The following is a 121896-nucleotide window of genomic DNA, read 5'->3' as shown; positions in this document are numbered from 1 at the left end:
TGGGCGCGTAAAGAAGAATTAAACTGGATAATCATCCCTGCTGCTTTTCAGTGGCTTAAGAGAAAGTTCATTTTAGTCTCCGTGCTTGGGGACAGCTGTGCCTAACGTGATAAAGATGAACAAACACAGCCTCTCCGCATTGCTGGCTTTTAGGAGAAAAAAAAAATAAGACTTTGAAAAATGAGCATCTTGCAGAGAAAGGCAAAGAACTATTTTAAGAAAAAAATAACAAGTCCATCATCACTTTCAGATTACCTTCTAGCACAGTGACATGTGAGATTGGTACGGCAGCACAGCAGAAGTTACACTTTGTCATCAGGGTACCGGTTCATTTTCTTTTGGATGCAAATAACATCTGTACAAGTACACAGTTACAGTTATTTTTAATAATTTTAGAAATTCACAGTTTTACAGAATAACAAAGGGTACTTGAAAGTCTTCAAAATATCAGCTTCATGCTGATTCAAAAAGGTACACATAACCAAAGTGCTATTCATGTGTTGGATAAAAATCTTCACCTGATTTTTGCAATTAGAAAAATTGCAAGGATTTTTTCCATAGGTTATTCAGGGATTTCTTTTCCTAAATCAAAATAAAGTGGGTGAGCAGGAGGTGCTGCTCCCTGAATTTCATTATTATTATAATGCATTAAATAGATATCTAAAAAAAGAAAAAAAAAAAAAAAAAAAAACAACAAACTTGTGGACATGGGGAAGGAATAACTTTAGTCTGTAGCTTAAATCACTCTAAAGTGATTCTTTGACACGTGCCTTTGCTTTGTCTAAACTTGGCTTTTCTTGACATGCAGGTTGAAATTTCACAAACCATTTCTTTATAAACACATATTTGGCCTCCCAAAAAGCAAAGATGGCTGACAGCTGTAGTGTTTCTTGTTTTTGTTTGCCTTTCTTCTGTGTTAAATTACTTCTTGAGATCTCCATGAAGATTTGTTTTATAAAAAAGTGCCAGGCCAGGAGGCAATCGTGAGAGTAATTTTTCCTTTTAGTTCTTTGAGCATCCTTGCCAAGCAGGCGTGCATCATTCCTGATATGTTTCTGCCATTGACAGCGAGGAGGATGTCTCCACATCTGAAAAAACAAAAGGCAAAATATGAGAATATTAAACAAGGGCACTTCTCCTTGGACAGTGCCAAAGTATGTCCATTCATTGGGTAGGAGAAGTGTCACCATTATTTTCAGGCTCACCGCTGTTCATGAATAAGGGAACAGAGCAGCACAGAGCAGTGTCCTGTCACTGTCTACCCAAGTAAAAAGTTGATTCCCCTCCTTTTTATAATCACCTTTTAAAGACTATGTAGTATTGTGGTTGGATGGTTTTGTTGTTCGGTTTGGCTTTTATCTGCGCTGGGGGTGTAGAACAGCTCCTCTGCTGGCATTCTTTTTATTGCCCTAGAAATCAAACTGATGCATCTTATACTAGAGATTGCTAAGAAAGCCATCCAGAAATACTCTACAATGAAAGTAAGTCTGTTTAAGTTCAGGACATGTGTCCTGTTTTCAGAGCTTAATTCTGTACTCCACTGAGCTCACTAGAAATTTTTAATTTGTTAATATGAAATATGCTTGTCTTCCTATCTTTTACTTCCCCATTTACAGCATTCAAGCAAACCTTGTTTAAAAAATCTGGATGAAAGACAACCTAGTGAGAAGTAGCATTTCCCATTACCTGATTCTTCCATCGTTGTATGCTGGTGTTCCCCCAACAATGGATTTGATAAAGAAAGGTTTGTTTCCACTGTGTTCTTCGTAGCCTCCCACAATGCTGAAGCCGAGGCTCCCGGATGTATTTCTTCGTAATACAATTTCTTTGCAGCTGTACAAATACCTGAAACAAAGCAGTCTGATTAAATGTCTTACAGCTAACTCTGGATTAATGAGGCATCTGCCTCTTCATATGCTCATACGGTGTTTTGAAGATGTGAATAACGTCGAAGTTCCCTTGCAGTAAACACTTGCCATTTCCTTCTTTACTTCAGTGCTGCTTTTCACTACCCGTTATGCTAGAAGTGAAAGAACTAGCTCATCTTGAATTTAAAATAATAAATCAGTTGGTTCACATGGTAAGATTTAATGGAAATGTTTTAGTTACGACTGAAAGTGATGAAAACACTCTCAGACTGGATTTAATATTTGTAAGCTGTAATTCTAGAAACTGTATTTCATTTGCCTCATACAATCCAGTGACTGCTTTTATCTTCTGTGTGTGATTAATTGTATCAAAAGTAGCCAGGGATTGAGAACTAAACAAAAATCCAAGGCCAATGCATTGTGCCAGAATTACAGCAGTGGCAGAGATCACACAAAGAACTACTCCAGGAAGAAGGAATCCTGAGCTTTTCTTGCCAAGCAACATGGTGAGTTGGAGCACGGAGGATGAGCAGATCCCATTCATTTCAGTCAGTCCACTGGAGTACTGAGTCTGCTGTTGGAAACAGACTGTAACAACTATCAGTATTTTTGCTAAGTGAGCTGCAGTCTGCCTCTAGTCCAACTCCCCTGCAATGAACAGGAACATCACAGCTAGTTCAGGTTGCCCAGGGCCTGATCCAGCCTTGAAAAGTCTCCAGGGATGGGGCATCAACCAGGTTATGCTTATTCAATGCTTAGCTGAAACAAAGAATAGGGGGAAGTAAGAGCAGTGTGGGGATTAGACTCTTAAATTTTGCATATGGCTCATGAGTACATTACTTAGAATGCCTCTTCATTTTAACCCATTAGAACAAAATAAATAAATTAGTTGCAGAACAACAGAGACTGTCCTTAATTCTTAATCCACTCATCGTTACCAGTTTGCCCAGGAATGACTGAAAAGCCTGAAAATCCTTTTGCTATTCCACATCCAAATGGACATGTTGGCCTACAGCAAAAACTGCAACAAGCTCTATTCAGAAACACTTCAGGTTTCTAAGAAACAGCTGACCTTTCTTCCATAGAAGGATTAATAACCTTATCTCAGAGACCACTACGTCTAGTGTTTTTAAATTTTGCCAAATAATGCTTTTGCTGTGTTCACAGCAGGATTTTATAGTAGTAATCAATTAATCCCCCAGGGCCTACAAATATTCACCTGCTGCCAGGATGGTAGGTATATAATGTTTGTGCAGGCATTCACTGGCTGCTAATGTAAGAAACAGGTGACTTCTTTTTTTTTCTTTCCTCAGCAGCCAGGCATTAGTACTTTACCATCTGTGCACTTAAATGTGCAGAATCACTCAGGACCTCTGTGTTTGATGGTACTTATCAAGGTCATGACCAAGCAGTGCCAGGGCCCAGCTGGTAGTGCTATTATGCCGTGTTGGTTTGAGGGACAGGGGCTCTGCTGCCCAGCATGATGGTCTTTACCTAAGGAAACTGGAAGGTTAAATCCGTATGCTATAGAAAAACTGTCAAGCAGGTGAAGACATGAGGAGAGGACACAGTGAAGACATGCATTGTGTACAACATTCTGTAAAAACAACAGCTACACAGTTTCCATCAGTCTGGAAGGCACAAACACATGCTATAAAGATCTATGCTAGATGTAAGTGAAATGGAGGATGCTTGCCAGCATTAGCATGTGCTGTACCTAATTACCAAGGCAAAAGGTATTTTACTTTAATGCAGTGGCTGAGTTTCAGTTGCCCATTGCCCTTGCACCATATCTTGAATCAGAATAAACCAATGTTCTGATGTTACAGAGCACCAAACTTTCATTTCCTTTAGGAAGAACGAGATGCATCTTGCTCCAGTATTTTTTGAATTAATTTCAGTGCAACAGTTTCTGATCATCTGGTGATGTTCCTACTATGCAGATTTGCAGGGACTTGCTGAAACCAGAGCAGAAAATCACTCCTACTTACCTGAAGTCAGTCCTGAAACCACCTGTCGTCAGCATGGCTGTTTTGTTCTGGAGATGGACCCCTATGTCCTGCCCCAAGGTCCCATTCCACCTATTGCCCCTTCAAAATGGAGTTTCACCTATAGGCTACAGGGCACAAACACGGCAATGTGCCACTCGTAAGCCATTCATCAATGCTGCTGGGGACATGAAAGTGATGCCAGGAGCCCAGCACATGGGATGCCAAGCTACATGCCAGGCTGTTCCTTCAGTGTCCTGAGCAAAGAGCAGCCTGAAGGGAGGTATTTCATTTGGCTCTCTCCAGCTGCATAGTAATCAAGGCAAGCAAGAAGTGCCGCAGAGAGAAAATGAGAAAGTATTTACGTCAGCTGAAGATGCTTAGTGTGCCTGAGTAGATTAGTTTTCTGTGGTGGTGACCCCCAGCCCAACTGATCTGACCCAGTTAAGCTACCATAACCCACTAAACTGCAAGTAGTCCAAAGTGAACTACCCTCTGTCTGGGAGTAAAGCTGTTTGCAGTCTTTTGCTGCTATCTGTAAGCATGCCAGTGGTCAAAAAGCTGAGGACAAGGAATAATTTACGTGTGAGCTGCCTCAGATTTGAGCCTTGAGGATAAGCAGCCTAGACACAGACCTATCATAAGAAATGTCACATCCAAGCATCAGTTACTGCTGCACAAGGAGTTTAAAATGGCCTGTTTTCAACAGCAATGTACAGTTCCCTCCTGTTACAAAGCGTAGGCAGCCCCATGATCTGGGAGTCAAAGCCAACCTGGCAGCAGAAGAACAGCAGCAATAAGGTTGGAAAAACAGGTCACTTCCTCCTGCCTGCAACAGGGGAGCATCTAGCACCTGAGTGGAGCGAAGTTTGAGAATTGCACCCGTCGGAGCCTGGAGGGAGTTAATTTGGAAGAACTTCCCTCCCAGCTCCATGTTTTAGGCCCAGTACTACCCCTGGTTTGCAGAATGACTTTGGCCAACTCCTGTCTTTCTCGTCTCACTTTGCAGATGAACAAAAGCACTCGTGTGAAGTACTAACGCTTGTAAATGTTATGACAGGATGATCTATAAAGTATTTTTAAGTGCTAGCTGGGGAAGGAAACGTAAGGAGAGAAAAGAAAGGAGCAGGAACACAAGCTGGAGCAGGAGAAATGTCACAGAGCTGGGGAAATGCTTTTCACCAGCTGCTGCACATTATTTACTCTGTGCATTCTTAACAACATTTCCCTCCAACAATAAACGTGACCTGTCTTACTCAACAACAAAAAATTAAATTAGCTATCCTGAAATAAGTCTCCAGGCTAGAGTGCTTACGTTTCTGCATCACTGTTTCCTACAGCCCGCAGCCCTTGCGCCCATGCAGTCCAAGTTTTGACAGATGTCAGATTCACATGTGTGTCTATTTTATAACCACCCTGTGCTGGACTGTGCTACAGAAAGAACAGAGAAGTTGTTTACGTACTACCAAATCACAGAGAAAAGCTATTGAGGCCAATATTAAGATTGCCAAAATTCAAGTGAGTTCCGCAAACGTTGAATTGTGCAGGACAGCTTTTCTAAGGCTGTGAGCTTCAGTGAGGACAGATAACCTGTCTGTCTGATTCTGCTGCTACTAACTGGATCCAGAAGTTTTTCTCACATAGGTATGTACTGTCCATCTTCCTGAGTACCTCACGTGATCTCATACAGAGATGATTTTGACATTGCTACCTTACCACCAGCTGTTTCAGTTGTACTTAGATGCAGGCACTTTGGAGCAGTCTCTCTGGTAAATGGTATGGTTTTACTTCATGCTCCTTGCTCCTTGATTGCACACCAGGCACCTTTACTCAGACAGGCCTGTTTGAAGTGTGTATGAATGGAGAATCATTTTCTGTACCAGCTTGGAAATCCATGGGACTTATGGAAATACCTCAAAATCAGTTGCGCTGTGATCCTTGCCAAAAGCACACTGAAGGGCAGACAGGGAAAGGCTGAATGCTCAGATTGGAGGAAAACGAGCTCATATGATACTTTCATATGAGCATGCACTGTGGGGGGGAAAGTGAAGACTCCAACTGTATGTAATGAACAAATCCAGATCTGATCCTCACGTGCACCAACCATCTCCTGCTGAGGATGAAGTACACCTTTGTTACCATCACTCCTGCCCAACTCTGGCCCCTATCTCAGCCTGGTGGTGGGACCGGCATGCTGGACCAGCATACTAATGCCCTGCCCCGGGTTGGCAAAGAAAGGCCACAGTGTGCTTTGCCATTGCAGCTGGGCTGAAAGCACAATGAGCTTCCTGTTTGCAAGCTTGCTGACACTGGGGCGGATTTTCCTTCAGACTAGACTGGTGGTAATGGCTTCACACATGCAGCCTTTGGAAGGGGGGATAGAGGGACCTCAGATACTGCTTTCAAATGAAGAAAAAGATACCTCCCTTTTCCTCACACACTTCAAAGCACTACTGATGGATGGGAATACCAGGTGCGAGTCTGCAGCACTGTGGAGCTCTGTCCTTCACCTCAGTCACCTCAATGAGGACGTGGGAACTTCGGGCAGCTGTGGGTAGGAGATGAAAAGCAGGCAGTTCAGGCTGTCTATGCAACAGAGCAAAGGTGCACTGACACCAGAAGCAGCAGGGTGCATCGCTTGTGCCCATTTAGCTATAGACTTGGAGGCAGGACTCAGCATCACAAAGCCTGCTCTGCTTGCCTCCTTCTCTACAGGGAACATTACTCATGCTCCAGTGCTGCATGTTATCACCTGTAAAAATGCAGTGGTCACACTCAGGAACGCAGAGGAAGCAAGCAGGAGAGATAACCTCACTATTTATGCCTGCCTGCAGAACGACTGGGAGAGAGGAGTTCACCATTCCTGGGGGAGCCAGTGATAGGCTATTGGTTTTCTGCTTTTCCTTGTTACTGCTTTTCCTTCACAGTAATAAGAGTTCAGTCCACTCCACTGCAGGAGGAACTTCTCCTCCATTGGTGACAGGCACACAACCAGCCTGCTCTAGACGAAGGTATTAGCTTTAGATGGGCTCACAGAGCACATCCATGCAAGGCACCACTTGGCCATCAAAGCAGAGCTTGCTGCAAGGTGAAGGAGCTCAACATTGCTCAAGGCAAGAGGAAGAAGAGCATCGAATCCCTGTGCAAGTGGGAAGGTGAGGTCATGTCCTGAATTTGAGCAAGGCCCAGCTGTGCTGCAGACTCTTTCTTCTCACAAGAGAAAGAGATTTTCTGAACCTCCACTGGCTTCAGGAATACGGGTGGAAATAGCTAGTAGTCTGAAATCTTCATTCTTTGAGGCTGGGGAAGGAGGGTTTTGCATTCGTAGACTCGCAGCACGTCCTCAGTTTGTACTTCACAAAATGTCTCTGAAGCTGCAGGTATACACTGTGTGCACCAACTGGGAGAGAACTTCACGGCATGCGACGTGGCTTTCATTATCCTTTCTGAAAGGACAACACAGCTGCTTCCTGCGTGTGACAAATGTGCTTCTTCCAGTCGGGGGTGGGGTGAAGAGAGGTGATTTGGAGATGCTGGCCAACTGTATGCACTGTGCAACATCTGGGCAAAGCCAAACAATCCAGCTGCCTTTGGCAAGGGAGAATGAAGGCTGTGCAGCTTGGGAGCAGCAGGAGGGGCAGCTCTGCCTTCTGCAGGGTGGTCGAGCCAAGGCCTCCATACAAGTTCTTCCTCTCACTCCCTAAGTGCCAGATACGTTTTCAGGACTGGAACAACTCAGAATACTTCCCTCCCTTGCGAGGGGATCTGCGTGTCTAATTTTCCATGTACACATACCCACTTACAAAGGGGAGGTATTTAGAGGAAAGTCTGTGACGGAGCCTGGATTTAATTAGCATGTCAGGGCAATGAATCAAGCCAAAAAAGAGAACTGCCAGAGAACACAAATCTTTCCTCCCACTCCCCTTCAGCGAGAGGCGGCCACAGCCGGACTCACCGGGGCAGCCCCAGCCACGTCACCCAGGATGGCGACCACTCGCTGTGCTCGGCAGCCTCGCTGCGCTCCCGGCCATCACATGTCCTCATCTCCAGGGCCTTGAGCACCACTGAAGAGCTGGTGTTTTTCAGCAGGGCCACAGCCTCGTTTCGGCTGACCCCTGTCAGGTCGATCCCGTTCACGTTCAAGAGTATGTCACCTGTGATAAAAAGAGATGGTTGAAAAGACCCTGCTGGTGTTGCTTAGACGTGTCCCCATTGACAACAAGCAAAATCCAGATCCAAGAGCTTGCTGTCCAATGAAGCTGTTGATGGCACCACCTGACCTACATCCCATAAGCGCTGTGGTTGTCCTTGCAGAGGAACACCCCTCTTCAAATCTGGGGTGCTCTCACAGCACCCATCTGCATCCCCCATGCTGGCAGTCCCAGCACTGCTGAGTGAACCTCTCCTGTGGTCTGCCCCGGGAGGCAAGCAAAACTCTTAAGGCTGCTCAAAACCTTGGAAGCCTATGGTACTGTTGTAACATCATGTATTCATTTGTTTTCAATTTTATCAAATTAACCAGGCTGAATTTTCCATGCTGGGTTGTCTGCCTCACAATGAATCTATTTTTTAAAATATTTTTTTTTATTTTTTGGAAAATGCATCCCACTGAGAGGCAGTTATTTCCCAGCAGGAGAAGAGGGGAAAAGCTGCCTGTTTGCTCCTGTTGTGTTGTCACACGCATGAGGAGAAGCTACAGTTCCTGCAAAACGAGATCCCTACATAGGCTGGGGTAGGCTGCAGGGCTCAAAAAGACCAATTCTCTCCTTGTTCTGACTGTCCTGGTGCTGTGAGGAGCAGAGTAATTCCTTCTGTGCAGTAAGAAATTCCCTGCAGCTTCGGGACAGTGTAACCAGATGAAGCTGAGAAGACATAGCACCCCCAGAACAGTGGCATCCGTCACCATTCCTTTGCCCTCTATCAGTTCCTGCAAAAAAAGACTGAAAAAATGTACCTCAACTTGCTCCGGATGGCTTGTGCTCATGGAGGGGGAGAATCCATGAATGCCTCTGATTGCATCAAAAGCCAAATGGAGGTACAAAGCCAAAGTTTTTAGGCAAGATGTTGAGCCACAAGACATTAGTATTACTTCATATATGATGGGAATTCTGCTCAGCTATCTCTCTTAGAGCTCATAAATTATATGACAACCAAGCTCAGAAATGTACATAAAAAAACACAGAACAATCACAAATGTTGCATAATGAAGATTTCAGCAGTTAGGAGATAGTGGTGCAGGCTTTTCCTACCACAATACGCCTACATTTCCCTTCTCAGAGGTGGTTGTTGCTGTGAATTATTACTTTTTTGGGGGCTGACTTGAGACCCTCTGGTCTGCCGCCTCCCAACAGAAGCCTCTGGGAAGCTGAAAGTGTCAGGGCATGATGATTCTGCGCTATCCCTGCTTTTTGAAGGAACCCTTTGAATTAAAGCAGGCTGCCAAGATCCCCATCTTTTTACCTGTTTTTATCCTGCTGTCTCTGCTGATAACTCCTCCTGGTTCAACGCTTATCACATAGATAGGCAAATCCCATTCTCGGTTTGTTGCTCCGCCTGCCACAGTCATTCCCAGTGATTCTGTGTGATCTTTCCTGACAGCCACCACCTTCTCATGACAGGTGACAGTGTGAAGAGTGCTCTGTGATGGCAAAAACAGCAACAACAAACACGGTGGGCAAGGAGACCCCCTGACAGCTTAAGCAATTTCTACTGAAGCAAGTATTCACCAGGAAATATTTAGGGAATACCAAAGCACTTGACAGCTGCTTGCCACTCCTGGGCTTAGGTTCTGCAGAGCCAGAGGTACAGCCAAAATAACCCACACCTTAAAGTCAGACAGCCCCCACCGAACTCGAAAGTGTCTTAGCCATGAAACTCTGAGGAGTAGATCTTTGAAATATAAATATGGAGAATGATTAAAAAGAAGAAAGAAAAGTTGTTGATGCTAAGACCAGCTAGGACCACCACTATTCCTTGCTTGTGTAATTATCAGGCTATGAAGAACCATACTCCTGTCGCAGAAGCCCTCTTGGAGCTAGAATAGCTGCTAAATGTATTTCACATGCAACCCCCGCCCCCTTCTCATTCACAAGCATGACCTCACACTCATGAGATGCAAAAATAATCTATAAATCTCATTTAAAGCCACATTAATCTCCTCCAATCAATTTCAGATCCCACAACGACATCCCACCTCGATTCCTGTTCCAGCAGAGCAGAAAGAGGAGCAGGCAGGCCTGTGCTGCTGCCACCACCAAGGTGGAGGAAGGGAAAGAGCAGCAAAAGAGTTATATGGGAATAGGGAGGAAAAAGGAACAGCCTGGGTGAGAATTCTGTGGTGCAGGGACAGCGATGTGGAGTGCTTGCTTATACATAGTGCTGGAATGGCTTCATCTTTGGGGAAGCCGCAGACCCTTGGGAACAAAAAGGCAAAGAAATTGGTGAAAAAGATCTCTTCATCACTGCAAACAACAGCAAGCTGAGGCAGCTGTTTGGACACACCAACCTCTGTGTGCAGCACATGGGCACTGTGTCAGAGTCATTGGGTCTACAGCTTCCAACTGAACCTAAACATTTCTGAGGCTTTATGACATTCTCCTTTATAGAACACGGATGTTCCAATACAGCACATTTCAATCATTCCAAAGACCACATTTGTCTTCAAGGTATAAATGTTTTAAACACAGTAGAGTTCTGTGTCTGTGCGAACTAAACTTAACATTTCATCCAAGTTTGCACAAAAAAAATGTTGCCCTTTCTCCTCCTTGAAAGGGAATGGCTTTTTGTCAGGAAATAGCCACTTCCTGAAGTGAATGGTGGAAGGGAACTACTAATTTTCACAACAACGCAGCTCGTAATTCTGTAACAAAATATGCAATTTTGATTTAGGTTGAACTCGAGCAATCCTGTTTCTCTTGCCATGTCCATCATGTCCCAGGCACCACAAATGCTGGCTGATAAGCCAGACAGGGCTCTAGTTTTGAGGAATCAGAGCTTTCTGAACAGTGCTGGCAAACAAATTGTCCTGTTACATTTCAGCAAAGAATCATAAAAGCAGTGGTAGTTGTATACTCAAGCACGTAGGATCAGTTTTCCTTTGAAGCTGCTCCATCCACATGTCCTTTTACATGGCTTCAGATAGAGAGGAATTAGGGTGGTTCAGTTGAGACAAAGGCAGTGATGAAAGTGAAGCAAAGCCTTTTTTAGTAAACACACGTAGAGCTTTCCTGGAAGGACCACTGATAATGAATAAACCAGTTGAAAGGCAGTGTTTATCAGTGACTGCATTTCGATGCATTCTCTTCCAAACAATTGTCCTCCTCTGTCATTTTGAAGTGACCTCAGAGGTCAGAAGAAAAATATAACAGTTCATTTTCTCCTTTTTAAAAAATATCAGGGGGTATATTTACTGTAAAATAAATATTTACAGCAGATTATCACAACATCAAAGCCATGATGCATGTCTTGAAGGCAAAGTACATAGCTGTTTCTAGAAGATGCATTTCACCTGAAGGCTAACCTGCTTGAAAGTCCACAGAACGTCTCCTGTTTAAGCAATGGGATAACTTAAGTATTACTGGGCATTTAGTGAGAGTGGAGCAAGAGATCAGTTCCAATTAAAAATAAGTGTTATTTAATTAATGGCAAAGTTCCCACTGACTTCAAAGAAATTAAATCTGGCCTATTTCTTCATTCCAGCCCTACTCAGCAGCCTCTGCTGCACAAGAGAATGATCCTGACATCTCTTTTCTGAATCCAGGCAGAAGCCATCCCCCCACCCTGCAGACCAGAATATGGTTTACAAGGCCCCAAGTCTCCCAGCACACCACACACAGCCCATCACTGCCACTGCAAAAGGAGGTGGCATTACATGCCCAATTACCATCCATACCAGCCTGAAAGAGCTGCCTTCTCACGCTTTCCAGACAGATGCAAGTTGATGGGAGGGCAACAGCTTGGCCCAAAGTGATGTCTCAGCCCCTGTATGAACAAGGTGGCTGCTGGAAGCTGAGTTCACTCTTGGCACCAAATGCAAGGCTTGCAAGACTTGTAGCCCATACTTATGTACATGAGAACTGCTTCCCTCAAAGAGAGTGTTCCTGACATGCTAACACCACACACTAAGGTGAGGCCAGGGAAAAAAATAAACACCTAAAATCCATAAAAATTCAGGTCAGTTAGCAATAATTCTATCCATCACACGTAATAAAGCAATGCCACCAATGGCAGCAGGTAGCAGATCCACCAAACCACACACACATAGCAAACTCCCTTGGCAGTAAACTGCAGACAATATGCATTGCGTTGCCTTGTGTGTGAGAAGGAGCACATGCTGCACTTGGACACTGTGCAGACCCTAGGCCTGCAAGCATTATGCCTGCACTAATGTCTGTTTTTAAAAAAAATAACATTTTAAGCCTGCCAAAGCTTAGAGTTTAAAGATCTTGAATTGCAAATGATGCTCAGTTGAACCTTCAGCAAAAAAGCAGGAGAAATTCAAACTGACATGCTTGTACTCTATAAAAGGGCAAATAACACTCCAGTAGTGATTGTATAATCCCAAAAGCCCTCAGTGTCTGAAGATAATTGCGTCCACTGGCTGTACTGATCTACAGATCTATTGCCAGAGCATCTTCTCTGAGATAGGCTCTCCACTGCCAGCACAGAGACAAAGGGAGGTGGTAGTAGCTCCAAGCTTTGTTTCCTGGCTCTGATCTTACCTGGACAGTGCCCCAGCAGTGGCACTGGGCAGAAGCCCACAGCATCCCACTCACGCTCTAGTGGGGCACACATCTCTTGAGGCAAACTGGAAATCCCCCCACAAGCTATGGTCTATTCAACAAAAGATGATTTTTTAGCCTTAGAGGGACAGTTGCAAGGTTAATGCTGACCTGCTAAGCTTATAGATCCCCCAGATAATGTTGAATTTACCAGACTTGTCCGATACCTCTTGATATAGGAAGAGAAAATGATCTCTGGGACCTGGGGCAGGGATCTGGGGCAGTGTATGAAAAACAAGCAGTGTAGTCCCACATGGTATCAATTAATCAGATCTCCATGGTAGAACTAGCAGGTGCTCCAAGCATCACTAGAAATCATATAGCAGCAACATGATATAATTGCTGTCCTACACATATCTCCCTAAGGAAAGCATTACTTCATTAGTAAGTAATGTTTTGCAGATGCATGATTAACTGGGCACTACTGCTACCGGCTAGTGGCTACCAGGCATTGACTGCTCCATGATTTAACTCCTGCTGATCCTTACCGAGAGCTGGGACTGAGACTTCACAGAAAATGATACTAACAGTAAAAATACACTGCTATATTTTTTACTCATTAAAAACACTGACTAAATGTTTTTTTGTTTATTTGTTTGTTTTTTTAAAGGAAGCCTGCAAAGATTGAGTATCATTATGCATCTGTAATGCAGAGCTGGGCTCGTCTTCTGGCTGATAGTTGTGTACCCAATCTGGCATCTGGTTCAGACAAAAGGTCTCTTAAGGTGCACTTCTGGCTGCCCATCAGGCAGGATGGATTTAAGCAGCCCTGCTGTTTACCTTCCTGACACCCCCCTGGTGCAGGGGGCCAAGGACTAGCTTGTGAGGCTTTGCGTAGGGGTGACACTCAGAGTAATTGACATAAATTAACCAGGAATGTAACTTAAATTTAGTGAAATAAAGAAATTAATTTCTGCAAGGATGTTCTTGCATACAGTAAAACTATGTTCAATCTACTGTAGTTAATACATAGTATTAAAGAAAAGCCACTGCCACTCACCAGGAGCACCTCCATACAGCACTTTAATTTGGTCTGAGTGGCATCACTCCTACTTACAATTATGACTTCAGATGGGTCAGAGTCACTTTTCTGAATGCAGGCAAGTCTTTAAAACACAGAAGAGAGCACCTAAGCCCCTCTGACACAGGCTGCCATTTTCTAGACCAACACCATACTCCTTTGTCCCTGTCCTTCTCAGCCCAAGGACAAGACCTGGATACTGAGATACTTGCAGGGGAGGGCACTCCCACTTGCAGGGGAGGGCACTCCCAGTGTTTCTGCTGTGAAGATGACATTCCCTAGGGTCATACAGTAGTGGTACAGTCAAGCACAAGCTTCCAAAACCAGCACATTTGGTGTCCAAATCCAGCAGAAAACTGGTACACTTGGCATGGCCAGTGGGGACCTTCCAGCTCTTGAGCTGGGTCAAAGCATTTGTAGGTTAAGAAACATTCAACAGATTAATAACTACTGTAACTTCCAAGAAGCCTATAGGAATCTCTTAGATCAACCTATGAAAGCTGTTTCCTGCACACATTTCTTCAGTTGGAGATATAACAATAAACCTCTTATAGTCATTGAAGCATGTTTCCCTGTGTGGCTCAGGTCTCTGCACAAGTCCAGCTCCACGCCCATCACACCACTGTCCCACCATCCCTCTTCACCTTCTCTTCCCCTTCTCACCTCAAAGTGAGTGAGGGAAGAAACATTTCCTGCAGCACAAATGATGAGGAGCACAGTTTTATATTTCATTTGCAGAATAAGACACAACACTACTGGTGACAGGATCCAGAAAGGCTACCCTGAGACCCACAGTCAGCCACACAAAGGTCCCCTCTCCCAAGGACAGCAGAGCAGATGTGTCCTCACCTTACTGGCACTGATCCTCTCAGCAGGACAGGGCTGGGGGCTGCTGCTGTAAATCCATCCCGTCTCCTGCAAGATGTCGGGGGGCTGCTCTCTGGTCTGCCGCGATATCACAAAGTGGACATGGCGCTCACTGGCCTACGGGAGGAAGCACAGGGTGAATTCCATCACTTTGCTGCAATGACCCAGAACAAGCTGAACAGGACTGCAAGTAGTGACCTGACCCATGATAATGCAATCACAGTTCATTCCTTGTGTCCTCCTGCACGCACTAGGGCAGACCAGCAATGTGCCTGCTGCAGGAGAGACCCCCGCAAAATTAGTGCTGTAACGAGGAGCATGATCCAGCCTAGGCTGGTGAGGGTGGAGAAGAACAGTGCCACAGAGTCCATGTGTATGTAACAGCACAGCAGATGTAAGGCAGCTTGAAGAAAGGGATGCGTCACCACTTGAAGAGGTAAAATCCTAGTGTGCCAGAACATAGAAAAAGAGAATGAGAAGGCACAAGCAAGTGCATAGAGTAACAGCATTTGGTCCCAGAGTGACTCCTGTCTGCTTGTGTGGGGGTCATTATCAAGGATCTAATTTGGAACCCCCACCAAGCATCTCTGTACAGCTTCTGGCATGTCACACTTCCAGTGCTTGCCACCCACCTCCTGCTCTTTGGGGAGGAGCTCCAAGGAAAGCTGCCATTGAATAAGCAGCTGGAAAACCACCCCAGATCCAGTTGCACTACTGAAATCAAAACTCTCATGGACAATCAAGAGATGCCAGGGGAGGCTCCTGGGATTTACATTTTTATAGTTCAGTTTGCTTTTCCTGTGGCTGGATTCAGTAGTACTGAGAATTAAAAATGCTTTTGAAAAGTATCACTAATGTTTAAAAAAACAACTTATCTCTACCAAACCTCCACATGCAAGTCTGAAATTTGCATGTCCAGCCATGCTATTTGAAGGTGCTACCTTGCTACCTCAGTAAAAGAATGCAAATTTCTTAGCTATCTTACCTGCACTTTGGGAGATGCTAGGTTTCAAACTAGCAAATAAAATCTCCACAGCTTCATAATATATCATTTGGTATACACCTATATATACGTCAAAAAAAAAAACTTTCTACATATTTTTACAAGGTTTATTGTTACCAAACATTTTTCCAGCATCCTTGGGTATTCATCTGGCACCCAGAAGTAGGCTTCTACCTCTTGGGAGAAAGGAAAGCACCCCAAGGTCTCCAGTTTGTAAAATACTCAAAATGTAGCTGAACAACACATTATCAAGTCTCCTAAGGGCATTTGACCCCATGAGAATACATTTTTCCTTAAAACAAACAACTTCAGTTTATGCAACTTCTGTTTAAAGCTCATCTGTTGCCACATGGTTGGTCTCAAAGTTGGCTATTTAGAGGAAGGTTGTAAACGTGACTAATTCTCTGAGGACCGACTAACAGAAGTTCAACAAGAGTATTGCAACACTGCATTTGTCTCCAGGTCAGTCGAGTTAAGTAATTTCTCAGAAGTTAAAGTGTTTTAAAGAGCTATCCAAACAAGACGACTAGCTTTTGTATTTACGTACTTCCATATACAAACCCACTACCGTTTCTACCGATCAGAACATTAATTACTACTTCATTCTGATCTCTCCCCCTGTCCTCCCCCTTTACTGCTTGTTTTTCTCAGTCCCTTCTCTGCTCTTCACACTAATGCAAGAATTAAAGAAATGAGGTTTGCTTTGAATACTTGTTTGAATACAAGTAAAAATGGAAACAATCTACTGGAATTAAAATCTGTGTTATGGCTAAAGCAAATCAAACATAGATTGGGGAATGCTCTGCAAAGCTTTGGCCTGAAAACTTCCTAAGGTCACTTCTGTGCCAGGCTGATGATTCTGCTGCTGCTTTTGGCAGATATTTCCCTGGGATAGGGAAAGCAGCCTGAAACACCTCCGGTTACCTGTGCTGCGACACCCAGTGCTGCTGGAGGTGCAGTGTTCAAACACAACAGCAGCCAAAAGGGCTGCCTGCACTGAGGGGCTGCAAAGAAAAACCTCTGCACAAAGCAGGTTGGGAGGCAGGGACATGGTGACAATTTCCAAGCAGTCACTTGGAAATGAGGCAGCTGTGCAGCTACCTGGGCCCAGCCAAGCAGATAGGGCTGATGTCCTCACACCAACTGCCTACTCTTCTAGAACCTTGATCATTTTCATGTCACACCCACGTGAAACAGATGTGGAACATTATTTAGATTAAAAAGTGCCACATCTGACACAAGATTGTGACTAAAGATGACATGGCAAATGGGAAGCAGTGAGCTCCTGAGTGATATGATGTGTGCACATTCTTAATTAGCAGGTACGTGTTTTCTTCATTTCAGTTCTTGTGATTGAGCTTCTAAACAGGCTGACACCTAATCTCCTGATTAACAACTGCTTTGCATATGCTGATGTATAATCATTACAGGACTGAAGAATCAGATTTTTCTCTATTATTCATTATTTAGCAGTCAAAACTAATCAGACTCCGCAGAAATGTGAAGTTCTCCCAGCTGTGATTAGCATAATAAACCACTACAACCTTTTATCATACCAGTGAACGTTCATTCTGATTTTAAAAGAGCCAATCATGTCTTAGAAGCATATAGCACTGTTAATTTGAAGACCTTAACGTGCAGTGACACACTGAGATCTCAACAAACAGGGTACTGTTGAGAAATGGGAGGATGAGGTGAAACATGCTATGTAAGAAGCAAATGTAAAACATTTGTGGCCTCAGTATAATGGTTTTTCTCTGGCATAGCATGGAAACAGGAAAGGCAAGTGATAATTGATGAAAAAACATGGCAAAAAAAGACAAAGGATCCAAGAATTTTGTATTAGAAAAATGTGATTCATAGAGCTCACATCAGCTCAATCCTGGATGTTTGGAAACCTGAGTCTCCCCTTTGATGGGCATGTTGTTTAAATTCCCAGAGACTGGTATGCATTTCAAGCATTATTATAAATAACATCCACTCTTTGGAACCCAATAAGAACTTTGGTAGTGTTTTCAAACACTTGTGTGTGAATGGTCTCATTAAGTCATTTTTTCCATTTCATCTCAAGTCTACATGTGTTTTTTGCTTATGAGGCACTGTTGCCTTGTTTTGTAGCCATGAAGAACTGTTCCAAGAATATCAATTTTTTAGAAAGGTTTTCATTCCCATCTCTGTTCCCTTTGGAGAATTTAACATCTCCCCAACTGCCGCCTTCTGCTCCCAGTTAGTGATCTACATAACGTAATCCAGAAAGATGCTGGACCAGAATTTCAACAACTGGCGTTATGCAAAAGGATGCGGTTTTGCTTCCCGGGCAGGACATGCCTGCTCAGACGAGTGGGAGGCCCTGCTCTCAGCACGAAGACAAGCTAATGGCTTTATCTTTACCTATGCCATAAACTTTTCAATGAATGTTGGCAAACAACCATCTGTGAACCTATGCTAGAGGGAGAACATTTGTCACAGAATGCATTGCATTTAAAGATTCTTTCAGCCAGACTCATGTTACCCTGATTATACCCCCTGAAATGCGGAGCATCCAGCCTGATTCAACATCTTCGTATTCAGGTATGTGAAATTCTTCAATATGAGAACATTGTGCATCCCTTTAAATGAAATGTAAAGTTGCACAAGTACAATGACTACTATAAATAAGAAAGAAAAGCAACAAAAGATCCTTGGCTTTGCTTTTTATGTTGAAGTTTTCTTAAAAGGTAGGCTGTAAAGAAATAAATTTAGTGAAAATGGTTCTGGAGGGGAAATTAGGCAGAAGTTCACTGATTCTGTAGCTGAGAAAGACAGTGACAGTTTTGTGGCAAAGCTGTTAAGTGCATCTGAAAGGCACCCCTTTAGTTCTCCATAAGGCTAAATTGAGATTTATAAAAACTACAGGACAAGATCCTTACTTTTCATCCCCAAAATATCTGAATTAACGCTGGATTTAGGTTAGAAATATCCACAAGGCATATGGAGTACCTTCAGTTGTAAGACATGCCTGCAGAAAGTCACTGATGCTGCAATGCTCATCCCAGAACACGTCAGTGGTTGCCTTAAACTTCTCTAGTTTGTTCCCTTCTCCCCTGGAGGGAGTCAGGACCCTGCTGGACTCTGTGACATTGGGGTACAGGTGGGTTTGCATTTTGGCAGATACAGAGTGTATATATATAGATTCATATAATCATAGAATGGTTTGAACTGGAAGGGACCTTAAAGCCCACCCAATTCCAAACACCAGCTCAGACTGCTCAGGGCCCCATCCAACCCAGCCTTGAACACCTCCAGAGATGGAGCATTTACAGTGTCTCCGGGCAGCCTGTCTACCTCGCCACCCTCTGAATAAAGGATACGGAGATTTACATTGACTTGTTTTTTGAAACAAAGCCATGAAGTGAGCTGATTGCAGGAGGCATCATGGGGAGGAAAATGCACATATTCACCCTCGTGCCCGCAGTGACACCAGGGAGATTTCAGAGGTGCCAGTTCCCACCCTTGATGGGAAACGAGACACAGCACACCTTCCCTCCCATTAATGCACACCTATTGATCTCATCCCCAGCACCATTACTACGGATGGTGAAAATGCATCTCTTGGCTTTTGCCAAGTCCAGAAACAGTGCCCAAAGCCATGGTGACAGACCTGGATCAGCTGGGCTGCACTCTCTGGGCTGCCGTACCGATGGTCATGCCCATTGATGGCCAGGACCCGGTCATTCTCCTGCAGCTGGCCATCACGGGCAGCCACTCCTCCGTCCAGCAGGTTGAAGATGAACACACCGGGTTCGTCGGCCCTGCGGACCAGCTTTATCCCTAGCTGCTCATCGGGGCTGCTTTTGTTCAAAATGACGTGGAAGCTGTCATCCCTGCTGCAGTGGGCATCGAGGCTGAGCCCGCTGCTTCGGCACCGGTACCGCTGCTCCCTCAGCACCGTGAGCCGCAGCACGTGGCAGGGTTGCTTCAGGATGGACAGGGCGTAGTGGTGAGGCACGTTTTTGATGTCCATGCCGTTCACCTGGAAGAGATAGCTGTAAATCAGTGGCAGAAAGGCAATTTAATCTGAATTGGCATGAAGACGGCTGCTCTATTTACACAGATGTCTTCATATGAGGTGGTGTGCTTTGCTCCCAACAGCGTGGTGCAGCACGCCAAGTGTGTGTGCAAAAGAGTCCTTCCTCCAAGGAAAGGACGCCCTGTACAGACACTTTCTGCTTTTCACCCCCCCCCTCCTTCTCTGAGCTCGGATAGTCTCCAGACATAACTGTTATTTCTCAACTTTATTATTGCTCTCCCCCAAGCTCCAATATCCTTTCATATATCTTGGTTTTATTTCACTAGCTTCTGATTTCAGATCACCTTGCCAGCCCTTCCTTCCACTCCCACTACTTTCCAGTTGTTTCTCTTCATTATCTCTCAGCTGTATTACTAAAAGCAGAAAAAAAAAAAGAAAAAAAAAAGTGCCCCACTAATGAACCTCTAATTAAAATGGAGAAAAGAGCCTCAAGCAGAAGGCCAAAAGCACTGGTTATTTAGCAGGGAGTCATGCTTACACACCACACTGGAGCGTTGGGCTTTTTATGTTTCTTTTTCCAGGTAGGATTTACCAGGTAGCCTTTCTTCTGAGTACTGAAACATTAAAGTAATGTAGCACCCTTTCAGAGCTCCAAGTCAAAGGGGCAGCTGGGAGTTCTTGTTCATTGCTGGAGCCACTGTTCACAAGATACATGATTTTTAACCACCTGGCCTAATTCTTGCTCATCTGTTACACATGTCTATAGATGCAAAAGTAGCAGCCAACGGCTAACACCTGAAGGCTGTTCATTTGTTCGTAGAGATTCCACCTGTGGTTGCTGATGGGGCAGCTCTCACAGATCAGAGCAAACAGTGCCTCACGTTGTATGGTGCTGATGCAGATAGGACATAAGTTGACCAGGCCTCTGTCATCTGTTGTAAGTGGGATTTGAAGCAATGGAAACTGCACTAAGTGAGATTCAAATCCACAGCTCAGTAGAAACAAACAAAAAAACAGGTCAAAAAAGCCTTGCTCCTGCTTTCAGAAGAAAATATTTATTCTGCTGGGTCAGACATGCCAACATCATGCTGCAATGCATTTTGGATCTGCCATGCTTGGCTAGGAAGTACAGAAGCCTGATAACTGAGTGGGAAATGCAAACAAATGTGAGTTACAAAAACAGCTGTGATGAATAAAATCATCACAGCATGCAGAGGAACCAGACTTCTTCTTGCATGTATTGTTCTATCTACACACGGCAGCACTGCAAACCTCATGATCAATTTATAGTTACTCTTGGTCAGGATACAATTTTTTTTTTTTATCTTGTACTCCCACTGTACTGTACCTTCAGTATCATGTCTCCAGGCAGCAATCTTCCATCTCTGGCAATTACTCCATCTCGATAAATATGCTGTATAATAATGTGAACCAAAGGAGTCTCGCTGCCTCCCACAATCCTAATGGCCAGGTTCTCATGGGGATCAGTCCGGTTGATCTTAATGCAGGTGATTTCACCATCTGGAATCAGGTGATACAATCTGGGAAAACCTGGAAATGTACATCGTAAGGTATTTATATGACATCTTGTCTTTGCTTCATTAAAGCATGCACCATATGACTTCAAGTACCTGTCAGTTACCCAAACTAGGTTTTATGCATTGATATGATATACACTACGTGTGCAGCAAAGGAAATGTATGTTTGCTTTAGTGAACTTGAAGGGATCATTTTTAATGAATATATTCAAGCTTCCCTTCTATTCTTTTCCCCCTCAAAGCACAGCCTCAAACACTTGATGCAATCCAGACAGATGAAATGAGCTTAAGAAAAAAAATATAGTTATGCGTGCTAAAATTTTAAGGGAACAAAATATGATTTTAGCCACCAGACACCCCTCTGAAACAGGTCACAGCTCCTCACTGGCCCTAGAGAATATGGGCACAGACAAGCCAACAAACCCTGGTGGTCTGTGCTGCAGTGGGCTGCTGACTTTCCTCACTGCTAGTAGCCATGCAAACTTTTTTTTTTTTTTTTTTTTTTTTTTGCCTTGAGCTTACAGAAAGGCAAATTTTCTTTGGCAATCCAAAGCAAACAGCAGTTTCCCTACCAGATCATCCTCTTTACATCATCCCTGAAGTCTAGGAAGCAAGAATATCTGGCTGTTACTGCAAAGGATCAGTATGAAAACCAATATACATTCAGAAAGGGGAATTTCAGAGGTGATCTGATAGATCTTCAAAGAGTTACACAAGCAAAAGTACTGCTGCTGGCCAGCCAGCTCTATGAGTTCTAACACAAACTTATCCTAAGCCTTGTTAAGAAATGTGAATTCAAATGAGAACATATCTGCTGCTATTGATGCAGGAGGTGACATTTCCACAGTATTGCCCATAGCCTTGAATAAATCTACACAGACTGGGTGGTATCTTCACAAATCTGTCCTGTGCTTAACCCAGACAGCTCAACACTCTGAACTACACTCTTCATGCATGAAGGATGAGCCGCTCTACTTTCAGAAGCAGTCAGCCCTCCTGAACGAATCCGTTTTTCCCAAGATTTTTCACATGTTATGAACCTGTGGGGTAGAAGGGAATGATGCTGACTGCTCAGCTGCAAGGGAAGATCTCTGCTGGCATTGGCAATCTGAGTGTGGGGAACAAGGGCCAACTGTGTGCAGGGATCCTGTTTTTTAGTTATAATGTGCTGGGGACTGCATCTCCTTCCAAACCCTATTTTTCAGCTGACATGTTAGTCTGCACAGCATGTCTTGGGCAATTTTAATCCACATTCATCATTGAGTAAAATTCAAGTAAAAGCACTACTGAGATGTCTAGTACAGACATATCAGTCCTTAAGTGTCTTGTGACCCTCCACATGTGACAGAAAGCTTTTGAATTTCTGATATAAGAGTCCACATTATGTGTAAACCTGCAAGTAGAAAAATGAAGTGCTAACATTTTTTCAATACTCTATTTTAGAAATTAAAGTACAGCAATTGCAACTGAATAGCAGAAAACTGTTAAATGAAAACTAATAGAGCAGTACCAGAGAGAGAATAAATATTTCCTACTGCAGAATTATCAGGCAACAAACCAGAAAAGCACCAAAAGTTCCTGGTAGAGATCGAGGGGAAAGAAAGAGTAGGAAAATAAAACCATTAATAAATACCACATTAAATCCCTTACCACTTCTTGATCATAGGCTCTTCGGAATGGGAAGCTGTCTTCCTCCACGTCTGCAAAAAGCACCTACCGGTTGCACAGACTTCGACTTCATAGTTTTATACAAAGTTGACAGGCAATGAAAATCTATCTAGATAATTACACACCTGTACTCAACCTAATATCCAAGGATCACTTAATTACACTCCTGTTGTGGTTTCTGCAGCTGTACTGATTTGCTTCAGAGTTGTGCACAACTTTAAAGTCTCAGGACAGGAAGATGAGTTGTTCCCCCACACTCCTATACTTTCTGAACATTATTTGCCCAGTTTGGAGCTTGTTTGATTCCCCCTTGTCTGAAGGTGGACTCATACCATTTAAAGGCAGGCCTCTATCCCAAATGCCTAATTTCCTATGCAGGGTATGAGCACCCAAAGGAGCTGCTAAACTCCCTCTATTGCTATGTAAGAAGACAAAGCCAGTTACCCGATGGCTCAGTGAAGTGCTTAAGGCCAGATGACACAAGCACTCCTCAACAATCACCGAAGGCTTTTCCCTCATGCATAGTTTGTACTCCCAAGGTAGCTTTAAGGGTTTACGTTAGTAAACTACAAATGCATTTGTAGTTTACTACATGCATTCTCCTCTGCTCAAAAACGGAAGAAATAAATATTTCTATATATTTTGCAAGCTATCAAAACTGTCCCATAGCAGAACTGATCCCACCGCACTTTGCATGATGATTCAGCTCAGGTTGTAAGGAATAGCACTTTGTGGCGTAGGCACTCATATGTCAATCTGATCTCTTTTTCTAAAGGAATTAGCTATTTCTTGCCCATAGAGAGCAGATTGAACAAGCTGCTGATGCACTCATGTTATATCAGTTTCTAACTATCCCAGAATAAAACCAGAGCAACGTGGCAGTGAACAAGACCCATCATATACAAAAGAAAAATACTTATGTAAGTTCTTTTGCTTCTTGAGCAATGCTTTAACTGGTTTAGTAAGTATGGTGGGATTTGATTTATTTTCAGTATGACTTCATGCAGATCCTTTGAAAGAATTTCAAATAAATGATTTCCTTCTAAAGCACACAGTTTACAACAAAACAAATCATCCCACAGCATTTTTCTTGCCAGTGTGCAAGTCACCATGTTCCTCTTTTCATAGGATATGCTGCTTCACATCCCAGGTTTGATTTGTGTTCTTTATTGAATATAATTAGTAAATTGTACCTTTTTCTTCTCAGATGAGTGAAACATCAAAAAAGTGAATGACCACTTAATTTCTGATATCTTCATCAAAGATTTGCCTCTTATTTTCAACCCAGATATACACATGGATGTTTGCATAATCAACAGTTTAGACTGTCACAATAAAAATACAACTGACTGTTTTAAAAACTATGTTTGAAAAACTAAATGTACACACACATGTATTTCTGAATAGCAAAATTTGAGATAGCTTTCTCATCAAACAATTTGTATATATTACATGGAGGCTCATTAAAACCTACCTTGCCTGTTTTAAGAAAATGCCGCACGTGGAAACAAAGTCTTTGACCTGAAATTTTGAAATGTGTGCACTATACCCACAAGAGGTATGGGCCCTGCTCCAGCACCTGGTTACACACAGTGAAGGAGACCTCAGCAAGTCTCACCAAATATAAGGGGTCTGAGTAAGAGCTTGCACCACTCACATGCATGCAACCTACTGTGGGGTTTGCACAGACCCCACTTTCCAACCCTTTCCAGCTCTTAAAATTCTCAGTTCCCTTTGAGCAGGTTTTCCAGAGCAGGAAAACCCTGGAGTATTGCATACCTTTCTTTACCATTTTATATTTCCAGTCCTTAAATATTGAAGCGCTGCTGAATCTAGAAAGAAGTAAATTTTCTGTCTTGTTTTTGGTGACTCTTGCAGGTCTTTCCACCGAGTGTTGTGTTTTTGTTGCAGGTATTGGTATGGAGCATTCTGAATCTGTCAATAATAACAAAATGTCATCCGCATTCAGAAATATTTTCTATGCTTTTTCCTCAGGTAATATTATATTAAAGTAAAATTTTATCTGTATTTTCATCAGAGTAACAAATAACGTAGGAGAGGCCAGCTTTACCCATCAAATTCTGCTTGTCTGATACAACACAGGACAACACAGAATTAGTAGTACATTAGCCATGAGACTTGTAATAGGCACTTTTAAGTACACTTAATATTTTAGCCCCACAGTTTACAGTTCTTAATGTAAGTGTTCCTCCAGGTCTTGGGTTTCAGCTGATTTCTGCATGTACTGTTCTCCTTCTGGAAGTACCATTAGAATAACAGCTGCCTCCATCCCCACAGCTCTGCTCAGTGTGTCTGCTATGACGCTTGGCTCCAGAGTAATGCAAGGTCACTGTGAGCACAATTTCTGTCTCACATTGCCAGTCCTTGCCCAGACCAGAAGGTCTGGATGATGGGAGGCGCTGGCTGGAGCCTCCAGAGCTTTGTGTGCCTACAGCCCACCTCCATGAATCCATCTATCTACAGGGATAGCAAGCGTTCAGGCACATGGTCATCACAATTTAAATGAAAATGGTGTAAACTATTCTTGGAAAATACGTGTGTCTGTGAACATCACTTGAATCAGTGTGAGGCTTTGTTCTGCAACTCTTCCTTTCCAGTAATTTTCCAGTTAGCATTTCATTCTCCCAATGGCTTGCCATCTTGTTTTGAAAACAAGAGTGTTATTCATTTCATTAATTCTTCAGGGTTGCTGGTTCGATGCAGGGGGCAGGTAGTTGGCAATGCCAACTGCAGTGTCTTTCATCTTCTCTTACTGAAAGAAGTCAAGTGAAATTGTCATAGAATTGTCCCAAGAACTGTGGCTGTTTTATTTACAGCAGGAGAAGTTTATCAGTTCACCTATCTGCAGTGGAGGAAACACCACAGAGCCAATCTCATCCACTTGAAAACTGTCCGGCTCCCTATCCTGGGGGCAGGGTGCTTTCAACCAGTTGTGTAATATTTCTAGCAGCCATTTTAGGAAAATGGAACTGCAGTTGAATCACATTTGGGAAAACAGGAACAGTACTAATGTAGCCTTCCTAGGGCAAAAGTTGAGCTGATGTTTCTTGTCCTGGGGCTGGGAAAGTCACTTTGTTTTCTTCACTTAAGAAGTCTTATTGCCATGGAATGGTTGAAAAAGACCTGGCTCTGGCACTTAGAGCATTCTGCATTTCACTTACCTCCTTTTTCTTCATGTGCCTTTCCAAAACACCAAAGTATTTATAATATCTATCTTACACATGCATATGCATATACATGTAGACATACACAGAGAAAACACAGCTGGGCTCCAGCTGAACAGCAGGAGGGAGGTACACCCACACAACAGTAGTCTGCTCTGTGAGCCTGCCAGTGCTGCCAGGGTTGCCTTGGTCTTGACTGCTGCAAAGCAATAACAGATGTAGCACTGCACCAGCCCTGGGACTAAGAAGAATTAGCTGACTCTGAACTGCATTTGACATCCTCAAGCAATCATAAATTCAATTTATTTTACAATGACTTGACTGCAAAATGGAACTGATGACTGATCCTGAAAACTAGCAGTATGGCTCTCTTTTACATTAAAGAGGGTTTTGCAATTGCATTCTTGAATTCTTTCCTCCTAAAGAATTAGCTGCTTTACAACTTGTATTTGTAGATCAGCTTGAGTAAAGAGTGTATATATATATATAATCTTTCTTGGACATGAATTTAAAGTGTGATGCCAGAATAAGAGTACAGCGATACAAATAAGCATGGCAAAACCAGAGCAGTCTTTGCTCGGAGATATTTTATCATTTAACTAGATTGTCAAGGTCATTTACACTACTAGATCCAGTCAAAAGATATCACATCTTAAATGCATCACTGCCGGAAGGGTGTCCCTGTCACTGTCCCTCACTTCTCAGAATGAAACAGTCTCTTTTAAACTCCCCTAACCTTTACTTCTGACCTGGGAAGCCATGTACAATACTAAGTGCCATGAGTGACATTATTCTCCGGTTATTTACAAATGATCAAGTTATTAAAAATGAGAAAATCTTAAGCCGTTCTCCACCTAAACATTTTCTTCTCACTGTTCACAATTTTCATGCCCTTTTAACATGCTCTTTCACTTGGACAGTGAACACTTTTCTACTGAAAATATCACCATAGGCAGAGAAAAAAAGAAAGCCTGGATCACTTAAATCCAGAACGTGTGTATACAACATCAGCTTAGATTAATCAAAGCATGGGCTGCAAATGGAAATCATGAAGTCACTTTCACAGCAAAGGACTCCTAACAGCTGCAGGTGTAGGACAGCAGTAGACTGTAACTATTCTCCTGCTCTAATTACACTAGAAACACAGTATAGATATATTTTTCAGTGTCCTGGGGTAGCAAAGGAGTTTTCCAAATCCAGCATTACATTCAGCTTTTAGATTAAGTCCAATCATGGTTATTCGGATGCCATCCCTCCCCCATCAGGGGATGACTTTTGTCTTGCATCCCTGCAGGGATATGGCAGTTGAGCACAGGCCCAGTTGAGATACAGCTTCATATTAGAGGCACTTCCACATGCTGCAACAGGCAAAAAATTGATATGACAACAGAAATCCATGGCTGCTGTTGCTTTTGGGGACAATACACAGGTACACATCACAGTTTTTGCTTTCAGAGTTCTTTTAAACAAAATAGAGGCAAAACACAATATGCAGAGATACCTGAATTGAGATGAGGAAATTCTAAAAATGGGGGACAGGCAGACTTGTATTAAATAACTGCAGAGCAGACTGCAGCTATCCTTAATGGGTGACCAGCTCTCACCAGCAGTCCAAATTCAGACTACTTGGAACAAGAGAGGGTTTTTAAAAAACAGGAATAGAATAAAACATACAGAACTGGAGAAGAAAGCAAGTACCCAGCTGGCAGGATGGTGATAACTGCTACAGAAAGAAGTATATTCATTTCTTCTTCCAACAAGAAGAAACAGGGAGTGCCTTTGAGATGCACAAAGCACCTGCTGCAAAGGGCTAAACAGAGATCCTTGTTAAAGTTATACTTGTATTTCTGCACATTAGTTGCTTGCTTTTTTTAAATACCAAATTCCAAAACAGACTAATCAAAATGCATTCTTTGCATATGTAATTAGTACCATCATTTGAGGACTCAGCTTCTGTGAGCTCATGCATGAGAGTAACTGCTCATTAAGTAATTACATGTCTACCTTGTTTTTCCAGTGAGGTAGAATATATCTGGAATTTTACAGGCACACTTGGTGCTGAATAATGACATCACAAGCAGAATCAGGCACAGAATGACATCTTTACAAAGAGTGCCCTTCCAAGGGACCATTATATATCCCTTAAAGAGGAGACGGTGTTTTTCATTCTGCTGGAAATACAAAGTCCAGTGTCACCCTCACATCTACTTCTTTTATCATCAGGGTTACTGGCCAGGTGTTGTTGGCATCCAGATTCCCTCATGATCTCTGGACATGAAACCATGCTTTCAGCGGACTATTAGCAATGTCCGCTATAAGCCTAGGTAGAAAGCTTTCCATGCCTGTGCCTAAAAATTGGTTTTTGAAAAGCATGAGCCTGAGAAATTCAGGATTTCACTCTGTCTGAAGAAGGTCAAGATTTGATTACAGCGGATTGAGCAGTTGCTAGCAAATGAGAAAAATACCTGTTTCCTCAAAGATGGCAGTAGGCAACTTCTTTACGAACTTTTACCAGGGAATCTTTAAAAAATACTTGGTAAAGTTATTAACTACATTTCAGATCAAGAAGCAGAATCATATTATTTTTATGGAAAAGTTTCATACTTTTGAATTATCTGGCTTTGTTTTGGTTACATCAACAAAAATCTGGACAAGGAGAGCAATGATCGGGAACACAAGACTATGTGGAACTCTTCTGAAAAAAACAAGCAAGGAAAGCAGAAGAGGTACTAAACACTGTTCTCTGATTTTAGAATAGCTATGTGTAAGCACAATATTTGGCATCATTATGTCCTTATTTTCAATGGGTTTCAATGACAGCCTGTCATATAGAGCAAAGCGAAGTTGACTCTGTTGCCTTCTTAAAGCCTTTGCCCTGGACTTTTTATCTGGGAAGAGAGCTGAGGTGCTAAGGCATCAGACAAAGGAATAATGAACTCAATTAGGGCCTTGATTAAGACGATGTTTCCCACTCTATCATCACTTCCTCTTGATGCATGAATGCTAATGTTGGCTTCGTAATTATGATCCAAAGCAATTAGTAACATTTGCTTATTGTTTTGAGAATGCCAAATGTTAAGTGCTACTGCCTGCCAGACCCCTCACCCTTGACAATGTCAGGGCAACTTGCCTTTTCTCTCAGCTGAGAGCAGAGGGTTCTTACCTCATCACCTGCCTAGCTGAGGCAACACAAATCTATTACTAAGGACCCTACAAGAAATATTGGGGTAATTTCAGTGCTTTACTCTTTCCTACTGTCATTCCACTGGTAACTTCTAGTGGTTCATAACCATTAGCAGCAACTTACAAGATTTCCATAATGTGTGATCACTGTGATCTGTTTGCTTTAGGGGGAAAACACACACATGCTGGCAAAACCTCTTGAACTAAATGACCGAATGACCCAAAAGAGCAAATCAGCAGCAGCTCCAGTAACAAGTCCCAGATGCTCAATTCCACATCCTGTGCATTGGATACTGGATCAACTGTTGCACATAGGCAGTTACCAGCACAACCGTACGTGAAGTCCCACACACCTCTGCTTTCCCCTTCCCTCTCATTCACTAAAAGCTTTTTTAAAATAAGGAAAAGTAGTTTTCAGCTTCCTTTTAATCATGTGCACCCACATGATTAAATGAAATGTATTGAAATGTATTGAATTTCATTAATGAAATGAAATACATGTCAACACTGGACAGCCAGCTCCAACATGCATGGGGTCCCTTGCCGCATTTAAGTGAGAATACAAGAAGAAAAAAGCATTACCTTCTTCTCCAGCAACAGAGTTTCCAACAGCCTCTCTTTCCTGGTCAGCCTGGTTGGAAACCACACTTCCACTTTTTGTCCTTCGAAGAACACTGAATGCCTTGTTTATTTTTTTAAAAGATCTGCTTCTTATAGTGGAGCGTTCAAAGTGTCGAGCTGCAACAGCAGGAAAAAAATCAATATGTTTCAACAGTTTCAGACCCACATCATTTCTGCAGCCTTTGGCAGACAACAGGGCAAAACAGCAACACTTTGATGTCATGACTCCAAGACAACACCCACCTGCATGGAGGTACAATTATCCTACCTCTGTCCCACACCCTGACACTGCCACCTCTCCTGTCTATTCTGCCAGCCACATGCAGATATCTGTACCTGCAAGTGTGGCAGTGTGGGAGAAAATAATCCTCGGTCAGGGCAGAATCAGCAACAATCTAGAGAAAAATGTATAGAAGAGGAAGAAATACTGCCCTTCTCAAGCTACATAAGTTAGATCCTCCCCACCCAAAAAATCTGGAATTTGTTGCTGAAAATCCACTACTGCCTCAAAACCCTGGCAATGCTTCCAATCTGCCAACAATATTATGACAAAAATTCAAAGATCATCAGGTGGGAGGGACCTACTAAGTCACATCTTCTAGCTTGGGTAAGACAACACAAAAAAAAAAAAATCATAATAGTTTCACTGTCCTTTCCATCGTACTGAAGATATTGTCACTCTCTTTGTGCTCTGCATGCTCGCCAAACATTGTAATCTAATAATACAACATTCCCCCAAACCAGACTGCAGCTTTTAAACTCTGGTGGGATTTAATTTCATCCTGATGTTCTTGCTCTGTCCCTTTCCATCTCTCTCTTTCTGCATGCACAGAAGGGGATATTGCTGCTCTTTGTTTAATCTTCCTTCAGCCTTTCATCCATTCTCCCAGCACAGGCCTGATGCATCACAAAGCTTGGGAAACACAGTTTTGGCTTCAGAGACCACAAATACAAGATTTGACCTCACTGTTAATACTTCTACATAAACCATATTTTTCAATTACGATGCTCATCAGAGCCAGGTGGTATGCCACAGGGTGAAGAATCAAGGCAAGGAGCATCTTGTCCCTAACTGCTGTTATTTCAGCAGAAATAACAGTTCTGAAGTGCTGCTTTCTGGGAATCTGGCAAACACTTCCCAAGCTCCCAGAAACCTCTCATCATCTGTTTTACTCTAAATACTTGTCAACTGCCAAAAGATTTGTGCATAGGTGCCCATCACATGGTCTGTAGGGTCTACCTGGGCCATCATGTTTTGTTGAAGCTGTTGTTGCACCATCTCCCTGGCGCTTCACACACCCCAAAGGAACCGACTTGCCTAAATAATCTTTCTTCAGACCTGCAGTTTGCCTGTGCGCAGCAAGTCTTCAGATAAACATTGCCACTGGATAAGAAAATTTGTTTTTCACCTGAAATATATTGGGTCACTGAAGTCCCATTTGGAAAAGCCATTTCAAATTTTTCTCTAAAAAAACAACATCCTCCACCAACATGTGTTTCACAGAAAACAGACGCTGGAAGAGGCCACCAGCTCCAAAACCAACCCTTTGTGTCCTTACTTCTGTTGCGGTTGCTGCAGTGCAGGTCCCTGGGGCCGCTACCCGACTGGCTGTCCTCCGAAGTGGGGCTGAAGGCTGGGTTCACCAGTCCTGGCTCGTCGGTCATTAAGGCGATGGCTGCAGCTGCAGAAAGCTCAGGGCCCAAAGCAGCTACTGCCAGGCTGGAGCTGCGGTCCGGGGAGCAATCCTGGGAACGCCGCTTCCGCTCCTTGGTAAGGCCATAGTGGGATGCTCCTTTGCATCTGAGGAGAAGGTAGGGAAAGGAGACGTGATTACAAACTGTATTGAAATGTTGCCTACTTATGGTAGTTGGCCAGTTCTGGGGAATTACTCAGAGTGCAAAATGTGACTGTCACAGCGGATGATGATATACAGGCATGGATCAGGAAGAAAAATGCCAGTCAATTGTGAAGAAGGGAAACTGTTTTCCAAACTAGCTGAATTTACATAGGAAGTCTACTGATGGTCAAGAGAAGAAAGAGAGTTGCAATGAAAACTTCAGGCCCGTAGTACCATTCAGCGTGGGTGAAGAAGGATGCATGAACAAGTGGCTCGTTACACCACAGACTGCAGCCTGTAATTTTCCCCTTGCCTCTGGTTAACAAAGGAGATCATGGTGAGATGTAGCAGCTTCTCTATTTCTACTGGCTGAGTGAAAGGCATCTCACCCTGATCCACACTCTGGGCAGCCTGCCTGATCACCAGGCAGTGACACCAGGAGCCCAGTGTCACATTCATTCATCCTCTCCAATCTTAAGGCTGGTTCTAAAACAATTCCAGGGAGAAATCCAGCTCCTACATTCTGACCTGGCTTTAGTAGTGACAAAATTCTCCATTTCTGATAGATAGAAGTGCACTCCCAGAAACAACTGACTTGTGACCCCAGCTGTCTGCTCTGGGCTCATCCCAGACAGCAAGATTGGGAGAATGCATGGCATTTCCTTCTCAGACTTCCTGAAGACTATCACTCCAAGCAAATTAGAGGTTTCTGGGCTCTTCTTGGTTCAATATATAATTAAAGATATAAAACAACCAAAGAGACAGAGTGGCCCAAGGAAATAGCCCTTGTGACTTCTCTCCAGCATCACTTTTGTGCCCTGTGCATGCTCTAGAACCTCATTTACCACGTTAAAAAAGAATCCACCTTTTAATCATGACCTAATGAGCTTGGCCTACAGTTTGCTGCTACAATTCTCTCTTTCTTAATAGCAGAAGCTAGCTGATTACTTTCATAAAAATACACTGCAGGATGAACTAACAGAAATAGCTGCAGAAATCCTTAGGGATAGAAAGCTCTTCGTAATATGTGGCATGCACAAAAGGCAATGCATAATACATACCATACACAGCGCTAATGGGTTAAGTGTCAGAAAAAATGTAATATGCTGAGTAGAGGTCTTGGGAGAGAGATGATTTATGAAAGCTGTGCCTGGGACAGAAAGATGAGACGAGGATGAATCGCAGAGCTCTCTATGTTAGCTTTGGAGCAGTGACTTAAATTCTCTTACAGTATTTGCTTTTTAAGAGGGAATTAAATTAAAAACTTTTTAAAGCATTGAATTATGATTTACCATCACTTACCTCATACCACTTTGGATAACTTCCCTCTTACAGAAGAAAAAACCCAATCTGTATCACACTGATGCAGTTGTGTGGGAGCTTTGTACATACTTTAAGCTTTGGATGAGAATGCCTGTGGCATAGAATCTATTTCTAAACCCTTTCAGAGCAAAAAGATACATCTCAAAAGAAAATACTCCCTTGTGGAAAAGAGAGTTGCTTGACTATTTCAAAAGATCAACAAGAAGACATCTGGCGCACCTATTCCAAGACAAGGCTGTGAAAAGGAGGGGAGAAGACCTCCTGCCTCCATTGCAGTTCCTTCTTCCATAAAAAAAGGTCTAAATTCACCACTTGCTTGAGCTCAGTCAAGCTGCATGTCCACCAGCACCTTGCACCCAAAAGGACAGGCATGATATTCTCCTCGTATTACTTTCTTTGCCAGTAAAGTCTTGATTGCTGTTGTTGGGGAATCAGCCCTGTAAATGAATCCTAAAATTATTATTATTTTCACTGGGTTGCATGAAAATCAGCATGAAGCATCTTCTCCCATGTAACTAGAGACAAGGCTCGAGTAGGCCTCAAGTTGCCCTAGGGGAGGTTCAGTTGGATATTAGGAGAAATCCCTTCTCTGAACGAACGGTCAGGTGCTGGAACAGGCAGTGCAGGGAGGTGGCTGAATCACTGTCCCCAGAGACGTTCAAGAAATATTTAGATGTTGTACTAAGGAACATGGTTTAGTGGGGAAATATTGGTGGTGGGAGGACTAGATTATCTTGGAGGTCTTTTCCAGCCTTGATAATTCTATGGCTCTATGATCAGAAGGGGCTTTGTGCAAAGATTCCCCCATGCAGCTGTAGGGTCCAGCTGCTACAGGTGCCCATCTGCTGATCACCCAGTAGCACCGTCACAGCCAGTGCTGCTGAAAACTTTACTTTTCCGTGCAAATATTAACTTGCTGCTGGCTGTGCTACAGACACCTGGTCACCAGCATCTGTCCAACTGCAGGAGCAGCTTTTGAATGCAGAGAGGACTGACAAAGTTTAAGATGTGGCTTATTGGAGAAGACAACTTATCATGACACAGAGCACAAAGGATATCTTTCTAATTCTGCCAGAAATAGTTAAAAGAGAACCAAAGCTCTCCAAGCATAAGCACTGAATCTAGTTCTTAAATAACTGTGGCAGGAATAAATGAACACAATGCAAGCCTTCTTTCTTCAGATTAACACAGTGTCCTTGAAGAATGAAAAAAGTACTCAAACTTGTAATAAGATCTGCAACAGCATCTCTTCACTTTCATTGTTTTCCTTGTGCTGACACTGCTGTGATAACAGAAAACAGAAAGAGACAACTGTCTAAGTGGAATCATATTTATAGTGTCTCAGCTACATTTTTCCATATGGTTGGGTTTGGCTCCCAGAAAAGAAAGATCCATAAAACAGCTACATGCCAGTACTAATTATCTCCCTCACTGTGATTATTAATCAGCTGCCTGATTTACAGCTGAAGGAGAGGGATGGAAATCCCAGCAGGATACCTGAGTAACGGGGGGCAGCCCTAGAGTGAGCCCAGTGCTGTCTGATGGCCAAGGTGAACTGCAGATTTATGTTCCTTCTCAGTTGCTCTGGACAGAGGGTAATTCCATGCAGCCGTCTGATATCGAAATGATTTGAAGGCCAAAAGCAAGAGATAAAAACAGACATGAAAAATGTGTAGTACAGCCCATGACGTTCAAGTAGTGTCTCTAGGTGTGTGGGGGAAATTCAGAAAATGGTTTCTTCTGTTTGCACCACCTCTTTTGTCAAGCAGCAGCGTGCCATCTGAAATACTGCCTGCATGATAGTTACCCTCCGTGCAGGGAAGGATTGCTCCCTCCTGCTGTGGTAGCAAATCCAGTGGGGATTGGAGCCACAGCTCTGCTCACTTGCTCCATGGCCTCTGATCAAACCAAGGCCAAAACAGCTTCAGTATAATAGCTCCCCTCTGATCTTACACTGCAAAAAGCCTCCCACAAACTGTTCTTAGAAGGCCACAGAGGCTGCTGAACCTTCACCCGGCACTGCAGACCAAGCTCCAGGGCTTACTGTGCCTGTGCCTGGCTCTGCATGCGAGGGGTCCTGTGGTCCCATCCCCAGTGGCAGCATGTCCCAAGTGCTGGAGTGAGGGATCCAAAACCTCATGTCTGCCTTAACTTGGTCTTAGTGCTTATCAAAACAAGCTTTTGCCAAATCCACAGCCAACAGAAACATTTCCAAGTTGCTTGCAAATTCAAGTGAAAGAATCGGTTTTAGAACAAGGATGCATTTGCCTTGCAAAATCCCTAACTCACACTGTGGAGCAAGGGGAGCTGGAAAGTAAAGCTAACCCCAAGGACTTCCATCATCCTGGTGGATGCAGGGGCAAAACATAAAGGCAAACAAGGAAAACTTCACAGACATTTCATTACTACTGATAAGAATGTACTAAAATTATAGGCCAAATACATATATAACACATGTTCTCTCTGATAATCTGTCTGTGCCACCTCTCAGGCCAGCCCTCCTGCCTGTAGCTCACAGCTGACTGTCCAGACAGGGGCTGGCAGTGGCTCTGGAGCAGCAGCAGCACAAAGTCGTGCTGTGGTACAAACAAACAGAGCAGCAGTGATCCCTGCCCATGTCGCGCCGCGCTTTCCTGACCTCGCTCCCAGCGTTCTCATATTTTGGTACTGTTTTGTTTCAGCGCAGCTGTGGCGGACACATTGTCTGAGTGCAATTAAGAATAATGTATACAAAGTACTCACAATTGCCTGGCAGAAGAAAATACTGCATAAAGGGCTGTCATCGCTGATCCCAAGCTAAGTCCTGATTAGGGCAGACAAGTGTGTTTCAGCTACACCCTCACTGCAAGTAGTATCATCCTTGTGTAATTTGGGCTCCACACAAACGGGATCAGGAGCACCAACAGCGTGCATCACACTCCGACTCCATCACACAGCCCCCTGATCACTCCACTACTCCCACACAGACCTATCAGAAAGGCTGATGGAGGCAATGAAAGCCACCAGCATCCTCGTAACCTCCCTTGCGAGGCTTCATGATGTGAACCTGCTGAGAGGCCCTTACCTTACCTGGAAGGCAGTGGGGATTTGAAGCAGTGTGGCTGCCTCACAAAGAGGTGCTGGCAGTTCCTGCCCCACAGGGACTGTTCACGGAGTGTGTTCATCAGCAACAACTGCAGCCCAAACATAACACAAACACCAACCATATCAATTTCAGGCCAAAAGCCTTCCAAAACTCCACCCTAAGCAAGTGGACCAACTTGGTCAGTCCACAGGCAGAGCTCACTCCAACTCTCCTCTTCTTACCTGTGACAATAGCACACCAGAAACCGGAGCCAAAAATGAAAGAGTGAAAAACCTGAACTCAAACTGAGTCTGGAGTTACATACACATCTAAATGAAAAGCTACCAAATGCATATCTCAGTTCCAGACCAAGAAGGCCAGAAAAATCAAAACACTGAACAGTGCAGGTGACCAATACCTGCTGCTCCATGTACCCAAAGGTGCAGTATTATCCTTGCTCAGAAAGTTGTGACTCGTGATCCTGAATAGGTAATTCCTTTCTTTTGCTTTATACAAACATCACTTCTGGAACTGAGGGCTTAGCAGCTTAGTGTGCTAAAGCAATGTTTTTTCCCCTGGTATTTCTAAGTTCTTCTACAGATTAATCTCTCCATGGATTCTGCTTCATAAATAAATTCAAGAAACTTATTTTAATGGATTTGCTTTTTCTGCTTTTTATAAAGGATCGTGTCTCTTTAGGAGCACTCCTCAGTCTACTGTGATCACCAGGTATGGCCATGAATGTCCCGTCTACACTAAACCTTGGTATCCACAAAGAAGGGGATGAGCAGTTTAAAAACCAGAGCTTCAACTCCTGGATTCCTGTTTCCAAACACCATTTGCTGACAGAAGGCTGTAAAAGCCATGTCATAATTTGAAACTAGAAACAGGCCTTTTTCTACAACTGCACCCAAATTTCATAGTAATGCCAGCAACATTTCCAGATGCTCACCACTGCTGTGTTATGCACTCCTCATGCACTTGGCTGTCCTTTTTCTGATGGTCACCTGTATCATAGTGCCAGAGGGTGGCCACTTTGTTGGATGAAAAAAAGCTCACTCTTCACTCAAGTGAGAAATTTTTCACTTCAATGTCTCAGTAACAACATCAACAAAAGCTTTTCGGAGACAAATTTCTGACACCTGAGGGACTTGCACAGTATATCAGGGCTGGCTGGAAAGGAGGTTTGTGTTGGAGGTTTGAGCCCCACAGCCTCCGTCAGTTTGAGGGTGAGCAATTCTATCCTATACACCCATGAAAGCTGCTGTTCTCCTTGTCAGCACAGGGATAACCAAGATAGAAGTTCAGATGAGGCTTCTCTGACTAGCTGTCACAGAGATGTTCCCATATTATTCTCTCTCTGCCGTCGACCAGAGACCTTCACTGAAGTATAAACACATAGCAGATTTAGTGGTCTATATTTCTGCATTACTGCTCTATAAATATTTATAAAGATCCTCATAACATTTATTTCTTTAAGCTAAAGCTATTTAGCTTAACTACTTTCCCACAAGAAAGGAAAAACCTCTCAAATGTCTACTATTTCAGTTTAACTTTGCTTATCCCTTGTACAGTGTCCTAGCTTATTGTTGTTGTCTGTTTGTTTGTTGTTTTTTTTTTCCTGCTTTTTGTTTTATTGAGGCCATCATAATTCAGCAAACTCTGAAACTACCATACTAGTGAAGCCTAAGGTTGTGCTGTGTCCTATCTGTAAAGATCTGACCCCAGGGAAGGGCTGTCATTTTCACAACACTCTTGCACTATGAAACTGTCATATAAAATATATTTGTGTATTATATAAGGAACTTGTGCAGGCATATCTGTATATTTACTCTTGCATGTCATCTATTCTTTATGAATCTGGGAGCACTATTAGAAAAATAATTCCTTACCTATAGCTCCTATTGATTGAAAATAAAAGGCTGGCTAAGCATATGAGGAATATGAATATTGAGCTTTGTTTATATTGACTATGTTTATCATCAGCTACAATGATGTACTTTCCTTCTTGTGGTTTGGTTGCTGAGGACTAGAAGCAAGGAAGGCCAGAGATTCTGGCACAGTCCCTTTAATGAGCACTGCTGAAGAATGGAAGAAGAGGTGAGAGTTGAGTCCCCACAGTTCCCAAGCTACAAAGAGAACAGAGAGCACAAGCTAGACACAAATTAAACAAGCACTCTGCTCTCAGCAACAGAAACCAAATTCTCATTTTAAATTTGTTTATACTGTGGGATGAGCCTCCAGATTTCCTATAAGGTTTCAGGACAGTTGAAAGAACTTGGAACTCATTTTTGTTCTTAAATGCATTGCAAAGATTGAATTTCATGTACGTGCTACTGGTGTCATGTAACATGTGGTCATGTTTAAGTTTCTTTTCCCCTTAACTTGAAAAGTTAAGCACGAAGTTGCCTTTCAACAACAAGCATTAGCTTCCATTATGAAATATGTAAAAATGCCCATTAACCTCTATCATGGGAACAGAGAATTGGATGGAATAGGTAAACAAGACAAGTTGCTTGCAATTGTGGGCAAAAACCATGGCTGGGATTGTTGTGCAATGATCCCAATTGTTGAGAGCATGTACAGACTGTTGGTCCAGATTGCATTCTCTTCTTCCCCTGAAACCTCTTCCAGACCATTGCTAAGTCACCAATGATTTTGAAGCTACAGCTGTACTGATTTCTCTTCAAGATTCAAGAACTGTTTCAACTTCTAGTCTTAAAGCCCTTCCACTAAACTGCAGCTGTGTTACTTGTAGGAAAACGAAGCTGAAAAATGGTAGGAACAACTTGGATGGGCACATCAGCACATAGGCTGGAGATGTTGGCTTCTTTTATTGATTAGCACAGTTCCTGCATCTTGCCCTACACAACCACTATTTCACAGAATGTTAAAATTATCACATAATATATAGAATTTCATTTGTGGTTTTGCCCTCTCTTGTTCCTCCTTGCCCATGCCCAGGCCAAGAGAGTTCTGAGAACTCCCAACAGCACGGGCATTGCTGCTGGCATACCTTCCCCAGTGAAGCTCTTAAACCTAACACCTGGAGAACACAAGGAAATCTCAAGCAACAAAAACGAGGAATTACTCGTAGCAGAGTGCAGTCAGCCTATTAGTTATAATTTGATTTCTATATTGCTATAAACAAACATTTTTTGTCACAGGGATGTAACTGGGCACCAGCACATGATCAGAATGGTCTTACGTGATGAAAACCAGCAGCAATATTTATTTAGGTGGAACTTACTCAATTAAATACCAAACTTCCTGAAGAGAAATCTAATAACATTAAACATATCTCATATACTCTACTCACACTAGCTGACACAACTAAGAAAAACAGAGTAGCAGCACAAACGGCTAGATTTTCTCAGGTTCTTCAGTACCACTAGAGCAAGGAACTCACAAATATGTGAGCAGGATATTCAGAGCAAAATGAAAGGGGAAAAAAACACATGGAATCAGCATTTTTGAGACAGTAAGAGCCTGGAAACATTGTCAATGGCTTCTAGTGCTATTAGCATTCAACATTTTTCAATGAATCATTGATCTGATTGAAGCGATATATGAAAGCCCTGAAGTACCAAAAACTCCTCTAGACAGCAGCAACACTGGAGCTTGATTAAAACTCTATTAGGTGTTTCCATCATTTTGCAGAATTGCATCATTTTCTATACAGAACATTTAGAAGCTTTAGCCTTTCTCTGCTCTCAAAGAGTAAAACTAAACACTGCCTCAAGAGAAAGTGACAAAATTAAAATTTGAAACACACCCAAGAGACTTCTTAATGGAAAACATGGGTGTCTAGCTATACCTATCCATTTTTTAATATACAGATGGCACACAAGAGGCAGCAATAGCATACAACAGGTGTTAGCTGGGTATTTGGAAAGTAACACGATACTTGTCATCAGAATTTGTCAGCTTCACGTTTGATTTTAAGACCGCCCAAGATGGCACAGAGGGCAACATGGATATTCTGCAGACTACCTTAACCTCTGGTTTTACTTCCTACTAATAAAGAAATGACATCTTTTTGCAGTAGAAATTGAGATCATACACAATGAGAATGTAGCAAGATTACCGCGTATTCACCTTATTTAGAGTCTTAACTAAAGTTAACTAGAGTATCTGTACAAAACTTTAGAAATATTTAATATTGTTAAATCAAGCTATCTGTGGCAAAAAAGTGACGAGTAAAAGGACAAAGAAATTCTTACGGCATTAAGATACTAAAACTCGTAATACAATTTAATCCTCTATAGTGTTTTCTGATTTATATGGTGTACATATAATTAATATCAAGAATATATACTGAACCCGTTGATTCATATGTTTTTCAAGTTTATTCAGTGTTTTGATCACTAGATTATACTCAACAGGTATAACCAGTCTCCTGGAACTTAGTATCTCAGCATTCTCTGCCCCTCCTATTATCCCCACCTATACTATTAAAAGTTTATGATGCAGTGTGTAAAATATGTTTGCAATGGAATGAGGAATTTTGGTTCATTAACAAGAGTTACACTAGGAAATGACATTATCGCTGTAGGTTGATTCTTCCAATTATAGATAGAAGAGCCTGCCAGACAGAATTTTGTATTTACACATACTTAGCACACATTTCTTTTTCATATTACTTGACATATAATTGCATTTACCTGAGTATAGAATTACAGTATCTGCTATGGCACAAACTCAGCAAGTGAACAGGTTTGAGGCTTCCGTAGGTACCTACGTACATAGGTTTGAAGCAGTGATACATGCACACAAGATTTTAGTTGTACAATAATTCAATTTTCAGCTCAAGAATTGGATTTACTAATATGCTCTTCATTAGAATTAGAAATTGCAAGAAACAATAGGGTTGTGGTCAGTAAATAACGAATACAGTCTTTATACTTTACTGACAAAATATGCCACGAAGGGCCACCAACAGGTCTAGCAGAGTCAGGTGGCACTTGCCTCTGACGTCGGTGACTTGAAAATCACATGAAGTCCCTTTTGGATCAGCATGGATATCTAAATTACATCACTAACACATCTTGGTAAACACTGTGCTCTGAAATCTGCTTCCCTGTGGGTAAGGTCAGAAAAGTGAGGTCTTAACATGACTTCTCAGAAGTTGAAAAAACACGGAGATGCCATTCAGGTGCCCATCCAAGCGTTGAACAAACATCTTTGCCATCATCTTAAGGCAAAACAGATGTTCCTCATTTTAAAAAGCAGTTCTCCTCTCTTATCACATTTAATGTCTGAAATCCAGCAAGGACCTCAAGTCAGTCCTGTAAGAAGTGAACTGTATGTGACTCATGAATCATTGCGTCTTACATAAAACCCTTAAAAAAATGGGCTCCTTGAAGGAGAGGGGAAAACATGTCCTGCTGTATCACAGAACTTAGTTTCCAAGATTTCAGCCTAAACAAGTTCTGACACTGGCATAAGAAGTACAGAAGTCACACTGTTGACTAAGTACCTCATTGTATGAATTTCTGTGAGGAAAACAGAGCCATCAGCACATTTTAATTCTCAATCTTGAGAAACACCATCCTATCTTCCACTCCCCCTGCCTCTGCAATTCTCTCCTTGTGTGCATGGCCGGAAGAAAATGGACCAGGGGGAGGTTATGAGCCAGTTTTCAGAACAAAACTTTCAAAACCCATTGACTATCCTCACTGATTGTGGTTTTACGGGTTCCACCCGGTTGAATACAAGATGTTTCAGTGAGATGCTTCACCCTTCCATTAAAATAAACACATACTATAAAAACATTTTAAGACTCCAGAAAGTCCATATCCAGCCACAGCACAAGCATGGATGGAATGTTGTTTACAGTCTTCCAAAAGCTCACACAGTAGGAAGTGCTCACTGTATGATGCTGTAAAAAATATGAAAAAATACTTTTCTCAAATCATCACTTTTTAATAGAACTATCAGAAATACTTTAAACCTTAATTCCTTTAGCCAAATCTGAAAAAAACTCAATCCACACAGCCTTCTCTTTCCACATGCACAGGCTGTGCTGTGCTCACTATCAAAAAAAAACCCAAAACATTCAACAATACAGCTATGTGGTTTCACACCTGTTGTTCAGGGACTACTGCTAGCACTAGCTTGGCAAGGGAGGCTAAGAGAGCTTAGGCCCTCACGCCTCAGTTTTCAGGAGTGTTTTAAGCACTAAAACACAAGTTTGGGTAAGGCTGAACCCCGCGTCTCCATTTGAAGCTTAGCCCTGATGCTGCAAGTACAGATTTGGAGAGATGGATTGAGCAAGAGGCAGCTTGATGCTATCACCAAATGAAAAACGGTGCCTGGGGAGGAGAAATCTGGCTTCAAAGGCTGCTGTGGCTTTTTTGTTTGAAGCTGGGAGAATTGTAAGAAAAGCCATTGTCCTCTGTTAGTCCAGCCATATCTTCAAAATCATCCATGCAAAAGAGTCCTTCTTAGTTTTGAGGTGAAACTACAACCCTTGAAGCTTCAAACACAGGTCGAAAACCTCCATAAAATCTGTCATATTTTCTTAGACCACCAGGATACAACTGATGAATCAATGGAGATAAAGTATAAACCATAGGGGAAGCAGGGATCCAACCATGGACTTCCTCAGCTAAAAAAGATGCTTTAATAAGTGGGTACTGTATTTTCAACAACACAAAATGGATTTCCCTGACAAAGGCAAATAGGAGAAGCAGAAATAACTTCTGCACCTTATCTTACTTTTAGCCCAAATTGATCAGACTGTTGCTTCTTCATATTCATTAGTTTGTAGATTCCATCATGCATGGATAAGTAAATACAGGGATTTCACTCTTTTTGTTATTATTTTTCAATTAATTTAAGAAATATTCAGTAAGAGGTAGCCATTTCATACTGTCCCATTACAAAACACATTAACTTATCTACTCATCCCGTTAAAATACAGTACAGAGAAAAAAAATCCAAAAATATTCTTTAGGAAATTGCTCTTTCATTCTCCCTCTTACACCATTGCAGCAATGGGAATTCTGATATTCAAGTCCTAATAAATATTTTCACTTTAGAAATTAAAGTGTAAGGTTCATGCATGCAGCTGGGCAATTATAACCTCATAGTCCTGGGCAACAGGCTTGTAGAATCAAACACCGGGCATGAGCTGCAATCATATTCCTTCAGGTCACACAGGATTGCAGTCTTGCCCCCACTGCCCTAGAAGCGTGCACTACCTACTTGACCTTGGTATTCCTTCAAAATGAGTCCAGGCTGCCATGCAAAAGACTTGAAATGAATCTGAGCTGTGAATGCTCTGTGACAGGCTATGGCATCTCAGTGACTCAGCCAGCCTCTGAGCCCGAGGCTGTTCCAGTGCAGGCTGCGATTTTGTTAACGTCACAGTTTAAGTAGGCTTGGGTCTTGTTAGCTGTGATGATGGCCTCCTGAAGGAAAGCCAGAGTGGCATAGGAAATGATGTTGGTTTGTTACTGGCTCTTAAGGGAAAAATTACTGTCTGTCTTCTTCAAATAAAGGTGACCCTGTCCATTCTGAAGGGAGCTGGCAATCTGAATGCCAGCAGTGTGCTCACACTGTGTCTCACTGCCCGCTCATTTTCACAGTAGTGCTATGACCCATGTCATGGTTCAAGGTGACCCAAGCTGTCACCCCCTGTCAAGATCTCCAGCTGGACATCTGTGTTGGTGCCCTGTGGATGGCAGCTGGTGCCATTGGGCTTGTTGGCAACCCAGATCTAGACATACGCAAACCAAGTTCTACTCACTTCATGCAAATATAACCCCGACAGCCTGTCAATGCAGATAGCTAATCCATCCAGACTGACCAGCTTTATAACACAGAATAACCTTACAGCTACAATAAGGAATTTTTTTCTGATTCCAAAATATTTGCCTGTTTCTAGAGACAGACATTAAATCACAGAATTGTAGGGGTTGGAAGGGACCTCCAGAGATCATCGAGTCCAACCCCCCTGCCAAAGCAGGTTCCCTACACCAGATCACACACGTAAGCATTCAGGCAGGTCTTGAACATCTCCAGAGAAGGAGACTCCACCACCTCCCTGGGCAGCCTGTTCCAGTGCTCTGTCACCCTCACTGTAAAGAATTTCTTGCGCACATTTGTGTGGATCTTCCTATGCTGCAGTTTCCGGCCGTTTCCCCTTGTCCTGTCTCCACTCACCACTGAAAAGAGTCCGGCCTCGCCATTCTGCCCCCCACACCTTAGATACTTATAGACCTGGATCAGGTCCCCTCTCAGTCTTCTCTTCTCAAGGCTGAACAGACCCAGTTCACTCAGCCTTTCCTCATAGGAGAGATGCTCCAGGCCCTTCATCATCTTTGTAGCCCTCCACTGGACTCTTTCCAAGAGATCCCTGCCTTTTTCTGTACTGGGGAGCCCAGAACTGGACACAGTACTCCAGATGAGGCCTCACCAGGGCAGAGCAAAGGTCACCTCCCTCGACCTGCTGGCCATGCTCTTTTTCTGCACCCCAGAATGCCATTGGCCTTTTTGGCCACGAGGGCACACTGCTGGCTCATGGCCAACCTGTCATCCACCAGGACACCCAAGTCCCTCTCCGCAGAGCTCCTCTCCAGCAGCTCATCTCCCAGCCTATACTGGTACATGCAATTATTCCTCCCTAAATGCAAGACTCTACACTTGCTTTTGTTAAACCTCATCTGGTTTCTTACTGCCCAGCTCTCCAGCCTGTCCAGGTCTCGCTGAATGGCAGCACAGCCTTCAGATGTGTCAGCCAATCCTCCCAACTTCATATCATCAGCAAACTTGCTGAAGAGTTGCCACTATCCCCTCATCAAGGTCATTGATGAAGATGTTGAACAAGACCGGACCCAACACAGACCCCTGAGGAACACCACAGGTTACAGGTCTCCAACCAGACTCTGCACAGCCAACGACGACCCTCTGTGCTCTGTCAGTCAGCCAGTTCTCATCACACCTCACTGTCCACTCATCTATCCCACACTTCCTCAGCTTTGTTATAAGGATGTCGTGGAAAAAGATAAAAAAAAAGATAACACTTTTTCTACCTAGACAGACTAAACAAAACCAGCAACGCATTTAAATATTTATACTAGCAAGTGAGACATCATTCTATTATTCAGTATTTTTTTCAGTTCCTCAGATCAGTATTTGGTAATTTACCATTGTCAGATGATTATACCTTCTGAAGGCTGAAGATTTTCTTACACGACGGTGAAACAAGGTCAGTTGCTGGAAGGGCAAATCCACATGCTTAGCGCTCAGCACCAAGCATTTATAAGGGTGCAAAACGCAAGGAGAAGGAATAGGAGGAAAAAAGGTTAAGAAATACCTAACAATTTAGTGACTGAAAACAAAACAACAGCCTCGTAATAAATCATTTTCTTATTTCTTTAAAAGCTAATGAAGATGTTACAGCCTTGCGTAGGAGGGTTTGACAAGTACTGACGTTAAGGAGGCCTTCCAAAACTGAGCACAAACAGTTCCACAAAGGTTAACCACAGCGGCCTCCAGAGATGGTGCTGCTTTACCAAGGGGTTGTCTGCAGGAGGGAAATACATGATTTCTGTTGTGGCTGTGGAATAATACTGTAGCCACTCTATGTAGAAACACACATCCCAGAACAGCCTCCCCAGAGACATCCCTCTTCCAGAATAAGAGCATTCACCAGATAAGCTTCCCTAGGTAAGAACAACACAATGACTTTATTACAGATCAACTCCAACTTAAGAACTTCATTATGGATTACTTTCCTCTGTTCTCAAGCCATCTCTCTGGGAGAATGCCTGCCTTTTCTTTCCTGTCCCCATTCTTTGGACACCAAATGGGAACTGAGGGAGCTCTCAGCGCCAGGTATAGATGTTCACAGCATTATCCGTAACTCCAGGCTCTGCACCCAGAGCTCCTTTCTTCACACTAGGTAAAAGTGTACTCACGCTATTAGCACAGTTATGGCTTGTTTTCAAGTCTGCAAACATACCTGTCCTTTCTCTAGTCCACAAAGAATGCAGCATATTGAGGAACATACATTCATAAGTAACACAAGGAAATGAAGCAAGATATCCTTTTTTCATTAGGGGAAAAATAGATCTTTTTTATTCCCTTTACTTTGATAACTTGTTTTCTGCTAATTAACATGTTTAATTATAATTTAAACAACACTGTTGTGATAAACTGGAGGGGAAAAAAATGGTCCTCCAATTCAATAGGCAGATGCTCTTGGCAGCATCCTTAATAAATGAACCCAAGGCAGTGAAAGGTGACTCACTTGGCCAACTATGTCTAGTGGAGGTTCAGGAACAGTGAGGAAGTGACATTTTCTTGAAAGAAGGCACTGTAGCTCACTACATGTTCATACAGGAGTAGGATTTCAGAAAGTTCTTGAGGTCACATTTGCACTATAAAGGTGTGTCTTTCTGCAGTCACACTTAAGCTCTCATTCAAAAGAGAGAAATGGAAATCTGATCCTAAGTGATCTTATGATTCATAAGCTTGTTTTTAAAGTGGCATTCATTATTTGTAAAATTAGTCAGATCCAGGCTTCCTGAACAATGCTTTCAAGAAAAGGTGATGGTGTGAAGAGATGTTTTGAAGACGCCTATTGCGCTGTCCACTGAGGGCAACTCCCTCAATGCTTTCTTCTACTTCTCTGGCATTTCCAAAAAGAATAGCATGCTGCCTATTGTTCCCCTGCCAGGAAGTGGCTATGGCTATTTCCCTCTCCTCTCCTCAGTATCCTTAGCAAGGAGGCTGCTCCCTCCAGGAATTGCTGTTATTCTTTTGCTCTTTGCATATGGCAGTTTGGAGACATGACAGTGTCATATGGTGCCAGAAAAATCCCACTCTCCAGCACTGCCAGAAAGAGAAAGGGAAAGAATGCACAGAAACTTTTAGAATGAGGAAGAGCCAAACCGTAAGATTTCCATTTTGCTGTGATCAACAATAAAATTCATCCCTATGCCTGGGACATCAAGGAGAACAGAGATGCCAGAAGAGCTTAGACTTCACCTTCATCCCTGCGGTCAGGGATGGAGAGGGATCCAGGATCCATCCCTAGCATTCAGCTGTGTATTTCCACTGCTTCAGAAAAATTTTGTTAAAGTTCCTTCACCCCTAAATTTCTGTGATGTTATGGATGACTGCAAAGCAGAGAGACTTTCCTCACTCGACCTTTAACTGCAAACTCGACCACACAGCAGTCATAAGGGTCACTACTTCACCATAAATCCTGCTACTCTCCTGAAAACATCCTCTTTAATAGGGACTTTCTGGTTGCTGTTCAAGTCATGGAGTTTCTGTCTGCCAATCCTGGAAGATAAATTTCAAGAGCAACAACAAAAAACAGGAGAAAAGTCACAATTTTGTAAGATCTGTTCTCACGCAGCTACCACTATTGTAAGAGACAGACGAGTGGAGTCTGAGGTTTGATGAAGCTCCCACACAGGGTGATTTTTTTGGAGAGGTTTTTGTCACAGAGATTGCAAAGCAATTGTTTCAACCCATTCACCCACATATTCTCAAGGGAGGTTTCTCAAGGTTCTGTTTTCTAAACTTGCTGCTTCACTAAAAACAGCGTGATGAGAATCAGTGTGGTTAGCAATTCCTTTCCCCTCAAAAAAATATTAGTTGGATCTCTGCTAATCTATCTCTCCTTACAAACCTAAAAACTAGATGTTTGCCCATGTACAAAAGTCCTCATTCTTCCTAATTCATTCCAATGAAAATCCAGAGTCATTTGATGAAACCAGTGGAATAATATCTGTAAGGAATTAATCCAAAATCCTTCCATCTTCCATAATTTCCTCTATCAGAGTGCTGGACTAGTAGATCATGTAACAGCAAGAGACAAGGTTCTCAAACCAAAAATTCAATTTGGTAAGAGGAATTGGACTATATTACAATCCCTATTTCCTCGGGTTACTTTTCATTATTTGTAGTGGGCTTTGCAGGAAAGTTTGCAATTCTTTTAAATAATTCAGTCCAGGTAGGGGGTAATTTAACTGGGAAGAAGATCAGTAGGTAAGATTTTAATTAAGTGTCAGCTCTACAGGATTTTAATTAGATGGCAGCTCTGTAGCTGAGCTATTTGATGGCCTGGATTAACCTATGTTCACTGTAACAGGTAAATAAGTTCATCACATCTGCTGAAAAAAAAAAAAGTCTAATCCAACCTAGCCAATCTTCCTTTGTTTTTAGCCTTCAGTCCTACATGTTCTGCTGAGGTTAAGCTCCACAGCTTGAATCCATAGTTTACCCACAATTTAATCCATAAATTTAAAATAAGAAGCATAATTAGCTCAGAGTTTTACAGCACTGAAATAGTGCAAGGAGACAGAAGACACATGGCTCAGCACGCTCAGCACTGTTGTAGTCTGCCACATGTGTCCTTGGCCCATTTCTTTTTCCCTTTCCTCCCCTCTCTCCTTGTACAAGACAACACACTCTAAGGAATAGCTTTTTCACAGGCATCAGGAGCTTGAAGACGACAGAAATGAAATAAATGGTGCCTCACAACTGCTACAAGAGCAGGGCTGGGGCAGCTCAAGCAGAAGCATATCCCCATGGACTGAAACGCTGAACTTACCAAGTTCAAGTGACGTTGAGGTTATGGATGGGTTATCTCCATTCACCTACCATGCTTAAATCCAGGACCAGCAAGGCCTCCTTAATTGATCTTGTCTCTGTGTATTTGTCATAGTGGTTACAAGGGAGCTTGTGTCCAAGAGAGTCTTACAGTTTTAAGCAGTATGAATGCTTCCTCATAGTGCCTGCTTCTCTTCCCTCTTTCAAACAGGAGAAACATCCTACTGTCATCTTGGGTAATGTTTGAAGTCACACTTACCTCTGACCTTGATCCCTGCTCACTGCTGTACCAAGCAGTTCATTGCTAAGCTATGGGAGAGGCAAGAATGGAGGTGTAAGGAAAACAAAACTTCAGAGGTATTTAGATGAAGTTTTAGGATAAACCGGAACAGCAAGGTGGAAAACAGTTAAAGAAACCAAAACACAGTGTGACACTGGTCATGATGGAGACTGACAAGCATTACAAGCCGTGTAAAGGGAACGAGAAGAGGCACTCATGAATAAGGAGTTTCAAAATTAAATCTTCTCTCAAAACATATAAAGGGCAGAAGCAGTCAATTCACGCTTGACAGCTAGTGTCAAGACAGCTTATGTAACAATGCAAAAAGATAAGTACCTATTTAAGAGCCAACTGTTATTTTTACCTAACATGCAAGCAAATCAAGCTCTCATCACAGACAAAAAACCTTCATGCTGTCAGTTGTGAGTTCTCTTGGTGTTGTGAAGCACCACAAGGCACAAAATCACTATGGTATTTTTTGCTTTGGTTGTCAACATTTATTTGCTAGGAACTGGAAAACAGCACTTGAAGCACAGGAAGATCTGGACAACAATTAGCAGACCTTAACAAAAAGCAAGGAGACTATCACAAGTCTGTGAAATGCATTTTCTTTCTAAGAATGTGGCTATTAACTTCTCTGCATAACTGAGTTAGCAAAAGTATGAGGGATGTAACTAAGCATCTGCTGAAGAAAGGGAAGGAAAGGAAGAAGGAAGACAGGCTGATTCTGTTGGGAGATAGGTGGAAGGGGAACAAATACATTTTGGAAAACTCTGGTGTGGATTACAGCTCATCAGCTCTAGAAGAGGGTTACTTGGTCTTGGCCTCTCATTATAAATTCCTTCTGTTCCCTTGGGTCATGTTACTGTTATTCAAGCCCAGACCACAAAATAGGTAGGTCTGTGAGACTCCGCATTTATTTGCTTTGCCTGCGCACCATATTAAGTCCAAGTTTGTATGTACACTATACATCTTATTAAATGCTCTGTACTGTTTTGATCTATTACCTTCTGATTTATTATGAACTTGAAAACCATAACTGTAAGCGTCTTCAAACACAGATGCTCAGACCACTGGGACAGAGCAGAAAAATTGAAATGCTGTAACCATTACTGTCCAACTTCATTACACTCATTTCTTGGAAGGATAGAACAAGAAATGTGCTGGAATTCAGTCCTCTCTGAGGGAAGAAACTAGAAGCAGCATGCTTGCTAGAAGCAGTGCACATGCAGCCCACTAAAAATCGTCAAGACATGCTAAAATGCAGGACTTATTAAAATGAGCACCAAGAAAATTCACAGACACAACTCCAAGGAAAGCATATTTGTATGGCCCTACCTTTGACTTACAACAACATAAAGCAGTTGGAAAACAGACATGGAGAGCACAGCATATCCATGGCACCGAAGGCCGCACAGGATGTGCAGGTCTCTGACGTCTTGTATGAAAGCGCAGGGGACACTGCACAGCATGGTTTGCAGCAGCTTTGCCCACCAGGTGTAGGATCTCTTCATTTCTACACTGGTTCAGTTAATGCCACTAGTATAAATATTTCAATTATGGTCTGGACAGGGGCAACATAGCAGCAACAGGTGCTTTCTGCCACGCACATCCCCACAACAGATCCCAGTGACAAAAGCACCCCAGTAGTGCCAAAGGTGAAAATTAAGCACCAGAACATACACACTGCATTTGGGGTGGAATTTAATCTTTCTCTAGCAGTGCCACCTTCCTGCTGCAAAGACAAACTAAGGGCAATGTATCAAACACTCAGCCCAGAACCAGTGGCAAAGATTTTTCAGGAGCTAGTGCAGGTAAGTCATGACCACCTCTTGGGATTCCTGTTCCCACTGCAAAACCTGTTTGGCTAAGGATTGTGTTGAAACATGATTTTCATATAAAGCACTTTCTTTTTTCTGGCTGTAATTCAGCCTCTTGGCAGGAGATGCTCCTACATATCAAGCAAATCAGCCTTGCTCATCCATATCAACCCACACATTCTCATATAGTAACAGCAGCACAGCATACTTCCAGTGCCTTCCAGGACAGATTTGGTTAATCACACCCATGTTCTCTCCATAAAAGTCTGTTCCACATGGGACATTCTTTGGCCTTTTGTATTGCTGAGTTATAAAACCCACAAGTGAAAGGGTCTCTTCAGATGCTCCTTTGAAACCATTCCACTAATAATTTTACATGGGCAGGAAGGTAAGAGACAGTGGGGTTTACCAGTACTAACTGAACGTTATGAATAAAAAATACAACAGCAGTGCTTATCACAAATGGGAGGAGGAAAGAAAATATCCTGAATTACGCTTTCAAAATTAGTACTGTCTGTTCTTAATAAAACACTGCACACAACAAGGCCATCAGTCTCCTAATCTTATCAGTTCTCTAAGGTCTGCAGAGGAGACAGGAAATCATGATCCTTAAAGCAGGTCAGACTCCCCTCTTCCTCTATTTAAGAGGCTGCTGAATTATTGAGATTCCACATTAAGAATATATTACACACTGTCTAGTGAATGATAGGACTGCAATGCGCAATGTATGGAGAGGTGTAAGTTTCTCAATACGTGCACATAAAACGACTTGCTGGCCTAAAACACTTGCTTCCTGCCAGCGTGATTTCAATACAGTAACAGAGAAAAGCAAATCTTACAGAAACACACTGATGATCAAATTTTATAGCTGAAATTTATACCACTAAAGGCATTTTAATTAATGTATTTTACGTTATTGGGGTAAATCACAGAATCACACAGAATCACAGGATTGTAGGGGTTGGAAGGCACCTCCAGAGATCATCGAGTCCAACCCCCCTGCCAAAGCAGGTTCAGTAAGCAATGAGTTAGAGGAAGAGCAAATAAAAAAAAAAAAATCAACACAGCACAGCTCTAGCAACTGCAGATTTCTTGTCCTAGCCCGCCTATCTTCATGCCACATGTCACAGCCGTGTCACAAAGCAAGACAACTTCTCAAGGACAGAGGAATCAATAGCGATTATTTCCTCCTCACCCAGGTGTCCAAGATCTTGACAGAAAAAAGAGAGAATGAATAGCAGGGAGATAGGGTCAATGCCGTACGTGATCCTTACAAATCTGATCATCTGTCCACAGTGTTGAGAAATGCAAGACTTTATCAATAACATTCAATAGTACTGCCAATTCCAAAGAAAAAAGAGAGAAACTTTCTAGAAATCCAGCTTGACCTGCTCACTGTTACAGTTAAGCACTTTTATCTCATATCGGGAGGATAAATTGTAGAATATGTAGCAGTTAAGACAATTCACAGTTCATTTTTTTGTATAAGTTTCACAGCATCTGTTAAAATTCTCCAGCCATTTCACTAGGTTTCTCCTGAACTTGCCTCAATCTATATTCAGAATCTGCTGTCAATTAATAAATTATATGAATACATAAAACGTATTCTAGAGACAGACCAAGGATTCACTGTATAAATTCAGTCTTCATCAACTGCAGCTTTGCCAAGGCCTAGGGGTGATGTAAAAAGAAATTCACATTCTTAATCCCCAAAGAAGATCCAGCTTCAAGCCAGGAATCCTTCAGTGACAGCAGTGTTTTAGTAATGATATGAAATGTCATTTACTAACAAATACCTCCCCCGAGGTTCCAGTCCAATGCTAAGGAGCAAGGCTGGGCCCTCCTTGTGATATACGAAGCCCCAAGCAGCCATCCACACTGACACCCACAGTCTGCACTGCTAGCCCAGCACTGCAAGGATCTCTGCTTCTGTGCCCCGTGCTCTTGGCATCCTTGTCCAGTCAGCTTTTACATAGCTCAGGGGTAACTTTGGACATGTAATCATCAGTTGTAGCTCCTGAACAATGGCTCTGCTCATAGACAACGTCCCAAAGTGCTTCTCTCTAGTCAGAAACCTTGAAGGCAGATTCCACCCAACTGTCAAGAGCATTAAAAAAAAAAAACAAAAAACAATCAAGATGACTTTTAAACCTCCAAATCTGCTTCCCTACTGTGCTGTAGCTGTGTGCTGTAGCTGTTCTCAGAACAAGTATTCAGTGGACACAAGAGCTCTGCAAAAGCAGAATTTATCCTCATGTTACAGGGCAGCCCAGTTCTGCCAGATTTGTCAGAGAAATAGCTTAAGGAAAAATATCCTTGTCATGCTGCCAGTGCCAGTGCTAAACTAGGTTAATTGTCAGAGAGATACGGAGGTCGGCCAAACTTGCAGCATACGGCCAGAGTAGCTTAATGACAGACAAGAAACAAGTATCTGCTGCTTGTGTGCAACCACCAACCTCTTGCATCTCCCTCCACCCCACTCCTTTCTGCCCCAGTGCTCTTCCTGATCTGGCCCCCATCCCAAAGTGCGATGCCTATTGTGAGCCAGCTTCTGACGGGGAGAAGGATTGCCCCATTTGTTCTTTCATTACAAAGGGAAAAAGCATAAGCACACCTTTTTTAAGCAGCCTACACAAGATTCAGACATAATTGAGGCATAACTCACCCACAAAAAGAAACCTTTCTGCCAACCATAATTAGTGTACTGCCTTTTCAGCTTGGCGTGGTTTCACTGTATCAACTGGCATGGGTTTTATTTTTGGCTATGGAACGCATTTGTTAGGGGTTGAGACTGGACAGCATCAGGCATTCCCAAAGTTGTGAGAAGGCTCCAGCTCACAAGAAAACGTGCCAGCAGCTCTGATCTCATGTGTATAGGTAGCTGTGAATAGAGTAAAAGCAGGCTTCACAACTGTGCATAAGGAATAAAACAAAACAGGATCTTTTTCGAAGTGTAGCTGAAACACCAACTTTCATTATACATAAAATTCCCAGGCAGAGTCAACAAAATTATTAAAGCTCTCAAAGAAGTTTTGTTCCCTGGAGCTGTCTCCGACAGCTTGCTTTGAATTTGCTTTGAAATTTGTTCCTTGCACCTAGGATTCCAGCATTGGGAATACACTGCCAACTAGAAGTATTACTCGTGCCATGGATGGGCAGCCCTGTGTGACTCAGGATGTAAAACATGTGGGGAAAGGGAGAAAGGTGAGATGGGGAAGAGGTGGGGGAGAGACCCAGACCCCACTTTGCTGCATGTTTCACAGAGGGCAGTCAGACCTCAGTCAAAGGCTAAACTCACGTGGTCATTGTCAGTGCATCCCCTAGGCCAGCAATTCAGTTTCTATCAAACTCTGAAGGACACAGCACCTGATGTAGCTCATGTAGTTCATACTGGTAACTCAACACCACGAATCTGGACACAACTCCTTCCACATTTTTAAGCACAACACAGCATGTTTGTAGACCATCTACATGGGCTCCTGTTTGGGGGCTCTCATTCTACATTTATATTGAAATTTCAAGTCTTACTCTTCAATTTCAAGAGCCGTACACATGACCATTAGTCATGTGACAGTTGAAGTTCTCCATGTTAACTCCTCTGTCTGTCTGGCAATTATAGTCACAGTCAAAATGTATGATAGTTTGCAACTTGCTCCCTAAATCTTTGCCACTGCTTATCACTTTGAAGCTCATCAGTACAATGGGTGGATCTGCTATCCTTGCAGAGAGCCAGAGGAGAAGTGGAAAGGGAGGCTGAGAGTGCTGGATGCCTGCAGCTCACCGGCAGTACGCTACATGCTGGCGATCGAGGGGAGTTAAATGCATCAATGAATGGTAACATCAAGGTTAAGAGCACTCCCAAAGACCGTATCAGAGGTGGAAACTGAGGGGGCTGGCCAAGATATCCAAGTTTGCCATGTCTCCATCCAGCTCCCTCTGTGAGGCTGCAGCACTGAAAGGAAGGTGACAGGCAGACCTCCATAAATGCATGTCTTTCTGCTTTAATTCATCTTAGTTCTGCTTTTCCTCAGAGGCACCCAGACTTCTACTACACTGGAAAGGATTCTTCACATTTCGTCCACACGTGCTTTGTTCTGCCTGTTTAACGCATATATTCCAGACATTTCATTTATATTTTCATTCAAGAATCTTTCCACTCACTTTAAGACTTCCATACCAACACTTTCAGTTTTAATTAACCTCACAGCTTAACTCTGACACAGATTTCTATACACACAGTTTTGCATCAAGTAAGGAGGTCAGCACGTGACTTCTGCAGTGGACTAACACACAAATGCTCCAGGCTTTCCAATTTTGCCCCAAATACCTTGCATGTCACACACTGCCCAGCCAGCCAAATTGCCCTGCTCTCCTTCACTTCCCAGGCACAGGCTTGAAGCCAGACCCACTTCTCATCAAACTTTGCAGAGCTGCCATGTGCAGGAGGATTTTCTAAGGTCAGCCCTGAAACGCTGCTCTGCCCATTTCTGTAAATGAAGGCTTGCTCTGACATCAAACCTGAGGATCCTTGAGGGGATTATCTGAATTGAAAACAACCCTCCAAAAGATACTACGATTTTCCACTCTTGTGTTTCTGTACAAAATTCCTCCTTCATCTAATAGCTTGAGCTAAATTGTGCTTACCAAAAGCCAAACATGCCCAAGGACACTGGAAAACAGCTGGTGCTTGTGTCTCTCCTTAAATTGAACAAACAGAAAAACTCAATTTTACTGGCTATTCCGGCCGAAGTGCTGTTTTGAAATCTAAAAGAGCCGTTATCATATAAAAGTTATATGGGAAACTCAATCGCATTAATTTGGTGGGACTCCTTTGGCTGCTGCATGTAAAACCACAGAGTAGCAAGACACAAAGCAGGAACTTTTTTTTGCTTGCAGGACTAGCAAGTGTGTAAGTAGCTAGGTGTGCCCTTTGCTCTAACAAACAATAGATTTAAAATAGAAGCCTTGATTTAAATTAGTGGGGTGCACTCACTTGGTGGATTAACTTGCCTGCATCAAGCTGGGGCTGTTTAATCCCTGGAGGAAGGCCAGCGCAGCTGCCAGGGCTCCCTGGCACAGGAGCAGTGCTGAGCATGCATGCTGCCCAGCAGACCTCAGTCAGTGGGGCCACGTGCCTGAAGGGATTAGGCTGGGCACAGCAACGCACTCCCCGTGTGTCCTCAGGGAGAAGGTGAGGTTACTCACTACCTGCATCCTGCTCTCCCTCCATTTTATTTCTAAGTGAGCAGTTGAGGTCAAAGTTTAGAAAATCCTTCTATTGAGGAATACCTTCAGCACAGGTCCTGCTTTAAAGTCACGAGGGTAAAAAGGATGGTGTTTCTTGATATGAGCAGTGCTACCAGGTCCTCACTTGCAGAAGAACCTCCTGCAGCTGCCTCTTCATCCTCATACACTGCTTTTAAATTGAAGGAGTAACACATCACAATTCCAAAGAATTGCTGGGCAAGGATTCGCTTTCTAAATATATTTTAGATAAGAAAGAAGACCAGTTGTCTCCTGAGGTTTCTTTACAGAGGCGTAAAGGAGAAGTGTCAACCCTGAGCAGCACAGTGGATCTGGAGGACCCCACAGATCCTTAGGATGCCAAGAGCTATTGGGCTGGTGTGGCTGCATTCCATCCCAGCTTCAGTGGGAGAGGAAAATGATCAGGTTTCTCCTGACCTTCCGCCAGATGTTGCCTTGGGCTTCCCTAGGCAGAAGCACCCTGGCTAGCCCAAGACTGCTGATAACAACTTGGCAAAGAGCAAGAAGAACCAGAACATCATCTGTGCTGGAATATATGATAGGCACAAGGGAGATACAACAGGCAGTGGCCAGGGAAGGGATTTTAGTGCTGGCAAGAGTGTCAGGGAATAAGCATACCTGTTACAGAGAAAGCTAAAATTTGCAGCACTCCACAATGTCATACAAAGTACCACTGCGACACATGAACTCTCCTCTCCTTCTCACTGGTGTAGAAAACAGCAAAGGTCTGACACAGCTTTTTCCCAGCTTCATTTCTCCTATTCAATTCTCCTCAAATTGCCTTCTATTTCTTGAACATATTCCAGTCTTCTTTTCCAAACAGGCTTTGGGCTATATTGTAGTCCCTATCCCCCAAACTACTCATTCTGCACTTTGGAAAGAAAAATGCCCTCAAACCAAAGTAAACCCCAGTAGCAGAGCACAAATAACCTAGCCTTTGTTAGAACTAGGTAGAAGATGGCTGTATGAATGGGAGGGTAGTACAAATCCCAGCAATTTTACTCTGCCTCTCGCATAGATGCTGGTGAAGATAGTCACGTCCTCACCTTCCCCATCTCTTCTCACAGCCCTGCTGCCATCTCCCTTGGCTGGTATCTCCAATGGCTGCTAGCCAGCCAAGTAATGAGTTCTGACCAAGGCCAGTATTTGTACTGGACAGAAACCAAAGAGTGGGATAATGAAAAAAAGGCTTTCTGCTTACTATGGTCTGGTTTCGAGACATGGGGAAAGTTGTTAGATAGGCTACACATACATAGTTAGGGCTTTTGGCTGCCTTTGGGGAAGGATTTACAGAACTGTCCCCATGGGATTCAGGGCATATTAAAAGGAATGGGACAGCAAAGCTGTGTCCCCCAAGCACCAGGCTGTCCAGGGCACCGGTGCCCACACTGTCTCACTCATAAAACTGCATGGAATGCATCCTGCATGCAAGTGCCTAATCATCCAAAGCAACACCCTTTAGATCGTAATATCCATATATACTGATTAAATGGGACTGGAAGCTTTGTTTCTCTTTCTGTTTCAACCACTGCTATTCAAGAAGACTTTGTGCTTGCCCCATAGACCAGTACATGAGTGCCTTGAGCAGCATCCAGACACTGGGTCCATGTGGAAGAGGGGGAATTACCAAAAGGAGCTCAAACTGCCTGACATCCTTTTGGGCTACGTCAGCTCCAGTAACATTGCAGCAAGCACAGTCCTGGGCATGGGGCACATCCAAGGCTGGGTACTGCTCAGGGGATGTGCCACCTCTCATTGCTGATACCCCTAGATGCATGTGTCCAAGCTCACACCTGCTCCATTAAGACAAACTGCCTTCATCCATGAGCTCAGTGTTCCTATGGGTTAGAAGGCTACATAAACAAATACTGAACAGCTACCGTTCATCACAGCCCTTTGTCCTGGGAAAGGCAGTGAACCCGAATTCCCCAAGAAAAGCAAGGAGGCTGTGAGCGCCTGTGCTCTGATTAATCTCATCAGTTTGTTTTCCTGGAAACTAGGCATCCCAGATGCCATTTTTTCCATTATGAGTGTTCATCTGCTCTGTTTTGAGCTTGATTGCCCCTGTAGACTGCTCGGCTTCACTAGTTTCTTTTATTTTTTTAATTAACATTTCTAACAAAACGCCAATTAATTGAGATTAGGGCATAGCTGCAACCCTCAAAACCAGGTCTGTTAAACATTTGAAAGCACACATGGCATACAGAAATCCAGAGCAGTTGTACAAAGAGTGACTAAATTATTAATAGGTGTAGTGCATATGAGACAAGCATTTCAAATGGGGACTTTCTGCTTCAGAATAGCATTGCTATTTTTTGTGTAACAGCAGAGACAGAAATATTTGGAAATTTGTCTCGTTGGTACTAATTACAACTGTTAATAAAACATTCCCACTGCAGGCACAATGTAGGCATTTCTGATTTTTGAGCAGAATTAGCCATTTCATTCATTATCTCTAGAATATATAATTTGTTAAATCACAAATGAAACATCAGCATACTGACACATTTATTTCTACTCTTAAAGGCCCTGTTAACTAATGAAAAAACATTCAAGCACAGATTAAACTAGCATCATTTACAGATGACACCATATAATATTTGCCTTATAGGTTGAAGAGATTAGCTATGGGGTTGCCTGGGATTCCTTTTTTTAAGGCATGAAGATATATGCATGGATTACAGCATTTAAATTTGCATTCTATAGAAAACAACTGTGCTGTGGGCAAAAAACCAAATACTGGAAATTTCTTTCCTGTCTCAAGTGAATTATTTCTGGTGAAAGGCTTCTTAGCATTTTGCTCCAGGCATGCAGATTTACACACAGAGCATTATGCCTGTACACATGGCGAGCGCTCTACCAGGGTGCCCATCACGATGTCCTCCTCTGCGCCCAGTTCCCATGCAAAGCTATTCATTGCATGTACAGAAGAGACTGAAATTTAGAAATGGAAAAACAGTCAAAACAAACCCAACAACCACTAGAAAAGCTGGCACAGCAGAGCAAGTCGATAAGGAAAAAGCCTCTGTACGCCCTGGCTGCTTCCATGCTCAGAGAGCAGAAAGCAGTGGGGACGTATTGCTATTATTAGCCTGTGCGATGCAAAGCAGCCGGTTTGCAGCCTTGTTTCAGGCTACTGGCAAGATGTTGGCTCATTTTCTCCATGCAAACACGCAGGCACAGACAGACAGACAGACCCCACAATGCTCATGTCCAGAACCTCCCCACCACTATGGTGAGACAGACAGACAGAACACGAGGACCGCGTGTACTCACAGCTCGGAGTACAGGAGGTGCAGGTTGCCCACATTGTCTATGTAGTTTGCAGGACTTAACCAGGGGAGGACCAGCAGCAGGAGAGCCTTCATTCCCAGCGCTGATGGCACCGCTGCCAGGTTTCCTCCTTCCCGCTTGCTCTGTGCGGGTGGGACACGCAACGCAAAGCTTCGTGCTGGCCAAGCCCCTTCTAAGCCAGCCTTCCCATTTCAACGCAACGGTAGCACATTACGAATTGAGCTTAAATCCCATAAACGAGGCTACACTGCAAAATCATTGACCTGTAAGAGGATTATTCGATCTGATTCTCAGACGGGGAGTTGTGAGGGTTTAGGGACAGCACAGCGTGCTTGGCGAGACAGTGACTTATGCTGCAGAGCAGAGCGATGCTCAGGGAAGAGACCTGCCTCCTGCACAATTCAGAGTGGTTCTTCACAGGCAGCTGTTAGGTTTACATCACTGCCCACCAGCAGATGGGTTACGAGCGAGCTGCATCACGGAAGGGTGTAGCCATCTGACAAGGGGGGGAACGTGCCCCCCGTGGAGTTGAGAAGCAGACGATAGCAGAAGACCACACCTTTTTAAAGTAAAACACTGCAAAGGATCACAGCCAACTGCTGCCTGTCTGCATCGCTGTCTGAATTCCCAAAATCCAGTCGGATGTCTCTGTGCAAACATAAATCATGTAGTAAATCAAGGACATCTCTTTTCTCTTTCTCTCTCTCTCTTTTTTTTTTTTTTTTTTTTTTTTGTTTGTTTTTTTCCAAGAGATGAAAGGGCAAACATTTTAAATAAGGTTGTTTTTAACTGTATACTCTGTGGTAACTGGTGTTTTAAAAAATTCAAGTTCTCTCTTCAATTATAAAGCATAAAACACAACAAACTCACCTTGTCCCACCAGTGACCCCATCTCCGAGCAGGACAAGCACGGATTGGTCTGAGACCAATTTGTGCAAGAAATACAAGGGCTGACGACTGCCCTGGTGACTCTCATAGAGTCTGATTTATTCCCTGGGAGCATAGAGCATGTTTAGTCAAGATTTTTTCCCCAGCATCTGAGCCATTCTGTTCACTTGCATGAGTATTATAATTATTATTGTTATCATTACTATTATTATCATAATCAACAAAATCAGACACCTTTTCTACTGATTCATCAATGTTAAAGAGAACAGCATCTATTTTTCTGGGCATGCTGGAGCTGTGGCTGAAGAGCACAGTGCCCTTCTCTCCAGCACCACAAAGAGTTGGGAGTGGGGTGGCAAGGGCGAGTTCTGCATCTCTGCAGAGTCATGAAATGCTTTTGGTGATTATTAGCAAATGCTGCATGTGGAAAACAATAAATGTTCTGCATAAGCTCTGCAAACAACGTTTCAAAAGTCTCCTTTATGGGTCACACAGTTTCCTCGTAATTCTTCTCATGGGTGGGAAAGCCAGTGAGGGCATGCCCTGGGAAAGCTTCAATTGACTTACACTGTAAAAACCCATGGATTTTAGAGAAACACCCAACAGCAAAGGTACTCTCTATCTTTTAAATACCTCTGCCCTCTGACCTTAAGGAAACTTAACGATCCTGTTAAGGAAACAAATCATACTGCAAATGGAAAATATGGCCATTAGTGGCAGCAAAGAAGCCACACAGCTTGCATAGCATGACCTTGTACTGCACTGGGATGTGCACTAGGATGTGGAAGACGGGGAGAACACAGTTCTTCCTCTCCTGCTCCTCCATGGGCTTTCAAAGCTGAGACTTGGCTGGGAGAGCCTGGTGTGGGGGAGGAGCTGCAGAAAGGCTGTGGACAAGTGAGGAACTACAAAGACAAAGAGCACAATAATATAATTTGATAGAGGAAATTGTCAGCTACGAAACACTATTTCTCAACATAGTCACCACCATTAGTTGTGAATTTTCACCTGCGATGAAGTGAAGCCTGTGTATCACTCTGGTAAAAATCTGCACCAGTGGAGGTGATTTGTTGCTTCATAGCTGCTATGACAGTACCATTGCTGAAACATACCACCCACCTACTCACAGTGCTCACATGCACTGTTTGGTCTCTGTAACATTCAGCAAGCGTTGATGAATGTCCATGGGTGCAATTTTTCCCTCATGGAGGAATACAGTGACACACATTTTCTCCCTACGCATTTCCATACCAGATGCCACTTTCTCAGACTGTCCCACTGCTGCCATCTGTCACATGGCAACGAAATCAACAGAGCATTGGTGGGAAGGTTCAGCTTCTATTGCCACACCGCCAGCATCTGCTTCTGACATAATAGGCCAACATAACAAAATAGGAGGCATTACTTTCAGAGCAGCTCTTGTATGTAGCAAAAGGAAAGGCTATTTGCACTAGAGGCTGAAGATTTTATTGTTACAATCTGTAGAGCACCATAATCTCTATGACAGCAGCTCACAGCAGACTGTCAGTCCCTTTACCTGCATCACTGCTGAAATCTATATTTTTGGTATGTCAGAGAATTACTAACCGGAGGCAGAAAACAGCAGATAATCCTGCTAATTTCTCTCTCTAGCAGCAAAAGCTCACCTTGTGGAGCATGGCTGGCAGCACCCCTTGCACCATCAGCCAGTTCCACAATAAGTACCTCGAATAAATTCCTCTTAGGAATCCAAGTGCCTTAAGGAACGGGTTTGTATTTGAATGTCAGGTCACAGAGCCTCTGCCAGCTGTGGGGTTCTCTAGCACACTGCTCCAGCCCTCTCCTCATGCATTCTGCGATGCTGCTGGCACCAATGACCTGCAGTACAGATCAGGTTGGGAAAGAGATGATCTGACCATCAGTACTACCATGCCCACCCAGGAGCATGCTGGCCAACAGAGGTGTTCTGCCTGCATTTGCAGAGGAAGAAATCTGAACACTCCTGGGCAGTAGTAGTGCTGAGGGCCACTCACCATCCGTTCCCCCCTGCAAAGGAACTAACTGCTCCCTGGGGATGTTTTTCCTGGGTGGGGTGATCCCAGCCACAGCGGCTATGAGCAAGGCCATGGAGGCTGGACTGCCCTCTGTGAGCCCCTGTGTGCCATCAAGGAGCCAGTGCGCACCTGGAAGGAAAGAGCCCTCAGCTCCAAAGGCCAGCACCAAACTGGGAACGTTTTCTGCTCTACTTCACATGTAGGTCATTTGCAATTCAAAAATGGATTGAAGAAAGGGCAATTACAAAAGCCATAGTATGACTGAAATATTTATGATAGTTCAGCTTCCCAAAACTCACAGATCTCTCTGGATGACTAAATACATGCTTCCATTATGCAGCTTACCACAAGGTACCTACCTGCCCAGAACTGCTAATGATAGCATGAAGCACCTTAGGTAGATTTCATTCTAAAAAAGCCCATGAGACATCATCAAATACTAACTCAGTTCTAACCTCACGATAGCATAGGTGCTCCCGGGGACTGAAATTGATAAACCATCCTTTATATTAACAATCTATTTAAATCAGTGTTAATTGCTGATACTTCATCTCCTTAAGGAAAAGGCAGCACAATGAAAAAAGCCACCACCTCAAGAAAAACTTACTGGGTTTGGAAATGCTGTTCAAGGTGACCGCGTTGCACAACCTCTGAGCAGTGTTCTGTGAAAGGACAGCTAACCATTAGCTTGTCCAGGAGGTTATTCACCAGTATGCTGGACTTCCTGCAGTTCTGGAGAGCCACCAGCTTGCGGTCCATGGGGCAGAAATCTTTTTCCAAGAGGAAGTTTGTAAGGCAGGCAGCACAGAAGGTGTGACCACAGAGCGTGTCTAACGGCTGAAGCAAAGGTTGCAGGCAAATGTGGCAGATCAGATCATCATCTACTTCCTCAGTGTAGCTGTACAAGTGGTTTTCCTCCGGTAAATGTGCCTGGCCACAGGTGACACAGAGTGGTGAGGAGTTCTCCTCCATTTTTGCTTTCTGGCTTGTAATTGGAATCAATACAATTCAAAAGAGGGCAGATGAAAGCACCCAACTTGGTTTCTATTTGAGAGAACAGCAAGGCTTATGTGCCATCAGATCTGTGGGGAAGGAAGCAGAAAAATTATCATCTGTATTGCTTTCTCTGAATTTATGTATGGTATGTACCTGGATATAAAGTACTCCAGCAGTTTTTAGGGAAGGATTGCAACTTTGTGATGGCAGGATAAAACAAAGAAAAATCAGATTGTGAACTCCAGCAACTTTTTTGCTCCTAAGTTTAGCTCAGCTGACACAATTATTTTCACTGTAAAGAAATATATCAAAATAGAGGGAATACTACAGAAATTTAATGGTCAAACACCTCAGGTTAGCATACAACTACATCTTGAGTCATCCGACATTTTTAACAGTGGTCACATTACTTCTGTTGGAAAAGCAGCACCATGCATAGGCCAATCTTGCAGTACATGTGCAGAGACACAGGTAAGGAGAATGGTCACTGCCCGAGTCACTGGTGCTGGAAGGAAAGGCAGCAAGTTGAGCCCACACCATGCGCACAGCTACAGGGAGGGCTGCCTGGAGTTTAGAGCCTGGGACCTCCAGATCATCCTCTGCCATAGCAGTGGTTCATCTGTCTGATTTTCAAAACCAGTGAACAAAAATGAAATCTATTCCCTTAATAATTAGTGTTATAATTCCAAATCAAGTTATAACTCCGACCAAAGCACCTGCCTGCTGGTATTTCAGGGATGTAAGCGCTGTGGGTGGCAGCAGAACTGAACAGTAATTTGTAGCTTTTACTTGATGAACCCTGACTGCTTGTTGGAGTACTTACGTCTCATTACATCTATGCTTATTTTGATCCATCTCTTTGAAAATAAACATGAAGATATAAAATATGCAATGGCCTAATTACTACTCTTGCTTGAAAATATAAATCCTATTTGCTGCTCTGCCATAGCACTGTGCTCCTTCTTCCAACTTGACTTAATTTGCTGAGACAACTTGTCAGCTTCAGACACCCACGTTTGAGGGCAAATGAGGAGAAGAATATATAAAAAAATCTGAGTATGACAGAGCACATTTTCATTTAAAATAAAAACAAACCCTATTTTTATGTAAAGCTCTTAGGCTCTAAACCTGAGAAATTAGGTTTCAACATGGCAGGCGTTTTCTGACATAAAGGTAAAATTATAGCCCTACTAACTCTATCCAGATGCTTGAATGTCAAACATTCACTTCAATGCTTTGTTGGATCCTATTCTTATGCAGCTATTATGCTAAGTGTATAATAACATTTTTTGCTTGCAAGACTAAGTTCTGCACACACTCTGCCTCCTGATTAGCAGTGAATTCACTTGGATTAGAATGATCCCCTATATGAATTTTTTAATAGAATATTTAAAATATTCTGTACAGCAGCAAATGTTCCCCTTTGTAAAAATATTTATCAGAGTTTTGTGTACGTGTCTTTGAGAAGAATTGTGCAGGAAAAAGAACTGCTGTCTTAAACTAGAAATTTAATCAGTATTAGTTGGCTCTATTAAAGTGACATACAGCAAAATGAAACAAGAAAAAGACAGAAGATATCATTCTAGCATACTGACAACCCTAATTAAGAAAGAAGACACTGAAATACTCTGGAAGTAGCAAAGCAGTCGCAAAAAAAAAAGAAAAAAAATCCTGAAAAACTTGCAGCACACCCACACCAACAGGAACATGAATAAAAATAACAAATAAATCACAAGAACATCAAGGTAGCTTGAACAATACAGCACTATTATTTTCATTCCAGTCTTGCTAGGGTCATTCAAAGATACTTTTCCCATAGAATGTAACTTGTACAAGTGCTGAATGGAGCACTTTATAGTGATAGTTCAAGGAATCTCTGAAAGCAGACACAAGCTGAGCACACCAGTCTTTGCATTGATCACACCCAGGTCCTGGGGGCCACATCCAGCTGCTGATGCTGAGCTGGGGCAGTTTGGGTCCCCCAAGTTACTGCTGTTAGACAGCTCTCAGCCAGCTTCTCCACGGAGTGGGGTGACTGCATGCTGGTCTGCATAGCTTTGATCTGCTAGCAGCTGCGTTTTGCAGAATGAGAGTGGAGTGTTCACTGATGTCAGCATCCCTCACATGTGTAGAGGTTCAGAATGGTCTGAACAGATATAGAGTTAGACACACACTGTGTCTACTCCTAGCAATCCTGTAGTTCAAATGGCTGAGAAATTGGGCAGGGGTAAGCTGCCTAAGGAAAAGTAGGGGATCTGATCACTGCCACTTTATATCTAGTGATCTTGAGTGATGAGGACATCGCTGAAATATTCAAGGTATTGAGGGCATGTAGCAAGCTGGAATAAATCTCATTAAGATAAAAGACACAATTTGAAATATATGTAAGCTACTTTATAACAGGCCTAGTGTGTTCACTCTGGAAAAGCAATGGCAAATGCATTGCTTCTGATCATCTCCCACTGGTAAAGCCACACCTCACTACAAGAAAGTTTTAGTTTTGAGCTCCTTACTACAAGAAAGATTGGATATGAGGAAAAAATTCTCAGAAAGAGTAGTGATGCATTGGAACAGGCTGCCCAGGGAGGTGGTGGAGTCACTGTCCAGGTGACAGTGGAGGTACTTAAGGAAAGGTAGATGTAGTACTTAGAAGTACTTAGAGACACAGTTTAGTATTAGTATTGGTAGTAGGTAGATAGTTAGCAAAATGATCTTATTTCCTACCTTAACAATTCAATGATTAGAGGTTATCATGATTATCAAAGAAAAAAGTATAAGAATTCAGCTGCACAAGTTCTGCCCTGTACTATGTCCTAAAAGTTTTCAGACTCTTCTGGTCACATTACAGACACTCTTTATGGGCCCAGTATGCTAATAATGTGTTGCTAATAAGAGTGAGTGAGTGTGGGGAACTCTAGCTGAATTTACAGTCTACATAAATTACAAATACTTGCTGCAGTGCAGAGAATCATAACCATCCATGTTAATTAACAACAGGCACTGAACGTTTAGGAGGACTCAAATCTTCTAGCCTGTATGATTTAGAAATCTTAGAATAGACAATAACACAACTTATTTTCCAATCTGAAAAAAAAAAAGATCTACCAGCCTCTTCTGGCTCATCTGGTCAGTGGTCACCCACTACGAACCTTCTTAAATTACTGGACACAAGCAATGAAATAATCACTACAAGCCTTTGAAAGGTAGTTATACCACCAAAAGAGTTAGCAGAGAGGATGCTGAATTGAGTTGTGACACAGATTTGGCCAGAGGCAGAAGTTCTTTGCAGTATTTGCTGTCATTTTTATTTTAATAATTTATGCATTGTCATAACACAGCTATATAATTAATTTCACGTCCTTTTAGGAAGCTTTGAGCTTTGATGTTCAGCAGTTCTTCTTGGGCAGCATAAAAGAGAGGGAAAAGAGGATTTAAATTTGATCTGCTGATCTTGCATTAACATCAGTAACTAAGCACACTTTGATCAAGAAACTCTGTACTTGCAGATGGTGCATCACAGCAAAAGGAAAAAAGGCAATTATTACCTGGCTGAAAGTGTCCTCTTTGAGGCACATGCTTGGGAAGGAGGAGAAGGGAAGGGGGGAGAAATCCTGCTTCCATTTGCAGTTGGTGTCCACACCTTTGCCATCAGCAAGGCAAGGGCATCATCTCAACTCAGAGAGAGTTGTTTGTGCTGGGGCTGCACAGGTGGTCCACGTCCCCATGATAAGCAAGCTAGAGCCTGAATGAGAGCACCTCCAGCACCTGGCTGGCCACCTTGTCAAACATTAACTAGGAGCTGGAGGGGCTGCAGGGGAACAGCATGTGAACAGAATGAGCAGCCAGAGCTGAAAGAGAAAAAACTGGGTGGTGAAAGGCTGCAGGGAAGTAGATAGCAGTGGGAGTAATCAACAGGCACCTGAAGACCAAAGAAAAAACTAAGGCAGAGCCTGGAAGGGCAGCAACCAGCTCACATCTGCAATGGTGAAAGGCAAAGGTGAAAAGCTTGGTCACTGCAAAGCAGAAGAAAGCTGTACAACAGGTAGAGGAGTTTACCTGCAACAAGATGGCTTGGGAATAGCAAAATCCTCTGACTCATGGGAATGAGTGGCTGATATGGGAATGGAAAATGGCTTCTGAATGGTATAGTGTGTACATAAATAACATATTTTATTAATATTCCTGCTCTATTGCACTCCGTGCACATGCATCACAAGTACTCTATCCACTGCTCAAAAGAAGCTGCCTTCTTGTGCCCTGTCTCCCCATCACACAGCACTATGGGAGGCAGAGGTGCTGCCAGCAGCTATCCTGCCTTGGTTATCTGGACTACAATTACAACACTGTGTCACTGTCCTTCCCCAGAACAAGGTGTTGCCTGCTACAGGCAGGGTGCAGTCTGGCCATGGGGATGTTCTGTACACCTAAAGGGATACCGTTCCACAACATTACTCTGATAGAGATGCTCTCCCCTTGCATTCTTCTGCCATACTAGCTGTGAACATGCCACAAATGACAAAGGAAAGTTCCTCCTTTTCTTAATCCTCGGCCTGTTCTGCTGAGAGCCAGGAGATGGACTTGTTGCTTCCCAGCGTTGCAGAGGAACCACATGAAATTACTGGGAGACTTTGCACCTTAGCCTGCGTAGATTTAACTCCTTCATGACTCCTCATCTCAGCAGTTGAGTGTGGGCAGGATAGGAGCTGTGAGCATTGTCCCCATCTAGTGGTTCACCCACACCAGGATGTCAGCTGGGAGGGAGCTGAAAGATCCCTTCACTCCAGCAGAAGCTCAGAGCACCCAGGCTGAGAGGGGTTGGCTCAGTACAGCCCAGAACTAGCTGCCCCAGCGAGAATCCAGGTTGCAAAATCATTCAATATTTGGAGTTCTACAATGAGGCCTCAGATTTGAATGTTCATATAAAACTCTTTGCCTTCAATTAGGGAAATTGTAATGCTGGTTTAATTCATTATCTTTCAGCAAAATATCCTTACTAGCAGGCCTCCTAGTCACTGTATTTTGTGCTGCTAATTGCATCTACTTGACTGAAGTTCTTTATGGGCTACAATGACTTTCCTGTTAAAGGTAGTACTTATGGTAGAGGCTATTGGGCAGCCTTTTGTCTCAAAATACTAGATAATGGTTTTGGAAGACATCACACGATGACCCATACTGCAGTAACACACATTGTATAGCATCATCCATGCAAAGACACAACAATTCACAGTCCAAACATCTGGATAAAGAATATTGCATAATAATTGGCACTAACCTTGGGTCAGTTTGATGAATCAGCTTTCCTGGATTTTAGACCTTGTCATAGGAAGGCTATAAACCATTTAGGTGCATAAAAAGCTTATCTTATTGTCTTAGGACCAGCTTTTGTCCCACATGTAATTATCTCTCTTTTTTTTTTTCTTCCAATTCCTTATTTTAAAATCTGTTATACCAATAGCAGTGTCACAGCATTTTCCCTCTGCTTGACTTGTAATCAGTAGCAGACAATCTCTAGTGGAGATCTGCAGCGGTCAGAGAAGAGATGCAAACCTCCAGGTAAAACATCAGTAGCTAGAGATGAGTCAGAGATACTGGAAATATTGATTTAGCGTATAAGAATTTAGGCTTCTAAGCAAGACTGCTAGAGAACTGTTATAGAATTCTATTATTCTATTAGCAGAGTTGGCTCTTAGAGGAAAAAAAGTTCAGTATATCAGCATAGACTGTCTCTAGGACAACAAACAGGAGATATAAAACCTCTCTTTTGCCTGGCCCCAGCTCTCTGACTGTTGATTTTTCAAAGTTACTATTAGTCAGAAATTCCTTCTCAGAGCTTATAAGAATCAAAGCACTTTGCAGCCTTTAGTGATGAAAAACATTTCCACTGAATACAAAAATCCGACAGTACAGTGCAGAAGGTGAATAACCCCAACTTTTCAAGTTGTGACTCAAGCTGTGAAACCTAACAGAAATGTCATACTGTGATGCACGCACAATAACTTTAAAAACTAGAACCAGATTGTTTGAAAAGACTCTGTGGCTCATGCTGGAATTTACAGAATCAACCAGTGTTGGAAAAAAGTTTTTTTTTCTGTTGTGAAATTATGTATCTGAAACTTGTGTTTGGAATGTATGGAAATACGTCCTGCCTTTTCATCTGTCTGTCTCTCGCACACCCACACAAACATTAATTGCTCTCTCTGACGATTTCATGGCTACAAAACTTTACTCAGCATGTTGAAATGAGAAATTCCAGCCCAGAAGTAGTTTAAGGATATTAAGAACAGCTGGATGAGATTTGACCAAAAAGAGCATTTGAATAAGGCAGTACATGTTGACAGGCTAACCTTCCCACACTTATAAGAAGCACATCCTATGAGTGAGCTTACCTTAGCAGAAGGTAATATGAAAGAGAAGGCTTGTTGCTAGCATGCCTCAAGCAGTCAAGCACTGTGCTGGTGGAGGTAATAATTCCAGCTTCTTGCTTTTTCTGAAGCTTGATATACTCAGGCTTGGACCAACCCTTTATAGCAGAACCACGGGCTCAGACTCCACACACAAAGGAGAGAGCTGCAGCAAAACAGACAGGCAGTGGGTAACTGCTTCTCCAGCGCACACGTTCTACCTCCTCAGAGGAAGTCAATCATCTGGCCAAAGCAAGACAGTGCAAGCAATTATGATTGACTCTTAAATGCTTCCTAAACATGTGCTCATCCTAATTGACATAATAAATGCCATTGGCATTTCACATACCAAATTATAAAATTGTATGGCTAGTTATGTAACAAAAGGTGCATTACCTCTCTGATTTGGCTGATTGCTCCAGCTGACTTCGGCAAGACAGGCAGCCTCAGAGGCCTGCTGTTAGACATTTGACCTCATGATAAAAGTGCATTTTGTGGCTGAACAACCACATACCCCAGCTGTCTTTGAAGGTGCTGGTAGCAAGCAGTTGGTACAAGGATCCCTGTAAACTGCAGGAAAGTGCTTGTTCCTGGTCCCTGTTCCAGATGCATCTGCTGTTGGAGACAGAGATGCAGTGGGGACATGCACCTGTCCATGTTCCTCTTTTGCATCAGGTTGAGGAAACATGGATCCACAAACCATTCTGGAGCTGTGGGGGGCTCTAGCCTGGAGCCCCCCAATCCAGACAGTGCAGTCCCTGGCATATATGCACCTATGCAGGTACATCATAACAGGGAGACAAAAAGTCTTGCAAATGCAGAGTAAAGTGCAAAATGTGTTTTGTTTCACATTTCTTTTGTATTTCTGTACCTTCTTCATGAATTTGGTGTTTAGGCCATGGTGCCAATTGATATTAACTCCATGGGGAGTTACACTACTACTCTGTTTCCCATACACATTAAATTATCACCATTGCCACAAGGCTTGCTAAGTGTCTGGGTAGCAAAGAGAAAAATAGCATGTTCCAACAAAATGCAAAGCTACATAATGAACCTAAATCACACTGGATAACAGAGAAAACAAAAAGGACAAGGGAATTATACATACTCAGACCTCATGGAAAAACAATGCTAGAGTTACATCACATTAGAAAAGCCATGGGGAAATATTGGTTACTAATTCTTCCACTTACAGAACCTTTGATATGTAATCTAAAAACCTTGTTCTCTTTCCCTTCCTCTCTCTGACCTTCCATGCCTTACTGTGCAGGGTAACCCTGACACAGTGAAGGCCCATACCTACAGTAGGGGTACCTTCCTAAGCAAAAAGACTTCCTCCTAGGCATGCCTCTTCTTTTCTGGCTAACCAGCTAACACACTTTTTGCTATGTCCCCAACTCCAAATGTCCCACTATCCACTATCCACTCTGAAAAGAACAAGTTCCTGCATCATGCTCCCTTCAGCCATTCTCCAGGTTGCCTAGCTTAAAGAACAAGGCAAACCTCTCAGTGACCCAGGCATGTTGGATAAAGAAGACCCTCAGGATGACTACAAGCTGCTACCACTGTGTAGGAAGCTGAGAGATAAGGGGCATAGAATCATAGAATAGCTTAGTTTGGAAAGGTCCTCAAAGATCACCCAGCCCCCTGCTATGGACAAAGCTGCCACCCATCAGATCGGGCTGCCCAGGGCCCCATCCAGCCTCCAGGGATGGGGCATCCTCAGCTTCTCTGGGCAGTCTGTGCCGGTGCATACTACCCTGTGAGTTAAAAAAAAAAATTACCTAACATCTAGTCTAAATTTCTCCTCTTAATTTAAAGCCATTTTGAGAAAACTTACTTGTTCTGATTAAACTGTTTTGCTTCCTACACCCTGAAAATGATGGGTCTTTAGAAATCAGGTAAGATTTATACTTGAATTCTCAATCTGCAGGACCAAAAGCAGGTATGAAAAATATAAAGTCAAACATGGCACCCCATAAAAGGCTTTGAAGTAGCTTTTATCTCTTTCATGGCACCAAATCTATTGCATTTTTGTAGTGATATTCATGTTGGTAACAATGAAGAATGATTTGCCAGACTCACTCATGGCTTTACGATCTTAGAAAAACTCAGCCAAAACTCAATGAGAGCTAGAGCATCAGCACAGGGGGACATTTGCCTACACTGATGCTATCTCACTGGAAGCACTCATTAGGGAAGATTCTGAGTGGAACGAACACGTTTATGCATGCCAGAGAGGGTGACTCCTTCAAAAGCCAATGTGGATTAGCCCTATCTCCAAACCATCCAGCAAGTATTCCTGGGAGGACTTCCCCCAGCCCTTCCTCCCACACAGCCACAGCACCCTCAGACTAAGCAGCATCTCCTCACATGTGACCATGAAATAATATTTAATAAAGTGCTGAACAGATGATGGATAACCCTGCTATTAGCACTGCTTTAATTACACTGTGCCTTTAGAGCTGCTCCTCTTATCCAGAAGTCTCTTAATGCTTTACAAACTACTTAATGAGTTCTCACAACTCCCTGTGGGAACCTTTTTTAAGATTAGCCCAGAGCATGGCTCGGTGAGCAGTGCATGGGCAGGTGGCTGCTCCCACATTGCAGGGCTATGTCCTCGTGGGGCTGATGCCCAACTTCTCTTGTCACGAGGAGGGCCACAGGGGTGGTCTTCGATATGATTTGAGGGAAAAACCCTCAAGTTTGTCAGTGGGCTGCATCCTTTACTTTGTGAATTTGCACCTGGAAGAATTTAATCTTCTATGTCTTAATTCTGCTTACATTGCATTTAACTATGTCTATTTATGTTTATAATTTAAGTTACAAGTTTGTAAATTTCTATAACTTTAATTATGTATCTTCCTGTATTTTTTTTTTAAATCTTTTCACAGACACACAAAAAAACTAAAAAAATTTAACTAGAAAAATTGTTCCTATTAAAAAACTGTACAAATCAATGGCACTCTGTCCTTTGTAGTAACTTAATCCAGAAGCACCCTGCCACCCACTCCTGGCATGGCCATTCCAGGGCCCAGTCACATGCAGGGACTTGCAAAAGGAAGGGCACAACATCAGGCAGGTTGGTCAGCAAGCATATTTCAGCAACTTCAGAGTAACACAACCCACAGAAAGCCTCCTAAATAATGGGCAGGCAAGCAATACGTATCTGGAAAGAGAAATTTCAGGGACTGAGGGGATGAAGTTCAGGCAAGCGTGTGAGCTCTTGCAATGCTGAATTTCACATTTAAAAATAATACACTGCTTGAAAGGGGGAAAAACCTATTGCACTGTGAGGAGGCTGAACCCAATGCCCAGTGACAGTGGTCTATTTTCTAGTCTTAACACTGTTTGCTTTTTGGGTCTTTAACAAATAGCGTATTATCTATCAGTCAGATATCTCTCATATGAAATAGTGCTGACAATTCCAATAAATATCTGACGATACAGCCTGCTCCTCCTCTGGGAGCAAGCTGTGCACTACAGCCTATAGCTGACTCCCACATAGGAAGGAATGGGGAAACAAGAAGTACTCAGGCAGTAGGAGCAGCTCTGTTCAGCTCTCATGAGTCATGATAGTTACTAAGATCTCTGTTCAACAAAAGTATCAGTGAATAAAGTTTGTTTATGACAACGACTGAGCTCTTCCATCACATCCTCCAGAGCCTACTTCTGTTTCATCTGCTCAGTGCTGGGAAGAAGCAACCCTGCATATGATACTACTCATAGGTTTTGAGTCATCAGTGCTTTAATTGGAGCTTTGTGGAAACTCTGACCTAAGGTCTACACTAATTAACACACGTGCTGCTGATAGTCTTATAACATTCTCCTTGAAATGAAGTGGCTCACAAAGGTTTTATCAGTGAGGACATGAGAGCAGCACTAGCTGGAGAAGATTGCTAATTCTGCAGCTGAATTATCATCTGCATCCAGAACCAGTTTGATGGGTGTGAGATTATTTGTGCACTTACTCCTGTGATGAGAAACCCATTAGGAATTACATGCTCAAGCTGTCCTGTTTCCTGCCAGTGCACACCACAGGTTCATATGTGATCTGCTGCATGCACACAGGAATTTTGTCCGATTTGAACTTCATCCTACAAGTTGCAGCTTGTAAGAGTGTTTCCAAACTTTTTTACCTGGACCAAGACTACAATGTTTTCTAAACAGCAGTAATACAATCAGCTTACTCCTTGGGCTGAAACTATGGAAAAAAAACAAAAACAAAAAAAAAAAAAAAAACCCAAAGCTATGCTACAAGTTGCTTTCCAACAGGAAGCTTTACTTGCAAAATCTTGCGTGAACTGGTGCAGTTAAATATATAGCACAAAGAACTGCAAGCAGAAATACTCTCTGAATGGAAACAGCAAATGAAACAACAGCATCACCCATATTTTTTTTTTTTTTTTTTTTTTTTTTTTTAAACATCGTAGTATCTGAGATAGTGTATTTGTAGGAAGGGAAAGTGAACTAGAATTATATCCAATAATAGACCAAAATTAACCTGCATTCTGAAATGCATTTTCTGAAAAACGCACAGAGAAGTAGCTGTCACCTCTCAGTAAGGAGTTGCAGGCACATGTAAACTATCATTTTATTAATGTGTTTTTGTTTTAAGAAGAATGGTAAAGGTATATTAAAGTAAACCTGAAGGATGAAGGAGAGTGCTGCCAGGGGCTGTTGAACAGGTAGGAAGTTTCACAGCATTTAGCTCATTGATTTCCTTGTCAAGCAGTAATTGATATTTATTGAGAGGAACGGCAGCAGCGTGCAGTGAGAGGCAGTTGCACCTGACCTAAGCTGCCTATGAACCATTCCCTGGACATTTAACGAAGGAGAAATGTTCCAAGTTCCCTCAAATGATAGGATTTGTGCAATGACCTTTCCTAAACACACAGCTTGAGCCTTTGGGGAAAGCCTGCGGAAAGTCAGTCATTGCACCTCCCAGTTTCTAGGAGCAAAAATGCCAGTGGAAGAGTTGGCTTTGCATCTCAAGCAAGTACAAAACCAGCAATATTACATGACACAACTCTGTCCATTTTAACTAGAGGTGGAATACATTAAACCCTCTCACGAGGTTTGGCTACAGAGACAGCCCCCCCAGAATAAGCTACAGCCTCTGCCTGCCCCAGGCCAGGCTACAGAGCTGAGGGCTCCAGAAACACCTGGCTGCATCCCTTTGGCAGCCAGACTGGAGAAGACTGCATCTGGAAAGCCTTCAAAGATTTACCTTCCTGCTGGAAACAACACTGCCCAATTTCCTAGTCTGCAGCAAAATGAGGCTAATCTGTCATCTCATTCTGCGTGCAAGATTTATTTGCAGTTTACTAAAGAAAAGTTATTCTGGGGGAAGATGCCAGTTCCCTCAAATCTCTTCCAAAAGACAAATCAATTTCTTCTTGTGATAGACAATTGCAGTCTAGAGCCAGCGACATTCTGCCTTCCAAGTCTGTGCTACAATGAAGTCCTGGTGCAATTAATGCTCAAACACACAGGCTTGGAACATCCTTCCAAAAAGCAGAAGTCTCATGAGGGACAGGAAGACACTTTTAACAGGACCACAGAAAAGAAAAAGTAATTAGAAGCAGGAGGATGAGTACTTTCAGGTGGCAAGAAAAAGATAATGAAGAGTCAAGATTTCCCAGATTGATTCAATTTATATTTTTGGAAAATATACATGGCCTCTGAGGTTTGGGTGGAAGAGTATAAAATAGTAAATTAGTAACAGATTGCTTCCTTGAGAAGAGTTCTCAGTCTCAGAAAAGTGGATTGGAGAACTGAGGATACCACTCCTTGCAAGACAATATATTTCCAAATGCCTGATGGCAAATTCTAGCTTTTTTTTTTTTTGAAAAAAAAAAAAAAAAAAAAAAAAAAAAAAAAAAAAAAAGATAGTTTCTGCCTTTTCTGACAACAGGAGACAATAGACTGTACTGCTTTGCTCTGTAGCAAAGACACCTTGATTTTTTTGTGTCACTGATTGAACAAATAAGAAGTTTGCGGGGGGGGGGGGGGGGGTGTAAAAAACAGATTGTGTGCTCTAATCTATTGCTGCAGGAGACTGTGAAGAAACAGCCTCATCATATAGTTACCAGAACATTCACCTACAGTATTCTATTCCTACCTTTCCTGCTGTTGGCAGAACCCCTCTTCTTGTGTCAGGCATATGGGAAAAGTGTGAATTACAACTTTAACGTGAGCACTTTCCCTGAGTTATGTTTTTTCCTTGGTAGACGTATAAGTATGCAGCAACTTAATGCAAGCTGTTCATCTCTATTAATTAAAAACACTCAAAATGTGCTTAGCTTTAAACTTGTGAGGTACTTTAAGTATCTCCCTCACGGAGCTAAGATGTTTGTGCACCTTCACAGCAGTCCTGACCTCTGTGTTTCCATGTCTGTACATGGACCTTGTTTTGACAAATACGATCAGGCTCATCTGTACGCATTAAACTTTTGTAAGATTTCATATATTCACATGTACTCACAGTTTTGCAACCATTGCACATACTAGTACTGAATGAAAACAGAACTCATTAAGAACTGGAAGTAGAGGAGAAAGTGAGCAGAAGATAGCAAATAAAGCTCTCCTTCTCTCACCTCAGCCGCAGTTGTATGTTTAAACTGCATGGTTCTACAAGACTTTTGGGGTTTTAACTCTTGAGAGATGAGTTTCCAGAAGATGAAACACTAAGCTAAAGCCTTTGCAGTGAAACTGGCACATTTCCACAGGTAATTGGTTAGATCTGACATTCCTGTCGAAGACAGATTTTCCTAGCAAAATGAAGACAACACATCTAAGAGGTGATGAATGAAGCACGGCGCTTTTGCACCCCAGCAAGGTAGTAAGCAGCATTCAAGCATAGCAATCTCATCTCATCCCTGCATCGGATTATAGGGAGACCAAATCATTAATTATATCATAAGGAATACCTCTGCCTTGCTGTGCAGTACTTCCTAGGACACAGGCTGAAATTCTGATCCTCTCCCCACTGCCCTAAATGGGAGCTGTTTGTTTTGCCTGAGTATTTCCTTTTCTGTTTGCTTCTCTGGACCAAATGGTAGGTTGTAAGTGAGAATATCAGTAAAAAAAGAATGCAAACCTTGAAACTCACATCTGGCCTGGCTGTGCCTGGTGCTGGCTGCTAGCAGAGTCCCAGTGGTGTACAGTCACTGCTTTTTGGCAGTAGGGCCCCATCCCTGCAGGAAAGCAGCCATCAGCTGTGTCATGCAGGGCAGCCTGCAGCACGTCAGGAGGCAAAATAAAAGTTGAAGTGCATATACCTGAGCAATTTAGAGAACCACACCCCTCCAGTTATTTCTCCTGAAGGCAACATGAGCATGCAGGCTGCTCAGACAACAATGTAACTTGAAGCTTTGGCTTTTATTTCCGGCTTATGCCAAAGTCCATTTTCAGTTTGGCTTTGCTTTGTGTTTCCTTTCTTCTTCCAGCCATACAATCAGATTGAACTTAGACCAGAAAACTCTCTTAAGAGCTGGTTTAAAACAAAACACTTGTCTTGTCTTTCCCCTGGAGCAGGAGGACGAAGCCTCAGACTAGAGCTCTGAGGCAGGGCCTTCTCAGTGCTTTGCCAGCTGCAACTCCATTTCATTCCCACACACCTGGGGTGGTCAGCTGGAGAGCAGGGAACCATGTCAGAGCAATTTGAGAGCTAGGGTATCAGCTGCTAGAAATACAAGCTCTACTAATTATCTGAACATCAGGAAATAAAGACTACATTAAGTCCTCTTAACCAGTGATTTCCAAGAGAAAAACCAACGAAGGAAGGGATAAGATGTGCAGATACCTGAGTGTGAATGGCAATTATGATGGCAGGGGTATCAAAATGCTCTTCCTTTCAAAAAGTAACTCTAGTTGAGGAAAAGAAACCCTGATGCTTCAGCTACATGTATCACTAGTAAATGCAATGACTTAAGCAATCGTAAGCATTTTCCCTTAAGGAAAGAAGCAAGAAAACTTCAGAGACAGATTTGGAGGCATCCGCTGAAAACAGCCAGAAGAAAGCCCCCAGCCTCCCATATAAGCATCTATGGCTAACAGGTCTTGGCCTCTAATTCATTCTATGCAAATTTGTTTCCTTTCAAGTATTTTAAAAGCATACTTACTACTGGTGATTATAAAATCCCTTGCTAAATATTTAAAAAATCATTAAGAGTTGTATGCTGGTAAGACCTCACGAGACAGTCACCCTCACAGCCCTGTTTGCAGCAGTCTTTGCTTTCATGCCCACCACAGCACCTCTGCCCTAGGCTGCTCAAGGAGATGCAGAAGGAGTCTACCAATGGCGCTTGACACATTACCACCCAAAGCCCATGTTGAAGTTTGGGCACTGCTCTGCTCCTGCAATGGATACAATATGGACCAGAGCCTACATGGAATCTAGGTTCCCACAGAAGTCACAAGGCCAGATATGCAAGCCCCGGACTTTGGCTACATGTAGCATTGAGCTATGCATATGTAATACACTTTTTAAGAACACGCTTAAGCCGTAGAAGCTGAAACATTAAGAAGTACATCCCCACAGAGCAAAGCATGTGCTTAAATCCTTCCTCACAGGGGAGGTCTCTTCCAGGCTGATTGCCTCAGTCAGGAAGCCCAGAGACCTGCTGTTGTAGGTGACCACATCAGTCACTCCCAGTTGTAGAGTTCATTCCCATTTAGAAACTAGCCAAGTTTTTTCACCCCCCTTCCACCGCTGGGATGCTTTTGTAAGTTTCCAGACTAAGGGCCAGTTCAAACTCATTTGTTCTCACGCCAGCTCTGTTGGATTGCTCTAATAGCCTTTCTCATCTCACAACATGTATTCCTATTTACATTCTCAAACTCTGAGTCTCTGCTCAGAAGAATGGCTCTCTACTCTCTTGCTTGCCCAAACAGCTATTTCAGGCACCCATTCCTCTCTAAAGTCATACTCTAGAATTTCATATTAGTACTTCCTTCTACTTACCTAGCAAACTTTCCCCAGAAGGGTGACTTCATTGGTTCTGAACCTAGCAGCTGAGGAGCTACACCCTTCAATGGAACATCCTCTGCTAAAACTTCTTCACCCTCTAGGGTGGAACTCAAAAGGATCACTTTTCACCTGCAGCTCATTTACTCCATTATTTACAGATTCCCTCATTTGCCTACAGCTGGCTAAAGAATCTATTGATAGATTTCTTCATCAACAGCATAAAGAAGTGGGAGTATTTCCTACTATGATTCATTCTTTTGCACTGAAATGACAGTAGTATCTCGTAGATCTGTCAGGGTTCATAAACTTCTAATTTCCTGGTATAGCCTTATATACTGCAGAAGTCAAATGTTTTGCTTAGTTTAATTTTAAAACCAATCTGAACAGCTTGTCTCAGCCTATGCAAAATGAGTGTAAGATCAGGCCTTTTACATTGCAGATATTCTAAGCTTCACTACTGAAAATATTTCCAGGACAACATACCATAAGCTCCGTTGTATTAGGCCTTATTTAGGTTTATTTATGTCAGCTAAGTGATTTCAGCATATGCTGCATCTGCTGGCAGTACATATTGTGCAAGCATGCACTGGAAAATTGTAATAGTCAAATATTAGATGATAACACTGTAATGGATACCGTCTGTGTCAGGCTCTGAAAAGGTCACTGTTTCCTCCAGACACGCTGTCCTTCACTGATATTACCTTCTTCTCATTGAAGCTCCATGAGGTTAGAGCAAATGGGCCGTGCAGGCTGTTGGTCACTCCTCTTCCAGCCCTTGCCCTTGCTCAGCCAACAGATGGTTTGCAAACAGGAAATACAAGACCAATCTTCAGTTCTTGTTATGTTCCTGACCCCACAAAAGGGCTGAGCTGCATGATCTCTTTCAAGTTCACAAGAAATCTCCAGTGCTGTTCAGTGTCTTTTCCTATCTGCCATGTATGGATGATGGCAACAGGACTGGGAGGGGTTCACAGGGAAGGGCATCAGGAGCTTAGTGTAGTGTGGACAGAACAGCTGGAAGGAGATGAGTCCCTTGGGATGAACCTGGCTTCTCTCCAGTAAATGGTGGCAGGTCACACCCACATCTGGCACAGATGGCAGTATCTGAACCATCGTGGTCATGTGGAATTACTCTGAATCTATATCTTGGTTTGTAGAGGCATACCAGAGAATGGGAATCAATGCTGGGGCAAAAAATGTGGTTTAGAAATGACTCCAGAATGAAGGCCAGTATTTTCATGTCTAGTCTCTCTTCTTGTTTCCCCCTTCCAGAAAATCAGCATTGTGAATTGGATCACAAAACATGAAGGGAAACTTTGCCAAGTGCTTGTACTATGAGCTCCCTTGGGGTGACTGAGTACCATTGACAATTTGCTTGGAAATGGGACTATGGACTCTGCAGACATTAATCAGCAATGTTAAGCTAGCAGTTCTCTACACAGTGACAGTTTAAATATGATGCTGACTTCCAAAGTTGGCCTACTTGGTGCAATTAACAGATAGCGAGATTCTTACACAGCGCTCGTTACTCTGGGAAGTCAAGTTTCTCTTGTCATGAGAATTTACTGTCTTTTCTGTATTCTGCAGCATACATCTTCTAGAAGGAGATTAGGAAAATATTTGTTATTTTCCTAATTAAAGTCAAGCCATAGGATTAAAATAATCTTTTGTTCTCAGCTAATGAACAAGTAGCAGTACCAGAATTAGAACTATCGCCTTCTGAAATGAGCAGCTGGGCTAAGAGAGCACAGAATTGAATATAGGCTGACTGGATAAAGTCTAGCCATACCTGCAGCTAAAATAATCACACTAAAGAGCTCTCATAGCATCCATCAGCAGGAGATCTGATTGTGAAATCCTGCAGATACAGCTGTACAATCTCAAGTGAAGCCTCCAGGCCTCCCACCTCCTCCAAAAAAATCTGTGAAAACATGAGCTATACATACATAAGCAAAACAAACATTCAAGTGGCAAAGTCACTCTGGCCGTTGTGAGGGGATAATATTACAGAGAGCAGGCTATATATGTTCTCCCTTGGGAGAAATTGTTCAAGTTAAAAGATTAATCTGGGCTCTCAGCACATTCATTAGTTGAATTGCAAAGCAAGCTTGTTGCATAACCAATCCCAGGACAATTATATTTATCTTGTCAAAGTTCACAGTACGGGTGGATTTCTGACCAGGACAATGTGAGTGCTTTCTGCAAGATGGAAGCATTAGAAACATCAGTTCTGTGCCATCCCTTGTTTTTTTAATTACCTGCATGTTTGGGTTTTTTTGGAAGAAACCATTTGCACAGTACCTTTGGATGTCTCTCCAGCAGCAGGCATGGATGGAGGGGCTGAGGAAAGCAGCAGGTTCACTTTGTAAAAGGGAGTAAACTGAGGCACAGAAACTTAGTGACTTCTTCCTAATTACAAAGGAAATCTCTGGCACAAAATTGCATATCATAGAATAACAGAATGATAGAATGGATGGGGTTGGAAGGGAGTTTAAAGATAAACTAGAACCAACTCCCTGCCATGGGCTGGTTGCCACCCACCAGATAAGGCTGCCGAAGGCCCCATCAAAAATGACCTTGAACGTCTCCAGAGATGGGGCAGCTACAGCTTCTCTGGGAAGCCTGTGCCACTACCTCACCACCCTCTGAGTAAAAAAAACCTCAAGTCTGAATCTCTCTCCTTTTAATTTAAAGCCATTCCCTCTTGTCCTATCACCTTTACCATTTGTCCTTGCATCTCACCAGTTCTCCCATACTTTATTAGAGACAATAAAGAGAATTGTTTGAGATGAAGTAAAGCTTCCGTTCTAAAAGCATGTACAGATATGCAGTATGTACAGACCACCTTTGTATGGCATGGACTTTCACAGCCAGGCTTATATTCTGGGAACAGTTCCTGGACTTTAAGATTAGAACAGAAAAGAAAATCTTGCCCAACTTCTTGCATGTCCCCTGCTCTGCAACTGTGTGGACCTTGCTGCCCTGGGTTTAGTCCTGTTTGGAGTCTCTATGGAAGAGCACCTTGAAGAAACAAAAGGTGAGGAGTTCACTTGTCTCTTGTTCTGGGAATTAAGCATTTGTGATTGTGAAAGCACAGGGAAAATTCATTCCTAATCTGATGACACTGCTAAAGGTTATCACCATCAATCCATATTACACATTTCCTCACTGGCTGAATGATCCCTTCCCATCCAGTATTTGCATCTCTTACCAGTGCACACATTATGCTTGCTCTAAACCCTCTTTTTTTTTTTTTAAATTTTACTTTTGACACATGTGTTCTTAGCCACATGACGTACGAACATACCAAAGTGCAAAATGGTTCATTTACTGAGCAAAATATTCTGGGATATTGACTTGAACACCTTTCAAGATTTATTATGCCCACCGAGTTATTTTATCAAACAACCAGGTAACTACTTTAAAAAAATAAGCCAAGTTTACCTGTCAAGACCTATGTCCCATAAAAACATCATTGGCTGCCATTAATAATACTCCTTTCTTAGTTCAATTCCCTTATCACATTGTCTATTAATCACTCACTTTCTATCTCACTCTATCCCACTTTCCTGGAAGTGAGGCCAGGCAAGCTATACTGCTGTTATCACAATTACTGGTTTAAAGCTGTTAGCCTGAAGTAGGTATTGTCCAGAATTCCCTAAATTGCTGATGGGCTGGAAAATAGCACATCATTCTCACATGATATATGTAACATCATCTTGTTTTTTTCCAAACATAAGCCAGAAATATGTAATGAACATTTCAGCCATCCAAGACTGTGCTACAAACAGTTTTAACACCTTCAACCCCTTCTGGGCCTACATCCTTACTACCTTTTTTTCCTTATGCAACTTAAGAACTCTTTCAGAACGCCATTTGCTTGATATGAATAGATTTTGCTCTAACCTTACTAGCAGTTTCCATACCCCCTAGCACAAAAGTATCTTCTATTGTCTCTTTCTCCTTTTCTAGTTCTTTTTTCCAATATATAATCACACACTTTATTTAAATGTACTATATATTCATACCCACATACATATCCATACATACACACCCAAAATATAGACAAGTGTAGACAAATATCTACATATTTAAACACATTTGTATGTGTGTAAACACATTTCTACTTTGTCTTCTTTTGCCATACAGCTTCTTTTAACAACGTTTTTCTTATTCAGATAACTCATCTTGAAAATCATCCAATTTCGATTCACACATTTCTCTTCCATTCAACTTGATTAAGGGCAGTCCTCGGCTTTGGGATATTGGCTTTTTCAAAAGAAAACTAATAAAAATGAATTTCAGACTGTCCAACCTTTACCTATAGTGAATGAAAAGTGACCATGTTCACGTCTTCCTGAGAAAACTCATTTTCCAATCTGGCGGATAAATTCATTTTTAACTATCATCAGCAGAATTTGAAACAATTAGTTTTATAGAACTATCATCCAGTATTTAATGCTATTCTAGTGATGTTTTGCAGGTAGATAAATGAAATCTAGTGAAAATCTCTGAGAGAACAAGGTTTGTTGTAATTGCAGTTTTTTTCCCCCACAAGTAGTAGTAAATAATCCTGTCTTCTGGGTCAAAACAGTTAATTATAATACCAGCTCTGTCCACCCCTACTTGTTCCTGTACACTGTCATCAATGTATCACACTGAATTTTTAAGATCCTGCACTTCCTGATTTTAAGTTAGGTATACATAAGCCACTGAGTTGTACACATTATTTCTTTTATCTCCTTTTGCCTTCTTAAACGGCTTATTCAATACTCTAGCATTCTGATCCCTCTAGTACTGAAATCTGATGAGATAATTATGTTGAACTTATCTTGATTATTGAGAAATTCCAGTGCCTCTTAGTTATTACTCCAAATCCTAGCTTTGGCACATAAGTTATTCCAAGCACATTTTTCTTTGGATCCTTTACCATAGTGATTTAATTTGTTCCTGACATGGTGAATCTGAACCACATTTTCTTCCTCAGTCCCCTTCTGTGCGTTGTTGCTTTAAATGCAGCTGTGGTAGTTCACAGTAGTCAAGATTTCTGTCCTCTGCCACACCTATTCAATCTCTCCATCATTTAGGACTGAACAAATTAGAAGCCAAATTAAAAGCATAGTTTTTGCTCCATGGTAAGTAGTCAGTCCAAAACCAACAGAGATATTTTGCATTGACCCGTGGGATGCTGACACAGGCTGGCTGGGATACGATATCCACACTGCTGTTTAAATAATGGCATTCAGCATCCCCCTTTCTGAGTCGGGAAGTTCTGTTTTTGCAGGTGGCTTTGCTGTGCAATTCAGCAAATGAAATTTTAAATATCAGTGCAAGGACTCCACTTAAAACACACAGGCATGAATGATCACTGGGTTGCGGTCAACAGAAACTTGCAGTACCTTGTGGTCACAGGACACATCTCTGGTCTTTGCCAGTGATGGAACTCTGAAGAGTCGCAGATGTGTCTCATGCGGGAAAAAAATGCATTAACATCTGCACACGGCTGACAGCTGCTTTTCTCACACAGTACAGATGGTGAAGCTCTGCAGAGCCCTTCTGGGAGTAGACGGGATGCAGCAGTGCCCATGGCCACTCAGCCGTGCTGCTCTCTGCCTTCTGTAAGAGCGTGAGGGAAAAACAATTTGGGGAAGCATTGCTCTGACTGGAAAAATGATGTGTTTTCAGATAAACAAACATTCCTTAGGTCACATTCATTGTTAGTTACAGCATATCCACAAACTACCAACAAAAGGCATCAGCTGGGGGCATGGAGCACGCAGAAAAGAAGGAGTCTCTTTGAAGATATTTTCAGTACAGGGATTGCTGATCAGCCCAGCCGACCAGCCCAGTCTAAACACATCATTGCTTAGAAAACTGCTGAGCTGGTGAGCTCAGCAAACAGGGGATAGCATATGATCCTTGAGGTCCCTTCCAACCCGGGCCATTCTGTGATTCTGTGATCTCTCAAATAACTTTTGTTTTGATGAATGAGCTAGGCACTGATCTCAGCACAATTCTATTTACACACTAATTGCTTAAATTGACAATTCATTTATCCATGGGAAAATGCGGTGCATTGAGTATGGGTTGGATAAGAACAAAAAGTTGCAAGGAAACAACCTATTTACACATGGACAAATGAGTTGTATCTTGTGCTACACATACACACAGAGAACTGTCTTAGCAGTGTCCATTGCAAGCTGGGAGGTGGTGATGAAGGAAAACATTTAGCTCAGAGATGCAACCTAAAGCTCAAATTCTACTTTAAAGTGATCTGTTGAAAAACTGGATGGGAGGATGGGAGAGGATCTTCTGCATGTTGCCCAAGCCTTAGCCACTCATGGGCTTCTGCCCTTGCTCTGCAGCACAGAAGATGTATTCTAGGTTTCCAGCAGCTTACATAACTGTGTATGTAATCAGAGCCCACAGTGAATTCTGAATTCAAGGAAAAATTTCAACCACTTCTGACAGATGAGAGGGGCTTTCAACAGCACTTAAACAAGTTTGTTGAATGCAGGCAAGCAGGTGGAGATGAAAGAATTATTTTCGCTGAGAGAAAACTCTCACCAAGGATGTTCCTAAAATGCTGAGCTCCCATTTCTAGTGTAGAAAAAAAGACGTACATCCAAACAGCAGGAAAATCTTTCCTTGGAGCTCACAGTACAGTTCTTTAGCTTTGATGTTCATGGATCCATTTCTTTAATTACACTTGTTTACCACACTAAAGAGCTTACATTTTCAAAAACCATAACAAAGATGTATAACTACATAATATATAATAGATATAATGACGAGGCACACATAAAATTCAACCAAAAATCAAATGAAATTTGATCATTTTCTAATTGAAAAATATTATTATTATTATTGTTAATAATTTTGTCTGCAGTTCACAATGTGAATGGTTAAGTACCATTTCAAATAAGAACTCCTTTAGAAAACCATTTGTTTTTCAAACACTGTACCATGAAATGCCTTAGAAGTGGCAAATCCATCAAAACAGCTGAAAAGAAATTAGAAATGTGCTTTCGGCTGTCTTACAAATCTCATATTATTGGTTCAATGTCACAGTGTGCTTTCTCTTTCTATGTAGGAAAGACACAGAAAGATCTTCAGCAAGCAATGGATCAGATTTATTTGACATTGAAAAGCTTTTAGCTTAGCTTTCAGTGCCTAATGCATCTTCAGCAAATACCTTGTGTGCTTATTCCTGCGTAGTTATACCTTGAGAATCCGTACTGAGTATGTTTAAAATGCTGCTAAAATGGTAAAAATGAAGCTCAGATCCAGGAATATGATGCAAAAGCTTTTTTGAAACAACTACCACTTGTCTCCTTGGATTTCGGCTGATAACACTGATATAACATTCTGACATTGTAGTTTCAAGCCTGTATAGACCACATTTGCCAAAACATTCTAAATGTGAACCTCGGAAGGCACCAAGTTACAAAGGTTTTTTATTATAAGATGGCAGGAGCTGGACCCAAATCTCCAGAGGTTAAGCATGGGTATACTGGTGCTTAACTCTACCAACCTTCTCTCCTGCTGTTTTGCCAGGTGCTAGGTGCTCAAACTTTAGGAGATACTAAGTGTATGTGAAAGGGGTTGCTATTATCCACCCAAAGCTTCAGACTGAAACAGTTGTTCAGAGCATCGTGACACGTATCCCTGTTCCTGACAGAACAAGTCTATATTCATGTCCTATAGACAAAACTGGCATCCGTATTGAGATTTGTACCATCTTCTCAAAGTTCCTTGGGAGATCTGTTGGCTTTGTGTGTGGGGAAATGGATCAGAAAATACTGATTACAATTACAGAAAATACTGAATACAATTTTCAGAATGCTTGCCCTGAATTTCAATGTCTCCTCCTTGTCCTGGCTAACAGTGCACTACTGTTGGGACACACTGAGTGCCTCACACCACACGTGAAGTGTGTCAACTTGCCGAGTGCACGGGGACTGCAAATTCCTTTGCACACCCCTCCCTTCCCAACACACCAGCAATGGGTCATTATCTTTGATTTTGACATCTGAAGAGAGAATGCAAATGCCAGGAAGGAAGTTTTTAGAATCTGTAAAAAAATACTCTATAAAAGACCTTCCAAAGGGAGTATTGCAACAGGATACAGTAAAGAAAAACAGGAGAAGAATTTGAGGGGGAGAAGCTCTCACTATAAATGCGGAATACTTCTGAGAATAAATAAAAACATAAGCACATCCAAACTTACTTCTGCTTAGCAGAAAATATATCATTAGTGAGTTTTCTTCTTAAAATAGCCAAAGCATGTTAGTGGAATACTTGAACATTTCTAATTTATAACTTCCGAATGTGCATGTAGTACAGGGGACATGAAAGTACACTCTGAGTTGATGTTTGGGCTTCTGCTGGACCACCAGGACAGAAGGTGAAATGCAGAGGTTATAAGCTGAGTATGAGGGCTTTGGCTCTTTGAAAAGTTTGCTTTATATCACTAGGGTATCTCATCAAGAATCCAGAAAAAATCATCTCTGAACTCACCGAAATGAAGGTCAGGAAATCCCAGCCTTTGTGAGCACCTTGGTAACAGTCAGTCAGTATAAAATTGACTTACTAATTTTTGAAGACAGGGACTAGCTTACTGTCATCTATATTCTACATTATAACAACATGTAATAAAAAAAACCTAAATGTTGTCCTTATTCCAGCTTCCTCCCCCATTTCTTTTGGTAAACACTGTCAGGGTACACTGTGCTGTGTGAGCCATGCATACAGTCTGGACATCAAGAAATTTGCAAGCTAAGCAACTGATGCAAATCCACTTTCAAAGCAAATGCAGAAAAGCTCACCCTGACATGGATCTGTACCTAGCTCCTTGAAAGTCATCCTGGAGAGGGTGACTCGTGAGAAAGGTGCGTTAAAGAAGGCTAAAAAGCTCTGAGCATTAATGGAGTCCAGACAGTGGTTTCAAACAATCCTCTAAACAGCAGAGAAATGATCCTGGGGAAGAACAGGACAGAGCACAGCAAAGCAGCAGATGTGACTTGGCTTGTGGATTTTCCCTGTTACGAAGGCAGCAGGCTTTTGTCAGAATCCTTCCTGGGCCCAAGGACTGCATCACAAACCTGGAGCAGGCAATTGCTGATCTACATGAAGAAGTGCAGATTTCTTACAAATTAAAATTCACTATTTCAATATTAAAATTGTAACAAAATCTTGTGGAGGAGTAAGTTAAATTGAAAGTATAAGGTTACACTTGAAACGATGATTCAGTCTACGAAGGAGAAGAGCCAGAGCTCATTTTGCTGGTGGAATGTCACCAGTCTGTAGGTGCTTAGTGCATGGGAGCACAGCCACCTCCTGCACAGTGCAGTGACAGTGCTCAGCAACCCACACCCAGAAAAGCTTCTTTGGAAAGAAGAAGGTGCTTGAGCTGGAGCAAAAGTCTGTAGGGAAGAATAACACTTTTTGGAGGAAATTAATCTTCCTGTTTAGTTTTAATTAAGAAATTAGATGATATTTAGCATCATAATATTAAATTCACCTTTTCTCTAATTATTAATTAATCCTTAAACCAATTTTCTGGGAAAACAAAGTTAAGGCAATCACATCTTTCTGTTTCAGCCTGACTGTCTCCCTGTGCATATTCAGAGCCCTGTGGCTGTGTTCAGTACCCTACCTTTGACAAAGCATAATGGTTTCAAAGATATCATATGCCCATCAGAATAAAGAAAATAAGGCAGAGTGGAAAAAGAGGGAGACCCTTTTAAGTGTTCACATGGAGAGGGAAGCTGAGGCATAAATACATCCCTTATTAGACACCAAAGGATCAACAAAAGGCTTGAAATATTTTCACGCCTCATGGGAAACACTTCCATTGAACTCACGCCTTTCTAAACATCAGAAAATCCAACTAGCAGACACAAATCTGTAAGAAACCAGGCTTCACTAGCCCAGCTGCTCACCCAGCAGCTTCCCTCAAGCAAGCAAACCAATCACTCCAATTGCAAAATACCGGTATTTCATCGGATGGAGAGAAGGCAAACAGACTCTTGGTGAGAAATCTAGTCACGAAGCATGTGAAGTAAGCAGTTTCCAATTAGCAGTCCCCACAAAAGCAAAGCTTGCTCTCTTCCCCTCTTTAGGGCAGGGTTTAGGGGAGCCCATGGGAAGGGCACTCAATGGAGGGGGATGTGTGTGGCTGGGGCTGCAGCATGGGGAAGGCTCCTTGCTCCAGGGGAAGTGCAGTCATGAACCCAAGAACAACAAAGCAGTATTACACTTAATCCGTTGCCATCTGGCTTCATTTTGACAATCCATAAAATCAGACACAACATTCTTCCTCCAAATCCCTGAAAAACAACACAGAACTAGTGTCAAACTGGGTGTCCCCTCCCTTCCCTGGCCCCTCATAGGAGGGCCTGAGTCTTCTGCAAGGCGGAGCTCAATCCCTTCCAGTGACATTTCTGCAGGAGCATCCTGGCTGCAGATGTTTCTGTGTGGCAATGCAGCCTGTGCAGTGATGAGGCTTATAGAGACGAGGCAGAGGATGGGGTGAGAGAGGCCATGAACAGCAGCCTGCATCCACATTCTATGAGCCACCTCCAAAAGGTCCTTTTCTATGTACTGGAGGGAGATCCAGGGTCATCCATATGTCCTACTCTGCAGACACCAAATGGCCATCCATAAAGGGACACAGGGAGACGTTAAGCTATCAGGAAAGCCATTTTTTGCAACCTTTGTGTCATTACTGAGGCATTAAGGTAATCTGAGGGAGCTCAAATATCCTCTCACAGCTGATGACTTAGTAACTGAAGAACAAAGTCATTTCTGTCCCCAACAAAAGGCAGAAGGATAACCAAAAATTATGAAACATCACCCTATTCAAGCTGATTTGTGTTCCCATTAACAAAGACTGTTTATCTACAACCAACAACTTGTTACCAGCAACAACAGCCAAGGACTGGCCGTTTTGGTCGTAGACTCCCAGCTGAGGGATGTGGCTCAGCTGCTGCCTTCCTGCGTCTCTGCAGACATCCAGGCATTTGAGGTGCCTGTCGTTCATCGTGACACGCACCCCCTGCAGCTCCTGTGCTGCTGCTGCCAGCTCCAGGCAGATGGCTTGGATATTCTGGGGTGTCTTAGCTAGTGGCCATGATCTGTATTCTCATGATCTGTCTTTCTCATGTAGTCCATGCTACGTATCTGCTTGTACTCCTGGGTGCTACCTACAACAAAAGCACGTGGATGTCTTCCCAGCTGCCAATACAATTGTACTAGCAAGCAAAATATTCACATTCATGAATTATACTTGGTTCAGCTTCCATAACACAGTGTCAGCACAGAAAGCAAGGCAGATGCCATTTGCTTGCTTGCCTTAGGGCTGAATGCCACAGGCATATCCCCAGGCTTGGTCTGTGCTTTGCTGGAACACGTCTGTGCATTCTCTCCTCCAGAAGGCTCATTGCTGGCAGCTACGTGAATGTTAACCAGGCACACGTCCATGGAGCAATGCGTGTGCATATGCATTAATCAGGTGTCTTTCTTCACATTCAGAATTACACTAGGGAACAGCCTTCCATGGCCTTCACATAAGAGGAAAGGGAAAGAGTAAGTTCCATGTACTATAGCAGTGCCACCTGCAATGGACATGTAGCTTCATTACAAATTCTTCTACTGAAACTCCCAAATGTCTCTACTTGTAGCATATGAAAGTCACACTCATTTCATGGTCTGAAAGGAGGAAATGGCACACTTGTGCCAAGTACTGTGAGATCAGTTTTACAGCAAAAGTTGGATCTGCGTAAGTTTAAGGATTGCATATAGAAAAATCATGTGCTCAGATGTTGCCTCAAGCAAGTGCACTTCCAGGAGGGAGGGGGAGAAAGAACATAATCTCCTGTGAAACCAGAAATGTAAGCAGAACAAAACTCCTAAATTGAGAAAGACAGTAAAGACGCAATGAACAGTAAGATAATTTTATCTCTAATATTTAAAAATGCTTTAGAATGCTTGATTATGACTCAGGTTAAGAAGACTGTGATAAATAATGCTAATTTGTGACTTGTAATGGCACCAGATTTTTAGGGAGGTTAGATATGAAAGAGACAAACATTACTATTAACAGACTTCAAGCTGAAAATCGGAGCTGAAATTTGCCATGATGTTGGTACTTAATTAGCTTTATGTTTCAGGAAATGGTTTGTTTCACAGGTTCATTTTGGGATTTTCACATGCAGACTTTGTCTTCCCTTGCAACACACATCCTCCTACGATGAGCTGTTACAGCAGCATCTTCATTCCAGATGGAGAGCAGGATGTGCAGTTCCATGTTATGGCCAGAAAACCTCTCCCAAGAGGACAGCTGTGTCTGAACTTCAGGGCTTTTCTGATAGCAGCCAGCTCCAGACTATCATTTCCTTTTGCACACACATGCCTGGTACCTCTCTTTCTCCTCTAAATCCTTTCTGTATGCCATGACTAAGTAATTTCTCACCCTACAGGCAGACTGAGTTCCTGGAGGCATTAGGCAGGTTTCACTCAGAGGGTGAGAGCAAATGGATGCCTGATAGTAATGTGATGGAATTGCTGGGTTTTGGTGGGCATTTTTGTGTTGTTTGTTGTTGCTGTTGTGGTGCTTTTGTTTTCTTATTTTAATTCAAAAACAAACTAACTTTTTTTCCACTTTCATTTAGGGCCTACCCAAGACTTTGTAGTGATTTCTGTGAGAATTGGCTGGCTTGGCTCTTGGCCAGATCTGTCCTTCATTAAATCATCAGGTGAGAGATTTGCACATCAAAGGTTTACAGTGCCTTCTGCTCAATAGAAGCAGAAAAGCTCTGGACCACTCATCCTGAAGAGGTCTTTTTGTTATATTCCAGGAGTTTGTGAGGGCTACCATAAAACCAGATTATGTCCTCTTATGCTCATTTAGCCCATCTGGAGCAGAAGCTACCTGTCTCAAAATCATTGCTGGAAAGGAAACAGCAGAAATCTGACAATCTTTCACATGCTTGTAAAAGGAAAGAGTAGTTTTCTTTCTATATTTTTGAGTTTCCTACCTGTATTTGTGAAGAAAATTAAGACTGAATATTACAACATTTCTAGAGCATTTCACAAAATAAAAATAAAGAAAACCCTGCTGAAACACGTGTCCTCCATATTCAGGTCACTAATAAATTTTAGTCTTCCCTTTCCTTCATCCTATTAGAGACACACAACAGTGACTTTCTCTGTGCATGGTTTTACCTCAAGCCTACCAGTGGTATGACAACAAGGACAGGAAGGATCATGTTGGTGTTCCAGTCCCACTGTATTCAGAACTAGGTACTCTGGATACTGCTGCTTCTGCTTCCCAATCCCCACCACCCTCCTCTGCCTTTTCACTTGCTCAGCTGGAATTTCCTCAGGCAATTTGAACAGGTAAGTATTTTCAGTTGAGACTATAGTGGTTACATGACACAGAGCTGTAGCATTCCACATACCCAAGATGAAGTAGTTTTAGAATTGTCATGCTTTACCCTAGTTTTATTCATTTGCTGGAGTACAATTAGATTTTCTAGAAAAAGTCTTAGGATTAAGAGAAATGTTTTATTTTAATGATGTTGTTTTCATTTTGCTTAAGTATTGTCCTTCTTAATGTTGCAAGCTGGCAATGCTCTTGGAAATCTTTGCTGAGAGAGGGTATCCTATAGCAATTAAGGTGTCTCGATGGAGCTCCATGAAATGCTTGAGGAAAATGGAGCAAAAATTGTGAAAGACTGAAATATTCATCTCCCACCATCTGCTACACAGGATATATGTTATTTTACTCTTTTTATGTCTGTAATCTCTCTGCGTATAGCAATTTAGAGCTCTGCTCTGTTTTAAAATTGAAAGGTAAAACTTCTCTTCACACTCCATTTACTGGCCAGATGGAGCTACAGTGCCTGTTCCTACTCATTTGCAAGAGTTCGAAGGGAAGAATGTTGGACAGCACACCCATTTAGCTTCTTTATGTAAAAATGTTGATAGGAAACAAGGGGAAAACGGCTGTAAAAGTCTTATTTAAAAAGCAAAAGACGTCTTATGAATGAGAGTCTCTCTCCTTAGCTTCAGTTCAAAAACACCTTCTCAAGGCCAACATTTCTTGCTGAAAAAAGATCTTAGCAACCAACCAGAGGATGCTGTGTGGACTCATAGTGTCATTCACACCGCGGGTGGGACGTTGCAACAGAGCCACAGACTCAAAATCTGGGCAGAAATATCATTAGAATGTAATAATAGGACATCACACAACAATCATGGAAAAAGAAAGTGCGTAACAGCTGAACATAAATCATAGTTAATTGAAGCATCATTATAGAAACTATTGAGACTCACATATTAAAAATACAACTATGTTTTCTTGCTCTCTTCTTTTTAATGGATTTTTTGTTGCAGTTTTTATTTTTAAAGGGCACACTTGGTACTCTAACTACTTTACATTTTGTAGTGTCTTTTGTTGGTTTTTTTTCTGCCTGTACTTATTTCATTTTCCTTTGTCCACTGTTTTTAAACCACTTTTTGAGAGTGCGCTAATTCAATGTCAACAAGAGGTAATTCAAGTGAAGACTATTTCTGTCATTTTATCATCAATATTGCCAAAATCCTGTTTAAAATATTCTCTTTGAGAGTCTATTCAAAAAAAGAAAAAAAAAAGAAAAATTCATTTCTAACTCAAATGCTAGCTAAAGATAGTAACAGGCTGCTTTTTTGGCTAATCTGCCAGCCAAAAGCACAGCTTACCAGGTCCTCTTCAACTAAGTAGTTTTAATAACTTTAATAACCCTTTTGGATTAATTTTTTGCCTTTCTCTCTCTGATTACAGCAAGATCTGCTCTGTTTTGATGTGCGTAACAACCAGCTTTAAGTAAACAACTCCTGTCCAGCCTACGCTTCCTCCTTCCATGGTGTACACTGAGCAGTCAGCTGTGGCTGCAGTCTTACACAGGACAGGAACATGTCCTACACCCTGGATGAGTCCCACACTTTGGATGAGTCCCCACATGCTGGGTGAGGTCCTGCAGGTGCTGAACCAAGGCCACTGGTGAGTGTTATCCAACAGAAGATGAGATGACACCTTTCTGAGGGTAGAGGAGACCAACAACAATCTTGCTGTCCTTCCTCCCCTCCAAGTGGTGAAACTTTGATCTTGTCTTAGTTGAGCCAGTGCCAGAGGCTCCGCTCACTGCTGTTAGCTGCTTGTAGAGATGGGGGAAACTCATGCCAAAGAAGGTACACAGGCATGAATTGCAGACATAATGCTGGCTGTGAAGCCAGTGATGTCTCACATTGCTCTAGACATCTCTTAGAGGTACTGGAGGGAAAATTACACCAAACACAAATCTTCAGATGCTCATACCACAGTTGGTATGGGACATAGGCAGACTTCCAAGCTCCCTCTCCTCTCTGAAGAAGTAAATCCATGCAGAATGAGGACTACAGTAACTATTAGAATTTCTTTCATCAGCTAAGGAAAATACAGTTGACAAATCCTCTCTATTTTTCCCTTGCTTTAGAGGAAAAAGCATAGTGAGAAACTTTTTCTTTAAAAAGTGTCAATTATCTTCAAACACAGCTTTTCTTTTTTTAAATTTACCTCTTCACTGCTATCATGAGATGCAGGAAAAATCCACTTCAGAATGCCTTGGCTTGCTAAAGACAGCCTTTTGAACTAAACCACCACATGTTCAGGAGGAAAAGTAAAGCTGTCATGGAACATGTCCCACAGACTCATAAAAAATTGTACTCATTAACAAAGATTAAAAAAAAAAAAGCTAAAGTGTGACATTTACAAGAAGGAAAAAAAGTGCCAAGAGTAGTTCAGATCTTAAGGAAAAACCGTAAGAGCAGAAAGACCATGAATGGTATTTTTTCAGCTTTCTGAAGAAAAAAATCCTGAAGTATCTGTTCCTTGAAAAGTCTCTAACTTAAGTAAGTACAGAAGAGATTCCTGGGAGGAGGAAGAATTCTGGGAGCAGCTGTAGGTTACACTTCCACCAGAGCTGGTGCAGAGGACATCCTCCTCTCCAGCCCCAGCTCACCCATCACCAGAGAGTACAAGTGAGTCACAGCTGTATTGCATTTCAGCTATTGAAGGGGAAGAATAGTGTTTGGCCTATGCATGGAAAATGTCAGCTGTGTAGCACAGTACCAGCAAGGTGGTACAGCACAAACTTACACTACAAAACCATCCCAGCTTCTTTCAGTCTGGTTTCTTGTCCATGCTTCCTCAGAGAGACAAAGTGCCACCTTTCTGCCAAGGGTGATACAGCTCAAATGTCTCTTGCCTTACGGATACAAGGCGGTAATTTCCCTACCCCAAGGAAGACTTTGAGGTGTAGCATTGCTTGGCTTCTCATACAGAATAGCTTTACATGACCACCACACCTAGGAGAGACTTAAGCCACACTTTGTATAGGCATCCCAGATTCTTCAGTGTCTTTGGCATCTTTACAAAGTAACTAATAAAAGCACTGGCAAAACTGAAGGCAAATGGCAGCCACAAAGTTTGGAGGAAACACGGCTACAGTTTTCAGAAGAGGAATGACTTTTCCTTCTCACTGTATTTCCTGTGAGATCCTGCTCCATAACCAAGCACTAAATCTCAATGTAATTGCATTTCTTTCTTTTATTTTATTTTTTTTTTTTCCTCCCGACTGTGGCAAAACTTAGCTTAAATTAGCTTGGATAGTGTTACCTGAATTTGTATTTCATTGCCCAAGTTAGTCTGAATGCCACATGGGATAGAAGAAAGCCATATGTAATAGTGGAAAACATAGTAATGTGTGTTAGAGATTTTTCTAGAAGTGGGAGTTCATTCACGGAGCCAAGAAATAGAGCTCAGACTGTACATGTACGTATAGGGAAATAATAACAAAACACGGAAAGCATTTTAAGGAGCCAATGATTGTGCTCGAAGGATGCATGTGAATTCTGTGATTCTGTGTAATACAGATAATCTACATTTGGGAGACAAGTCTTGATTTGAAATCGATTTGCAAAGACTGCACAGAAGGTTGCAGGCACCCAGGTTTGTAAAATGGGTAAGAAATATCCAGACTCACATTATTCTGGATCATGAAAATCAGCTTACTTCACACGAAGAACAGCAAGTAGCCTGTGTACAGCATTTTACCGAGATGTGACAAAGCAGTGTAAATGGTGTGAGATGTGAGCATACGCTGAAACTACTCCTCACATTCTTCTCTCCCCACCACACAGAGGGCAATTGGAATTTACAATTTACAACTGGCAGACTGCTTACATGTTCTCCCAGTCTGTTAACCGTTGTCTTGATTTGTACTGTTTTTCCTAACATCTCCGTTCCCTCACTAGGCTTTGTTGTGGGCAAGGTTATGTACTTGGCAAGGCTTCCCATATGGAATGATTTAATAGCTCTAGGATATCAATGCAATCGCTGGGGGCTGCAACAGATGGGGCTTGGTTGGACAAGGAGCCAGTTATCGTGGGTGTTTTTACAATTGTTTTATGCAGATCTTCTATCACCATGTGGAGGTAAAGCAGATGAGAAATCTTCAGGGATGGAGAGGCTAGCTAGCATTGATGTGCTGGCTGAAAGAAATAGCAAATAACTAAGAGCAAACTTTTAATGAATAACCTTCATGGCTGCATTTGTGTTTCCATTATTGACCAGCCTGCAAGCACTGCTAAGCCGCTGATCTTGCTATCAGCCAAGGGTGGCCACTAAATCTCCAGGCTGTGGCTAACTCTGCCAGTCAGGCAGGGACAAGCACTCTTTCTCCTTCAGCTTTTTCAGTGCTGGGTCCACTTTCTCCATCCAACTCCACCCCAGGAAATTCAACTATGTTATGTAAGAACATGCATCTTCATGTCAGTATGTGGTCAGAGAAATGTGTCTATATCACAGCTCCAAACCCCAAGTGAAAGCACTGCCTCCTCAATTACACTTTGCGCTCTTTAAAAGCAGTTGGAAATTGTTTGCTGTTTGCAGGCATGTTTCAGTCACTTTCTAGGGGCAGGTCAGGCTCTGGCTTGTTCTGTAGGGAAGAGGCTATTTATGGGACTTCAGACTGTATTTCTCTATGGGAAACTGCTATCCCCTATCCCCAGCTGCAAAACCACACGCAGAGAGAGGCAGAAGGTAGCAACAAGCACTGCTGAAAATTGCCCTGCTGGGATGAAATCACCCTACAACTTCTGATTTTCATGGCAGGCTGGTGGGACATGCCAGGCAACAGCAGTCAGAGAGTGGGGGACTAACCTGAATAAGCAGGGAGGCGATGTGAAATGGGAATGCTGGAGCCCTCCCCAGCTCAGTGCAGAGGAAAGCCTACCTTCTGCCCTTCCACAGATTCAGCTTATCTCAAATATAATGGAGCCACAGATCTCCTGCTCACGGGGTCAAAGAGCAAAGGAGAGGGCAGAGACTGGACCAGTAACAAAACAAAAATCAACTGGAACAAAGAAGGGCATTTAGATGAGGGAAAGAAGAAGGAACTGTGTAAAAGCAATGGCATTTCTGATGGAACAAAAAGCATATTTGCTAAAAGCCAAGCACTGGATCCAGAAAGGAGATTTGAATCATCCCTTTGGATCTATTCCACTTTTAATAAAACATTAACTATTCATTGAGAACACACGTGTGTGTATGAATCAGTAGCCTGGCGGGTCTTCTTCAGATAGATGAGAGTTCCTGAGCACCAGTCTCTCTTCTATTAAACGTTAATTGTTCATACAAAGTCGAACAACTTCAAGAGGAGAGTCTGAGAGTCTCCTGATTGCCTGCATGGGTGAAGTAGTGACAGGAGACCCAGGAAAGTTCCTCAGCTGATCCATCACTCACTGCAGAGTACACACATACCTCTTCCTTCATTTTTCTTCAAAGTTCTCCAAGAAGAAATATATGTTGTTGTTTTTTGTTGTTGTTGTTGCTGCTGTTAGAAAAGTTTAGAAGACAGAATCTAAAAAACAGTGCTCTCCAGCTTGAACTTTCGGATTTTTCCAGCTGCAAAGCAGCCCCAGCCCTGATCCGGGGAAAGGAGCCCTTTCCAGCTCCAGCTCTCCCTGTGGTCCCCCTCTGCTGCCCCATACCTTCAAGAACATTTGTGTTCTCACTTGTAACATGACTAACTGACTGTATACAGTATGGCAATGATGGGATTTGTGCAAGCACTGCTGAAAGCAACACTGCTAATGATAGCAGGGAATAACTCCTCATAACAGTCAGCCACCTCAATCAAGATTTGCTATGGCCATGAACTCCAGAGATAGCAAGCACGCTTTGATTAAACACTATTTAAAAAGAACAGAGCAGTGAGTTGAGAAGGAAATAAGTGTGACAGCCCCAGGAGTGGAAGACATGGACCCAAGAAGTGGGGACCACTGTTGTTGCTCCCATGGGAGACTTGACTTCCAGCACATAGGTGACCTCAAAGTCCCCAGCCCTTAGGAAACCACACTGCACTTGACCATTCCCACCTGCTTTGCAAAGAATTATATAGGCACCTCAGAGAGACAGGACTGCACTGACATAGCCTAGATACTGACTTAAAGGTTGCAGGTTCACAGGTACAGGCAGGGGCAACAAGACCATGCAGATTATTTGCAGACCAAGATGAAAAGCACCAGATGGAGTGGTTTCCTGTTGTATTGGAGCTCTTCCCCCTACACTGCACAGTACCAGTGTCATCTGGATGCTTCACATTCCTTTCCAATTCAGCAAATTCAACATTGTGAGTCATCCAAGTGGACGGCTGAGCTAGATTAAATGCATGGCATGCCTCGCTAAGATAATTAAAAAATTAGTAGAAAGAAGCTTACACCAGGCCCAAGGAATTGCCCAGCACAGTTTGGCTACACTGAAAGCAGCAGCAATTTCCACACAAATCACTGTGCTGGAAGGCCTCCATTAGTCTTGAGCAAATCAAACCCAGGCAGCAACAGCACAGGAGATAGAGCAACAGAAGTATTTTGAGGATTGAGCTCTTCCTAGAAAACAGTTTTCGTTCCTTCAGTTACTGTCTTCTATGGGAATGACAGATGTGCTTGATGAGTATATGTCTCTAAAAATTTTTCTGAACGAAAGCAGGCTTAAACCTGCTTTGACTTGGAACAGAACCAGTGCAGGGCTGAGGTTGATAAGGAACTCTGAGATCATCTGCCCCAACTTCCCCAATACAGGGACACACAGAGCAGGTGCCAAGCCCATGTCTGATGGCTTTTGGGTATCTCCAAGGAGGAGTCTCCACAGCCTCTGAACAACTTGTGCCAGTGCTCTGTCACCCACACAGTGTTTCCTCATGATCAGGAACATGCTGCTAAGGTTTATTTGGGACCAAAAATTCTAGCACTAAGAGCAAACTACCGTAATGAATTTTCCCAGATTTCAGAACTAGACTGGAACTTTTGCAAGAATTGATGAGAAAACACCAGTCTGACAACACTGAGAAATACAGGCTGAGCCAGTTCTGTGACTGTCTACTTCAGACACATACTAAACAGAACAAAAGCACATGAAAGAAAACAGAAGTTATATACAGACTCCAAATATCCATCAATGCACACATTCTACAATTCTATATACAGGAACACAAATAGTGCATGTGTATATGGGATATATACATATTGATATGTCTTCTCCCATCTTTCTCTTCTACAGCAAAAGCAAAAGTAGCTCCTTTCTCCAAAGCAAGAGACCTTTGTTTAGAGGAAATGGAGCAGACTTAGCAGTCTGGCTAAGTCTCAGGCACTTGTGTAAAATTACACAGATGCTACACAAAAAATCTTTAAGGAAAATAGAATATTTGCAATTAAATAATGGATTACACTTGTATAAAAACAGAATGCTCAAAACAAACCCTAAAAAACATATCAAAGTACATCTAATTTATTCATAGCATCCGAGGAAAGCTGCAATTACTATACAGAAAAACAAAAAAATCCAGGTTCCTTGGAAGCTGACTGCTAAAATCATTAAGGCTTCCTGGAATAACAATATATTCCCTTGTGCTTTAGCTAGACCTGTCAACAGCAGGAGCCCTGAGGAATCTCCCATGCTTGCTGGTTACCACTCGTCTTCAGGGTCCTTACATCATGTCGCAATGCTCATCCCTAAGCCAAGAACAGCTGGCGGTACTTCCTCTGGAGCCCACCAGGACTGCTCCTGAAACGACCCCACAGCTGCAGGGGGCAGACGGGCAGCTGCATGAGGTAGCTGTCTTGGGCATATGGGCCTCTCCTTGGGACATGGTTATCCCTCTGTCTCCTTCTCCCTGTTGGATATGTCCACTTCTTCTTTGTCTTAATGCACTCTCTCCTTCTAAACGTCCTCTGTCTCTCGTTTACCATCTTTGCTCATGTATCTGACATCTCCATTTACTTCCACTTCCCTCTCATCCACAGCCAACCAAGCCAATCACCTCCCCTGTGGAGGGAGGGAATGGATCAGGCCCAGCAAGATACTTGCACATTGCAGAACATGCACACAGCCAGGGAAACAGTTGAAACATGAGATAATTCACAAAAATCAAACACTTGAGGGCTCTGTGTCAGCACAGTTGGCCTAGACCTGACTGAGTGTTTGCATTTACACTTGCAGAGCTGTTTCAACACACCTGGGTGATGACCTCTTTGTAATGCTATGCATTTCTTATAGTCATTAAGAAATGCATGCAAAGTATTAATTCGTGTAATAAAAATTTAATTATGTGAATTAATGAATTGTAATTAATTATAATTAAATGCAATAACATTTAAATTAAAATATTAATATAATATTTTAATTAAAATGTTAATTCTAACCAAGCAAAAAATCCGCCTTAATATTTTCAAGTACATTTTATTTTTGTTTTATAGGTTTCAGAAACATTGGCCAAAAGACTCTCTTAGAAGGTTATGTTTACGAACTGAAAGATAAGAGAAAGTGCTCAACAGTTTTATTTATTCTTAAATCTTCCTAGGACAATGACTTGAATGGAAATGTAACCTTATGGTTTTTTTAATAAAAACAAACATCTACAAATTATTTTTCTAACTGCTGAATTGATTCGATTGCAACCTCATTCTAAATGTTTTTTTTGTTAGTAAAAGTACGAGGACAGAGCATTGTCTTTGGGTAATGGTACCCTCTATATTTTTTTCCTACTATCTTTTAGGGAAGAAAAAACATCATAGCAACCATTTCAGTAGACCTCTTGGATATTTGACTGATGCTAAGCAGTCATGTGTTGATCTTCTGAAGCACAAGCTGTGGATGAAGTTGCAGAAGAATGAGGGAACCAACCTTGCAAACACTTTTCAGAACTTGGATCCACTACTAAATCTAAGCTTATGAGACGGGTCCTATCTTTACAATGAGATAAGGTACGTAAATGCAGGCTAAGTAAATTTTTATTCGTGAACAGTTTTGAAACAACTTTGAGCAAGTTAACACAGTCAAGGCAAATGTTTTTCATCTCCACAGATTTTTGCTTTTGAGAGAATATTTCCCTCCTGTTCAGCTGGTTCTAGGGAGAAACAGAGAGCATTCTGCTCTTGGCTTTGCCTCTATACTGTCACAAGGCTCTCAGGATAGAAAATTAGAAATAATATTTATATCTTAGAAATGAGAATCTGACTCCAGTGGTCCAAAGCCTGGCAGTAATGTCTGAAAAAATCAGGCATATAATCTGTTTGAGAGGGTTTGGTTTCAGATGCTGAAAGATGAACACATGATTGACTGACTGAAATTACTTTTGCCTGTAAGCACAAAGGAGGATAACATTATTGTCCAATTTTTGAGCTACTTTACTGGCACTTCACAAATCAAGTGGTCACATAGGTGTAAAGTAAGGAAGAACTAGAAATAACATGCAAATTTACGGTTATTTCATTTGGTGTTAGGATCTCATGATGTATTTTTCTAGAAGCTTTTCATAGTCTAGGCAACAAGATTATATATGTACATGATTAAGAACAAGTTTGTGTTGACATAAAATATATTCATCCTAAGCAGTCACAATATGCAAGCAATGGGCAGACAGTGAGCAATGAAAGAAATAACAGAAAAGGAAGCAAAGAAAAGCCTTTCTCAACAGCGATACTTCTTACATGGAAAGCACATTGCTTACCTACAAACAGAAATCTGGCAGCACACAGATCTCTAAGTCAAACATTTGAATCTTTAACTAATAATCACTCAATCAGGACTTTGTGTAAGCTTCTTTTCTCTGTTCCTGGCTTTTATCTGTTGTTGTGTCTTTGTGTGAATACATGCATGCATATATGGACTAACTGTATTATAGCGTTCTCAGCTCTTTCTATTGGCTTTGAAAACAAATGTATCTTCATTTTGGGATGGTTGTCACACGCATTGTCTTCACTTTTTGTCATAGGCATAAAGAAACCAGGTAGCCAGGAAAGCAGGTTGTGCAAATTTTAGAAAGATGCGTGTTACACACAGCCAGCTCCTACTATGCTATATTGAATCAGGAAGCCTGGTAACACACTTTCTCCCAAAGAAAGATGTAAAACACTTAAACAGTTGTGGCTTTTTTCCTTCCAAGGCTGACTTTAGACATAAATGAAAGCTGCATTGGGTTGTTTCCACCCCTAAAAGAAGAGTGGCTTGTGCTGGCCTGCCAGATCTGCTCATATAGACTCACATAGAGAGATCCAGGGATCTCTATCTGAACTCTCTGAAATACACCAAAGATTAACACTCAACCTGTAAAAACAGGAGCAAAACAACATCATTTCCCTGAAGCCTTAGCAGGATCTATAGTTGCAACCGGCAAAGACTTGTGCTAATGTGAAACAGCACAGGGAACTGATTTAACAAGTAAATTAAGTATTTTCTACACCTTGTATATATGCGAGTCTCTTTCCCCTAGGCAATGCTGTCAATGAATGCAATTGCAGTTCTGTCATGGCAGCCTCACATTCAAAAGGACCTTTGTCAGGGAGAAAATGTCAGGGTTTTCGGGCAAACTGTAACAGCAGGTCAGTGCCTGCGAGCTCTCAGACTAATTACTGGCAAAACAGCATTTGAAGATTTAGCTCTAGTTTGCACTTTGCTTGTTCTCTGCCCATTAGTAAGTAGCTAAATAGAGTTAATAGGCGACTTGCAAGGTCGCTACAATAACTTTTGCGACAAAGTCTGGTGAATTCTTGCACATGGCACCAAATGAATGAACCTGACTGCTGTGAAGTGTACAGCTTCAGCTCCTTCGCACAGCTTCTCAGATTCTCTCTGTGCAGAACTACATATTGAACTACATATGTTGAGCCCCACGGCTCAACAGTCAATATTCATTCGAAATGCTTTGCATTTAGGACTTGAACTTTTGGGTGAAAACAGGTAGGCTAGAGAGAGAAAAATATTGACTTTTGCTAATAATTAGGAGCTGATATTTTCCCCCCAAATTTATGCATTTGAAACCAATCATTGTTCAGCAGCACAACCATGCTCCATGAGATTTCTTTCTACAAACACTCAGATATCTCAGGTTAATATTTTCAGCACTTCTCTCTGGTGCACACGGATTTGTCAGGAAAAAAATGTAAACTGTGATTCCTACATGGCTAGTAGCTGCGTTAACCAATTCAACCAGCGTCATAATTATGCAATTAGTAATCCATTGTGCTTGAGTCAGTCCTAAATAATGTGACAATTTGTAGCTTGTTTGGGTAGTTTGCATAATTAACCCAACACATGTTTCAAATTTTATCTTTTCTCATGAAGTTGCAACAATCTGTAAACGAATAATTTCTGAATGAAGACCAAAAATTCTCAAATATGTTTATTAAATCGTTGGCAGAAAATTCTCACAAAAAATCAGCAGAGGGAAAAAAATCACCCCGGCTTTGCCTGTATCAGTCTCTAAAGTAGTCAAAACCTCCCAGAAAAGAGATGTTGAAGTCGCAAAGAAAATGTTGGCAAATGGCTCTGCAGAGGTGGCATGAAACATTACCAATTATTTAAAGAAGAAAATGTTCATCTATGGATATAATCATATATTAAGTATTTTTTTTCCCATTTATTTATTTGTTTGTTTATTTTTATTTCTAAAGGAAATAGCAGAACTACAAGAAGCACCAGGAGATGGGATGAAGATTTATCAAATCATGAAAGACATAGGGAAAGCAAACACAGGATGATTATCCCCTTTTCCTTAGCACAGAGGAAGTAGTCAGGAATCAATCAAGTTACCAAGGAGCAGGCTTAAATTCACCACAAGGAAATACATTTCCAACCACTCCAAATGGTCCAAAGCCCATTGATTAAAAAAAAAAAAAAATTAAATGATCAGTGCCACAATGTTTTAATCGTCTATTTTACTTAAACATAACAGATGATATGCAACTTGAGGCTCAGGTTTTCCAAACCTGGAGAGGTTCCTGAAAGTCTTTCAGGTACTCCATGCGCTATTGCTTTTACCCTTCCAATGGTTTTCGGTACTGCCCATATCTGAACATAAGGTATCAGGCTGTATGGACCATTATGGAGAGCTCTTGAGAGTGACAGCCCTGATGTAGGCACTGTTATAATTAAAGGCTTTAGCAGTAGAACTTACCCTGTCTGGAGAAGAATACAAAGCCAGGCTAACATGGAGACCTCAAAGCTGCATCTCCAGTAGAGCTATTCCTCACAATGTTGCTGAAAGAGTTTTATAGCATAGACTTAGTCCATGTTTCCATGGTCATGGTAATGTGAAAGAACTACCAATTAATGTAAGCTGGCATCCATATATTCAGAAGAGAGTTGACCTACAAGCCTGTCCTTTCCTTATAAGTGAGTTCATCCAAAATAAGAACAGAAACAGTATTATGCATTTCTAAGTGATCACAACTAACATTTCATATGTGGAACTCGTCATTCCCTAACTATTTGATCAGACTTGAAAAAGAGCTTGAGCTCAAATAAAAATCCATTCAGTCCATTTGTTCTACAGACAACAGCCACCAGCCATGAATTAATTTTGTGAGCTCTAACTGAAGTCCTTTATTTAAATAAGCCATGAAACACATTCTCCAAACCACAGAAGCAGTCACATAGGAATCAAACATGCTTGCTCCTACACTACCACAGCAGCCTGTTTTTGCCTGCAGACTCCTTTGTGCAATGAGAGAAGTCTGCACATGAGAGAAGTGGCTATGCTTGCACATGTGTACCTTGTTCTCCAAAATATTAGAACTAACCACTTGGTTTTGTGGTGAACTCTGTAGAGTTAATTGGAAATAAAAAGACTGAGCCTCTCTCAAGACCTTCTAGGAAGTTCTTCATTTAAAATGTCTTATTTTGTTGTTTACTTAAAGAGCTTTTAAGAAGATACTGCCTTATCTGAAAGAGCTTGATAATGAAAGTTCTTTTAACCAATTCCTTCAATCAGCTGCAAACATATTCCAGCTTATCTAGTCAATGGGTTCCACACTTGGGTTGCAAAACCCAGTGCCGAAATGTAAAAAAATAGCAATAATAAAAAAAAATCAATGCACCATATAAAAAGTATCTCAGGAGCAAGGTAAGCAGCTCATGAGTGCTAAACACTGTCATGCACCATATGGTACGGTTCTTTAAGTCTGCACAGAGCACTTACGTAGTGTTGGTTAATCTCCAGAGTGCAATATAAAAGCAAAGTTGTCCAAGTGCTGCCAGGCACAGTAAGGAAAGCAGCAGCCAGAGACCTTGCTCACAGGCATACATACACATCAATGTCAGTGCTGCCCTGGTTTCTTCCTGCCAGCCTTCATAATTCCACTAGTTTCCTCATACAGGAGGTTAGGAGAAAGCAAACACCACTACACACCTTTGTGCACCCACGAGCTGCATAAGCAGTGCCACAGGGTGCAGGAGAACAAAGCTTGGGCTCTGTAGAGAAGCCTGAGCTGCTTTCAGACAGATTGGGGTACAAGGTGGTAAAAGCTCCTCAGAAAAGCACTCTATTGCATGCACAAGAGAGCAGCAGAAAGTATGGTGTGACAGCGTGGAATTAGATATACCCAGTGCCTCCTACAAACATGACCCAAAGCTTCCTTTCCTGATTCAGTTTGCACCCTGGCCTAACTCTTTGTCAGGGCTTTTCCCCCAGGCATGTGGGTTGCATACCCCACATTGCATGGCCCTCAGCATGAGGGAAGCAAAGCTACTTTGTTGTTCAGATTATGCCAGTGCAACTCATTTTCTGATGTAGGAATGTATCTGTAGGAACGTATCTATTCCCACCAACCATTAAAAAAAAAAAAAAAAAAAAAAAAAAAAGTTATTTTTTTGGTACATAACTGTAAAAAAATTATTTCTGCATCTTGGGTAAAGACTGCATTTACCAAAGAAGCAGAAGACCTTGGCTGGTGGCTGGAACTGCCAGCCTACGTATTTGCTCTTGGGCACAAATTAATTTCACCAAGAGTCACAAAATCCCCATAGCAAGCAGTAGAATGATGGTGCCATTGAGATTTATGGGTACTTTATTCCTTAACTGCCTTCCTTCTTCTAACTCCAGGCTGGATTTTGACCTCAGTAGGGTGTGCTGTTTCTGCTGACATAGAAACCCATGCACAGAAAATGTCACACTGAGCTGAAAAGAGGCCACACTTCTCCAGCACTTGCTTACATAGATTTTGTTTATATTTTTTCCAAATTACCACATCAAAGGATGCACATTTTTCTTCTTTGCTAAGAAAGGGCAGGATGAGGTGGAAACTTACTTTGAGGACTCTACCACAAACCAGTTTGATGGGAGCTTCCTGCCTCCTTGGTTTAGCTCATGGAATAACAACCTCTAAGGCCACCACATCATCCCTTCCAAAGAGCTTCACAGTAGGTTTGCCAGGCACTCCAAACAGAGATTCTTCCCTTTTTCTCCTTTTCTTTTCTTAAAAGCTGAGCATCTATCCACTTCAGTCCAGGACTTCATGCCTACACCCTTCCAGGCATTTGGTAGATACCCTAGTTCCACAGGACTGATCTGCAGCACTTTAGCGGGACTCTATGCTACCAAAATCCAGCTGGGTTAGGTTTCAAAGAAGGATAGAATAGTACCAACAACAACTACAGCAAAAAATCCTGCAGAAGCTGGCAATAAATTATAAGGTCACATAAGGAAAGGGTCCTGCAAAGAAGAGCAGTTCAATTTCCTGTGTGGGTAAGTGCATGAAAAAAGCTGGGGGAAGATTCCTGAAAGAAACTAACGGTACAAGCAAATGTCAAGCTGGTTCAGAAACTGGTCGTTGCTGTCCATGTTGTCTCTATGCCTTTAAAAATATGGCAGTCCTTCAGCAGACAAGGAATCAAAATTAAGCTCCATCTCCAACAAGATGAAAAGGGTGGCTGCCACCAGCCTGCAAGGCTGGCCCTTCGGTTATTTTTAGCCAGCACTGCATTGCTGGTGGATACAACGTTATAAATAAATCAGCAGATTTTTCTAGCAAAGAGTTTCCAGGAGCGAGCTGCTTTGCCTTTGTGACCATGCAGGATGTGACCCTGCTGCTGCACCAGCACGCTTTGGACAAGCCCAGGCACTGTCACCACTGCAGTCACCATGCGGGTCCCCACCATGCCCAGCCAGTGGGACTGGCTCTGCTGGCATGGCCAGGAGCTAGGGGCAGAGCCCCTTGCCCGTGCATTCCTGAAGCAGGAGCTGGCCTTAGCTTGCAGCCATCCCAGCCACGCAGCACAGTGCTGCCCTGCCACTTGCAGCCAGCCACAGCCAGCGCCCTGCATGCCTTGTGCAGGATTTCTCCCGTGAGCTAACAGAGGCTGAATCAACACAGTTATTTTTTATATTTCACAAATTATTTACATAACCAAAATAAAATAAATCTTGTATGGAGGAATCTTCTGCAAAGGGTGAAATCTCTTGTTCGTTCACAGCAGTGAAATCCATGGAGCTAAGCCAAATTAGGCCAGCTGAGTTTCTGTTTCTTCATGTTTAAAGATGGAGGTAACGACCTGATCCAGAACTTTATGATACAAAAACACTTTGTAATGCAAAACAGACCAACACCATGCAACTGTTCCCAACATTGTTCTTATTTCCAAAGCAGACATTTAGAAGAGTGCAGCACAGCAGTGTGACTTCAGAAACCTTTATGAGAAGAAAACACAAACAGAAAATAACCATTAATGTCTAGGGTAATTTCCAAAACCTCTTTGGTAATTTCCTCTCCTCTCCTTTTTACAAATATGGGAACAGTTAACCACTCAGGAAGAACACTGTAAATTTGGAAATCTGAATAATTCCCCTGTTAGAATCGTCCCACATTAGAACAAAGATTTTTTTTTTTTTTTTTTTTTTAATCCAGTGAAGGATAAACATAATATTTTGTGTGGTGAAATACAAAACAGGTTTTTTTTAATCCCCTTTTTAGTCAGATGAGATTTTAAATAGCTCTTAAAAAGTGTCATGTAACAACCAGGCTAGCAGCACTGCAATGAAAACTGAAGCAGATCTGCAGATCTTTCTGACTTTTACACAAAGCACAGCAAGAACAGAGACACAGCTCACCAGAGAGTAAATCTTACATTTCCTTTGTGGGATGAAAGGACTTTGCTACAGCTACAAGAAGTCAAAATCCTCTCTCTCTCTCTATGCAGCACAAATTCTTTCAGCCTTAACACATCAAGGAATAAGTTTGTGTTCAGTTGTCCACATCCTCTTAGCAACTGGAATGTTTCATCCGGAGGAAAAATTCTTTTTTGACCAGTGAAATCGATGGGCAACATAATAAAAAAAGGTGGCATTTCCACACATTCCTGCATCCATATCCACATTATTTCATTCATATCTATACAGCTGTTGTATTTTGGGAAGCTAGAAAAACAGATCCGTGTTCTGGATGTAGATCAAACATCTTTACTACAAGCAAAACCAGGCACTCCATCCCTATTAAAATTCAGCAGAGGTGATATATCAAAAATCTTTCGTACTGCTGTGAAAATGTACCTTCAGGGAAGCTGGATCCTTTTATAGGCATAAGGAGGATTTTTCATAAAAATCTTACTTAAAGGTTATTTTTACAACTGAAAATCCTTCTGTGTTCACATGAAATGACTGTGTTTTGTTCCATCCTGGAGACAAAAATTGCAGGACAGACCGATAGGTTCAGACAACATTAAAAGTGGATGACAATTTATCTACTGGGAGCAATCCAGCAAGTTATAGACTTGTTTACTAGCCCCAGACTAGAACTGCTCATAAATTACGATACTTAAAAACTGGAGTTAAAGCTCAGATATTTAAAAGTCTGTTTTGGAAATATTTTGTGTACACTGAAAATTTTGGATTGGATTCAAAAGTTGTATTTGAAATGACCATCTCCTAATTAAAACAGTACACTGCTAAGCGTTTGCTTCGTATCATACTCAGGCAAATTTTGTGTACAAACTTTGTTTAGTTAGAGGGGTACAGGCAAATTTCCTCACAATTAATTTTCACTGCAGTGAACATCTAAACAATGTTATAGCCTCATGTTTCCTTCAACAGTGTGATCAAACAGACATACAGATACTAAAGGTCGGGGTATAGTTTATTCAATCTCTTCCAGATTTTTGGCTGCACGATTCTATAAAAACTGGGCTGATTCTGAATGGGGTTTCAGTGTCTGCATCACTTAGAGTTGGCCAAGGCTTTAACAAAAACTTGTGGATAGAAAAAATATTCACACGCCATGTAGAGGTGTTGAAGATTTTTTTAATAATGAATTTCCTTTAAAAATGAATGCCCAAGTTCCCTGTAAGAAATAGAGAGTCTGAGGATTTTTAAAGGAAAAACAATTACATTCGTTAAGAATATTCTCCTGATAATGTAAATGTAATTCAAAATGAAATTAAATGCAAAGTTATATGATCGTAAAGTCTACGTATAATGTTTCTGAGGACAGAGATGACCATATGGCAGCATCATCTACGCAGGACCTCAGGCAACCTTCTTGTCTGCTGCAGAATTACTGAAGATCAGTGGATTATGGAAACTGAACAGATTTCTTCCAAATATTATTGCTCTGCCAGCAGTGCTATCTTATAAGCAGTTCATCAGTGACATAACTGGCATTTCTCCAACACGACCCAGTGCCTGTTTTTCACTTTCTAAAGGTAAAAAGCTCTCTGTGTGTCAGGGTGTTCTGTGCTCTGCTGAAAAGATGTACAATGGTACTCTACCTTAGTAGAAGAAATACAAAATAACTACCAGTTGATACTATAGATGACTGACAGTTTGCTTCAAAACTAACTGAGAAGACCATGGTGGTCACATAGAGTGATGTGGACAGCCCCATATGTGATACCAGAGATAGTGTGCCTAGAGCCAAGCATGTCCATGCTCCCAGCAACAGCCTCAAGCTGCAGAACAGGGTAGGCACCAGGTTAGCAATCACTAGTTATAAAGACAAGTTGGGATTGAATCTGAGTGAAAAGAATCACTCAGATTTCAAAGCAAGATAAACTGGTTGGTTTGAAAAAAGAAGAAAGTATAGAGGTGAATATGGCATTGTTAAGATCAATAATATCTCTCTACATGCAGACTGATACTTCAGGTGCTGAAAAATCTAGAGAAGGTAAAAGAGGACAAGAAAGACACAGAGGACTGGAAGGAGAAGAAAATGCCATTTATGGAAAACATTAATGAGTTGACACCAATTTAATTTATACAAAACAAAGTGCCCACGAGCACCAGAATTCCTGATTTCTAAATTCCTATGATTTTTTAATTTTTTATCTTTTTGTGGCAAGAGTCTTCAGGGAAACAAAACCACAGGAAACCTCCTCCCTAGTCTCAATGTCTCCTATGACCTCTCTGATAGACATAAGATAATGTACATTGCAAATAGTCTGCAAAAAATAGTCCCTGTGAGTAATCATAGAATTGTAGAATACCTTGAATTGGAAGGGATGCAAAGGGATCATCGAGTTCAACTCCTGGCTCCACACAGGACCACCCAAAATTGAAACATTATGTTAGAGAGCATTGTCCAAAACTCCTTGAACTCTAGCAGCTTGGGGCCTTGACCACAACCGTGTGGAGCCTGTTCGATGCTGCCAAGGTGAAGAGCCTTTTTTCACAGAATCACAGAATCACCAAGGTTGGAAAAGACCTTCAAGATCATCCAGTCCAACCATCCACCTATCACGAATAGTACTCACTAAACCATGTCCCTCAACACAAAATCCAACCATTCCTTGAGTAGAGAAGCAGCCTGAAACTCCAATGGCCGAGCTCCCCCTACTCTGATTGCCTTTTCTCTACCCACGGCAGTTTTTTGCCAGCCCTTGGGAACTTTCTGCTTCGAGACTTCTTATTGCTTTCAGACTTATTTGAAATTAGTGAAATATTCCAAATTTGTTAGTTAAGAAAAGCTAACAGAAAAAAAGAATGAAGAATATCACAAATCTTATCATGCAGTGAGGTTACACCAGATTTTTAATCAGAAACAAACTTCCAGATTTAAAGTAGAGATCTTGAACTATTTCTCACTGAGTGAAGGCAATTAGGCATGTGAATGAGGCACCAAAGAACTGATGTTATATCTCTTATATATTCAACAATACATGCTGATCTGAAAATACATATTACAGCCAAAGGAGATTAAGTCTAATGTCCCAGAATAAACAGGGCAGACAGGTTCAGTGGTCCCTGTGAAATAGTCACCCTGTGTTCTCAAACCAGGCACTGCCATAGGAGGGATGCAGTGAGACCAAGAGTGCGGATGCTGGAATGACCAGGCTACGTCAGTCAACATTTGGCCACTTTTAAAAGGCAGCTGCAAGACTGCAAAGGGGTCAAGACCTCATCTTACATTTATTTTAGATGAGAAGCCTGGTACACACAGTTCCCACTTATGCCATTCCAGCTCGGAAGGAAAAGAGCCAGCTTCCAAGTTATTGCTGCCTTCTCCACACTCTTCCTCAAAGATCCAGAAGAAACTGGGCTTTGCTGGGCTTTGCTGGGCTTGGAGCCTTTGCTGCAACACAAATAAAGCTGTAAGTGGAACACTTCCTCTGGGATTTTGTTTTTCCTCCCTGCCAAATTTATGGGCCAGGCCAAGTCCCTGCTTGCTCAGGCAGGCGGTCGGCTGAGAGCATCTTACTGTTTGCAGAGATGAGCTGGTGGAACCTCACGCTCCACAACGGGACAATTGCGGTGAAATGCTTCTGACGGGGGGAGATACTCGCAGCAAATCAGGGCAAGGAGAACTGAGTGCTGGCAATCCTAGCAAGCTGGATTCCCCAAACGAACTTGAAGGATTTGGCAGAGCTCAATTACATTTTTAAACAGTTACTGTAAGTGTAAATGTTATTTTATCCACCCCCTTGAACTGTATCATCCTGGCCTGCTACCAGGCAACCACACCCACGCTCCTACTTTTACAGCTGCAGAGATCGGGTGAGGTCTATGTTCTGTGCAACTCAAAACCTATTATTAAAGTAATTCATTTGCAAATAAATCACCTTTCCTATGCAGCCCTGAGTAAAAAAAAATGAGTAGAACAAGAGTATGTGAGCATGAGATCATTTGCTGAATGCAAATCCTGCTGCCTTCCCTCCTCTGACCACATTTGAATAGGCAGTAAGAAGGCTGCACAAGATTTGATCACAAAGACACTTCTTATTTCATTCAAATTTTAGGAAGCTGATACGGAAATCATTAAAGAAAATTAAAATGAAGAAAAGAAAAAGAGGTTCACCAGGAGATGTCTCTTCACAACCAAACAGAAGAGATCAAAGGACCCTACAGTACTCAGGGGTCAAGGTCAGCAGGCTGACACCAAACCTGAGCCTGACAGGGGGTGCAGTGTCCTCTCGTTTTCAGAAGCACTCCTAGCACCAGCATGCACACGCAAAGCTGGCCCCAGCTGGCTCACAGCAGTGCACTGTCGGCTCTGGGGGCAGCAGGACTTCAGCTACTGTGCAAGGCCTGAAGCTGCTGAGTGATTTCAAAGAGGAAACAAGCAGCCTTACTTTCAGAAGCACCTTGCATCCTCCAGTTTTACCTTCCCTGAGGTCCAGCTTCTTCTATTCTTCCAGGGGCTCAATGTCTATGTCAACCTGTACCTTTTCAGTGTTTCAGTAAGACATTGGATATGCATGAGAAATGCAACCCCATTAATTGTTGCTCAAACCTGGCCTCCAAGTTTCATTTTATCTTTAAATAAAACAAATAAAGGAATAGCTTGTTATTAAGAGCAATATTATTTTATGCTTGCTGCAATATACACAAATATACATAAAGATTAGTCAGCTTCCATGTGATGAATTAAACCACTGGCTGTGCTTTAAAGTACACGTCCAGTAAAGCATTATGCTGAGACTGAAACAAACAGAACCAAGCTATGCTCTTGCATTATGGTATAAAAAATTCTGAAAGAAACTTCCACACTCCATATTCGATGATTTAAAATAACCACTCCTAATACAGCACACCTTTGCTGATCCTGCATTCTAGAGCCTCTGACGGTTTAGCCAACCACCTGCTGCTAGGGCTACAGGCAAGATCCTGACCAATATCCACGCTGAAATATACTTTCATCATCTTCTTTTTTTTTTTTTTTCCTGCAGTTTTCATAATGATGTGGTTATATTCACATACAGTTTTGTAACAACTGCTTGAATAAATCCTGCCTGAAAAATCCAATTTAATTCTCTTAACTTCCTTACTACCTACAAAAGGATAAGTTTCAATAATGATCTCTCCAGAGACGCTGTGTTTCTTCTCACTGTTTGCCCATATAAAACTGAGATAGACTTTTTCTAGGGGAAATTTTCTGTCATTTTTTAATAGCTTCAAAATAATACTTTAACACATACAAACTTTTTTACATATTAATATTGGCAGTATTCAGAAGTCATTGCATTTTCTAAATCCCAGACTAAAATCAAAGGGCATGTTAAATCACCTATTAGAGGCAGCAAGCATATTTTGGAGTGTTAAAAAATTTCCAACAGTATCATAAAAGCTATCTCTTTCCTTTTGAGGTTTGTTTATTGTTTTGTTGTTGTTGTTGTTAGTTTGTTTTATCTAACCAACCCCAGACTATACCCCTGGTCACGCAACCCACAGCAACACAGCACCATTGGCACACATGCTACAATTTTCTAAATTTTTCCTTCAAAATTGTAACCCCTTCTCCACATCCATTCAATTCAGGCATTATATGCTAATTCATGGTCATCTGCATTATTCACATTTTCGTTAAGACTATGTAACAGTTTCTGCTTGCCCTTAAAAAAAAAATCCAATTAGGCTACAAGTCAAGCCTCACTGCCTTCTTCCCCACTATGGTCTATATGACTCAGAACCCAATTCCTTCACCACCTGAGTCTGGATTCCACAATGTGCCTTCTGAAAGTCAGTTTCTGTATTCCACTCAGAAGTCTCGTAGTGGCTTAAAGAAGAGAAGTAATTAGTGATCTATCTTGCAGAGTCTGAGCTGTTACTACTGTACGGAGAACTGAATGAAAAAAAGGCATGATCAAGTAGAGCAGAATGTTTGTCATTCACTGCTGTCCTCCACTTCCCATTCCCTTTCTCTCCTTGGATCTACTGCAGATGTCTACCAAACACAGTGGTGGTATCAGCCTCTGCAGAAACTGCTCCCACCACTAGCACTCCTGTCACCATTGCTCTCATGGCAGTTGTTACCCATCATCTGGAAACTGCCTTATCTTTCATTAACATGTGCCTGGTGGTCAGAGGCTTGGGAACTAAGCACTGAGCACTGCTCAGGAATATCCTCCATTGCTGAGTTTCAGTATAAATCTAGCAGTACTTCTCCCACTATTTCCTCTGCTTCCTTTTAGCTCCCCTAATATGTAAGAAGAAAACTGGTGCACTGTTTTTATGCTCCAGAGACAGACAAGCCAGGCAAATAACACATACAAGATTGGAGGGAAAAGAAAAAAATAAATGAAAATAGTAGTCTCAGTCACTCATCTTCCAAAAAGCACCCCCACCAGAATAAAAGCACAACTGTTTCCACGCAATAAAGAACACGTCGATGAAAAAATAAAGCTCATGTACTCTTGACATTCCTGTTTTGCTGAATCTTGATGGAACTCTCAAAACTGCTCAGTTCCAGTTTGTCTGTTCTTATGATCAGTGACAACCAAAATTGCCATAAAAGCAAAGGAAATGCCATACCAGATTGGAAAGTTTCCAGACACAACTGAGCAAAGGATACCTAAGGACAGAGCAACAGAACCAAGGCAGAACATATAAAGTGTGGATGTTTCCTGTAAGCAGACAGCGGCGTAGGGATTTTCTGCAATGACAGCTGCACCCATACTGTTGTGTGATGAGCACCAGTGCCCTTTGCTCTGCTGAACCTGTCTAATTCTTTCAAAAGGTATTACTTTTTTGGTCTTTAAAAGAGTCTATATCATTGTATTCTACACTTCAGTTGTAGAAGCAAGAAAAAAGTCAGCAGGGTCACGAAAAATCACATGGGAGTAAGTATCAGAGAGGACAAGCCCAACCTGGGGAAAATTAGTAACAAGACAGAAGTATGTATTTTAGCAGCAATAAATTAGCTACCTTCTCATACTTTTGCCAGTGATACTAATATTAGGCCAAGGGATGATGCAAGTGACTACCTAATATGTTGGCAGTTCTCACAAAAAGTTATTTTTTGTGAGACAGTTATTTTTCAAAGTTTTCAGCAAACAAAAATGAAAGCCTGGTTCACTCACAAAGTTCATTTTCAAATGTGCAGAGCATTCTGAAACATCATTCATAGTTACAAAGCGTGTGCTGATAATTTTTAAATAATATAGAGGCTTTCAAAACTGTGTCTTGTCTTTCTTCAGTAGAAATAATTTGCTGTGATGTTTTCCAAAGTACCAAAGTATATTCCACAGATGCCTAGGTTCATGTAAGAAATGTGAACAAAAATATTTCACTCAACCCTAGCTCTCTTAGTGCTGAGATTCCCTAATTGAAAGAAATAGCACTGGTACATTCTAGCTATATTTTCAGCCAACAGAGTCTGGAAAAATGCATGGTGTTTTCCAAAAAAGAGAACTGCAATAAGCACTCAGGGAAAGCGATCTTTCTATATTTATGAATTATGGAGGGTGAAGAAAAGAGAAAGAGAGAGATTATTCCTAATCTACAGGAATGCTGAGAACTGATACACAAAAGGATGCTTTCCAAGTTCTCATAACAAGAACATTGCTAAGTTTATCCCATGGAGCTGATATACCCCAGCATGATAAAAGGGACAGCAATGTCACTGACAGGGGTGCTTCTGAGCTCATCAAAAACCTTCTGTCGAACAAGGTCTAAGAAGCAGGTTGGCCTGTTTGCTGTTCATCAAACAAAATGCACTACATTTTCCCTATGTTAATCAAATGTTAATATCTTTCCTATTTTAGCTTTTAGACCCTGAAGCAATTTTCTCTACACTAATGCTCTGACTGGCTGCAACTGACTACGGCATGACAAATTAAGGACAAGAGGGAAGTATGTGTCCTGGCAAACAGATACCTGGACCAGGGAGATGCTAAAGAATGGCACTGTGATGCAGGCAAACATAAAAGAAAATAACTTCTGAAATATGAGATTTGAGTGAATACTAAAAACACAGCTTCAAACGTCTAGAAAGGTGAAATATTTCCTCTTCCTTTGGTTCAAGTTGCAACTGATTTCAAAGATTAGAATATAATTATAACCTTCCTTCCACATAGGTACATGGTCACAAGATGAGCAGAGACTAGTCCTAGAGAGTTGCAGAGTAGTAAACATCAGTGTCTATTACTAGTAAATAATAGCCAGTGACTTGTCATTTTGAATAATAAACCCAAGGATACAATCCCACAAGGCTCTTTTATTTTTCCTACTCATGCACAAACTTCTACTACCTGTACTTGTTTGTGTTCATAACATTTCTTTTCCATGAATAAAAGAAAGGAGGACAGATGTTTCTGATTTTCCTTTGTATGGATGACAACGTAGAAATGTATTGTGGAATCTGGCACTGACTCGTTCTCGGAGTTACCACACGTCCCAGTCACAAAACATCAACACAGAGTATAATGTTTCTGGAAAGAATCTTGCTGCAATAAAATGGATCACCAGAAGTTTGCAATCTATGAAATACAATCCACCAAATATTGCTTCTATTAAGAATTTAAAACTAAAACAATTCACAAACTGGGGAGGAGGGGGAGGGTGTTAATTGTATTTCGCAGAAAAATGCATTCCCCATTCAGAAATCTGTATAAGCTGCTGTACTACATGTCACTGCAACAAATCCTTGGAATCAAACAGAACATCTTTTGTGACATATATAAAACACCCAGCGAACGTGCTATTTGGAGAAAATGCTAATATATTCGTGATTTGAGAGAAGGACAAGAACAACCATCTAGCCTGATATCCTTCATGGTGCAGCTGAGAGGACTGTGTTGAGTTAATGCCTGTTTAAACTACACACATCTCTTTTAAGAGAAAAATCAGCTCCTGCTTACTTAAGAACCCAGAGATGGAGAATATACCATGAGCCTGGTAAGCCAACTGGTTAACAGCCATTCCATGTCACACAGCCTGTGTCAGAGCTGGAGGGCATCATTTCTCAGGAAAACAATTATAATCCTCAGGTTTCCTTCATTTTTTGAAAGCTGATCATCCTGCTCAGCATTTTCAGCACACACCTTTGCTTGAAGGCTGAAGTGCTTCTTTCTCTGATTCCATTCCCACCCCAGACTGTAACTCCTCAAGCTCCCCCTGGGATACACTTCCAAACACCCACATCAACATTTCTGCCCTGAGTGCTCCTAAGTAATAAACCATGCAGAATTAGCACTGCTATCTCTTAAGGTCTCTTTCTCTAGGGCCCAATGTTTTCTGCACAATGGCAGAGCAGCAGTTGACGTTACACTGCAGGAAGAACACATCTAGGGCAGCAGATGCCTTGAGAAAAGAAGACCTCTGCTCCTACCTTGCTTGGCCAAGCAGAGTCATAAAGAGGGATTTCTTTGGTCCCTACATCCTGCTTCCCTTGTTCTATTTTGCACATCCAACATCCACAAGTCAGAGCTCCCCAAAGCATCTTTGTGCCACAGAATGCAGGCAGGCTGAGGAATGTCAGAGTTAATTTTAAGCCACATCTCTTGTCAATTAAGTGATCAAGTTAAAACCCCATGAAGCATTCAGGATGCGGCTGCCGAGCAGGGTGACTGGACAGAGCTGTCACTGACTAGCAGGATGCCTGCTTTACCTGTCAGTCTGAAAGAAAATGCTGCTGGTTTGCCCTACAGGGGAAATTGCAGAAATTCAGGATTGAGGCAAGACCTCCTGCGGCTGCTTGAAGCTCAGCTCTACCCTGGAATGGAAACTCCATCAAGAAGTGTAACAGGGAAAAGGCTAGTGGCAAGTTTCACACACAGAGTCACTACGAAGAAACTTTCTTCTGAATCTGGTTTTACTCTCAAACCAACAGGAAGGCTTCCAGGCTACTTACTGTTAGAATGGAAAGGAAATTACCAAATGGTAAAAAAATAAATATAAAAAATGTGGAGAAGCAGAAGGGTTACAGTGCTGGAGGAAGACAGCCAGCCTTCTGGCAAGGACGCTGGATTCCAGCTCTGCCACAAGGAAAGTGCCAGGCATGCTTACTTTTTCCACTCTTCTGCACATATTTTCTCCTGTATTTACTATTTAGACTGACAGCATTTTCTGGAAAGAGACACTTTCCTGTAATTTGTTTTATATAAATATATTTGCATAGTAAACTCAGGTCCACCAAGAGACAAATGCTATGATGCACATTACACACACATCCCCAGGCTTCTTATTGCAGAAATAGAGGGATCCAGCAGCACCAACAGCCACAACAAAGCTGCAGTTCAGGGATGGCATTTCCCAAAATCCACTCTGAAGATCAGTGGGACACTTTGTCTGTTCTTGTCTGTCCTATGACACGCTCCAAAGGAGGTGGTGGGAGTGAGTGTGACCCCATGGAGCTGTTCATTACCAAATGCCTGGAATGCTAATGTAAACGCCTTGCATTTACTTCATGCTTTGCCTTTGAAGACTTTTGCCAACATTAATAGTGACGCTACTACTCACAGAGCTTTTATAAGGATTAATTTATTATAGTCATTAGAATCTACTGCTCCTTACCACAGTCATGTAATAACACATTTAACGTACACTCCAGAATGAAAAAAGGGAAGCCAGTTACAGTGCTTTAGGATCTGTTTACAGGAATCCAGAGTTTTCTCCTCTACATATTCAGATGGTGACATGCAGCTACACTGACAGTCTCTGAAATCCCACATCTGCCCCAATCCCTATATTAACCTGTGAAAAGCAATTGCTGAGTTATCTGCCAATCTACCATTGGTTTTCTTGAGAGAGAACTTGCGAGTATATGTTAATGTATAGTGCTCTTGCTGGCATCTCTGTAAGCAATACTTTTCCCTCTCATGGCTCACCTCATACTCCTAGTCTCACACAGAGGCCTTTAGAAAGATAGCAGCCAGACTGTCTCCTTGCTCTCATATGATCCCAGAGAACCCAGACCTTGACCTGTCAAGCCCATAAGGAAGCCTATCATTGTTCACAAAGTCACTTGGTACACAATACTGATACATCAGCAAAGAGGCTGGGATTGTTCTCTAAATAGAATTTCCTTGCCCTGCACCCCATTGCTGTGGCATCACCACGCCCCATAACCTTTAAAGCTTTCTTTCTGACATAAAGTCTATTCCTCCTACTCCAGAGATAAAAACAGAGGGCTTTACCTGGCAGTTAGTCTTCCACCTCAGTGCCAGGGAGCAGAGCCTTTTCTTCTCATATCCCTTTGTATTTTCCCAGTCCTTCCCTGGCCTCCTTGGCCCCTTCCCCAAAGGAGGACCACGGCTCGACGTCATCCCTGCCTCCTTTGGAGAGGATGCAAAGCTGCTACCTCAGGCAGAGCTGCTAAGTGCCTAAATTTAGCTAGGATGAATCTGGGATTAGACCATCAGAGCAGGGAATAAAACCAAGGCATTGCAAGCATTAGGCCAAAGTCTTAGCACCATCCTCTGTGCTGTGCTGGGGATCTGCCATACCGCAGGCCAAGTGTGCAGCAGCGACACTGATAAAGACCAGCACTGAATTTAGAGAAAGCAGAGATCAACTTCAAAAAGGGCAGTATTTAGCATACATCACCACTTTCATTCTCCCTCTCTTTTTTAATTACTCTTATTTTTAGAGAAAACAATATTTGTGCTAAGCCTTGTTTTGGCAGCATAGTGCTGGAGCAACCCCTATTGCTAGATCCCCATGTGCACACAGGAGGCTGCCATACACCCTGTAGCACCTTTACACCAGTTTATTGAAGGCAGCTCCCTGCGTCAGGCTGCTGTGGCATGCTGCAGCACTAATGGGCACCGTGTTGTGCTCCATGACTGTGTTTAATTGAGCCCAAGAGCAGTCGGACAGGTAGGCAGCCGCCAGTGAGTCACTGGTACTTGTGCTCAGAGAGCTGTGCCTAATGGAGGCAATTGCATCACGCTGGTAAGAGCAGAGCAGCCAAGGCACACCCCTGGGTAAATGGTGCCTGCTGCGAGGTTTAATTACATTCAGCATGCCTGGCTGTGTGATCTCAGGAATCAGGCAGAGAAGCCTGCTACCTGACCCAAGCACGTTCTCCTTCCCACTGGAGGCGGTGAGCCTTTCACTGCTGTTCTGAAGAGCCATCAGCCACTGTGCTCCTACTTTCTGGGAGTTTTTGCTACCTATTGTTACTGCATTTCATTATTTTCTGACACAGCGTTCCCAGCAGATAATGCTTCCTCTCCTCCCCACTCCTGCACTGTAGCCTCCTCCCAGCTTAGTTGTTGTTTGCACCTTTCTTCTCCAAGTGTTGCAAGACAGCCAACCACCCAAGAAAATAAATATCAGTATAAAAAGCTGTTTTCCTCAAGTTTTCCTCTTATTCTTCTCACTGATGTTTGCATAAGGCAGTGTTTTTTGCCCTGGGTCGTCAAAGTGTTTGTAGCATCACCGGTGCAACAAGTCCCACTGAGACAGGGCCCTGCACGTATAGCACTAATCCCAAATCACAGCCTCCTTCCCTGTGATTATCTGCTAAGCACTACCAAGAAATGCGTCACCACAGGAAGTTCATCCAAATTTTTCCTTCTGGTAAATGAAGAAGCACCTCCTGCACACAACAGGGAGTTCAGATGTACATTTCTCCACATTAGAATCAACAGAATCAGCTATTTATTTATTTTTAAGACCTTGAGATGGCTGCTGTGCACTTTTGACCTGCTGTCAGTTTGAGCAGCCATTAGCTATTCACAAGAAGTAAGTGCATACTGCAGTGAGGATGCCTTTATATAATTACGAAATACCAGTGATTCTGGTGATTTATTTCCATTGCTCCTTATCCAGCACTGAAGATAAACAGCAGTGAAAAGAAAGGGATGGGTCTGAAGTTCAGAGGAAAGCCTCCTGTGTGTGGGTGACGGGTTTCTGAGGAAGATGAGGCTGTGAGCTAAGAACAGTACAAGCTTACAGACTCAGAGCCTGGCCTTGCAAACAAGTCCCATGTTTTCACAAGCCTTAATATTTTAGCAGAGCAATTTGTGGATTTTTCAGGAACATATTATTTTCACAGATATATTAAAATAATTTTTAAAATCAAACTTTGGTTGTCAAGTGTGGACAAAACTGAGCAAGAAAATGTTTGCATGAAAGGTAAAACTTTGCATAGTGTTGCTGACGTGCTGATGCCACTGCCAGGTCTGAACAGGTCACCAACAGCGTTGGTCCCTTGTAGTAATGCTTCACAGTGCTGGAGTGTCACAGATGTTGGAATAGCAAATCAGGGTTTGATTTTCTAGGAAATACTGATTTCTGGTGCTCCTATTTGAAATTTGAAATATTTACATAAATATGTTCTAGCTATGCAGAGCAAAATGTTGCCGAGCCATCTGCAGAGTTGTAATTTGCTCCCCCACAATCCTGGCTCACCACAGAGGCTTAATCCATGTATTCATATGTATACTGTGGGAGGGCCTTTTTGTCAAATCTAGGTAAAATTTTTGTATTAACACATGTTTGCAAGCACTTCTCATACTCACAATGAATACAGATAGGTCAGAAGGCTGATCTAATCGATATGGCCTATTAACTGTGAGTCTGTGCCATCTTAGGAGGTACGGCTGTGAGATAATTTATGAAAGTTGTGAAATGAAGGAAAAAATCTTAATCTCCCAAAGAATAGACCAAATGGGAAGTAAAAAAAAACCAACCAAAAAAAGAAAGCTGCTCCAGAAAAGTCAAATGGTTGAGAACAAACCAGAACCACCCAAATGAATGCTTGAAAAAAAGAAAACTCACTGTGTAATTTGTCCAATTAGTCCATTGCATTATTATTATTGTGCTGCCCTGAACAAGCTCTTGGCTGCCTAATGAGAAATAGTTCTTCTATTTTAAAAATAGCTATTCATTGTTCTTCCTGAATTTAAAA

General features: G+C 42.1%; 1 protein-coding gene across 1 annotated transcript; it reads right to left on the bottom strand.

Moving 5' to 3' along the window:
- Positions 1 to 952: 952 nt before the first annotated feature.
- On the bottom strand, positions 953 to 59262 carry LNX1 (ligand of numb-protein X 1; the record flags this gene model as incomplete). The annotated part of the gene is made up of 10 exons (XM_079534736.1): positions 953 to 1088; positions 1687 to 1845; positions 7812 to 8010; positions 9317 to 9494; positions 14507 to 14641; positions 19168 to 19539; positions 20885 to 21087; positions 29693 to 29848; positions 31291 to 31532; positions 59171 to 59262. 10 exons carry the CDS (start codon positions 59260 to 59262, stop codon positions 953 to 955), a joined length of 1872 nt encoding a protein of 623 aa, XP_079390862.1.
- Between the last annotated feature and the right edge of the window lie 62634 nt (positions 59263 to 121896).

Source organism: Tetrao urogallus (assembly GCF_951394365.1).
Source record: "Tetrao urogallus genome assembly, chromosome: 4".
Classification (NCBI taxonomy): Eukaryota; Metazoa; Chordata; class Aves; order Galliformes; family Phasianidae; genus Tetrao; species Tetrao urogallus.
The sequence above is the reverse complement of the archived record's forward strand: the minus strand, read 5'-3'. Positions and strand labels throughout refer to the sequence as shown.